Genomic DNA, 144,179 nt, shown 5'->3' on the forward strand with positions numbered 1-144,179 from the left:
GTGTTTGCTGTAGCCACCTTCTGCGCCACAAAGCTGTGTCTGTGGATAATTATTGAAATATCATAGCTTATCATTAAGAATCACAGAATCATTGAACAGTTTGGGTTGGAAGGGACCTCCAAAGCTCATCCAGTGCCACCCCTGCCATGAGCAGGGACATCTTCACCAGCTCAGGTTGCTCAGAGCCCCATCCAGCCTGGCCTGGGATGTCTCCAGGGATGGTTCATCCACCACCTCTCTGGGCAACCTGGGACAGTGTTTCACCACTTTCAGCATAAAAAATTTCTTCCTCATGTCCAGCTTGAATCTCCCCTCCTCTAGTTTAAAACCATCACCCCTTGTCCTGTCACAACAGGTCCTGCTAAAAAGTCTGTCCCCATCTTTCTTAGCCCCTTTTAAGCACTGAAAGTCCACAATAAGGTCTACCCAGAACTCCAGCTGAACACCCCAACTCTCTCAGCCTGTCCTCCCAGCAGAGCTGTTCCAGCCTCAGATCATCCCTGTGGCTCCTCTGGCCCCTCTCCAGCAGCTCCATGTGTGTCCTGTGCTGAGGAACCAGAGCTGGACCAGCACTGCAGGGGGGTCTCACCAGAGCGGAGCAGAGGGGCAGAATCACCTCCCTCCACCTGCTGCCCATGCTCCTTGTGATGCAGCCCAAGATACAACTGGCCTTTTGGGCTGCAAGCACACGTTGCCTGGTCGTGTCCAATCTTTCATCCACCAGTACCTGCAAGTCCTTCTCCTTAAAAACAGGTCTGTAAAGTGTGGCTGCAATATGCAGTCAACACCTTTAAAATCTGCCCTGATGCCACCATCTGTGGGTGACCTGAAGATAAACCATCTCCTCTCTGTCAAGCTGCTGGTGAATGGAACATCCCTCGGTGGAGGCACCACTGTCATCACCAGACTGCTCTGCCTTTGCGGGCCCCAGGGCCATGTCCAGCTGGGTTTTGAATACCTTCAAGGATGAAGACTACATGACCTCTCTGGACTGGCAACCATCCAAGTCCTTCCTACACATCAAACTTCTCTTGCCATTTCCTTAATTTCTCATATTAACCCACACAAACCAAAAACAGATATGGATCAGCTTCTCAGGTATCAGCTAAACCAGGTATCAGCATAGGTTTAAACCAACACAGTCACCACAGTCCACTGACCCCAAGGGACACCTAATGGGAAGAGCACCCAAAACACTGGTGGCATTAGCTACAGACCAGTGTACCATTAATCACAGATAGCTGCAAGTCAGGGTGCGGGCTGAACCTGCTCATTCAGCCTGGGTGTGCCCATATCTGAGAGCGACACTTCAGAGATCTTAGTTTCATGGTTGAAGATGCAAAACTGACTCTTAGCAAGCAATTTCTCTCTTGGTGTCACCAGGTTACAGCTCATAAAACCTGTGTAAGCCTTTGCCTTTCATTTTTCATTCTTTTCATTTCATTGTGCTGAGTGTCTTCCTCTGCTGCAGGGAACAGAGGAACCACATTTTGTGTCTTTCTCCAGTCCATGGAAGATGAGGACCTGCAGCAGGGTCTGCTGTTACCTTTGGTGTCAGCCCCAAGCCCAGCGGTGAGGGTCGCACAGCAGCAGCTGTGGTGGGAGGCATTAGAAGATGGGTTGAGGACACCTGGATATCTCAGAGGATGGGCACCGAACTCCATCATGCTCCGGTCCCCCTTTTGCCACATGGAGTCATTATCCCCAGCACCAAGGGCTCAATTAATAGCTGCTATGTGTCTGGTTCCTTTACAGTGCTGATATATACTGATATAAAACAACACGTTTCCATGGCTGCAGACACATGAATTTGAGCCTTGGGATGGAACGTGTCATTCCTATACCCACAGCTTTGGTAACACACTTCAGACTTGGGCACAGGAGGAGTTTGAGCTGCCTGTCGCCACACCTTTCCATTGCCACAGTGAAAAAGTAGCTTTTAAGAAGCCCATATCTATAGAAATACATGTACAGCAGTTTAGAACAGTCAGTGCCGGGGAAAAAGAAACTGTTTGTTATAAAACATGGGCTCATTTAGTGCTGAGCTGTAGGCACTTTTGCTTCCTGCTAATTCTGGTCATGCCATGGGGTTATAGAGCAGAAAACATTATTTCCAAGCAGTTTAACTCGGTAGTGGTGGAAAACAGAATAGCCTGACTTTCATAACTGCAACACGATCTGAGATGTTCCTGTTCCAGCTATTTTTCCCATGTGCACAACCTGCTGCACTTATATTCTGGTCCTAAGCCTTGACTCGGTATCCCCAGAGCTCAAAGACCTTGTGGTTTGTTTTTTTTTCATGCATACAGATGGTAGATGAGGCTGTTCTCAGTGTCCCCATGCAAGCCTAAGACACTGAAGACATTGTCATGGGTTGATGCTGGGGTAAATCAGAAGCTGCTGGGAGGGAGACCCTGCTGAAGTACAAAATCAAGACTTGGCAGTGTAATGGCCCACATCTGCCTCAGCCCGGGACATCCCACGTGCTTGTGGATAAGGTTGACATTGTGCACGGAGAAGCAGGCTCTGCCAAGGATGTATTTGCAAAATGACACGTTGCAAAGGTATTTCCACCCTGCTTTTGGGTATGGAGCTCTGGGAGGAAGAGGGAAGGGCCAAACCCTGCAGATGAGATAACACTGCAGGGGCCTCACGCTTTGGAGAAGCAAAGGGAAGGAGGCAAAAAAACCCCACAAGCTGAAGCAAAGGGAAGGAGGCAAAAAAACCCCACAAGCTGCTCAAGACATCAGTGCAAAGAACCATTACTACCTATGTGAGGTTTAATGTCCTGATTTGTAGCAGCCGAAGTATTGCATTGATTTCTGATAATGTTTCAGGAGAGCTTTTCTTGACCCGCAACCAAAGCGAGTGACACTTTACTATATATCCCTCACATAGCCTTGCTCAGGCCATTTTCTGCCCTACAAAAACATGATGATCTAATGAAAAATTGACATAATGCCTCTTATAAGTCTACCTACAGATCTAATGGAGAAGGATTGGGTTGTAATTTTCTGCTCCCTCATGTGCTGTGCTCCTGGGTATGGGGAAGAGGAGAAACCTATAGATATGCAAGTATATCGACTGTAAGACATGCAAGGACTTCACTTGTTGGGGCTCATAACCACAGAATCACAGAATAGATTTGGAAGGGACCTCCAAAGCTCATCCAGTGCCACCCCTGCCATGAGCAGGGACATCTTCACCAGCTCAGGTTGCTCAGAGCCCCATCCAGCCTGGCCTGGGATGTCTCCAGGGATGGTTCATCCACCACCTCTCTGGGAAACCTGGGACAGTGTTTCACCACCTCAATTGTAAAAAATTTCCTCCTCATATCCAGCCTGAATCTCCCCTCCTTTAGTTTAAAACCATCACTCCTTGTCCTATTGCAAAAGGCCCTGCTAAAAAGTCTGTCCCTATCTTTAAGTTGCTGAAGCAAAAGCCCCCTGAGAAGCACATCTCCACCAGCCACAGCATCTAACCCGGGAGCAAGGCAGGGGTGACCAGCAGCTGTGAGAGACTTGGAACCAGCCTCAGGATTTGGCCCAACGCCTGCAAGGGAGATTTGATGCAGGAAAGTGAATGCGGCTTTGCTCTTTGGCCTGATGGGCTCAGACCGGTGGAGGTCAGGGCTTCATGTTGGAAATGATTTGTAGGCTGCGAGCTCCAGCTGACCGGGCAGCACAGCCTCTGACAGGTAACAGTGTGCTGGTTAATGGTTAACACCAGCAAATGGAAATGTCTTGGAAGGTGCCCAGCTGTGCTGCACGGACGGATACACAACCACCTCGAGCTGTGGGGACTCGTTGCATCCTCCTCTGCTCAGGTCCTGTCAGTCGATGGCTCTCAGCATGCAAAGAAGTCTTGATCCTGCAAACGAGCCCTCCCAGCACAGCTCCGGGGCAATGCTGTGCACGGAGCCACGAGAACAGCGGATCCCATGGAGGAGGGAGCAGGACGCGCCAAATAATTTTCTCCCAATTCAGAAGAAAGGAGTGGCCTTGGCAAGCCAAGGACACAAGGGTAAATGCTAATTTCGGGCAGGAACAGCTTTGGCGAGAGCTCTAGAAATGCAGTTTGGCTTCCCGGAGCCAACAGCTTGCAGCAGGATAAGACAGGAGCAGTCTCTCTGGCACAGGGGCTGCAATGTTGAGAGAGAAGAAACCTGTAGCTGTTGCTCCAATTAATTGCTTGGCAACCTTAGTGCAAAACCCATTTTAAGCCAGATATGCTGGGCTGTGAATTGGGAATATGAGGCTCATGTTTTCTCAGGCTTATGGGAAAAAAGTATTCCCCCTGCAAAAGAGGGGAGGGGGCCAGAGATGCTATCTTGTAGCACCATGGCTTCTGATTAGTCTCAAATCCCTCATTTATGTCCTAAAATATCTATAAGGGAATATCTATGATATTCCCTGGAGAAAAGGAGACTGAGGGGAGACCTTATCACTCTCTACAACTGCCTGAAAGGAGGTTGGAGCATGGAGGGGGTTGGTCTCTTCTCCCAAGTAACAAGTGATAGAACAAGAGGAAATGGCCTCAAGTTGCCCCAGAGTAGGTTCAGATTGGATATTAGGAAAAAAACTATTCACAAAAAGGGCTGTCAGGCATTGGAACAGGCTGCCCAGGGCAGTGGTGGAGTCAGCATCCCTAGAGGGCTTTAAAAGGTGTTTAGACGAGGCTCTTAGGGACATGGTTTAGTGCTAGAGTTAGGTTAAGTTATGGTTGGACTCGATCCTGAGGGTCTCTTCCAACTGAAATGATTCTGTGATTCTATAACCCATCCTTGATGGCGTGAGGCACAACTTTAGGTCTCCGCTGGCAAGGAGAAATACCTCGGTGAATATAATTGCCCTGACTATAATGATGGGATATAACAACACTGATGGAAATGGCCATACCCTGCCAGACTCCCCTTGGTCTTTCTATTAACACAAGAGCTCTGGCTGCTACCGAAACCTTTGCAGAGTGAGATGCCGCAGCATGTTTTCTTTCCCAAAACTACTTTTGGGGGAATGCAGAGGAAAGTGTTTCTTCCAGCTGGTGAACAACTCCAGCCTTGGAGCAAAATTGCTACTGTCACGTTTTGGGAGGTTAATCTGCAACCTGGCCGGGTGCGGGGTGAGCCGGGGGGACGGCGATGTCCGGGGGGGCTGGCCGTGCCTGTGTGCACTGCGGGCGTGGGTTCCTCTGCACCTCTCTCTCTTGGCTCTCATGCCTCGCTGCCAAGAATTAGCAGGTGCACTGAGAAAACAGGATAGCCAAGGTGGGACCGTGACGTGGCACGGGCAAACAGCAGCCTTGGCCGCCTTCCAGACAGAGGAGGAATGTGGCAGAGGGGCCCCAGTTAAGATCCGGGTGTATTCAGACTGGTTTTTCTAATCTACGGAGACATCCAGAAGGAGCCAAGTCCCCCGGATCCATCACCCCAAGCTCACCATCAAATCCTACTTGTAAAGCTGATGCCAGAATTTGGGCACCTGATGTTCTTGGGGTTATTGGCTGGACTATCTGCTCAGGCGAATGAGGTTTGTGCTAGAAAAGCTTAAATTTGCTAGTACTTCAGAAAATTAGTGTGCTTTTCCAGAATACCAAAAAGCTTTAGGGAAGCACTTGGTGACGATGAAGACTCAGCAGGAGGTGGCCCTTTAGGCAAAGAGATGGAGGGTCTAATGGGGTGAGCTTCAAACCACCGTGGTGGACTTCACAGAGTCTAACCATGGGGTAACGATGTGCAGGAAAACAAAGCTCCAGTGTTCCTGTCCCTGACTGTTTTTCTCATTTTCACATAAGCCTCAAGCAGCTGAGCTGAGGATCCGGACTATCAGCTGCTGATTACTGTTATTAAATTGCAATTTTCTTCCAGAGACCTTAAATTCTGATTCAGGCATTTGCAAAGCAAATGCAGATGATTTACAAACTTAATCCCAGGATAAAGCACCGTGGGAGCCTTGCGCTGAGATGTTTACCTGTCTCATGTCTGTCTTAAGATGGTAGCGGGGATTATCGCTTGCTGTTGTAGGGATGATAGCACAGAGGGAGCACAGGGTATAGACGGATAAGGTTTCCCAACCAGTATCACTGCAGGAACAGGGTCATAAAGACAAGAAGAAACCCAGATCACCCAGGCACCAGCCTGGCAACTTGGTAACAAAGACCAACCTCCTCCTGAGCATCCTGTCACCATCATGTCCTCAGTCATCAGCCGTGGTACAGAGTCAATGTTTCCCCTAGGTAGAGCAGCTGTCTTGAAGAGGAAGACAATGAGGAAGACAAAAAAGCAAAGAAGATCACTGAAAACAGACATCCCTACAGACGAGACGTTTTTGCAAATTGCTGCACAGATAGTTTAGGAGTTTCATAAAACCTCAGGGGCTCTCTCACAGCCCTAATGAAAACCTTATGAAACCCAGCAAATTCCAGCACGCTTTGGTCAGGGTCATCAGGCAGAGCCTCTGTGATTTCCAGCGTCAGCTGAATCCACCAGAAAGGAGACATTTCGCAGTAAAGGCTGAACAGGCTCCGCCGCTCTGGTTAATGGCTGTGCAAGCCTGGCACAGGTTGTCCCATGGGGGACAAGTGAGGTTGTCCTCACTTGTATCACGGTGGGGACACCCCATGAGGTCCAGGCTTCTTGGAACTGTCCTTTCATGGGAATCACATTGCAAACAAAATGAGGGATTAATGATTAATGTCTTGTTCTCACTTGGGAGCTGAAGATAATAAAGGTTATTTATGCCTTTTGGACAAAATTACATAGGATGTCCATGCAAGAATCAGTAATTTGACTCAAATTCCCAGCAGCAGCTCCTCACCCTGCAGGAGGTGGCACTTGGCATGGCACTTAGTGCCATGATCTAGCAAATGGACTGAAGTTGGACCAAGGGTTGGACTTGATGATCTCTGAGGTCTTTTCCAACCCAGTTGATTCTGTGAGATGTGACCCAGGTTTCTCTCCTGTGGGGTAAAAGTTTGGTCCTTTAGCACCTGGTGAAGCCAACTGGTCCTAATGGTTTTAATATGAGGTGACACTGGATGATGAAAGGTGTAGTTGCAGGACACGCTGGCTTTAGTGGCAAAAGCTGCTGGAGCTCCCACCCTCAATATTTATTTATTTTCAGCATTCAGGTAGACAGCAGTCTTCACAATTGTGGGAAACCTGAGTGCTCACGTTAGTGACCATAGCTGAGTGCCCACGAAATCACTGCACCCTCCCTTACAAACTTAATTTTTAACCCGTCTTGTTTCAGTGACCCAGCTGCACGTGTGACTACACAAAGTGACTCTGCTAAGGGTGGGGGATGAAATCCCGAAGCTGTGCCCTTCTGCCAACACACACCACCCCCAAAATTAGTGTCACAGCAGCTGCCAGTCCGTGGTGCCCAGAAGTGGGGAGTGTGGGGGATGTCCGTGCACCACGTCAGATGGGAACTGTGTCCTGGGAGAGGACATGGATTTTTCTCACGGACTTTTGCATTTGTTCCCCAGGTCTTTCCCTGAAACACAGCAAAAAATTTCCCCAGGATGGGTAGTCTGGTTGCTGAGCTGAGTTTACAAACTATTGTCTGCATCTGCTAGACAGAGCTAATGGATTTCAAACCTTAAGAGGCCAAGGGGTGCAAAGACAAATCGTACAAGCTGCTGAGCCCAGGGACCTGCGGGCAGAGCCAAGGTGATGCCTGCAGGGGTGCAGCAGGTAGCCAGGGCTGGGGCTGGCCCAGCAGCCAACTATTGTTTGCAGGAATGCAGCCCAGCCTGTGCCAACCAGGAAGGAGCAAGAAAAATCAATCACCCTAAAGGCTGAGAAATTGTCACCCTTCTAAATGTTGCCCCTCCCTGTTCTTCAGGGTCCCCAAAGGGCACAGGGCACTGTCTATGCCTGACAGGGATGCTTGGCCCATTGCCCCTACACATCAGATGTTGTTCACATTACACTGTTAAAAGAAGCACGGGAAGGGCACCAATACTCACCACAGCCTCGGTTCAGCTGATGAATGAAGATCAGACACTTTTCTGGGTGCTGCACACACTTCTCCGCGTGGTCTATGGCCTTCTGCACATCATCTCCACCTACTTCTTGAAGACCATCCCAAGGATCACAAGTAGGAGACCACATGTTGGATGGGCTGGAATGGCCTGGATTAACTGGGAGGCACAGAACTTCTCAAAAATGGAAGATGAAGGGCTATTTGAGGGAAATTATTTGTATTATTACAGCTTTTCAATGTCTGAAGAATCCATGCAGCCACTTTTTGGGCAACTTCAGCCTAGAGAGTTAAGTTACCTTATCAGTAATGATCTTCAGAAAGTCAAAGTCAGCGATGAAAACCCTGTCTCTTGTAATCCCTGTACTGGGCCATAGGTCCTGTTTTGCATTTGGAACTAAAAACCTGGCTACAAGCTTGAATAACAACAAGCAATGATGTCCCCAAGTTGCCATCAGTCTCTGGATGAGAGGCCGGTGAGGAACAATGGTACTCCCTGAAATCCTCTCATTTTCAGGAAAATTCTTGCCCTGAGGCTGATTGGTTTCTTCTCCCATGTAACAAGTGATAGGACAAGAGGAAGTGGCCTCAAGTTGCACCAGGGGAGGTTTAGATTGGGTATTATGAAAAAAATTCTTCATGGAAAGGGTTGTCAGACATTGGAACAGGCTGCCCAGGGCAGTGGTGGAGTCACCATCCCTGGAGGGGTTTAAAACATGCGGAGATGAGGTTCTTAGGGACATTGGTTAATGCCAGTGTCAGGTTAGTGGTTGGACTTGGTGATCTTCATGGTCTCTTCCAACCAAAATAATTCTATGATTCTATAATACACCCAGTTCCTCCTGAGAGCCTTTTGGTGGTGAGTCCATGCAAACCCCAACACTGCTCACCGTTAATGGGTCGGAGCAACGGCACCAGCGAGGAGCTCATGTGAGCCATGAGCCTTTTCCTGGGCAGCTCTGGTTACTCTGTTTGAACACTAAACCTGTCTTGTTTGTGTGTGGGACAGAACTCTTTCTAACACAAGAGAGAGGTCGTGCTTGGGGCACCCTTGTGTCACTCCCCAACAAAATTTGGCCGGTTCAGTGTTTCTCCTTCCTATGTTTCCTGGCTTTTCTAAACAGCATCACTCACGTAAAGAGCTCATCCTGCAAAGGGCAGTCTTACCTTAGCAATTTTTGTCATGAAGGGAAAGCATCACAAGCCACATAACTGCCTCCCATATGCCCAGGGCTTGGCTTACTTGGATTAAACACATTACCCAACAGAGCGAAGGGACACCAGCTCTGTCCGTAGGCATCTGCACAACCCAACGAGCAATTCCACCTCTTACCACAACTTCTTGGAGAAAGACAATAACGAGATACCAGGGACATCGCCACGCACGTGTTGCGTCAACATGGGCTCACATGTGGCCTTTCTGGCTGTGTTTGCACAGGTTTTGCCTCTCCTGGAGTCAGAAGCATCGCTCCTCTTGCAAACAGGGAGGAGGAGGAGGGCGATACTGAGACTCGGCAGCCCTGAGAGGAGGAAGGGGCCAGTTCTGGTCCTCAGGGCAGATCTGCTGCACCCGCTTTCAGTTTCACAATATTTTCTGTCTTGGGCGAGGATCTGGGTGAGACCGGGACTCAACTCCTCTTTGCTCAAAGATTTACTGGGCAGAACTTTTTCAGACCACATTCATTCCACATAGAAATCCAGCTCCAGAAGAGCGTTTTGGGAAAGGACCACAACGATGCCTCCAGGCTTGCATTCCTGGGCTGGCGGATGAATCATTTTCCCATCCCACAAGGGAAAAGCCCATCTCTATCGCACTGAGGGCCAGGAACCAGTGGTGGGAGGGAATGCGAACAGGATGAACCAGTTTCCAAGTTTCAGGCGGTGTGAGGAAAGCCCAAGGGAGCAGTTAGCACCGAGCAACATGTGTTTGCACATCTTGATGTGCAAGGTCTTTGCTTCCTCAGCAAAGGACCTGCCATTTTAAAAGGACTGCACTTCGCATGTAGGAAGTACATGGTCCAGAGTTACTTTTTGTTTTGCATGAACTCCTGACATGCTAGAGATTTCACAGGAACATTTTCCACTTTACTCAGAAAGCGGTGATTATTCAATAAAAGCCCACACCCCAGCTTTCAGCCTTCTCAGCCAAACTCCAAAACACTTCACATCTCCGATGATGCAGGTTTGAAGCTATTTCCTTACATCACCTTTCTCCTCTCCTAAACCAGCCTTCCCAGATGGATTACGCTTCCCAAAGGTGCCTCTAATGCCGCTTCACAGGTTGCTTTGCACCTCACGCCTCCTGGAAGCAGAGCAGCAGCAGATTAGCGTCCTGCCTGGTCACTGGGAGCCTGGACAACATTGACTTTTGAGGATAAGTCCAGATGTATTCATGCCAGAAAATTCCAGCTATACCTATGGAAACGGACGGTGCCCTGTGGTCCCAGAGATGCTGGGGTGGTCAAGGGAAAGAAGCATCACCTTGTGATGGTGGGGATGGTGGCAGGGTACATGCCATGTTTGTCCAGAGGAGGGGTGTCCCAACCTACACCAGGGAAATATGAAGTGTGAATGATCCTGAAGAGGCTACACAGCTTGTGCCCAGCCACGTTTGGAGCCTGCAGACTCATAGAATCACAGAATAATTCAGGTTGGAAGGGACCTCCAAAGCTCACCCAGTGCCACCCCTGCCATGAGCAGGGACATCTTCACCAGGTCAGGTTGCTCAGAGCCCCGTCCAACCTGGCCTGGGATGTCTCCAGGGATGGTTCATCCACCACCTCTCTGGGCAACCTGTCCCATGCTGACAGAGTCTGGCAGCTGGATTTGTTGTTCAAAACCTCCACTAAGGGGAGTTCACAGCTCCTCCAGGTATCCTGCCTCAGATTTCAATAGAATAGAATAGAATCTTTCCATTGGAAGGGACCTACTACAATAATCTAGTCCAACTGCATCATACGCCCTTATAGTTAGGATGTAGCTGCATGGTAGTCTTAATATATTGCTGATTTTTTTTTTTCCATTGAATATTAATCTGTATTCTAGACATGACACAAATCTGACATCCTACTCAAACCCAGCCATTTATCCTGACAAGTGACCTTCTCTCCCAGCTTGAAGAATCTCACTATGTGTTGCTTCCTGGGGGTCCCTTCTATGGCTCTGCCAGCCCACTTCATCCGTAATTTTTGTCTTTCAGCGCACTGACACTGACCACAGCTATGATTGACGTCTCCCTGGCATCCAGTAGAGCAGTAGCAATTATTTCCCAGCTTTTACATAACTCTCCTTTTGTATATATTCCTCAAATTATACTTTTCCTTTTTTTTTTTCCCTTTTTCCTTGGCAACGGTTTGTTTTTTAAACTTGTGGCTGTTTTTCCTCCAGAAGGATGGCGTCAGTGAGCCAGATATATCATCATATATAAAACTGGATATATCATCATCATATATCTCTGCTCAAATCTCTAATTTTAATCACCACCAGGAAAACTCACCTCTGCTCTTGAAGGCTTTTGAATTGCAGATCACTCCTCCATGGCTTCAGAGACCCACGGCCGCTTCCCTGGTTTGGCTGGGAGACCATCAATCAGGTGTGGTTGTATCCAAAGTCCTACTGACAGCAACGTAATTTTGCATGGAGCTTCCTTAAAATAACAGTGCTTTTTAAAACAGTGTCTCTCTTTTATCTTCCTCTAGCACAATAATTTGATTTGGCCAAGGCAGTAACCAAAACCATGTGGGAAAGGGTTCTCCCTGGGGAAACCGCATTAATAAATGATCTTTGAAAAGCCCCACCAAGCCCACCGAGCTTAAGCAGACGACTTTGAGACAGGGGGGTTTAATTCTTTCCATGGGGCTTTAGGCATGACTAAAGCAATTTCTGCTCAAATTTCCTGTAAGCAATGAGCTTCGGATCAGGCTTGGGGAGCTGGACGATGAGAAAGCTGAGTTACGTACCTCTGGACATGCAACTGATGGAGACAAACATGGCCTGGAGCAGATAACAGTGGAGAAAACACCGACCTCAAGAGGACACAACTCTTGGCCGTTGCCACACAATGATTCAGGCTGACCTGTGATGAGGGAGACTTCTCCCACAACTATTTTTTCCCAGCAAAAAGCATCAGATGTTATTTTTCCTGCTCTGGCACGATCACTCAGTTCTGTCAAAGTGCTTTGAAGCTGCTGCCTCTGTTGTAGATCTGAAGGCAGCTCCGGTACCTGAGAGCTTCCACTTCCATCCTCCCACCTACCTCAGCCTGATCAGATCATTCCCTTCTCCCCTCCTGCCTTGCAACTCTGCATTTTTAAACAGAGCATCGGGATAAGCTCTGAACAGACGTTTAAGAAATTAGGACTGTGCCTTCCCACAATTTACAGACTTGGATTGGGACCACTTAGAAATCATTATCTCTTTCCACTTCTTTTCCTTGAATAGTGTTTTAGCCCAGCTGTAACTTAGAATTGAATGTTCGGAGGCCAAACAGGGTTCATTGGTACTGTAGCCGCCTTTGTTTTCCCATATCTGTGTTTCTTTCATTACAGTAGTGCAGCTTATTTATAGCAACCCTCAGACCAGCTCTCGAGGCTGTTAGCAGACAGAAGTAATTAATTAGGTTATAGTTGGTGCTCATTTAAGGAAAAAAAAAAAAGGAAATAATAATCACAGAGCTGTTTTGAACTTGGAAAATGCTATTAAAAAATTTGTCCTGTTTTCATTGCTCTGCAGCCAGCCATAAAACGGGAGAGGTGAGCAGAAAGTCCATAGGAATTGATAAGTTTGTGGTTTGTTTTGATAAAAGCGGCATTTAGAAAAGCAGCTTTCACTTGGCTCTAATTGCCGTCATTACAGAAGAACGAGCTTTCCAGAGCTCCGAGCACGGCGGTGGGAGGACATAGCGCAGAAAATCCCGCTCCGTGCCACTCCTGCCCTGGCAGGATTCCCCAGCTGTGCTATGGCAGGTGGGGTTTCTTCTCCTAAAGTGAAACATCTGGCGTCCCATGATGAAGTCAGAAGTCTCTGGGGTGAAACACTCACCCTCCAAAATCCACCAAAATCATAGAATCATTTTGGCTGGAAGACACCCTCAAGATCATCGAGTCCAACCGTAAATGAGTCTCCGGTGCTCACCACGCACTTCTTAATCCTTTTGCAGGAGAGATAGGGCAAGATTCACCTTAACTATTGTATAGCATCGAGATAACTTTAGAAGCTACAGCTGAGGCTCGTCCACACCCTGGGGTTTACTCCAGTTTTCCACCTTCTGCTGAAAATAATTCACGAAGAGCAAGCACCTACCACGAGGCAAGAGACGGGAGGTCCGTGAGGCCTGGTGGACGGGCCACCTCGAGGTGACGCGCTGTGTCTGGAGTCGATACCTGTGGGGAAGCAGAGACGGGAGATGGTTTGTGGTTTAAACCAGGAGGCAAAGAATTTATTTCAATCAGTGCACCCAAGTTGTTCTAGCGCCTGACTGTTATGTGAGCACAGCCTGGGTGGCTCGGATCCAAACCGAAGCTGATTCAATGGCGGGATATAGAGACACAAGCAAGATTAGGCTTTAAGAATCCTCTTCAGTCCTTCAGCTTTACCAAGGCACAGGTCACTGCCCTGGATGTGGTTTCTCGTAGCCAGTCTGGTCCCACACTACAGCAAATATCACAGGGGCTGGAGGGGTGATCTGGAGACCCAGGAGGGTGATGCTCTCCTATGGACATGGAGAAGCGTTGCATACAGTTGGGGGTGTCCTTCCTGCCCCAGCCAGGGCTAGGAGCTTTGGGCTGCCAGCCTGTATGGACCTGTAAATCAAATATAGAATAGTCCGGGTTGGAAGGGACCTTCAAAGTTCATCTAGTCCTGCCATGAGCAGGGACATCTTCACCAGCTCAGGTTGCTCAGAGCCCCGTCCAGCCTGGCCTGGGATGTCTCCAGGGATGGTTCATCCGCCACCTCTCTGGGCACTCCAGTGTGTGCCTCGGTCCAGAAGACTGACAATATTTAATTACCAACAGCCCATGCAGCTGTGAGTACCTGAGTGGTGAGCGTGTGGGCTCATAAGATGCTTGAGGAGACAACATCGTGGACCATGAAGTGAGACGCAGGGGACTCAGAGCCCATGTCCAAGCTCTGCCACAGGTCATCTACATGATCTGGGATGGTGTCTTCTCTTCCCTCCTACAGCTCCACTTCCCATCTGTATAATGGGTACGTTACCCATTGGTGGAGCTGAGGAACATGGAACAGTAACCACGTTCTGCTGCTCTGAAGGCAGAGACCCATAAACCACTTTGATTCCTCGTCCCACCGACCGTCTCGGCAGCAAACCTGTGTTTCACTTCCCTCTGGGTTACATTTCATCAGATCCTGAACCGCTTCATTTGCTGCTTCTGTGCATTTATCAAACCGCCTGTCTCGCCGGAGGATGAGCTGCCGTTCTCTTTAACTACGGCGCTTCGTAATGATCCCATTTGTGCTTCACTAATATCATGCAATGGTTCTTGGGGGGTATCTGCTCTAAAGCTGAAAAAGATCTTAGGGAAGGGAACTGGCTATTATGACTAATTAGTTGCTTTGCTTCAACACTTCTATCTCTAGGATGAAGTTGATACTGATTTTGGTGGTGAGATGCCTAAAACGGGGTGAGAGCACACAAAACCTGAGCCTGTCAGAAAGCACATCAAATTCATTATTTCAAAAAGCACAGTGAGAAAGATCTGACCACCCGTTTACAAAGAAGAAGTTAAAATAAGAACTTGATTTTCTGCGAAGGTGAAATGTATAAAATCTAAAGCAGCAGCAAACTGGTTCCTTTGCTGCCGGCAGCACCCACTGCAGGCAGAGGAAAAGCGTTTAACCCCAGCTCCCAGAGCCTGCATTTGCAGCAGAGCCAGGGTGATGGGAATCAAACCAGACCAGGCTGCAGCCTTTACAGAAGATACAAGAAAATATAGTATCTGTGGATTTTTTTCACCCCTCAGGTGATGGGAACTCAGATAATTTACTCAGAAGCGCCTGTGCCCCAACAGCATCTGAGAAGCTGAAATTATTAGAGGAGAAACAGGATCTTGGAAAGATCAGAGCCACATTTAACACGAGTCATTAACTGGAGCTTGACCTTTTCCCTGGCATACGGTGTTCACCGTAAAGCTTGGCAGATGCCTCTTAAGGGATTTTTCTCCTTTTAATTTAAATTCCTCATATTGGCTGGGTTATGTCAATGCAGTTGCACCTTCGCATTGCATCTCCCAGGGAATATGTATTAGCAGATAATGTGATTTTTGGAGCACAGAGAACACGTTTTGCTCATGGACAAGCAGGCATCCCCATGCCTCAGCACCCTGTGCTGCTGGAGGCTGGTGTGACGGGCAAAGCTGTCACCCCCAAAAGCCGGGAATGCGGCCCAGGCATGGATCCCAACCTGGGGTTTAAGTTTCTGAGAAAGCCTCCCCACTCAGATGAATCCTCATTGGCAACAGGAGCTGCAGAACTCTCCTCCTTCACCAGGAGGGGGAAGACGACGTGTAGGAAGCATTCCCAGGTTGGAAAGGACTTTAAAAGATCTTCTTTTCCAATCTTTGATGGGAAGAGTCGCCTGGATGAGGTTATCTAGCAGCCTGTCCAGCTGCACCTTGAAAACCTCCAGCGATGGAGGTTCCACCACCTTCCATAGGGGGCTGTTCCTGTGTTCCTCTCCTGGTGTAACTTGCACCCATTGCCCCTTGTCTTCTCCATGACTCCTTGTGAAGAAAGAGCCTCTGTCCTCTCGGTAGCCAACTTTTAAGTACTGGAATGCTGTGATGAGGTCCCCTCGGCACCTTCTCCAGGCAGAAGAGACAGAACTCCTTCAGTCTCTCCTCAGAGGGCAGTTTCTTCCAGGTGGGAAGGAGCAGTAACTGGAAACACAATGAGAGAGTTGGGGTGTTCAGCTGGAGGAGAGAAGCTCCAGGAGATCTTATTGTGGCCTTTCAGTGCTTAAAAGGGGCCTGTAAGAAAGATGGGGATGGACTTTTTAGCAGGGCCTGTTGTGATACGACAAGGGGTGAAACTAAATGAGAGGAGGTTCAGGGGAGATTCAGATTGGACATGAGAAGGAATTTTTGACACTGAGGGTGGTGAGAGCCTGTCCCAGTTTGCCCAGAGAGGTGGTGGATGAACCATCCCTGCAGACATCCCAGGCCAGGCTGGACGGGCTCTGAGCAACCTGAGCTGGTGAAGATGTCCCTGCTCATGGCAGGGGTGGCACTGGATGAGCCTTGAAGGTCCCTTCAACCCAAACTATTCTATGATTCTATGAACAGAAAGCCAGGGACATGGGCTGCAAGGGGGGTGGATTAGGGGTTGTAAACCCACTTTTTTTGCAGCAAACAAGAGCATGTTGGGCACGAGAAACCAGATGATGCACCAACCAACAGGAGGATGCAGCCTTGCAAACGTGGTCCATTCGCTAGCAGATGCTGCATTTCTGGCCTGGTCTCAACCTCCCCGGCCCAGCCGTGTCCCCATGTCCCCTGCACTGGCTCGGGGTGTCACCCACGCTCAGCACACCCGTGTCAGTGGGAAGCGGACGAGGCACAGGGAGTGATGCTGTGTTACACACTGGTTTCTTCTTCTTCTCCCCCTCCCTCCTGGACACTCAACACTTGTCCACGGTTCTCCTGATGTCCTTCAGCCAAATGCAAACTATTTAAAATGATGTTGTTTGAAAAAGAAAGAAATAGGTTAGCAGCAAAGCCTTTGGAGCAAAAAGGGTTTACCACACTAGGGACGGTGTAAGGACATCATTTTGAACTTAACTACTTGAGAAATACCGATTTCCCTCTTTAATTTTCATGTGTTGAACACGTTACAGCATTTTCATGGAAGGAAAATAATAACCAGTAACTAAAATGATCACGAATACTTACCTGCTCTGTATTCAGTTGTGGAGACACCTGCTTCTTTTGCAAAGGAAACTCAGCGTTCTGCAGGCAAATGAAGAAATTGCCTCTGAAATTCCAAGAGAGATTCAGATACTGAAGTTGGGGTGATGCTTTTGCCTGATCTAATGTCTCTTAAACTCCCTTTACGGTGCCTTTAAAAGCCAACGCTGCACAGCTGCACCATCTCGTGGTGGGACCAAGCCCTGCGTGGCCCAAACCTTCATTTTCATAAGATTTTGGTCACGGTTGTATAAAAGCCAAGTGCATCCACCACCAGCCCACGTCACAGCTCGGCCCATCGCAGTCCAGTGCCGCAAAATCACCCCAGAGCTCCCGTCCCTTCTGCCTCCTCATCCTCCTCTCCAAGTCCAACCATTTTCCAACCACAACCATCGACATCCCAAATATTTGTTCACAATTGTTATTTTAACATCTATTCAGCAGCTCAGAGATCAGGAGGGTGAACTATTACTCAGCTGAACCTGCCCTTAACTGAATTATTAAGACGTGCTAGAGAGGATTCAGATGAAATCAAAGCCCCGCTTGGTATTTAGAGAAAATACTAAACGGGAGATGAAGGGACCCAGTGCTCACACTTATAATGTGATTTTCCTAAGAAAAATACACATGAGAATGTCAAGACTTTTGTATTTCTGCGGGCTGATCTGCTACCTTGTTTCCCCAAAAATAAGACAGGGTCTTATATTAATTTTTGCTCCAAAAGGTGCTTCCTTTTTTTACATGTATAGCTGCCTGGACACTATTTAAATTGACTTTATGAACTGTAACTAGGGCTTATTTTTGGAGTAGGTCTTATATTCCGAGCACCCTCAAAAATCCTGAAAAATCATGGTATGGCTTATTTTCAGGGTAGGGCTTATTTTCAGGAAAACAGGGTAGCACGTGCTTGATTTCCACCATGCTTCTTCAGCGCGATATTTCCTTACACGCTGCTGTCTGCAGACCCAACTTGGGGATGTGCCCGATGAAAAGCAGCTTCACATATTCACCTTGAGCCAGTTTGAGTTCCCCAGTTCCTTCCAGTCTGCTCAGGGTATAAATGTGTGACCACAGACTGGTTGTCACTGGTGACCAGCATCAGGTCACCTGCTCAGAAGCACCACGGATGGATGCACTCACAAGAGGCATCTCCAAGTGCTGCGGATGCCTCTGTAGCCTGGAAGAACATGCAGTGACGTGCGCCCCCAACCCAAAAATCAGACCCCCCATATGTGTGCAAACCCAGGGCAGCGAGTGAGGGATCAACCTTCACAGGGTGCCCTGGAATGCGATATGAGGGATGCTGCACAGAAACCAAAACAGGGTTGGATGGGAAACCCCACCAGCCTGCATCGTGTTTTCTCCCAGCACCTCAATTCTGCCCCAAATCCAGGATCTTTCTCCTAGAATCACAACGTCCTGAGCTGGAAGGGACCCACAGGGATCACCGAGTGCAACTCCTGTCCCTGCACAGGACAACCCCAAAATTCACACCATCTCCTTTCTCATCTCCAGCTTTGCTACAGGTTTCAGTGGCTTTGGAAGCTGCACAATTGTTTAATTCACAGCTCAGCAGGTTCACAAAACAAGGATGGGAACTGTACCTCCCTGCCAAACATGCTGTAGGAAGAGCCCTTTATGCTGAGCAGCCAAGGCTTTAATCTTTATTAAAGCCCAGGAATGGAGCAAGCAGAACTTTCTGACCTGATGCTATAAAGACTTTGGGTGAAATACTGTGGGGAAAAGCAAAGAGAACAGCATGTGGAGGGAGAGGGGGATTTCTGGGCTGGACCTCAACTATATGCATTATCAGACATGGAGAGGATGAACAACAAAAAATAACACATCGTCCAACTGAATCGAAGCATGGAAGAAAATCAGTTATGCCATAAAGAAAATTGGTTTTCATCATAAAAGCTCATTAAAATCTGCCAAAGCAAACAACCCGTTGTTACTCCTCCAACAACCCGTTGTTACTCCTCCAACAACCCTTTGACTGCAATGTTTACCAAAAGCCTGGGAGCTCAAAGGGGGCGGATGTTGCATTTGGATGGACAAACCCACCAACCCTCATTCCCAGGGAGGAAGGTGGTTCTCCGAGGGGGTGACACGCTTCTGGTTTCAGTGGTGACTCCTCTGGTGGCCTTGAAGCGGCATCAGACTCGTCCCAGGTGACGGCTCAGGCTGGTGGGACCCGCTGTGTCCAGCGTTTTCCTGCCATCTCCATCCTGACCAAATGCGTCCACATCGCTGAATTCAAAGGGTCGCAGAATTAAACGATGCCGGTCGCACAGAGCGGTGGGAGGGACGGGGGTGGCACGGGGACGCGGCTGAACTGACGCATTCCTCACCGCCAAAATTCAGTTTGCTGCTGATTTAAGCGATGACAAACTCCAACCTTTTGAAATCGCTGTTTGGGAAGGTGCGTAACCGCAGATGCAGACCTACCGTAGCGAGGAAAATCAACCTCTAATAAGTCGGAGGTGTCAGCGTACGGCCTGTGCTTCAGAAACGCCGATTAACGAGGCACCGGGCAATTAACAGGACAAGCTGCTCCTCAGCACAGCTCAAGAAGCCTTGAAACAAAACACGCCTGGAAGCTGCTCAAGTTGGGAGTTTGCCAACCTGTCCCAAGCAATCTATTACCCCAAAGATCGCTTGTTTTCCAGCAGAACCAGCCAGGAGAGCTTTACTATGTCTCCTGTAGCACAGATGGATGGGGTGGACATCTGGATGGAGAAGGTCACTCACCAGAACTGCTGGAACAGCCCCGTCCCACCTCGCAGGGAATTCCAGAGCGGTTGCATTTCCTTCCGAGTCAGAACACAAGGAAAAAAGGGGGAAAAACAACTACTGGAAGGCGTAGAGGTGCATTTATAGACTGTGCGTTTGCAAACGCTTTCAAGCAGCTGAGGTGGAACAACAGGGTCTTTCTCAGCACTATAAATGAGCTGGTTTCTGAATTTCAAAACGCTTGTTTTACTGAACGGCGTCTTTATGCTCAGGAGCAGCTAAGGAGATTGGTACAATAATCATAATAATTTAAAAAAATTAAAAAACCCCAAGCTACCAGTATAATATGAAGGAGGCCTAGGCCATTCCAACAGATAACAGAAATAACTAACAACATTTTTCATTGCAACTAATGTGCCGTCTTGAGCCAGTTGCTTATTCTAGCAGGTTTTTTGCTCCTAATAATACGTACCTTTTGATAAAAAAGGAGGCTCTTCTTAAATCTTACTGAAAAAAGTCCCCAAAAATAGACTTTCCAAGCAAATAAAGTGTTTTATTCAGATATTCATTGGGATGCGGCAGTGAGGTTAAGAACGGCCATTTGAGCCGCCCTTCGCAAAGGAATCACACACAGCTTTGAGACTGGAGCAAACCATCGCATGATCTCATCGCAGGATCTAAAGAGCCGGAACATCTGCCCGAGTTGCCGCCGATTTACGGAGCCGAGTTCAGCAGCAGTTCATCTGCTCCGTTTGCAAAGCAGGTGGGCAATAAGAACCCTATAAATGACTTGGAAAAAGCAGACAGTCCAACAGAGATGGGTGGTTTTACTGCATAACATCAACAAGAATAAAACCCCCGTCAAATTGTGACTAAAAGTGGAGAAGTGCGGAAATGATTGGTTTTTTCCCAGAGAAGTATTACATGCACAAGTAACTATATTGTTAAAAGTTGGTTTTTATTTGTGACAGTAAAGAAACCATTCAATACCTGATTGACAACACTTCTCTCTCCTGAAAACACTCACATGGTATCGGCAGCGTTTCTCAAGTATCGCCGGATTGTTCATTGCATTAAAGTGTAAACAGCTCCATTAGAAAAAAGAAGAAGAAAAGAAACATTTCCACCTCTGTTAAGTTCCCAATAGAGCTTTAACAAGAAAGAAGAAGTCAGCTGGAGTTTTACAATATAATGTGAAACAGCAACCGGACAGCTGCTCTTGCATAGTTAGCCCAGAGATTCTCAAGCAATTGCTCCCCCTCAGGTCTCGCCTGCCCCCCGCACCCAAAATCATCACAGCACCTTGGAAATCAGAGGCACAAACTGGGTTCTGTTGTACAAATAGGGCTGTGCGGTACTGTGGTTTATTAGTTTAAAAAGAATCCGTCAAAACATAGGATTACGTGTTTGTCAATTAGAGAGCTACAGGTTATTATTTCTTCTCTTTTTTTCACACTGAAATGTCAAAAGCTGCAACATCAGCACACGCCAGTGTCATTTCCATACTTTTATTGTCCCCAACCAGTCTAATCAAAACCACGCTGTGATCAAGTGATTGCACACACCGATAACCAAACCTCCTCAGGTGTCGAGTCGCTTCCACGTATCACTTTGCTGTCTAAAAAGGATTAAAAGGGCAAACCAAAGAGACAAATTCTTCTTTGCAAAGCTTCCTAAATTAACACAGCAACTACATTTGCTCCCGTCCTCCGTCCGGCCCCTGCCGCGATTCCTGGGGGTGAACAAATATTCTGCGCACAGCCCTAGTTTACAAATGGCAATTTAATCGGTAACACTTCAGTTGGATTTCAAAGAATCGCAGGCATTCTGCCTTACAGTTTAATTTAAAAATACCTATACAGGCAAAAAACCTTTGTTAACCCGACATATAAAGGACAACGGAACTTCAGGCCAGGCAGTGTTTCTGTAGCTGAACCCAATGACCAACTGGAAAAGACTTGTGTAATATGCAGAAATAGGATGGAACCCAGGGTTTATAACAACCCCGGGACCCAGAGGCATGAGCTGCACTTCAAAAGATGCAAGAGATTTAGGATAGAAGTATATTTTGTTTCCTCTGTTTTAATTCTTAAAAATCTCGTACTTAAAATACAATCAAATACCCGTATTGCGAATTTTCCAAACGTTCCGCTCGTTATCTGACGCCACGGACAGAGCTCTATTGCTTTGTTAACATCTAGACACTCTATGTATACAGCGTACGTATATCCACGCAAATCTAACACCTGAAATTTCAAGTACGATGATAAGTATCAGAATAAACAACAGTTCGATCCCTTTGGCCAAATGTGAAGAGCCAGGGAAGGCCCAACCTGAAGAGCCAGGGAAGGCCCACCCTGCCTGGAGAGCATCCCAAGCTTGATATCAATGGGAATGAGTTAAAAAGAAAGCATCAAAAGTTATAAAAATACTCTTAAGACACCAGGAAAGATCAAAACTGTCAAGTTTCTCACCTTTGTATTGTCGCCAAGTGTCATTTTAATGCTGTACTAAGTTAAAATAAGGGTTTTGGTTTGAAATCTGTGGAGTTCAAGAGTCAAAATAAACGGCACAGGACAAGTTGTGCAGAACACCGTTCTTTCCAGAAGCTGGTGCAGAAGTTCAGTTGTCCATTCTATGTGGATTTTAGAACAATACAAGACACTTTAATAATCAACATTCATTCACAGACTTAAGGCAACTGGTTCATGAAATCGCTGCTTTCAGAAATGCAAACGAATGACACGGATCCTCTCACGTACAACGGGTCACAACCGGCAAATGACAACGTCTCGGCGGGGTTAATTATTGTCTAATTGGAAGATTGTTTGGTCTAACGCTAGCGAGAAAGTCTTTGAGTTTTCTTCAGCCATTCCCATCATACCTGCACATCTAACTACGACCTGAATTCTTCCCTGCAAACTGCGCTGGAGGCCTCGAAGCGACAAACGCAGTTGAAAATACTGCTCAGAGAACAACTTTTTGGCAGCGTACAGTTTCATTACTCTCCAAGTCAAATACAAAATTAAACCATCTTCAACCGAAAATAAACGTTAATGAACCAACCGGAGTTCATACATCCTTTTTTTTTTTTTTTTTCTTTTTTTTTCAATATTTTTTGTTTAAAGAACATAGGATTTTCTTCTTAATCTGACAGTTTTGTTGTGGCACAGAGTTATACAGTACTAAGGTTAATGCCAACCGGTAAGGAAACAGAGCGGCGATGCCACCACCCCTCGGCGCCACAGCTGGCGCACAGCTGGCCCGCGAGGGGACCAGTTTATACCGCACCCACTGCCTGCCCTTCTATGAATTGATTTGTGAAGCTGCTTCACCAAGGTTTTAGACCAGGTTGACGACCCAAGTCCATCGCAATGATTTTTAATTCTTATTTCCGAGTCGTCGAGACTTCTCGAGAAAAATAGAAAAGGCGAAGTGGATTTATTGGTTCGGAATTTGGCACCGGGGTAATTAGAAGCACCAACTACTCCATTTAGCCTTCTAATCGCATGGCTGTGATTTTTACGTTGGTAGATTTCTGGTGCGGGTAATAATTAAAAGGTGACACTGGAAAGGGAAGGAAAACAAAGTGTGCCTTGTGCTTCAAAGGCTTAAAAATTTAACAGTTATTATTTCACAAGGGTACCTGTGACACTACAGAAGATGCTAAGCAGGTTCTCAGATTGAGATGAGACTTATCTCCAAAGCCATAGGACTAATTTTAGGCCAGGCCCTTCTAGCAAGACTTGATTAAGCTCCTGATCTGTACCTCACACCTTGGGGAAGAAGAAATACAAATCAGAGAGGTGGGATTCTTGCATTGTTGTATAGCAAAGAAAGGACTAATTTTCCTAATTGAAAAACAAAATATTAACAAATCCTTTCCAGGTCACCTTTAACTGAGTTCTCTGCTATATCAGATTCCATGGGGTTAATACCCGGGGGGGGGTTATGAAGCCTGCGTTTTATTTATTGCCCAAGTTCGCAGCTTACAGAGAATGTTTCATAGCACAGGCACAGTGGCAAAAACAGTATAACAGCCGATGGTCAACTCCATTTGGTGAGGATACAGTAGCAGCAATTAAAAGAAAGAAGTACTCCAAACAGCTCCATACAGATCCAGCTTACCCAGATGGGGTTTCTTTTTTTTTTAAGAAAAGCATCTTAAACTAATAAATAGATCTCATTCTCCCAAGATAATGGTTTTCTGAAAACGAGAGGCATGGCAGTTGTGCGTAAGCAGAGACAATAGAACTCGATCTGTCTAGAAGAAAAGGTGCTTTAGATCTATTCGCCACCTGATTTTCCCAATTCCATCGTTCCCTAATACTCAACCAACTGCAGATATGTTCAAAACTGTGCCCAAAAAGAAAATCACGTCAGTGAAACAACCGCGTAATTAACCCAAATCACCCCTCCCACAAACGCTACAACCTTCTGAGCATGACAAAATGTAATTACGACTCAATGTCATTGTAGAGACAGGAACCCAGCATCTTTGTTTTAACTTTTTCCTTTGTTATATATTACAGTGCTCTATAAAATTTTTTCCTTTTTCCTTTTAAAGCATTTAGACAATACAAGACTAAAAGATGTCTGGAAATACGTCTTATACAAAAATGAATTTTTATCTTAAAATAACATTCAAAAAGGCACTTCATTCGGTAAGAAAAAATTCAGAGTCAGGTCAACTGCTCTAAGCAGGGGGTAGAATTGTCTGCATAGTGGGAGGGGAAGAAAGGGAGAGAAATTCAACTGCTGAAATACAAGCTTCTTTTTTTTTGGCATGTTTTACGAAAAGCTGATCCAGTAAAAGATGTCCATTTATGAAATTCATTAAAAGAGTTCTGTTTAAAATAGCTTTTTTTGTTGTTTTTTTGTTTTGTTTTCCTTTTAAAAAAGTAGTCTGAACACATGACCTTAGGAGTCAGGCTTCTGAAAGCTTAATAGCATCACTCGTGATTGTCCTTCGTGTCCAATGTAACGGGAAGATCAAGAGTAGCACTTCTGAGCGGGGTGACCTCCCCAAAGCTTAACGTTTGAAAGGGCTGAAAAGGATGGAGACGCCTCGAGGAACCGCGAGCTGGCAGCAGAAGTCAGTCCAAGTTCAGGGCTACCTGTTGCAGAGTTTATGGAGCATACTGTAAACTTCTTCCTCTTTGCTTAGTCCTTCAAAGAAAGGAATAAGATCTAGCAGCTCTGTGTCTGTCATGTCATCAAACCAGGACTGCACAGGCACCTGAAACAAAGCAGCCAAAGGGTATTGAGGTGACTTTAAGGCGGGAAGAACATGTGTTTTGCTCGTGTAGGTGGGCTGTAATTCTCACCACCATCACAGTGAGGGAAATTACCGGTAATTAGCAACAACTGCCTGAAAGGAGGTTAGAGCATGGATGGGGTTGGTCTCTTCTGAGCAACAAGCAATAGGACAAGAGGAAATGGCCTCAAGTTGCACCAGGGGAGGTTCAGATTGGATATTATGAAAAAATTACTCATGTAAAGGGTTGTCAGGCATTGGAACAGGCTGCCCAGGGCAGTGGTGGAGCCACCATCCCTGAAGGGCTTTAAAAGATGTGTAGACAAGGCTCTTAGGGCCATGGTTTAGTGCTAGAGTTAGGTTATGGTTGGACTCAATGATCTTGAGGCTCTCTTCCAACCAAAATGATTCTGTGGTTCATGTGGAGCAGCAGGTTCTAGTCCACATTTTCTAGTATGCAACCCCAACCCCAAATCCAACTGTAAAACAGCTGCTGTGACCTCTTCTACAAATCCACGTAACCTACATGCCCAACACTGGAGAGCTCAATTTGCTCTGCCTTGATATTCAGAACAGACTGGAAGGAAGATACAGGTTATAGAATCATAGAATAGTTTGGGCTGGAAGGGACCTACAAAGCTCATCCAGTGCCACCCCTGCCATGAGCAGGGACATCTTCACCAGCTCAGGTTGCTCAGAGTCCCATCCAGCCTGGCCTGGGATGTCTCCAGGGATGGTTCATCCACCACCTCTCTGGGCAACCTGGGGCAGGGTTTCACCACCCTCAGTATCAAAAATTTCTTCATGTCAAGCCTGAATCTCCCCTCCTTTAGTTCAAAACCATCACCCCTTGTCCTGTCACAACAGGCCCTGCTAAAAAGTCTGTCCCCATCTTTCCTACAGGCCCCTTTTAAGCACTGAAAGGCCACAACAAGGTCTCCCCAGAGCTTCTCTGAACACTAACACTTTATTTACAGGCAGGTCTTTTTTTCCCCGCTATTATCAGTGTGAGTCACTAAACACAGACATGCAGCAACAGCCCCTGCTGGCACGAGGCTGCGCAGGAAATATTTCAACAGTGAGTACAGCACAGTTCTCCGATTAGGGCGGGTTCGGAAAATAATGAATATATTAACGCTTCTTAAATACGTGGGCTGGATTTGGGGAAGGAGCTCATGTATCTTCACTATGGATGTATACTGAAGCCTTTTAAAGACCGTCTTGGATCTTGTTACAAGCTCTGGTTTCTGCAGAGACTCAAATATCAGTTCGCTAACAGTGCTTTTCTAGACATGATTAAACTGCTCTGACAAGGTTCCTAATTTAATCTCCCAAATTTCTACAGCTCATTATTTTCTTGGCACTGAATCCCAAGGTACCAAATGATGATCTGGATCAGGTTTTTAATTTGAACCGTGGCCATAAATGAGTGCTGCAGGTCCTGGTTAATACAAATAGCAACTTTAAACCATGTGTGGCACCAACCAGAAAAATGTTTTCACCCAATCACTGAAGGTATCACAGTATTAGGATCTGAATTTAAAAGCTGATTGATGCAACGTAAGTAGCTCATGTTAAAAAAAACAACGCTATTCCAGAGACAGAACCATGCAAACCAGTGTTTCTGATACAAATTTCCTATGTTAATGTGAACAGTTCACAAGAAAGGCAGCCTAAAAACATCAAAGAAAGGGTTGCACAGCCTGGCTGGTTAAAAGTCGGTAGATCTAAGGCGAGTTCCAGCTTGCTGTGCTGGCAGCTACAGAACAGATGTGAACATCTGTACCGATGGCAGCAATGGATGGAGCACAGGCCGGAGCATTCACAGCTCTGGAGCTGATACGAGACACAGTCAAAATGCTCATTGCTCCTAATTGTTGTCCCTTGAGGTATTGTTGCCTGCCTTTTATCCTTACTCTTAAAACATGATGAACTTATCGACTAACATTTCTGAATATGAAGTGAGTTATCACAAAAATACTTAAAAGCAGAAGCGTAACAACACAAGAGGATCTTGATTTTTTTTCTTCCCATTTGCCACAAATACAGAACTCAAATAGTAACCTGTACAGCATTAATTATCTTGTCTAATAAAGTATTTTCATTCAAAAAACAAAAAAAGATGGAGTACCAAAAAAAGCAGTTTGAGTGAACATCCGTTTTGTAATTACCACGCCAAAGAAAAACCCTGTTGGAGGGCAGCTTCACTTTTTAGAGATTGGTTAGTTATTGGGGTTCTACAGCACTTGGTATTTCTCAAAACTGATGGAGCAGCGTAGGGGAAAGGGACCTGGGGGTCCTGGGGACAGCAGGGTGACCATGAGCCAGCACTGGGCCCTTGTGGCCAGGAAGGCCAATGGTACCTGGGGTGGATTAGAAGGGGGGTGGTCAGTAGGTCAGAGAGGTTCTCCTGCCCCTCTACTCTGCCCTGTGAGACCACACCTGGAATATTGTGTCCAGTTGTGGCCCCTCAGTTCCAGAAGGACAGGGAACTGCTGGAGAGAGTCCAGGGCAGGGCAACAAAGATGCTGAAGGGAGTGGAGCATCTCCCGTGTGAGGAAAGGCTGAGGAAGCTGGGGCTCTGGAGCTTGGAGAAGAGGAGACTGAGGGGTGACCTCATTCATGTTTACAGATATATAAAGGGTGAGTGTCAGGAGGATGGAGCCAGGCTCTTCTCAGTGACAACCAATGCTAGGGCAAGGGGCAATGGGTTCAAACTGGAACACAGGAGGTTCCATTTAGATTTGAGAAGAAACAACTTCCCAGTGAGGGTGGCAGAGCCTGGCCCAGGCTGCCCAGGGAGGTTGTGGAGTCTCCTTCTCTGCAGACATTCAAACCCGCCTGGACACCTTCCTGTGGAACCTCAGCTGGGTGTTCCTGCTCCATGGGGGGATTGCACTGGATGAGCTTTCCCAGTCCCTTCCAACCCCTGACATTCTGGGATTCTGTGACTTCACACCAAACTCTAAAAGTAGATGAATAGTCATGCCTGTCAAGATCAGTTTGCCCTTGTCCTTCACCATTCCGCAGTGAATATTAGAACCTACCTGCAGTCTAAGAAAACACAATAACTAACACAGTCACCGCTCTGAAAAGCTATTTTCTGAATCAGAAAATCTGGGCAAGAACCAGAAAGATAAAGTTATGCTTGAGCACTAAGAATACTTACTGCATTTTCAGGATGGAAGATGTAAGATGCAGGAGAATTATCTACTATAATAACTTTACTCAGCTCACGTCCCAGTCGACTCAGATCCTTCACGTAATTTCCTCGGTGGAAAACACAGGATTCTCTAAAGAGTCTTGCCCTGAACACACCCCAGCGATCCAGCAAGTCGGCTACTGGGTCTGCATACTTAAAAACAGAAGTTAGGAACACGACGTTAGCAACGGGCAGATAAGGCGAACTCGCAGATCTATACAAAGAAGGGACACAAAATAATTTCAGATCAAAAAGCCCTTTCTTCATTTTCTTCCCTGCTCCTTGTTAATTAACTCACACGCCTGCAAACCCGAGGTGATTAACAGACAGGTAACTATGGAAGGTTAACTTGCACTCTAATGTTTTCTGTGATTTATCAATTAAGTTTTATGCTTAGGGCCAACTAATAATCACCCCAGGAGTTACCTAGAAGTTGATGGATCCAGAGATCCCACCTAACATTACCCTAAAACCAGCCAGCCTAACAGAAAATCCATATGAAGCCACTTCCACGGCTGATTCATCCCCATGTGCCTTTGAAGATAAACTGCACTGAGGGCACCTGCGGCTTTTTCAAACGATGCCCTTGGAGCGACTGGGTCAGGAGGAATCTTAAGGTTGCCAAATTGCATAATTGGGCCATAAAAGATCAAAGATGTGTGTTATTAGGAAAAATACCAATGTGCAATACTGGGAAATTCTCATCTTATATAAGAAGATGATACTTTCCGTGAGACACAGCTTAGAATCCAGCAATTGATATAAACTGTCCAAGGAGAAGTATCCAAATAAGCCATGAATCATCATGAAAATGGTAGTTATAACTTATTTTGGAAGGATATATTTATATATATATATTTTAAACTGAGAAACAAAACCGATGTTGAAATCAATCATCTTTTGACTATAAAACCACTAGACATCGAACTACAGTCTGAAATGGCTCCGTTATTTGGGGTTTTCACAATGTGACTGAACAGAATACGGCCAACAGTGCAGGGAAGAATCCTCTGAAGAGGCAGCCCTACGGATCTAAACACGGTCCTGTCCCCTTCCACTATCTCTATGCTAGGTTGGAGTAAAAGATGGCTATGCTAGAGCGTTATTTAGAAATAATCAATACAATCTGACAAACAAGACACCACAAATACAAAACACTGATAAAAAACCCCAAAGAACTGAAGATGTTGACTACTGCAACGTCTACCACAAAACTACCTATGAGGTACTAGTGCTACCGGAGGGCACAAAATATTCCTGTTGATGTTTCAAGCTTTAGGAAACGTCTGATTTTCTAACTCCAGATTGCACCTTGATAGAACAAAACCCACATGTTCCAAATTTTGAGATGCAGTAAATTTCCGATAGCGATCAACGCAGTGTTATTTTATTTCATGCCCAGCTTTAATACACGGCTTTACTCGCACGCTATTTGTTCTAATTTCTCACTATAACCATGGTAACTTGTCAGCCTTTCATATTGGCATTATGAGCAATGCATGGAGGCTACATTATGAGCCAAGCCCATATGTGATGGTGTTACCATGGAAACACTTACCCACACACTAGCAGACAAAAGTACACACTGCCAGACAAAGAAGCAGAAAAGAAGGGGAAAAAATTAAGATAGTACCAAGTGTGGAAATAATTATCCATAGAAAACCCAGTCAAAAGTCCAGTGAGGGGGTGAATGGAGGAACAAACCTTGGCTAGACTGGCTGTGAAGAGAACACATTCAAAGAGCTCTCCCATCCTTTGAAGAAACTCATCCACATGTGGTCGTTTCAACACATAAACCTGGAATGACAGTGACAATTTGGGTCAAAAGGTGTTTAAAGCAAAAGGAAAAACACATTAAAAAATAACTTAAAACACCTCCTGTAATGCTAACACCGGAAGAGACAAAAGTTAGCATGGAATGAGTTCAGATGAAATGCTAAAAGGCAAAAAAAATAGCATATACGAGATAAAAGTAGACATCCAGTAATGAGAAATATGAATGCACGGGCTGCCAAGCCCCGTGCTGATGATGCTACAGCATCATCTGAGTGACTCTGCTTGAAAAACCTCATTAAAGGAGAAGAGAGACAGTGGGGCTGCTCAAGAAGAGGACTCAGATGTCTCAACCCAAGCGGTTTTGGTGCTGGGATCCTCAGTCCCGCCGAGCTCTACCGGAGGAATAAATCAATCTGATGCAACCTCCATGCTGACAGCAATTGCACAATAGGGAACTGTTTTCTTCCTGGGGTTAATTCTTTCATTTTTCCAATTCCAGGTGCGAAGCATCGTAGCTCGTTATGGATAATTATTAATTGTGTGGCTCTGTAGAGAGCTTCCACCAAAAATCTTCACGGAATGTGCAGCAAAAGCTGCTTTGTAAACGCGGTGGCGAGGTCTCCAGTGTATTTTACTGTGACCTTACCGTGAAGACGGGCAATACCCGGGATTTCTCTGGAGCAGCTTTGCTTTCTGCAACGTTATCTTGCCTTTCTGCACCGCCAACACGCAGCTCCTGTCAACAACCTGATTAATAAACCTTCGAGCCTCCTCGCTTTGCTTTTCAGAGCGAGCAAGACAATTTGCATGTGCAAAAAAAACCCACCGAGATAAGAGAATTGCAGCTCGGGAAGCTGACAAGCAGCTCACAATACATTGAGAAGCCAAAGAGGGGAGTCTGCTTGAAAAGTATTTATCTGTTTTGTTTGCGCTCAGATTAAAAGTTGGAGAGAAAACACTGGTGGCGTTTTATCTTCGGCGCTTGGCAAATAATCCTTAACGCTGGAAATTTCAAGGCTGAATACAGGGAGGAATGATGCAATTGCAGGAATTTCTGTCTTTGATATGTTGAGCTAGATTAATTGTATGTGTTTTAGGAGACTCAGATTAATAAAGAGGTAAAAACCACGAGGCACCCAGAGAAAAAGCCTCAAGGAGAAATATATGGAAATAGCAGCTTGGACTGAAGTGTAACAAATAAAGCCTTTAGCAAAACAAGAACTAATAGGGACTTGAAATTGAAAACCTAAAGCTGAAAGCAAAGTTTATTAAAAACATGTATGATGGGGCTGTACCTTAATGACTAAAGCAGAAATGTTAATTACTTTTCCACTTTCTGCAGCGTAGAGCTCAGAGCATGAAGACCTGATCTGCTCTAAGCTATTTCTGTGAAGTTCAGCTAAACTATTTCTGGCTCCTCCAATTCAAGCAATACATTCAAACTTTGATACAGATACTAAATGATAACCCAGGTTTACCTTTTATTTGTTTAAACAGCTACAGCAGCACTTAACCAATCACATAAACGCGACGACTTCTGAATTAAAGACACTGCACAGATTTCCTTCAACACTCATCCTGTATTTCCCTAAGCACAAACCAAGTCATTGCTTCTCCTCCAATAATGCAATTAATTTTGCAGTTAAATTTTACTGCACCAAGTTGGTCTGTAGGGTTTCCTTTCCCAATTGTATCTTCATTTTTTTAAAGACACAAGTAGAAAGACACTTGCAGGGTACCCAAAAATGCATTATCCGACTTGCCAGTGATAAGAGGAAAGACTGCAAGATGAGTAACTCCTTAACTCTACAGCTCATTACGAAGTTCTTAATTATTTAGAATTTTATTATGTGTTGACATTTAATTATATATTTGGGATATTAATTATATTCCTACACTTACTCTTGAGGGACACCCCACAGTCTTGAAGTCATTCTTGGATAGTAAGTGCTGGAATTTAGTATTAACTTCCCTTTTAAACCTGAGTGTTTTCAGCCACAGCAAAACAAGCCTCCTCTTCGCTTTCCTCTTCTATCTCCTCCTCTGTCGGTGAAATATTTCCACGTGGAATGTAATTACAAACTCCAAGCCAAGGCATAACCCAGCTTCTCCATCAAGAGAGCGCCCAGTAGATCAACAGAGTAAATCTGGAGCAAAAGCTCCTCAACCACAGGCTTGCGGACAGGAGTGGGCTTATAAAAACAAGTATTTGTAATATGCACTTTTTCTAGCAATTTCTGGGTCTCCTAATACTGCAACTGTCAGCATTAGCTGTAAGCACACAGTATTTTTAAGTTATATTGTCTAATTTCTGCAGTTTAGAGCCCCTGATCCACCACAGCAGCCTCAACCTCCTCTACTTGAGTTTCTCCTTCTATTCAGCCTTAAATGTTTCCTGTTGGGCTCTGGCCAACACATTTGCTCCTCATACTAAATGCCTTATTAATAATGAATGTGGTCTCTGATGAAGTCTCCCCAAATTTTTCCCTTCATTCTCTCCCCTCTCTAAAAAGCCCCAAGTCCTTCAGTTCCCCCTTGGTTTTATTTTATTCCATTTTATTTTATTCCATTTTATTCCATTCCATTCCAACATTCCACTCCATTCCACTCCATCCTATCCCATTCCACTCCATCCTATCCCATTCCACTCCATCCCATTCCTATTCCATTTCTGTTCTACTCCACTCTATTCCATTCCATTCCACTCCATTCCATTCTTTTCAACAACCCTGGGTGTTTTGCAGCTCAACATACCTTAACACTCCACATGCTTATTCCCCCTTCAAGTTATTTTTTATTTCGAGAAGTCCTACTTAGATCCTGGAAGCGACCCCAAGCGCGCTGGTATCCTGGGCTACAAAATCTCTTTGGTTTCCTTCACATAAAAAGCTTTCTTCAGCTGACAGTGCAGCTCTTTTCTCCTATTCCTCCTCATTTGGAATTTCCCCCCCCACCTTTACTTTAGTAGCTGCTGGACTTGAATCTCAATGCCGCACGGTTATTTGTGGCTTGGATTTCTCCTCCCTCGCCTGATGTCTTCAGTTTTAGTCTCTAGACTAACCGGCTCCTGGCGTTTTTCTGAGATTTATATACTGTCTTCAGGGCATTAAAAAACAAGTTTTTCTGTACTGTATGCTCACCGATGTCTTCCTTATCACAGTAAGAATTTAGAGGAATACAGCCTTTCTTAAAATTATTATTTAAAATGAACCCTACTCTTCAAATGTTAAGGCACAAATGGAGCACTAGGCATGTTTTCACAGGACTCTCTACTTATAGCTGCTAATGGCAGAACACAAGTAATTATCTTTAATTGTTTCCAAGCATTTTGCATTTCCACATACATCTTCCGTACCTCAAAGCAGCCTTCACCTAAAGAGACTCTATTTGTAAACCAAAAGAGAAACTCAGCTCAATTTTAATCAATTAAATAAGACGCAAAGAATTGCCTTTCAAAAAGCAACCAAGTGTTCAAGTAACGACAAAGAAATCTGCCTGTGACAGCTCGAGCTCCTGTCATCTCCTGTTTTGTGGGCTGGATGCATCTTAACGTTGAGTAGAAAATAAAACACGTTCTTGAGCTGCATTTCTCTGGAATATGAAGTTGTGGTTGTCTCCTAGTGCAAGTAACCAAGAATAGGCCAGCTCGGATGGATACAGCCTATCCTGGATTACTTGAACCAGGCCACAGCCTTCTGGAAGAAAATCAATTAATTTCGTCCCTTCTAGAAAGAAAGTTTGTTATTTGAACAGCGTTTTCCCCCACCAAAAAAAACCCCACACCGTTTTGTACATTAGATTCAAAGTATACCTGACAAATGTTGCTTTAGTTTCTAACAACTAGCAATAAACAATTGTGAATCAAATACAAAAAAACACTTATAAACTAGTTTTACTCATTTAACAAACAAAGAATAAATTCCAAGTTATACCAAAGGGTAGGAACAACCCCAGGTTCCAGTATAAGTTGGGGAATGACCTATTAGAGAGCAGTGTAGGGGAAAGGGACCTGGGGGTCCTGGGGACAGCAGGGTGACCATGAACCAGCACTGGGCCCTTGTGGCCAGGAAGGCCAATGGTACCTGGGGTGGATTAGAAGGGGGGTGGTCAGTAGGTCAGAGAGGTTCTCCTGCCCCTCTACTCTGCCCTGGGGAGACCACACCTGGAATATTGTGCCCAGTTCTGGGCCCCTCAGTTCCAGAAGGACAGGGAATTGCTGGAGAGAGTCCAGGGCAGGGCAACAAAGATGCTGAAGGGAGTGGAGCATCTCCCGTGTGAGGAAAGGCTGAGGGAGCTGGGGCTCTGGAGCTTGGAGAAGAGGAGACTGAGGGGTGACCTCATTCATGGTGATCACTATGTAAAGGGTGAATGTCAGGAGGATGGAGCCAGGCTCCTCTTGGTGACAACCAGTGACAGGACAAGGGGTAATGGGTACAAACTGGAACACAAAAGGCTCCACTTAAATTTGAGAAGAAACTTCTTCATGGTGAGGGTGCCAGAGCCTGGCCCAGGTTGCCCAGGGAGGTTGTGGAGTCTCCTTCTCTGCAGACATTCAAACCCGCCTGGACACCTTCCTGTGGAACCTCAGCTGGGTGTTCCTGCTCTGGCAGGGGGACTGGACTGGATGAGCTTTCCAGGTCCCTTCCAATCCCAAACATTCTGTGATTTTGTGATATGTTTCAAGCGTTCAGCTCTGGTGAACATTACAGGTTTAATTACCCTGGATATTCAACTTTTCAACATAAAACAGGCACAGTATAGACACTGTCAAAGCAACTATCACTTTAAAGCACGTTTCAGTCCACTGGCTGATGTTTAGTAATTATTTTAAGAGTGAGAATGACACAGATGGTTTTTGTAACAGGAAATAAAACAAACTAGGAACTAACTTAATAAGCTATCAATTGTTCCAGAATAAAAACACAAAGATATTAGTCCAAGTAAAACCAATCCATACAAAAGACAACACTTCAGAATTTGAAGTATTTAAAATCTCCATCGAATCACATGCAGGGAACATCTGCAACTCAATAACTACATTATCTTTAACCTACAATAACCAACAGGAGACATTTCAAACAATTTGCAAGATTCATATACCAAAAAGGCTCAGCTCCACATGAACCAGTAAAACCCGTTCCCAGCAAGAACTTTAATGTCTGTCTGAAGAGGAAAATGTACTGTAATTTATTTCATTCAACATTTATAGAAATGACTACGGATTAAACACACCAAGCCAAGATACATGAAGGGGACTGGTTTTCAAATTACGCCTGTTTTGCATTTGCTGAAAATTATTTTACAGAGTCTTAAGTGAAGCTCTTAAGGAATAAGACATAAAAATTAGTCCCCTTGCAATATTGTGTGGACCTTTTAAAGATGCTCAAGTATATAAAACGTCCTATCAGAGGAACTTAAATTACTTACAGGAAGAAAAGGAGACAGAACTTAAACACAGATTGCCACAAGAACTGAATAAATGTCTGTTCTTTCTTAATACTTTTATAAACTTTTATCCCTATGAACTACCAACAGATTTTAAAGCCACTTTATGTCCTGATCGTCTGTAGAGAGAAATTACATATTCCAGTATTTTTTCTTCCAGGCCTGGTTTGAAAACCCATCCTTAGATCATTTCCAGTTTGAAAATGTTTTAAAATTGTTAAAGAGTCAAGTATTGAAGTCCTGAGATATCGTGAACAACTGGAAAAGCTAAAATCAAGACTTAGTAGTTAGAAACTACGTACCAGATCAAACAAGGATGATACATGGCTGGATGATACATGCCAGAGGACACAGATTTTGTATTTAGCAAAAGGACAAGTTATGGAGTTTAAAAAAAGAAAGGAAACGCTCCAGGACATCGTCCCAGGGCTCGGCCAACGGCGCTTACCTGATGTATGGTGCCATCGATTTCAACAGGAACGATGAAATCAGCGTTGCTAATTGGCTAGAAAGAACGACAAGGACATAAATCAACATTAAAGTATATTAAAGGGAAAATTTCACAGGCATAAAAGAGAAGAGCACACACTTCTCAATAAAAAGTTAATACATATTGCTGTGTATTAACTCTGTGTGAGTTGTGTTCACCAGACACTGCACCTCCCTCTTTCCTGTTTAAATAACCCCCACTACCACTGAGTGTGTTCACCAGCATAAATACCTATTTGCACAACCCCTTCATCAAGTCTGTGTGGATGATGGCAAAGAAACTCAGCTATGTGCTTTCCATATTCTACTCTGGGTCATCAATTAGTAATGAATTAAAGTAACACCTAAAGCTTATATTTGAATCAGTAGTTGCAACAAGGGAAGACTTCAGTCGTATGGTTAAATGATTCTTAAGATGTGATACCCAAGAACACGCTATACCAATCAAATTAAACATATAATCCCAACCATTTTAATGCAGAAGGGAAGAGCAGGCACACTCTGTCCAAGTCCTCAAATCCATTTTTCTAGCTTGTTGGATACGAGCTATTTCTTTAGACTTACTGCGAAAACCTGTTGGTCAAGGAAATTACTTTAGAAAGCTGAAAAATGTCCTTGTAGAGAGTTTAAGAGCCCCTGGTCTAATTTTGGTTGGGCAGCAGTGATGGTTGGAGGATGCACAGACAGCAACGTTTACTGGTTCCAATGGACATGGAATTGGGCAGGATCCTTTGGTGTGGCTCACACATTACGTCCACGATAAAAAAATCACGTAGACATGCCCGGCTGAAATTTGTAACTCACCCAACGATCTGCAGCTGGGAAATGGGTGAGATGCCAAGCGGCCAAATGCAGTTTGGATGATGAACAGACAATAAACTTCCCATCTAACGGCCTAAAATAAAGGTTGGGGGTTGTGTGGCTGGAAAACATCTTCACTTGGCTCTCTCAGACCTGCATGGACCTTCCCAGCTGGTTTTCTGGATCAGTCGATCTACTGATCTCAGGTACCAGCACAGTGGTGCCCCTGAAGAACGTGCAAGACTAAAAACAGTCGTAAAATCCATTTGGGGGGAGGTCAAAAGAGCAGAGAAGCAGCCAAGGAAGACAGACTGAGAAGGAGATCACAAACTGGTGAGCCTGAAGAGATGCTCTGTGAAAAATGGTAGGAAAGAAGAATCCTGCGTTGTCCACCTGACGGCATCAATTTGATCCCATTCCGTGGAAAAACGACCTTCTAATGATACAGTTCAACAACCTTCATGTGAGGAGAGCAAAATGACCGTAAGAATGTATATGGAGGGCAACACCCTCTCTCGGTAGCAAAGTACTATGGAAGATGCTTTGAACCCAGGTCAAGTGTTGCGTCATGAGAAGCTTTGCTGAATCTACTCATCCTGACCAGCCACTATTGGCAACCAAACCTCCGACGCTGGAAAACTCCATCCTGTTGATGACCGCTGTGCCAATAAGATCGAGAGAATTTTTGCTAACAAATAAAACTCACCCTTAGAGTTTGTCATGATAACCAAACTACTCGCAACTATGTATTTGCTTCCCCTGCTTGTACTTCAGATCAGGGGAGGGAAGGGAGGGGAAGGGAGGGGAAGGGAGGGGAAGGGAGGGGGAGGGAGGGAGGGAGAAGGGAGGGAGGGAGAAGGGAGGGAGGGAGAAGGGAGGGAGGGAGAAGGGAGGGAGGGAGAAGGGAGGGAGGGAGAAGGGAGGGAGGGAGAAGGGAGGGAGGGAGAAGGGAGGGAGGGAGAAGGGAGGGAGGGAGAAGGGAGGGAGGGAGAAGGGAGGGAGGGAGAAGGGAGGGAGGGAGAAGGGAGGGAGGGAGAAGGGAGGGAGGGAGAAGGGAGGGAGGGAGAAGGGAGGGAGGGAGAAGGGAGGGAGGGAGAAGGGAGGGAGGGAAGGAAGGAGGGAGAAGGGAGGGAGGGAAGGAAGGAGAAGGGAGGGAGGGAAGGAAGGAGAAGGGAGGGAGGGAAGGAAGGAGAAGGGAGGGAGGGAGGGAAGGAAGGAGAAGGGAGGGAGGGAAGGAAGGAGAAGGGAGGGAAGGAAGGAAGGAAGGAAGGAAGGAAGGAAGGAAGGAAGGAAGGAAGGAAGGAAGGAAGGAAGGAGAAGGGAGGGAAGGAAGGAAGGAAGGAAGGAAGGAGAAGGGAGGGAAGGAAGGAAGGAAGGAAGGAAGGAAGGAAGGAAGGAAGGAAGGAAGGAAGGAAGGAAGGAAGGAAGGAAGGAAGGAAGGAAGGAAGGAAGGAAGGAAGGAGAAGGGAAGGAAGGAAGGAAGGAAGGAAGGAAGGAAGGAAGGAAGGAAGGAAGGAAGGAGAAGGGAGGGAAGGAAGGAAGGAAGGAAGGAAGGAGAAGGGAGGGAAGGAAGGAAGGAAGGAAGGAGAAGGGAGGGAAGGAAGGAAGGAAGGAAGGAAGGAGAAGGGAGGGAAGGAAGGAAGGAAGGAAGGAGAAGGGAGGGAAGGAAGGAAGGAAGGAGAAGGGAGGGAGGGAAGGAAGGAAGGAGAAGGGAGGGAAGGAAGGAAGGAGAAGGGAGGGAGGGAAGGAAGGAGAAGGGAGGGAAGGAAGGAAGGAGAAGGGAGGGAAGGAAGGAAGGAGAAGGGAGGGAAGGAAGGATCTGCATGAGTTTGCCGGGTAAAGGCTTCAGGGGTTGCAGACGTGGAGCAGCAGATGCCCGAGTGGGACCCGCAGAGACAGTGTGAAAGAATACACTGTATTTCCATTGAAAATCTTCAGCTAGAACTGTTTCTATTTAATAATAATTTAAAAAAAAACTTCAGAGTTTTAAATGTTCTCAAAAAGTTTCACAGACAGTTTTGAATACGACTGCATTCCAGACTTGCATGTGGTTTAATTCATTTTATACAAAACCATGTTTACATCTCCTTGATTTAATAATTTATGATTTTTGCTTCTATTATTGTTTTATGATGGGAATGATAACTATAATGCCTATCTATTCCTTTTTTACTCTTGCCAAAGCACCCTAAACTTTATTCCTTTAATATGCACCTAACATGAAAGACTGGTACCTCCTTACAGCTTCACAAATACGCAGGGGCATAAAAAGGCAACAATTACCCTCCTTCAGATGTTGCTGCTTTCATAAAAGTGCACTTTAAATAATCCGCCTCTCTTGGTTGTGTTAAAAAAAAATCATCTTCATTTGAAATATGAAGCCTATTTCATAACAGAATTAGGAATTCTAAACCATCATGTGCTTTAAATAAAGCCTTTTGTACTAAAAATCACAAATTTATGTGGGTTTTTAGAGCTTTTAAGCAGGGACCTGCCTGGTAGGGCTGAACGTGGGGAAGAAAAAAGGTGACTAAAAGAAGTGGCAAAAGTAACTTGATTTTGCAGGCAGAATAGGTGTTAAAATCACTTTATGAAATAAAATCCAAATAGAAGCGCTGGGCAGTACCAGTCACCACACAACTAAGGCCATTTTCCTCCAACACTCAGTTTTCTCACATGCTACCATAGGGTTTCACATTAAAATCAAACCATCACAGCCCTAAGACTCCAATAGTGCAGAAATTCCAGCGTTTGCCTGACTCTATTTATTTCATGGAAAAAAAGGACCAGTTTTCTTTTCCTAACACAAAGCATTATTCAGCATTCAAGACTAAGTAGAATAACCTTTTGATTTTTCTGAAATATCTATTTAACATCATGTAAATGGCCTTTGAATAAATGGGATCATTAAAATGAGCCCACTAAGAAAGGACCCTGCAATAAAAGCAAAGCTCAGTCCTGCAAGAAAGGATCCAACCATTAAATGTGTAGTTCTTGAAAACTGGAACTGAGGGCCCAGAACTGGACACAATATTCCAGATGTGGTCTCCCCAGGCAGAGTAGAGGGGCAGGAGAACCTCTCTGACCTACTGACCACCCCCTTCTAATCCACCCCAGGTACCATTGGCCTTCCTGGCCACAAGGGCCCAGTGCTGGCTCATGGTCACCCTGCTGTCCCCAGGACCCTTTCCCCTACGCTGCTCTCTAATAGGTCATTCAGGTAACACTAAGCCTAATATTCCATTATTTGAATGTAAATTTAGATGTTTAAATTCAGCTATCCCTTACTATTTTTGAGTCTTTTTTAATTAGGAAAGCAGGACCTTCCCTCCCCAATCCAGCTGTGTTTCTAGTCCCATTAAAAAATCCTTCTGTACCAAGTCTGGGTATAGAAGACAATGACCTGGCATTGAGGTTTAGAGGTTCCTGTTCGCCACCACAAACTCTTATAGACCACGAGGAACAATAAAGACAGAGAATAATCTTAGTTTCAGTTTGAGGCACAGGAATATTTGTTCTAGTATCTCCTTATAAGGCCTTTTTTAAGTCAACAAAGACATCCTGTTGCCAGATTCTAACCACAAGATGAATTAGGGTTTGCATATTTAAACGCAGGATTCAAATGCTGAGCTGATGCGAGCAGTGAAAAATGTTGTGCCACCAAAACCAGAGGACTATAAAGTTGGCGGTAACTCTAGCTTGGAAATATACTCTTGATTCTTCAATATTCTCCAATATTGAAGTATAAAACTAACACTTTACCATTTATGATATTTGTTAGTTATAAACACTACCGGTACTCTGAGCCAGTTTATTTGTATTTCTGAAGTCTCCCCTTCTAACTTTAGCCCGACTTAAACAATAGAAAAATACCACGACTTCCACCACATGCTGAATTCCGAAGGGTTACAAAAATTGCTTCTACAAGATGAGCGACAACAGCTAAGTGTTATTTGCTTTCCTGTTGTGAATGCTAAATACTTAAATACACTCACTGCGATCAGGACAGCAGCCTGACATGGGAAGCAATCTCTGGCAGCAGCACAGAAATCCCTGGTTTAAGGTACATCTACCTAGTGTAAAGTTGTGTTGAGCTTCCGTTCTTCTAGACGAACTATGGCATCATTTAAACACCAAAAATAAAACTGTATCTCCAGAGCAACAGGTTTTGTACCTGTTAAAACCCAGGAATAGTCCCGGTTTAAAGCCACAAAGTCAATGACCACGCTGCAGTCGCTGTGACTTGCACAGAATCAAAAAACCAGCGGCGTCTGTGTTACTCTTACAGCTTAAATTAGGATGAATAATCAGAGGAGGAACGATGAGAACTACCAGGAGAGCCGGTGAGGCGAGTTAACGCGTTACGAGGCCGAGCGAGGCTCCCACCGCATCCACGGACACGTTCAAGTCGCCAAGAAACTGCTTTGGGTTTTTTTTACTTACCTTAAATGAACTGTGCACTAAAGTCTCATCTAAATCAATGACCACACACTTCTTCCCATAGTCTGATGCTGTCAGTTCTGGCAGGAGGTATTTAGCTGGTGGCTAAAAACAAAAAAGGAAAACAACAACAGAAAAGTAAAACCTCTATGGAAGGGGCACTCCCGCCAACATTACTATTCTAGTAGTTACTGGGAATTGAAATACACGACTCGAAGTTGCACGTTTTTCTGGCCTCATCTCAAGTACATGGATGGAAATTAATGGCTCATGCAATACCCTTACAGACTTCTACAGACTTGTTTAGAATGATCTCCAAAGCACTGGAAATGTAGATGGTAAAACCACCACTAGCTAAACAAACCGAAAAAAAGAGAAAAATAGCACATTCAATACAATATCTTTTCCAGTGGCCCTTTTCCTAATACCTTGGGTTTGGTTGCTGTTACCCTGCTCACGGTCAACACAATTTCCAGCCACACCACGCTGATGAACATTTAACATATTGTTATTTCCTATTGCTACGAACGTTTCTCAAGCGGAGAAACCAATCCTGAAGGAAGCCAGCAGTACTAATTTTATCTTCCAGAGTGCTGACCATGAGCATTCACATGGGTTATGTTCCCAATCAAGGTATTAAGAAGCAGTAACGAAAGCCCTCCCTCTTCTACAGTGTGCTGCCCTTACTAAAAAATGGCACAAATTACACAAATTGACATTTTTTTCTGAAAGCAAAGCAGTCAAATATTCTTCTGATCGCTTATTCCCCGCATTAACATCCCCATCTGCAACGTGGTTATGTTATTTTAGACTTTGGTGCTGTATGCTTTCTGAAATATCAGAAATGGGAGAGAACACTTCTGTTTGGAGCTGAAACACTTGCTGCCGCTTGCCTAAAGAGAGGGTTTTGATGGAGGACTGGCTTTATAGAAAAGTATCGATGGAGAGAAGCTCAAGACTGAGAAGAAGGTAAATTAAGAGTTGGATGCTTCATCCTTTGGCTAAACTTTTTGTCTGTTCAGACAATGTTAGAAACATAGAATCATTTCAGTGGGAAGAGACCCTCAGGATCATCGAGTCCAACTGTAACCTAATTCTAGCACTAAACCACGGACCTAAGAACCTCGTCTGAACGCCTTCTAAACCCCTCCAGGGATGGTGACTCCAGCACTGCCCTGGGCAGCCTGTTCCAATGCTCGACAACCCTTTCCATGAAGAATTTTTTCCTAATGTCCAATCTAAACCTTCCCTGGGATAACTTGAGGCCATTTTCTCTTGTCCTATCATTTGCTATGCTGCTCTGGTAAAGATGCATCTTGGTTTTTTGCTCTTTAATAGCCTTTTATAGAGTTTTTTGCAGAGATCTGAGGCCACCCCTTCGCAGACAGAGGAGCCAGAGACCCCAAACCCCCAGCAGCAAGAACAGACTCATTAACCATGGATGGAGTTCAGCCATCACCTTACATTAGTAAATACCAGCCAAAGAGGCCTAAGAAGTTCTTTAAATGAACTAACTAACAAATGAGACTCTGGACTTCAACAGAAGTGTCTTCAGCTAAAGTATAAATCAGTGGGGGATTTTTCAGAGTGGTCGCTAAACAGATTTAGTTCCTCACAGCTACTACCAACAAGTTTCTTCAATTAACACAACGGGAGCTGCCTTGCTTACAAGCCACTTGTCTTAATATATTTGTGCCTTGTCACAAACCTAACAGTGACCTTCAGGAGAAGAAAAAACCCACCACTGCTTAATGGCTGTAAATTATGTGTCCATCACCATCACCTACCCAAGCCTTTCTGGGTTACTGACCATCCCATGTACACGTTCCTCCCACACTGCTGGAGCTCTGCTTGTCTGCGACCAGGACCAGCCCTAAGGAATGCAGGGTTTCCCCTCCCATTTCCAAATCTAAAAGGTCCGCAGGCACCCCACTGCTATTTTTCATAGTAAGAAGGATCCGGACTTGCAACCTAAATAGACCAAGAAGCTTATCGACAGAAAAATCAAACCCATTTAAAGACACATTCACAACCCATCTCCTGATACTGACTTCTTGTCTTTAAAGAAGGTAAAAAGGTAAGAACGCCCCAAGAAACCTTACGCTTTCTTTTCTTTACAGAATAGTTCAGTTCATTTTTGTGTTCTTAAGACTCGTAGTATGTAGTTTGAATTTTTGACTAAGTTCATCTGCACATGCAGTTCAAATCCAGCAATTTCTTCTGCTGGGTGAATTTTTGTGAACTGAAAATACCTCTAGATATGGAAATAGATGTTCTTCTGTCATCAGGAGAAGGATGGACACACACCAAGGGCTATAAAATACCTTCGACTCTGAGAACCCAAATTCCTTGAGCACAGGAGGACAGAGACCCCGTCCTGTCCTCTCCCACCTGCAGCTTCGCCTTCCCCAAAGCGGCAGATTGGAGAAGAACAAGTTTATCTGCGGTATCTACACCAAGATGCTCGTTACCACTGGCATTTCTCTCCATTTTTAGTATTGCTTTGGGAGATAAGGTGTAATTATTGACCTGTCTTTATCTAACAAGACTGTACCTCCAGGTTTTTCTGGGGAAAGTCTCCCACTAGGATACACCAACCTTCCTACAAGCTTTGGCTTCAATCTGATCCTGTTTTCAGAGACACCTGCTCAACGCTTTGCACATCTGAAGAGCAGAAAAACTACATTCTCCATTGCAAAACCTGTACCTCCGCTACTCTCAACCTGGAAAACGCATTTGCTGCCTGATGATCTAACAGGGATGAGGAGCCATTTGGAAAGCAAAGCGCTATGAGTCGTGAGGCTCCGAAACAGCTGGTGTAGGACTTTGGAGCAAGGAGGACAATTCTGAGGCTTTTGGAACTTAAAGGATTTGCACACAGGGTATTGGTCCATTCGTTTTGCCGTTCAGGTTTTCTGATCTAACGCAATTTCCACGTGCTAAGAGCAGCAAAGCTTTGAGGCAGAAGCAATCATTCAATATTGTATTTTAACTTCCTCGCTAATGGAGACATATCCAAGAAGGATCCACATTACTAGACTTCTATCACAGTTGAGAGCAAATAGTTATGGATCTTTATTTCTTTTTATAAACACAGTAGATTTAAACATATCTAAGATGGTGAAGAGTTACTTAATCGTGGCTAGCAGCAAGTCATATTTACTACGCAACACTCTCCGAAAGACTGCAGACTTCCACAGAACTCAGCAGATAAATAACACGCCGTCCTAGTTCTGTCTTCGATTCCAACAAGACATAAACTGTATACAAGTTAAAGCTTTTAAAACTAGTCACTGTTTGGGATTTATGCATTCCAGCCAGGTCTCAGGGCTGATCAGCTTAACAGACCTTGTAGTGAACCGACTGCTGCACTGCTTCAGTCCCGTGGAAATAGTATATTCCCTAAGAAGAAAAGAAAAAACAAAAGGGGGGTGGCGGTGGCAAGAAAACAGGACTTTTGGTTGAAGCATAAACAGCCGGTCAACGCAAACCTTTCAGAAATTTACTGTATAAAGCAATCACAACTTTACTTCCCTGCAGGCCCTTGTTTCCCACAGGGACAAGTATGAGAATTAAGGAGCCCTTTCTCTGTATGCTGGAAATGTCGCCCAGCCCGAGTGCAGCGCATTGATTTGCTGTTCGCGTTCCCTTCCGTTCACACTTGGGGCTCACGGCTTCTCCCAGCGCAGAAATCCCCTAATAGAAGATAAATTATTCCCGCTTTGAAACACAGCTGCTAAATGATGCCAGCTCCGGGTTATGAAACGGGCATGTTCGCAGAATTTCTTCTAGAAAAAGTTGTAACAAGAAATTGGCTAAACGTAGGTAAGAATTAAATAATATCCCGGTGCTAAGACTGAATTTCTATAGGGATTCTGAGGGCTGGTTTTGGTACCTTCCCTTCATACTGGGATTTTTAATTGAACAAAAGAAATGGTCCCCCCAACTCATTGGAGGAGGTTTTGTATTTCCATCTATCTTTCCATTCAAAAGACTGAGAACAAGTGCCCAAGTTGCTATGAATCAACTTTGATTCCTCTACCATATTCCTTTCCAAACAAAGCTGAAAAACACCCAGGAAAGCGTGGGCGTTCTGAGCTACGCTTAATGCGTTTTTAAGCCAGGCCTATCCCAAAACTCCTCAGATGGGTCATCACCTCAACTATCAGCTGGTATCGTTTTTTCGAGTTTATTGTGTGTTTATATCAGAGACCATTTTGCAGAATTAGGGAAAATAAATTATTATATTGTTGTTTAATCTCGGCTGTATGTGGAAACAGCTGCAGAATATGAGAGACAAACAGGATAAACTCATCTTTCAAAAAGCAAAGTCGCGCTGCTGTTTTCTGAATAACCTAATTGAAGCTGAATGTTTCTCGCTTAGCTATTATCTCAATATTACCAATAACCAAGTGAAAATCCATATTAATTCACATTTTTTAATTAAATGCAATTAACATGCGAACATTCCGTTTGGGCAGAATCGCTTCACTGATATTACACATAAAGCAACAGAAGTTTTCAAACAGGTGAGGCTGCCAAATTTTAACTGTGACCAACCTCACTCTGTGCCCATTTGGATGGTTTTTCTCTTGGTATGGACAATACACACAAATTTTAACAGATTATTTCTCTTCCTGTGCAGTGAAGTATCAAGAATTTCTGTCTTAATGGGTCTTAATGACACTAAGTTGTCTCAGTGTGAACCGGAGGGAAGAGGGAGGGAAGAGGGAGGGAAGAGGGAGGGAAGAGGGAGGGAAGAGGGAGGGAAGAGGGAGGGAAGAGGGAGGGAAGAGGGAGGGAAGAGGGAGGGAAGAGGGAGGGAAGAGGGAGGGAAGAGGGAGGGAAGAGGGAGGGAAGAGGGAGGGAAGAGGGAGGGAAGAGGGAGGGAAGAGGGAGGGAAGAGGGAGGGAAGAGGGAGGGAAGAGGGAGGGAAGAGGGAGGGAAGAGGGAGGGAAGAGGGAGGGAAGAGGGAGGGAAGAGGGAGGGAAGAGGGAGGGAAGAGGGAGGGAAGAGGGAGGGAAGAGGGAGGGAAGAGGGAGGGAAGAGGGAGGGAAGAGGGAGGGAAGAGGGAGGGAAGAGGGAGGGAAGAGGGAGGGAAGAGGGAGGGAAGAGGGAGGGAAGAGGGAGGGAAGAGGGAGGGAAGAGGGAGGGAAGAGGGAGGGAAGAGGGAGGGAAGAGGGAGGGAAGAGGGAGGGAAGAGGGAGGGAAGAGGGAGGGAAGAGGGAGGGAAGAGGGAGGGAAGAGGGAGGGAAGAGAAAAAATAAAGGAAAAAAGAAAAAACGAAGCAAAAAGGAAAAAATAAATAAAGTAAAAAGTAAAAAATAAATAAAGCAAAAAGTGAAAAACAAAAAGCAAAAAGAAAAAAACAAAAAGAAAAAACAAAAAGAAAAAAGAAACAAAAAAATCAAGCAAAAAGAAAAAAACAAAAAACAAACAAAAAAAACCAACAAAAAGGGAAAAAACCAGGAAAAACACAGCAAAACAAGAAAATAACCAAGAAAATAGGAAAAAACAACAAAACTGAGAAAAAAAAAGCAACAAAACTGGGGAAAAAAGAAGCAACAAAACTGGAAAAACAACAAAACAAGAAGAGAGAAACCAACAATAAAAAGAAAAAAACTAAGTAAAGAGAAAATGAAGGAAAAAGAAAGGGAAGAGAAAAGAAAACAAAGAAAAAAAGACGCCTCTTCTTGAATCATCATTTTTCCTCCCTCTACCCGAATTCCTGGCTTTCCCACCAGGAAAACCGTGTCCTATGACAGGCAAAGCATCTCGTTTCATTTTTCTACCTGACAACGCTGGATTCGGTTGTTGTTTTAGAGCTGTGTTTGAATCCCTGTGTCACTGCCACCTCCACTCACTCTGGGGTGAAACGTCACTGCGGGTCACAGCGGCCTAGACCACGTCTGACATTGCAAGAACTCCTCACAGAGCCACTACACATGCCAAACTGAACCTGGCAGGTGTGTAAAGTCATTTAATAACCAGTATTTTCATATAGCCGAAGTCTTCTATTCCCAGACTCGCTTATATACAAGTTACACAAGAAGGAGGGAAAGAGATAACACAATAAAACGGTATTTTTGGGAATATTCAGGCCTTTAGGGCCTACCCAATACCTCAAGAGAGAGGCCATGTCAGTAACTCCACACACCAGCGCTGATATATCCTGGAAAACTCCACACTAATAAATCATTATAAACAGCAAGAGAGCTCAAAAATACTTAAAAAAAGCATTTCCAGTTAAAAAAAAAACACCCTAAGTCATCATCTACATAAAAACAAGTAGAAAAAGAGCAGTTTTTGACCAAAAAAGGTTAAACCTAATTAAATTCAAAGCTTCACTTTGAGGAATTTTTCCACCCCCCCTTCCTTTTATTTAGTTTTGAAAAATAGTTCAGATGCCAAACGGCATTCCAAGGTTAATCCAGGGAGGATAAGGAGGAGTATTAAGCCCATAAAACAGCAGCTGATAGTGACAACATCGTCCCAAAAGAGTAATGAAGCTATAGTCAGTGTATTCCTTATTTTCCTACAGTTTTAAACGTATTATGCGTATTTTAAACATATTATAAGTCGTCTTTTCAAACTGAAATATAGGGAAAAATAGAGAAATTTAACTATAGCCATGAGTCGCCTTTTGTCTCTATTAAAATAAGGAATTTCGGGCTATGATAAAAAAATTCAGGAATGAATTTAACGGAGATGTGAGATGAAAAGCACATGAAACCCAAACTCTTCTTTTAGTCCCTGTGCGACACGCGCGGTTCAATTCATCCGACATTGCAGATAGAACAGCAAATCCTTCCGTTAACATGCAACAACACAACAGGCCTGTTAGACAGCAACGTAAGGTGAACCAAAGCAAAAAGTTAGGAAAATTAGGAAAAGAAAAAGGGATAAAAATACATACACTTGGTATAGGCATGACCTGCATCTGGTCACCCTGGGGAAAAAGAAAAACAAAAAATCACTGTAAGGGTAATGGCTTTTTCAAGGGTAGAACAAAGGTTTGAAGCAGTAAATGTAGCACTCAAATATTTTAAACCAAAAAAATTCAAAGTATTTGAGAAACCAGGTTAAAAAAAAAAAATAAAATAAAATAAAACCAGGATTTTGCATTTTAGTCGCTGAAATGATCGGTTAGTATATTGGTATTTATGATTTTTAGGAGACCAGGACTGGTAAAACCCATGCCGTGATTAATAGGAGATGATAATAAGGAAAGTACCTGTATTTACTGTAACTTTTTCAGTTTTAATGTCTATAAATGGGTATATTCTGTTTTCGCTGCAGCAACAAGAGGCCGAGCCAGATGTGCCCACTCCTTGGAGTCAATGGCACTTGAGACATTTGCCTGAGAAAAACCAGCATCCCCACGTGGGTGACAGCAAAATGTCCAAGATGGACATTATGATGAGAAACCAACCCGAGGAACCTCACTTTCTTCACCCAGATAGAAGCAAGAGTATCGTGTTCCTTCCACAGGCTCACTCTTGTATTGCACTTGGGAGAAGACAAAGCTTCGGCCAACTTGACCCTTTCTCTTCTCATCCTGGGAACCAATGTACGGAGAACCAAGATATTTCCATTTACAGGCTTCTCAATGGAGACAGGCTGGTCAGTGGGGCTAACGACTCAATACGTTAAGATGTTTTGGGAAGAAGAAAGATTTTCTAATATTTCTAATGTGCCAAAAACAACTATTTGGAAAAATGGGTTGATTCCAATGGGATGAAGTTCAACAAGGCCAAGTGCTGGGTCCTGCACTTTGGCAACAACAACGCCCTGCAGCGCTCCAGGCTGGCACAGAGTGGCTGGAGAGCAGTCAGGCAGAAAGGGACCTGGGGGGACTCATGGACAGGAAGCTCAACATGAGCCAACAGTGTGCCCAGGTGGCCAAGAAGGCCAATGGTGTCCTGTCCTGTATCCAAAATAGCGTGGTCAGCAGGACAAGGGCAGTGATCCTTCCCCTGTACTCTGCGTTGGGGAGGCCACAGCTGGAGTATTGTGTTCAGTTCTGGGCCCCTCAGCTGAGGAAAGAGATTGAAGTGCTGGAGCGGGTCCAGAGAAGAGCAACAAGACTGGGGAAGGGACTTGAACACAAAGCCTATGGGGAGAGGCTGAGGGAGCTGAACTTGCTTAGTCTGGAGAAGAGGAGGCTTAGAGGTGAGCTCAGCACTCTCTAGAACGACCTGAAGGGCAGTTCTAGCCAGGGGGGGATTGGGCTCTTCTCCCAGGCAGTCAGCAATAGGACAAGGGGGCATGGGCTTCAACTCTGCCAGGGGAAATTGAGGCTGGAGATTAGAAAGGAATTCCTTCTAGAGAGAGTGGTCAGCATTGGAATGGCTGCCCAGGGAGGTGCTGGACTCACCGTCCCTGGAGGTTTTTAAACTGAGACTGGACATGGCACTTAGTGCCATGATCTGGTCAGTGGACTGGAGTTGGACCAAGGGTTGGACTTGGTGATCTCTGAGGTCTCTTCCAACCCAGTCGATTTTGTGTGATTTGTTTTCTGGTGGGCGCTGCATCTTAAACAAAATATATAAAAGGAAGGTGACTCTTTCAGTGCAGATGTTGCTTAAGTACCCTGTTTCCCCTAAAATATGACATGGTTGGTATTCAGTTTTGCTCCAAAACTTATTGCTTTTTTACATGTACGGGTGCTTGGACACTATTTAAATTGACTTTTGTTGTTAACTGCAACTAGGGCTTATTTTTGGAGCAGGGCTTATATTTTGAGCAGCCACAAACCATCGAAAACATCAAACTGGAGTTTATTTTTGGGGTAGGTCTTATTTTCGGGGAAACAGGGTAGATGATTGTATTCTTTAATTACTTGGGCAAAACAGGTGCTGAGTGTCAGCAGATTGCCCATCTACTGCAAGAGCTGTTTTCAACATCAGAATACCCTCTTCCAGCTGAAAAAGCTTTGTGCTCCCTTGTTTTGGAGTCTAACATAGTGTTGATACATCACCGACAAACAAGGAGTTCAATATTATTTTTCAAGTCCTCTTTTTTGTTGCTGCAACAGCAGAAATTTTCCCTAAAGTGGGAAGAAAATCCAGAGAAGCTGGTGAAGCAGCTTGAGAAAAGCAACCACCACAAACCATCAAGACGCTTGTTCAGTCAAAAGTTGTTGATTTCTACAAAAGTAAACGCACAGAAAAATGGTAAGAATGCAAAATTTCCTCGAAGGAACAGCTAAAAGGGAATTAAACATTACAATTCGGCACGTTAATGTGATAGCGGAAGATGATCTGAATTTTTGGGTCATTTCGGTCAAGAGCGCGTTAGAGTAGGTGCCAGTCGGATGAGCGGGTTGTTATCAAGGATACGGTTCCACAGGCAGAATGCGGATTGCAAACCCGTGTTTTGTTTCGTTCAAAAGGCGTTTTTTGCATCCCCTGGTAGAGAATAAAATACAACTGGAACTTCTGTCAACAGATGTATGAGAGGTAGAGGCACATCCACAGGTTTTCTTTATTGTGGATGCAAATGTCGCTGCATATCATAGAATCATTTTGGTTGGAAGAGACCATCAGTATCATTGAGTCCAACCATAACCTGACTCTGGAACTAAACCATGTCCCTAAGAACCTCATCTAAATGTCTTTTAAACCCCTCCAGGGATGGTGACTCCACCATACCCTGGGCAGCCTCTTCCAATGCCCAACAGCCCTTTTTGGGAAGAATTTTTTCCTAATATCCAATCTGAACCTTCCCTGGCGCAACTTGAGGCCACTTCCTGTTGTCCTATTACTTGCTACCTCATGAGGTTTTCCCACAGACTTCCAGAGGTTTTCACCACGGCCTAAATTCTTTATATTTTGGCAATTTCTTGAAGCAAGGCTGCACCATTACCATTAAGCCTGACTTCCATGGGAATGCCGCATCCAGGTTGCTACAGGACCTGCATTCCTGTTGGCTTTTTTTCATGGAATCTCTTAAGTCAAAAAACCAAGGAAAACAGGCGAATTTTCCGAAGAGGAACCCTAAAAGTACCTTATGCAAAAATCAAAATGATAACGATGACACCTGGAAAAACAGGCGGGAAGATAAACGCAAGAGTCTGTTGGTAAAGTGTAAGCATTCAAAATGCTTTTTAAAAACAAGTCTGCTATGGGAAACTTCTGAACAAGTGTCCTGCCTCATTTCCTGATGCCTTGGAACAGGAAGGGAAGTCGGCCACGGCGCTATCGCTTGAAAGAAATGACAGATGACGGCATTTGTTGAAGTCTTTCCACCAGCTCCTGCTGTCGTCAACGGGACAAAGCTGTTCCTAGAATGCCAAAATTCCCCCGCTGTATCACTCAGATAACCCAGGAACTGGTTTGTCCAGCCATTGAAATAAGGGCTTTTTTTTCATGGTACAATATATACAGATGAAACGATAAATCCGACCGTTTCCCTCAGCTACGTAATCTTAGTTGGAGAGACACAACATTTTCAGTGCCGCGTCCATTCGTTAATGCTGCCCCTCTGTAATCGCCTATGGGATCCATGAGCATCAAGTGAAGGACCACTCTATTTCGCATTATGGACTACTGAGCCTTGTATCTTCATATAGGCGACTTTTTGGGGAGGTGAGGAAGGTCAGAATGAGTGGGCAGAGACACAGGAATCAAACATAACTTTGCAGAGGGGTTTTTGATTTCTAACCAGATTCCCCATCCGTGTGCTGATGGTGACCAGAGAACCAAACACCAGGAATCTTCTTGCTCTGACCCAGCAAACGTGAAAAAGGAGAAAGGGCACTGATTTGTGTTAATTTCACTTGTTTTCCCCCACGCTGGGCAATGTAGTTGGTTTGGAAAGAGTGATGTTCATAGTCTCCCCATCAAATATATACAAAGGTCTCTTGCATGAAGGAGACACTCGAAAATGTGCTCCCTACAAGACATTTTTCTCCCTCTGGTGAACCATATTAACGTAGGATAAAGATCCTTTCCCCTGTGTTATCAAAAGAGATCCCTGCAGCAGACAAAAGTGTTGGAGACATGACAATAAGTCCCCAAAATGGTTTTCCAGCATCACTGCGGACATGACAGCACCGTGAAGCAAAACACATGGGGAGGAGGAGATGGAGCTCCTATGGTGGTTTGGATGGGTTGGAGCTACAAAGATGCTGAGGGGTCTGGAGCATCTTTCTTATGAGGAGAGACTGAGAGAGCTGGGGCTGTTCAGCCTGGAGAAGAGACACTGAGAGGGGATCTCATCTGTGTTTATAAATATCTCAGGGTGGGTGTCAAGAGGATGGACCAGACTCTGTTCAGTGGTGCCCAGCGACAGGATGAGGGGCAACGGGCACAGACTGAAACACAGGAGGTTCCATCTGAATATGAGGAGAAACTTCTTTCCTGTGAGGTGCCAGAGCCTGGCCCAGGCTGCCCAGAGAGGCTGTGGAGTCTCCTTCTCTGGAGACATTCAAACCCACCGGGACACCTTCCTGTGTGATCTGCTCTGGTGACCCTGCTTTAGCAGGTGGGTTGGACTGGATGATCTCCAGAGGTCCCTTCCTGCCCCAACCAGCCTGTGATTCTGTGGGTGAGGTGGAAATTCAAGGACTTGACCTTTCTGGTTCCATTCCCATTACAGGGAAAGCAGCTGCTGCCCCCAGAATAAACCTTCTTCTAATTCTGTCTCCTTCCCTGTTGAATGTGGACCAAGACCTTTTCCTCTAATCCAACAAGTATAAAACCCCTCTTTCCTCATTCACATTTCATCTTGTTGAACACGAGCCATCTGCCCGACCTGGATCGAACGGTGAAACCCAAGCAAAGAGGCTTTCAGTGGAGGTGGGTTGTAAATCAAATGGCAAAGCGCTGATGGGCTGGTCGGAGCTCCCTCATCCACCATGAATGAAGAGATCCAGTTTATATCCAGCTTTTCTCATATTTTCTCTATTTAGATCCCTCCTTGAAGCCTGCAGATGAAATCTGTATCCGCAAACACTTCAAAACTCAGGTAACAACCTTACCCAGACAATATAAAACTTACACCAAGAAGGAGAATATAGAAATTTAGTTGCTAATTGAAGGGTAGAAATTGAGATTTGAATTTGTACAGGAGAAAACAACACAAACACTTCCCTCTCCTGATATTCTGGCCCCTAAAAAAATTGGCTGGAAGGTCTTGGTGAGCTGCCTGATGCTGAGGAAGCAGGAAAATATTAGTCAGGGTTTCATGAGGCTGAACATTGTGTGCGCCTGGTGACACATCTGGCTCAGCATCCCAGCTGCAGACTGGCTGATATACCCACCGTATGTCTCAAAAATACATCTTTGCGTTGCGCTACAACGCTGTCACGTTTTAAGGAAAGCAAATATACAAGCGTTGCAGTAAATACAAGTTATCGTTGGAAAACGTCGCACTGAAACTTTAGAGACAGAACGGATCGTTCGTTACCAGTATTAGAGTCACACTTGGCCAAGCGGCTGCTCGGTGAGTAGAAGGTTTAAATGTGAACTCAATACTTGAAAGAAGTTTTTGGGTTTGTTTGGTTGGTTTTTCCCCCTAGTGGAGGAACAGACAGTGCTGAAAACCCTTGGTTATTCCAAATTATGCTCAGTTCGGTGTTTCCTCCAATGCTATGAAGAAGTTGACATGCCGAGCATCATCAAGTCACATCATTTGGTAAAATACTAAATGAAGCACTGATTGCATTTGAAGCACCAATTTCATTTGAAGCACTGATTTCATTTTTTCTAATACAGCAAAAATAATAATAATAGTAATGATAATAATAATATCGCACAACGCAACTGCTCTGAACAATATCTCAAAACTGTGTTTTCAATTACTTTATAAACCACTCTTCCGCACTTTCCCTCCTTTACAACAGGTTCGTCTTGAAAGAATTGAGACTCCTAATCAGGACTAAGTTAGTTTGTCACATCAACCTCAAGAATACACCAGAAGCACCATAGAAAACCCACTAAATTTCTGTGAAACCAGCAGAAGTTTTCTCCTTTCCTTTCCTTCCTCTGATGTTTTTGATCACCAGTTTTCACATAACAACTCAACCAAACAGCAAAGACAGAAGGCAAGTTCATCCAAGCCACTTTATACTAGTTTCTAATAATAACTATTGAACATTATTGTGCAATCTGCTTTTTCTGTTATGGAAGGAAAAGGGGCTCAACACATGAACTGACCAGGCCTGTGGTGTGATAAATAATTAATACAATAGAGTGACAGAAGGTATAAGGGACCATTCCAATAGAACCTCAAGAGAATTTTAACTATTCTTAACCTGGCAGGCAGATTAACGTGACAAAAACTAATTAAACAGGAGAGGAGTTTAAGCAGAATGTCTTCAGGTTTGCTATTCTTTCCTAAACCAGGTCATTTTGCCATTCCTGGGTATTTAATTTCACCAATTTAGCAACTGAGGCCACTGCTTTCCCCCAACTTCATCAGCACTTCTGAATCTACACAAGATGTTTGGTGGAAATTGGTCAAATCCAACCAGCTCTAAACCACAGCTCTCCTGGTAAAAACCCACTATCCTGACAGCAGAACAATATCCAAATACACCCAAAAGTCTGTCTTTCTTTAAAAGAATCTCCTATGTACACTAAGCAAATCAAGAACAGCATATAACAATACATATGAAGCTTCCTCGTCTTCAATATCGCGTTTAAAACAGAAAGGTCACAAAGACTTATTTGCACTCACTACAGAACTACCCAAAAGCTTGGCTGTCCATGATCTTTTTTCTACAAAGATCTGTATGCTTTTCATCCTGTTTGAAGAAAACGCCCTCTTGAATAATTCTTTTTATCATATTATTCGTATTTTTTTGCTCTCTTAGTCTCGTAATTCTATGAATTCTGTGATTTGCGTCCTGGGCTCACCAACAACTCCAAAACCGCTTTGCTAGGGCAGCGCAGAGTGAGGATGGGAACCTGTGTGAACACCCACGCTGCGGTTCGCTCAGGGGATAAGGTGTATTTAGATAGCAGTTGTTTTACAAAACGCTATCAAAAACTGAGTCCAGACCATCTGAGCTCACGTTTTCTATAGGGAAAAAACCCACATTCTTGTTCCTGTTTGTATTTCTAATGAACTCCCCTTTTCTCCCAGCTGTGATTTTGCCCGTAGCTTCACTTCTGCATCTTTTCCATCCCCTGGCACAGCGGGAAGGGAAATTTCTCCCCCTTCTTTTTGTTTCTCAGGTGAACGTGCGCACACGCTACAGCTTTTCCCTTAGCACATCCAGACCAAATCTCCCTCATTTCAGTCAAAACCTACATAGGCCAGCAAAAGATGGCTAAAAATACACATAAATTCCTCCTCCTGGCAGAGGAATTTTCAGTGTGTTTTACCTCTGTGTCTCAGTCACTTCATTTTCCTTTCCTTTCTCCATCAAATGGTTTCTCTGCTCTTTCAGAATTCAAACATAACCAGCGAAATTCCCAATAAAATGAACAGGACAATGTAGGTAAGAAATCAGCTGCGTGGCTTATGAAAAATTCGGGTGAAGAGCAGAAGGTTGAAAAGACAGAAATGGCTCAATTGCTGCTATTATTCCCCATCATGAATACACTTAGACTTGCAAAATTAAAAATATTAAGAGTATAGTGGTAGTGGAGTTATCAGAATGCTGAAAAACACCGTGGTGTGGAAAAGGTGGTATCCCTGTGTTTTCTATATTGAAGGGAAACTCTTCATTAACATAATGCAAATCCCTTCAGTGTTACCAGATTCAAAAAGAACATATAAAAGTGTATTGTGATTTTATGGATTTGCCAAAACTACGTAACTACTCAAATTCAACAAAAGTAACGTTCTGCTCTTCCATACAATGAAGTGCTAAGAGTTTGTAGCGATTAATTTGACTTATTAGGCAAACAAATAATATTAGCCAGGAAAAGTGGCCAAACGCTGGTACCTCTGGACTCAGTGTGTGCTAAATGGAGGTGAATTGATTAGGAAAAAAGGTCTAATTACAGTTCTGCCCCCTTTTGAACTGTTTTTATGTCACTGGAAACAAAGCAGTTCCACTGTGCTCCAGTGGACACGTTTTCACCTTCCTATAGCTGGGAAGAAGAACCAAAGCCAGAGACAACTTGGTATCTGGAATACTACAAGAAATCCACATTTTCCTCAGGTTTTAAATGTTGTTTGCTTATAGTGTCAATAATCTTCATGGCCAACTTAGCTTTAAATTGTAGCCAAACAGATACTTGCAGTTCACCATCAAAACAGTAACTACGTTTCCCATGAGGGAAACCTATTAAGGCAAACCTTAAGAAGCACAAAGTTAAACCTTGCTTGCAAAAGGCCTATAGGACAGTAAAATAAGATACAAGGCTGACCTTCTGAAGTCCTCCATTCTCCTCCACCAAAGGAGGAAGAGCACTGGTGCTGTTGGTAGATGGTGGCTCAACATTGTAGTCACGAAAGCAGCAGAATAAGGTGCTAAAGATACTTCGACTCCTCTGCTTCTTCAAGCTGATATTACATTGGGACACTAGGGAAAAAGAAAGAGAAGAAAAATCAATTAACGGAGCACAGAACTGGTTTTCCAGCCATGCAATGAGTCAATCGAAAATATAAGGTTATTAACTATGATAATATCACAGAAATTTTCCGCCTTATTGAGATGCGTTTCGACGCATTTTGCCCTTGTCAAACTCGCACGACAACATCAGCCCATCATTAACCAGCCTGGATTTCTGCACAATCAAAGCTCTTGCCATGCCAAGAGAGTTTTCCTAGAAGTATCCGAAGGAGATACTGTAAATTACGTTAAATAACTTGCTGCTAAAATGTGTAGCGAGCAAAAAGGACCCATCTAAAAAAGAAGAGATGCAATAAACGCCTATGGATGCCTGGGCGTATTTTCTACACCATCAAGTGTGAGACACTGAAACTCCTACAAGGGTCAAGATAATAATAATAATAATAATAATAATAATAATAATAATAATAATAATAATAATAATAATAATAATAATAATAATATCTAAGATGGTAGAATCACAGAATGTTTCTGAGTTGCTGGTGGACAAAGGACATAACACAAGCAGCACCGTGAGCTGCAGCACTGGCTGCAGGAACAAGGTTGAAGAGGGTGTTATTAACTGAAAAGAAAGGCGTTTAACTTGCTAAAAACATTCAAAAACCAAACCAAATTAAAACCAGAACAGCCTCTCCAACAAAAAAGAATAAAAAAACAGGTAAAAAATTACACGCAGCTCAGCAAAGGCAAGTGTAGCATCTAGGGAGAGTGGTGGGTTGATGGTTGGACTTGATCCTGAGGGTCTTTTCCAAGAAAACAATTCAAGGATTCCATGAATTTGAAAGATTTGGAGATTCTAAGACTTTTAAACCCCAGCTAAAAACAACGGTTTGCAGCATAGAAATGCACATAAGGTATCTACTCATTTCCCCAAGACTCAGCCGCCTGACAATTCCAGCTTGTTGGAAAAGGCTTTTAGAATATTACATAAGAACTGATTCGATCACGTTACATTTTGCTGATCTACTGTCAGCTACAAGTATTTGTTTCCTGCCTTTCTCACAGTCCTTTTTCCTCAATGTTTATCTACACCATTGGTACCGAACCCTATGGATACTCAACTTGTTAACATCACATTGTAACATGACGAGACGCAATCGCATCACGTTCACCCTCTAAGCAAAGGAATATCTTAAAGAGAGATTAACGCCTTTCTTTTCAGAGTCAGCTACTGATTTCATTGAAAATACACGCAAACAAGCCCCAACAAGTTATTTTTTAGTATTTTATTTTCCAGTTATGCATCTTAAAGTAACAAACTTTAAAAGGTGGATTATGCTGAGGAAAAAGGATGCTATGGGAAGATGTAGCAGGTTAATAGGGATATAGGATTTATTGACATTCTGCATTAGAAGGAACAAAACAGTTCCCGAAGCCCAAGTTGGAGTCCTTATAAAATCCCATTACACACATCAATATTATATATATATTTTTACATGCATAGCTGCCTGGACACTATTTAAATTGGTTTTTTTTAATGAACTGTAACTAGGGCTTATTTTTGGAGTAGGGCTTCTATCTCCAGCATCCTCAAAAAGTCATGCTAGGGCTTATTTTCGGGGTAGGTCTTATTTTGAGGAAAACGGTAGCAATGGATCCCCCAGGAGCGCTGTACCCATCACCCCTGAATGCTAAAAACAATTTTAAGTGATCTTTTCCCATCCTATTTCACACCTTCATCCCATCGCGTTCTGAACCTGTGACGACCTTTAGTGCCCAAAGTGTCCCGGGGTTGAGCCGTTTGTAACTCTGACCCACCTTGGTTCTTATCTTTGTACCTTCTCTAATTCGGATTTTTGAGCGGGGGGACATGGACTACATGTGTGTGTATATATATATATAAAAATATATAAATATATGGACCATATATATATATATACACACACATATATATATATATATATATATGGAATATAAATGCCCATCTCAGAACTGCCATGTACCTTCCCCCTGATACTACAAATACATCAAGTGCAATCAAGGCAACCGGTAACATAAATACAAATAATACAAAATACAAATAATACAATTACTAGCAGAAAAAGGACATTTCAGTGGGAGAACAGTTGTGTATGAAATAGAACAAATCTCTCATGGAAAGACTTGGATAAGAAAACCTCACGGTGCAGATTTGGAGTGAACATTCAAGTGCTTTCTCTGGAAGTAGAAACCAAAATATTCTGATTTAGAAGAGCTAAATGTCAATATTTCCTCCTCTCAAAGCACTTGCAAGGTGTCCAACAGTAATTTTCTGTCCTTCATATAATATGAATTCCCGTAGTTCCTATTTTTTCCACCTTTAGGGAGCGAGCAAAGCTCAGGTGCAGTTATTAATTGATAACAATAGGAAAGTGTATCGGTATCTAAATGGGTTTTATGAACTTTTAACATTTAAGAAGTGCTTCAATAACATAATAAAGTCAGAACGGTGCAGATCTGTGTGTTTACTTAAGTGTTTCGTTACTTTAAAGACACTTGTAAACTGAAAGCAACCCAATTGCTGCCATTCAGTGCTCCAGTTAAACAGAACACATACGGGAACTCTGCCCCTCGGTGATAGATGTTACGGTAAAAGGCTCTTTCTCAAAATGTCACTTTCCGTTTGCAACAGATCTGCAGGAACACGCCTGGAGAAATCCCCATGGGAAACCTGAGCAGCTGGGAAGGGCTTTTCCAAACACGAACAGCTTTGTTGCAACGCCATCCAGGCGAAGAAATCTCCTTAAATACCGAAAGACGCCGAAATTCGAACGGGAAGGACAACGCCGTGTGTTGTATTCTACGTGTAAAAATATAGTCCCAAAGTCAATGCTGCATCTTAGAATAAAGCCCAGTTTATATTCTAGGTTGAGACTGACGGAGGTCTGCAAGCGGGATGCATTCCTACCATTTTTCCCAAAATAAGACCTACCCCAAAAATAAGACCTAGCATGATTTTTCAGGATTTTTGAGGATGCTCGAGATATAAGCCCTACTCATCCAGGCAAAGAAATCTCCTTTCTCACCTTAAATACTGAAAGACGCCGAAATTCAAACGCGAACGACAATGCTGTGTGTTATATTTTATGCATAAAAATACAGTTGTCCCAAAGCCAATGCTACACCTTAAGATAAAACCCAGTTTATACTCTAGGTTGAGATTGAGGGAGGTCTGCAAGCAGGATCCATTGCTACCATTTTCCCCAAAATAAGACCTACCCCAAAAATAAGCTCTAGTTTGTTTTTTTGAGGATGCTCGAGATATAAGCCCTACTCAAAAAATAAGCCCTAGTTACAGTTCATTAAAAGTCAATTTAAATAGTGTCCAGGCAGCTACACATGTAAAAAAGGGCGCCTTTTGGTACAACAATTAATATAAGACCCTGTCTTAATTTTGGGGAAACAGGGTATAAAGTTAATGAAGAAGTAGAGAGTGTTAAAGCAAGAAAAACTAATTACCAAACGTTTGTGTAAGAAACGTTGCAGAGCACTTCTGAGCTTCATCTTTGGCTGCTTATTGAACACAAAGAGCACAGGCGGCAAAAATTCACCTAAACCGCATCATGTTCGTCCCCAAAGCTCGGAACGCTAAAGATCAGACCACGGCAGTCAATAAATGGTCTAAATAAACTCTAAATAAACTTCGACACAAGCTGCTGATGTTTCCAGATAATATGAGAATTGATCTAATTATCCATTTCAAATGGCTGCTCGCATTTGCTCAGTGAAATATTTGTTCTAGAACAAATATTCCTTCACGTTGTTTTTAATCTTGGCAGTTTTGCCATTCCCAATACAGTGGCGTTCCAAATAGGTCTTTCCTTTAATTTACATATTATTTTAAAGATTTTATTGTTAAATAATATATTATAGAGGCTCTACTGTGACTTAGATAATAATTTTGGGTGCAGTAATGAGCAGTTCTCAAGTGGTTTTACGTGGCTTTTATCACACACAGATAATACATAGAAAAGATTTGCACCAAATCACAATTGGAACAACTATGACAGTGTTGACAACAAAGTTTCTCCCTCCTTAGTTACACTGAGCCAAATGCAGTTGATGTGCCATTTGCTAAATATGCTATATTGGCTACACGTGAAGATGTAAAGAGGCATCAATATGGAAGAACTACCATAAATTTAGGTATTATGGACGCCGGTAAATTTTAAAGGGGAAAAAAAGCCCTGCAGAGGACAAAATCTGGCATTCCTTAAAAACCTATAGGCAGCAATGATCCTGGAGCGTTAAACTGGATTATCCAAACTCCACATGTGAGCAGCACCCAGCAGATGGAACTGAGAGGGCTTCCCTCACCACCCCCATCTCTTGGGTCTTATTTCTGGGCTGGTTTCCTACAGCATCGCCCGGAGCGCTGTACCCATCACCCCTGAATGCTGAAGACAATTTTTAGTGACCTTTTCCAATCCTATTTCACACCTTTATCTCATCACATTCTGAACCTGTGACAACTTTTAGTGCCTAAAGTGTCCTGGGGTTGAGCCATTTGTAACTCCGACCCTCCTTGGTTCTTATCTTTGTACCTTCTCTAATTCGGATGGGGAGATGGACTAGAACCACACACAATATCCAGGATAAAAGGAGAGAGCACCGTGTATTTATACACCCACACATCACTTCGTTCTCTTACTTTTCTAATAATTCCCAATGCTTGTTTGCATTTTCTGACACGTGAGCATTGGGCTAATGTGATTTTTTCGGATGATCTTATTATAACACAAAGATCTCTTCATTAGCAGCTATTTCGGCACCACTGCAAACACAAGAATTAACTCTTCCCATGCAGAAGTGTATCAACATTTAATTTCATCTGCTATTTTAGATTTGAAATCATTGCCTTCCTGCAACGCCACACAATTAATTTCTAAATCTATATACAGATGCACAGATACACCCACACATTCATATAGGTGCACAAACAAATACCCCTTCCCCTTGCAATTTTTGTGGCTTATTTCTTTATTCCCTTTCCCGATTTGAGAGTCCAAAGCCTGGTATAATTTCCATTCTCCCACCGACACAGTTCCAACAGCAGCACAAGTTGCACAGGAAAAAGCTTTTCCCCCATTTATTGTATCCTAAAAAGGTTCAGTTCAAGGCTTCTCCCCACCAAATTTTGCTGTAGCTGCACGAAAGGACAAAAACCATCGCATAAGAAACCTCTTATTGCTCCAAGAAGCCACCGCGGGATGAGCGGAAGGTCCTAATCCAGCCCAGCCCTCAGCTAATTACTGCTGCATTTTTCCTAATTAAATGAAGGCAATAGCCAGGCTGGAATAACATAAACTGGGTAATGAAGAGACTTTCTGTGCGCTCACAGACCAAGCCACTAAATGCAATAAAAGGAACATCTGTGTATGGTGAGCTCCCCGCTAACCAGTTTGTTTGTGATACAGAGTGGAAAGATGCAAGGTAGAATAAAGTGGTATTAAACAAAGCCTTTATCCAAAAGGAAGTCGTTTCGAAATCTATATATGATTAGAGACACGTGATTTTTCAATCTTCCCAAAAGGCTGGTTTTGATCTTATTAGAAAAATAATAATTTTTATCCTATATGACTTGAGCTATAAACAGTTAAGTAACAAAAACCCATCAACTTTCCTTTACACTTTTGTGATGTACTGACCAGGACAGGAATTACTTCACAAAACCCGATGCCAAATCTGCACGTGATGCCCGCATCGCTTTGGGTTTAAACTGCATTTTAATTTGTGACTGAAAGGTTGAATCTCCCACATGAGCTTTGCAGACAATGCGGCAATAACAGTACTGTCACATACCTGCAAAACCCACCCACGGCTGCTTTAACCTTCAAATATGTACAACCCAAGCAAAATGCTCTGGTTTTTTATGTTCAGCGCGATATACCCCAGTATTATCTTCATTCCAGCTGAAACCGGCATCCTCTTTTCTCTAAGAAATGTAATTAAATAAATGCAAAGGTTTGGGTTTTCCACTGGAATTGTTTCTTTGAAGGGAGGGATCCCAGACTAGTTTAATAGAAAGAAGAAAATCTTTCCAAAACATTGAATTATCCTCCTCCCAAACCTTTTCTGATATTACTTGTCTATTTGGGATGGATGGGGCAGATCACAAGGCCAGGGGCCAAGAAATAAAAGCTTAAGCATGTAAGACAGGTGGGAACACAGGGAAAAATAACCAAGTGACTTTGGAGATAGTCCTTCTCATTTTAATCCATTTAAAGCAGGTCATGGCGCTTGGATCTGAAAAAACATCAGTATGATTGACAAACGTTTGGGAATTTTAGGGAAAAAATTGCACATTAATCTTTAATTAATCCATTCCACAAGCTTTTGGAAAACAAGCTCGAAGTCGCACCTGTAGGCTCAGATCAAACGGTTCCGCAAGAACAGCTTATCTCATTCAAAGAGGAGTTATCTAGCGGATATAGGAACACTACGGTTTCCTTGCCATACCTGCCAAAGTCCTATAAATATACACAGTACCTAGGACAAAAGAAGAAAAATCATTGGGGTGAATGTCAATCCAAGTTGTACAAAGGAAAGAGATCTCTACCTAAGCAAACTAAGCTTTGGAAACGACTCTGTTGTGGCAGCTTAATGCAAAACCTTTTGCCTTACAAAGATTATTTATTACAGCCCTCGAATCTGGGTGGATTAAATACCCGCTCTTGTTGGACGCTCATTTTCCACGGATCAAACGGAGGGAAATTCTGAAGCCATTTATTTAACACAGGGCACTGCTGCCTCTGCTGTGATGCATCAGGAGACGCAGCTACTGAATCTTAAACCCAACAAGTGTGCACAGAAGCCTCTTGGCTGACAAGGAGCAACAAGAAATCACGAAAAGGCTTAAAAAGGCACAAAAAGCCAATGGATCCCAAGGCAAATTCCAAAAAAACATAAAGCAGTCGGTACGCTTCAGTCTGCACACTGGTCGGTTGGATATATGTATATATGATAATATAACACTCAGGTATGTGTCAGCTTCCCATATAAGCCATGATTTAAACACCCATCCCATCTTGTAGGATTCAAAAAATAAGGAGGGAAATTCTATGTTAAAGGACATTTAGCTGTTGAAACTCAACTCCTTACATTTAGATCCACCACTTCAGGGGCATCCGCGTTTACTAATGAAGCTGAAAAGTTAAAAGAGAGTTTTAACAATCTAATTAACCCACTGAACTCTGTTCTGAGCTAAATACCTTCACGTTCAAACGAACCAGTGCAGGTTTTGGCCAGGTCCTTCCCTGCTCCAGTGCTTGACAAGCTAAACAGGGCCACTCCAGATTCCCATTTGGAGGAGCAGCACGTGGAGATCGGTATCTCCAAAGGACTCAAAAGTTGGTCTCCTTGTGAATCAGGAAGGAACTAATTAACACTTGGCACTTATGCCTGTATTGGTCACCACTGGAACAGCCAGGGACAGAAGAGGGAGGAGAGTATGGAAGAGAAATTAGGAGATGTTTTCCTCCAGTAAGATGAGCCAGGGAGCTGCTGCAGCTTTGACAGCTGGATGGCGTTTAAACAGGAGCCGAACGTGCCCATCCAGCTTTCCCTGGGTTCTCCCCGCTTCTCAGGGGAGGTTTAGATTGGCTATTAAAAAAATTACTTCATGGAAATGGTTGTTGGGCATTGGAACAGGATTTGGTGGAGCCACCATCCTTGGAGGGGTATAAAAGATGCAGAGATGAGGTTCTTCGGGACATGGATTAGAGGTGGACTTAGTGGCAGGTTAACAGTTGGACTTCATGATCTTAAAGGTCTTTCCCAACCAAAATGATTCTATAATTCTATGAGAAGGATAGTCCTGCATGGACATCCCTCTATCTGGTCAACCCGCGGCTCCTGCCATTGAACACTGAGGACCAAGGGGTGTCCTGGTCTTCAACGCCAACCTGAGCACGTTGCTTCCTTTCTACATCAGACCACGGAGCTGCTGAACGCGCTAAAAAAGGTGCTACAAGGATCTACATTTTCAATGTGTATATACATATATGCATATCCACACAGTTCATGGTCAAACCTTTTCCTAGTATTTGCTTTTTTTCTTGAAAAAAAACACAGCACTTACGTGTTCCAGAGGAGCCTATGGATATAAATTCTCAAAACGTATACCCGCTTACAAGATAATTAGAAAATCAAATAATTAGCCAGTCACACCCCACAGTGACTGTTCCATTGTAGTTTGAACCGGTAGCAGAGCTGCCACATGTACAAAGGACCAGAATCACCTACAATAAAGTTAAAGTTAAAAGAAATACACAATATACAATATATAGAAGCCAGGCTGTAGCAGTTTAGTGTTTGTTAGCAGAAGCGATCAAACTCAAAAGCTGTTCTGACTTTTGCTAAAAGAAAATGTTTTACTTCCAAAGCAAAACTCATGCAAAGCAGAACAGTTCAAGGGAAAAATAAACTAGAACAAATAATGCAAAAGCAGCTCCGGTACCATTTTTATCTGGATGGAAAATGAAGCTGACTGAACTAAACAGGCAACATTATGGAGATGGATTAGGCTGCAAACTTTTTGTAGTGACATTATGGAGCCATCGCTCTGTACCTATAGAGCTTCAGTAAGTTTAATGTTTTCTCTCAGCCCCTGTAGCCTCTAAATAGCGTAGAAGCACCATCCATAGAATCCGATACATTCAAGCTGCAGCGTTTCTCGGTTGTCTGAGCAAGGCCTGAGCCGCTTGGGCTGGAGGTTTTCCCAGCGCCGAGGTTTGGAGGGGCAGTCGAACAGGAAATGCTGCGCGGTCTGTGCGTGCGTTACATTCCTGAACCGCCCCGAGCCAACAAACAGACCTTTCTTCTAGTAAAAGAGAGAAAAGAGAAGGCAGACTGCACAAAGTTCACCAGCAGATGCGGCCTACGAATCCAAACCGGCCTTCTCTGCTGATAAAAAGCAACATTGCAGCGTTCACGGCGCAGTTTTGTGGAGACCTGGACGTTTGTAAATGTTCCGAATCTGCGAGGGTGCTCTAGGAAAGCAGCGATCGCATGGATGTCACAGGATTTATTTTAAGAAGGTTTTGCCAAATATTATGACAATCAGGCCGCAGCAGTCGAGCAGAACTGAGAGAGTTTCGCCCGGCAAAAAAAGACCTATTCGCAATAACAGAGGGTTGTTGGATTTGTTTCCATTTCATTTCCATTTCTTCCACTGAAGAAAAAAGACCCGGCACTGAAGTTTCTCTTCAACCGTAAAGTAATAAACAGAATTAGGAACCAGAGCGTGCACTTGTGCGTCTCAACTCTTTCAAATTGCCCCCCAGGTTGGCCTCTTAAATCCTGGGAGGTATTTAATAATAATTTGTGGAATACTTGGGAGGGAAGGCAGAGGAGAAGCGAACAACTGGAAACATGAGAGCGCACGGGGTCAAAATGGGGGTTTGTTAGTCAGGGCTGATACCCTCCGGCATCGGGAGAGGAGCAGAGCGGGGCCGGCGAGGAAGCAAAATGTAAACAGGCCTGTGTTTATAGAGCAAAAATATGTTCGGTATCCGATCCGCTCCGCCTTGGGTTGTGCTAACACGGAATGCGGTGGGAAAGGCAGAAAAGAGCGACTCGCCCAGCGCCGAGGAGCTGAAACACCCAAAAAGATCCAGGCGAGCAGCACCCGGGCACCGAGACCAAAGCAGGCGATGGCTTTCCCCAAACATTAATTTAATTCCAAATAAAACTTAAAACACAAAACCCACTGCTGGTTAAACCAAAGAAAAGAGTGGAAAAACAAGCTAAAGAAAAGCACTTTGGCAGAATATTTTGTTATCACACACGGTACGAACCTACGGCCTCTCACAGGTGCCACAGACACACACACGGTCTCAGCAACATCTTCCGTAAGAACTTACACCACAAAATCACTACAAAGTTATGAACAGCTATAAAAGCCCCTTTTTTGTGCTCCACAGCCACCGTGCAGCATGTAAAACATCAATTTACCCACCTATTTCATCCAATCAATTCATTTTTCAGGCCAAAGCGCAATGCAAACCTCAGGATTCTTGCCTGTGATCGGCTCAGTTCCTTATCGAGTTAGGCCAGTCCAATAAGAAGCTGTTTGGGTTTTGATTTCTTTTCCTCTGCAATGACCAGATTCACAACCCAAGCTTTGGTTTGGCTCCAAAAATTAACCTGATTTTCCTCCTGCTGCCAACACATTGACCCAAACACAGGTGACAGGTTTGGATCTTTTTTGGTTGTTTTTTACTTGAAAAGCATGAGACAAGTGGCTGACCAATCCAAAATACAGAAGAATTTCCACTCTCCCCTAAAAAATACAACTATATCTCCAACCAAAGCCTTCCCAAAGCTTTGCTCAATCTGGGGAGAAACAGCTTAACTTGCTTTTCCTAAATATAGCCCTAAGATGTTCCCATAGAGACATTCCCAACTGCAGCAAATACTTCAGTAAGGCATCAAATCTAAAGAATTACGTCTATTTTTGCCAGCTTTCTCATCTCTTTCCTAGAAACAAGCTCTTCTCTAATGGATTCATCTTGCAAAAATGCTCTTAAAGGGTGTTTAGTTTCTCCATTTTACTTTATGAAGTTTTCGGCCACTCCATGGGGATATTTTGGGAATATCGCTCATGTAAAGTTTGTTCCCCAAAAACTGCATTATTAATAGTAAAATTCAAACTACGAGGCCTGTTTTTTTGTGGCTCCTCAGACACTTATTTCCAATTACTGCTTATTTCTCCCAATTTTTGTTATTTTGTGGCTGTTCAGCGCAGTCCGCATAAAACACCCATGCTGGTTCTGGTAAGGGGATTTATAGAACTAAAACCATTGAAATCACATAATCTCTGGAAGAGGCCTCGTCTTAATGGAGTAAGGAACATGTGTGACTATGGAAAGGTTTACCTTTCTTCTTTGGAATAGAAATATAAGTCCTGGGGACAGCAGGGTCACCATGAGCCAGCACTGGGCCCTTGTGGCCAGGAAGGCCAATGGTACCTGGGGTGGGTTAGAAGGGGGTGGTCAGTAGGTCAGAGAGGTTCTCCTGCCCCTCTGCTCTGCCCTGGGGAGACCACACCTGGAATATTGTGTCCAGTTGTGGCCCCTCAGTTCCAGAAGGACAGGGAACTGCTGGAGAGAGTCCAGCACAGGGCAACAAAGATGCTGAAGGGAGTGGAGCATCTCCCGTGTGAGGAAAGGCTGAGGGAGCTGGGGCTCTGGAGCTTGGAGAAGAGGAAACTGAGGGGTGACCTAATTAATGTTTACAGATATATAAAGGGTGAGTGTCAGGAGGATGGAGCCAGGCTCTTCTCGGTGACAATCAATGATAGGACAAGGGGTAATGGGTTCAAACTGGAACACAGGTGGTTCCACTTAAATTTGAGAAGAAACTTCTTCATGGTGAGGGTGCCAGAGCCTGGCCCAGGCTGCCCAGGGAGGTTGTGGAGTCTCCTTCTCTGCAGACATTCAAACCCGCCTGGACACCTTCCTGTGGAACCTCAGCTGGGTGTTCCTGCTCCGGCGGGGGGATTGCACTGGATGAGCTTTCCAGGGCCCTTCCAACCCCTGACATTCTGGGATTCTGTGAAGTTGTGTAACTTCAAAAACACATTAATAGAGATGTTGCTATTCAGATCAATTAATGTTTTTCCCCACTCACCCTCTCATCCTCCACAAATTTCTCTATATTATGAAACCCGGAGAGAACAGGAATCCCACTCATCTGGAACAAGGAATTTGCTCTAAATCACTGCATGATCTGTGCTTTGGTTATTAACACGATCCCAAAATTAAAACCACTCTCGAAATCAAGTTCCAGCCAGCATACATGTCGTATCACTTGGGCAGGCGATTTGAATCCAGCACTTCTGGAAGCAAAATTACAACATCCGATTTTTATTATAGGCTTAATTATGGCAAGTTAGCTGCGGTGATTTTGCAAGGAGCAGTCTGTAAGACACTTAAACGTATCAGCTTGGGCAGAATCTTATAGGAATTGTTGCCAAAATAATTTCAACTTTAGCTTCCAGAGCAGGTTTTACCCAACCTTAGGTTACCCTGCGCAATTTTTTCCCCCAAATACTTGCAATATTTATGAATTCAAGTGCATATTTGCTTTTTCCTCCAAGCTATTGCATACACCCTCACCAGTTGAGCTAGAAAGAATTGTGATGAATTTGAGTTTTTCAGTAAGATCTCCATATACGCAGTGACTGCATTAAATTGAAGGTAATGACAAGTGGTTTTCCAGTTCTGTGGAACAGCAGCACTGCCAGTATCTCTGATGATAACTTTAAGCTGTAGTTTGTCTCTCTGTAACAGAGCATCTATTATTATTCTCTTACGTAAAAGGGTAAGCGGGGGAAGAAAAACAAAAAGGAAAAAAAGCCAAAAAAACAAAGGAACAACAACAGCAAACCCCACAACAACCAAACAACATCAACCAACCAACCAACACCAAACTGTATCGCAAATTCTCATCAATAATTTGCAAAAATACCTCGTGTTGCTGATGAAACCCAAGCCCCTGTTCCTTGCCTTTCAAACTCCTCTTCCCTGGGGTGAATTGAGAAAGGCCACTATCACACAGAATCACACACAGAATCGACTGGGTTGGAAGAGACCTCAGAGACCACCAAGTCCAACCCTTGGTCCAACTCCAGTCCATTGACCAGATCATGGCACTAAGTGCCATCTCCAATCTCAGTTTAAAAACCTCCAGGGCCGGTGAGTCCAGCACCTCCCTGGGCAGCCATTCCAATGCTGACCACTCTCTCTATAAGGAATTGCTTTCTAATCTCCAGCCTCAATTTCCCCTGGCAGAGTTGAAGCCCATGCCCCCTTGTCCTGTTGCTGACTGCCTGGGAGAAGAGCCCAATCCCCACCTGGCTAGAACTGCCCTTCAGGTCGTTCTAGAGAGTGCTGAGCTCACCTCTAAGCCTCCTCTTCTCCAGACTAAGCAAGTTCAGCTCCCTCAGCCTCTCCCCATAGGTCTTGTGCTCAAGTCCCTTCCCCAGTCTTGTTGCTCTTCTCTGGACCCGCTCCAGCACTTCAATCTCTTTCCTGAGCTGAGGGGCCCAGAACTGAACACAATACTCCAGCTGTGGCCTCCTCAATACAGAGTACAGGGGAAGGATCACTGCCCTTGTCCTGCTGACCACACTATTTGTGATACAGGACAGGACACCATTGGCCTTCTTGGCCACCTGGGCACACTGTTGGCTCATGTTGAGCTTCCTGTCCATTAGTCCCCCAGGTCCCTTTCTGCCTGACTGCTCTCCAGCCACTCTGTGCCAGCCTGGAGCGCTGCAGGGGGTTGTTGTGGCCAAAGTGCAGGACCCGGCACTTGGCCTTGTTGAACTTCATCCCATTGGAATCAGCTCATTTTTCCAGTCTATCCAGATCCCCGTGCAGAGCCCTCCTGCCTTCCAGCAGGTCATACACACAGTATCACACACACTGCCATTTTTTAAAAGACAAGCGTGTTGTACTCACAGTAAGCTTAAAACATTTAAATGTCTGTCTGAATTCTGATCAACTCCCAATAAAACAACCTCCAGCTGACTGCAGAGGAAGGAACGGCCAAAACCAAGACACATCTGACATGATTTAAAAATGTTTAGGAGAGATTTTCTTATTTCCTTAGGAGTCCAAGACAGAGATTTTTATTTCCTTAGTGGCTGGGTGTGTATGTTGTACCAAAACACGAAGCTGAGCTACATACCAAACCACCTTTAAGAAAATGTTCAACTTGCCTCATTCAGCAAGTCTGTAATTTTTATATATATATAAAGATAAATGTAATATTTCACATTAATAATTAAGAAGCCTGAAATGATGACTATCAGCACTCTATAAGGTAATGCCAGCAACCATTGGAGCTGCTTAATATTAAGCGTATTTTCAACTACAATAAGTTTAAAAATATTAATTCACAGAATCCCAGAATGTCAGGGATTGGAAGGGACTGGGAAAGCTCATCCAGTGCAATCCCCCCATGGAGCAGGAACACCCAGCTGAGGTTCCACAGGAAGGTGTCCAGGCGGGTTTGAATGTCTGCAGAGAAGGAGACTCCACAACCTCCCTGGGCAGCCTGGGCCAGGCTCTGACACCCTCACTGGGAAGTTGTTTCTTCTCAAATTTAAGTGGAACCTCCTGTGTTCCAGTTTGAACCCACTGCCCTTTGTCCTACCATTGGTTGTCACTGAGAAGAGCCTGGCTCCATCCTCCTGACACTCACCCTTTATATATCTGTAACCATGAATGAGGTCACCCCTCAGTCTCCTCTTCTCCAGCTCCAGAGCCCCAGCTCCCTCAGCCTTTCCTCACACGGGAGATGCTCCACTCCCTTCAGCATCTTTGTTGCCCCGCGCTGGACTCTGACCATGTACTTTGGACTGAAGATTATTCCACCCATTCAGCATTCCCAGACCATTAGGAGCAGCACAATCCCACCTGGAAATATGACATTCAGAAAGCTAAAACTAGATTAAGACCAAAACAGGAAAAATACAGGAAACTACAAGATACGTATGATAAAGTTACTACAGTTTTGATCCAAAATACAATAAAGGCAGCAAAACTTGCCCAACTTCCAGCAATTCCCTGCTAGAACAAAGCCATATTTTATTGCCTGTTTAGAAAGTCAGCTAATAAAAGATAAAATATATTAATTTTACTTATTCCTTTAAGCTTAACAGGAGGGGATTTCTAAAAAGCCTTTCGGTGCCTTTACCAAGTGCTCAGCTGCCTCTGTGGAGCTGACAGTCCAGCTGCAGGTTGGAACAGCTGCAGACACGTTTAATTGGCTTTGGTTTGTCGTTTTTTTTCCAAATACCCGGAACATCAAGTACTTTTGACCTATTTGAAATCTCCTAAACTTTGTACTAAAAGGAATGCGCGCAAATTTAACAGCCGGGCTTTAGGTTGTAACGATCCCATAAGGCGGAAAGCTGCTCGTGTTCTATTTTACGTGTAAATCATGAGAAAGTACAAACTGACCGCTGTATAATAACTGAACACGTTGAATAACCAGCATCTCCTGTACTATGTGTTTGAAGAAGTTAAAAATAAACTCTTCCCTTAATTCTAGCAGGGAAACAAAATTCAAACCAGTAACTTTTTGTTGTTTACTGAAGTAAAAACAGCATCTGTAATTACATGGATACATTGTACAAACCCTATTCCTGTTATCCCCAAACAAAAGGCCATATATTGATCTTATCAAAGGCAGAATAAAAGAAGGTCCTGCGTCCATCAACAAAACTAAACGTCTCTGCTAGTTGTGCCTTTGTGCTAATTGGAAGAGATAACCAAGGCATGACACAACAGAAATCACTAATTGTACATCTTGCCCAGGTCCCAATTGTTCCCAACCCACATTCTTGCCCGAGCTCTTTACGCAGAGCAGCTCCAGATCGGCCGCTCTCTGCCCAATCTGGCAAAATAAAGCCATTTTCCTCCATCACGGATGCAGCAGCGAGGGCGAGCAGCTTATTTAGAACATAATGACGCAAGACTATCCCCACTGCTTTGCATCCTTTTCTTTCTTGGGATAATAGAGCCAAACTTTTACTGTCTACATTAAACACACCTTGCTGTCCTGTTGTTCTTGGCGCTAAAGAAAGCCAGGTCTTGCCGAGTACTTATTCTTCATCTTGCAGGGAGGTAAAATCCTTATATTATGAGCAGCAATCTAACAGCAGAGGTTCCAGCACGGCTTGGGGGGAGAGAAGCAGCTGATGATCATAGAATTATAGAACGGTTTGGGTTCGGAGGGAACTTCCGAGCTCATCCAGTGCCACCCCTGCCATGAGCAGGGACATCTTCACCAGCTCAGGGTGCTCAGAGCCCCGTCCAGCCTGGCCTGGGATGTCTCCAGGGATGGTTCATCCACCACTCCTCTGGGCAACCTGGGTCAGGCTCTCACCACCCTCAGTGTACAAAATTTCTTCTTCATGTCTAGCCTGAATCTCTCCTCTTTTAGTTTAAAACCATCACCTCTTGTCCTATCACAACAGCCTCTGCTAAAAAGTCTGTCCTCATCTTTCTTATCATCCCCTTTTAAGCACTGAAAGGCTGCACTAAGGTCTTCCCAGAGCATCTCTTCTCCAGCTGAACACCCCAACTCTCTCAGCCTGTCCTCCCAGCAGAGCTGTTCCAGCCTCGGATCATTTCTGTGGCTCCTCTGGCCCCTCTCCAGCAGCTCCATGTGTGTCCTGTGCTGAGGAACCAGAGCTGGCCGCAGTTCTTGAGTTGGGGTCTCACCAGATCTCACCCAGGAGCCCAAACCAGACGAGCGATCCAATACATTTACTTCACTTCGAGGGAAAACCCCAAGCATGCGGAACCATAAACACTAAATCATTAAGTCTATACCTTAAGCATATACCTCAAGCACTCAGAAGATTTGTTCCTTCTCCTCTCCCAAAACCAATAAGCTCCGGTCTCACAGAGGTCCAGTCAGGCCCGGTCAGCCCCACTCGGCATCACTCCCTCCAGTCCTTTCTCGCTCTGACCAACTCGGGCTTTGCCGGTTTGCGATTCAAACGCTCACACAGGCTCTGCAAGCAGGTGTTCACACAACAACCCCCCTGCCAGGTGGGTCGGAACTCCAAACGAGACAGAGGAGGAGCAAAGCAACAGCCATTTCTAACCAAAGAGCATACGGGTGCCTCTGGGACACCGGCTGCAGAACTTGCGTGGAGAAAAGCATCGCACCGGCCACAGCTGCTACTCTAATAGCTTTAAAACCCCCTTTTGGCCCAAATAATTCTGTCTTGTATTATAACATGACACAAGCGATTTTTAAAGCTTTCTTCCTGCTACTGATTGCGATCAGTTTGGGCAGAGCCTTTCCCTGCCCATTGAGCTCCCTCTGCATATTCAGTTTATTACTAAAATCTAAACAGACTCGTGCACTTGAATTAATCTCCCGAAGCTACACAGAGCTAAAGCAGAAAGGCACTGCATGCCTGCTGCAAAACAAGATAAATATCTGGCATCTCTCCCACTCCTACGTAACCAAAACGAGGAGGACAAACAGCTGCGTATCAGCTTCATTACTGCCCTTCTTACACGATCCTGTTTTTCTTGGGGACATAGGAAAACATTACAAGAGAAATGCATGACCAGAAAGGATTTTCCCAGAGCAGAACTGCACAAAGATCAACAGCACAAAGCTGGACATGAGTCTTGTAATACTACTTGTAATATTCTCCTCCAGTAACAACTGTGTCCGCGTCCCCTCCCACGGACCCAGCACAGGCCAGGAACTCCAGCCCTATAAAATAAACAAAGCAAGGTCCGGTGTGGCTTCAAATCTGCCAAAAATCTCCTGCCAAGACCCAGAAAACCAGCGGTGAGAAGCTGCTGGGCAGTAACAGTCTCCACATTGAACAATTATTATTAGTTTTTAAATCTATCTTATAGCTGCAGCTAAATTTCTATGGATATTCTCCTCGGCCTCCCGATTGCTCAGCCATCGGCCCAGCAGCTTTCACAAAGCCAAGCTGATAAGCACGTGTAAAACGTAATTAATATGATTTTTCTACGCTACGACCCACTCTAAAAATGACAATTTGTTGTTAATTCCCCCCGCTGAGAGCCCCCGGATGAATAGCTCAGCTGTTTATATCGCAAACATTTACAGTTAGGGGAAAGATCAGCACCATCCCCCACATGGCTGCTTTCAGTCTTTCCTGTAAGTCAGCGGAGTTGGCCAAGACCAGAAACAATCCATCAAGTTTGCTTATCCTGAAAATGCTGCAAAATAACCCCTTCAATGTAATCCTTCTGCTCCTCGTATCAGCGCAACTATTTCCTAACCACCCCGGGCTGTTCGGCTGCGTATTCAAAATACAAATGGGAAATGTTGTTCACAGGAGAAACAAAAGGCAGGACTAACGCTCAATGAGAGGTTCCAAAGGAAGGGTGGGCTGGACACCAACCTCCTGGGGCCACAATGGGATGCTGGGGGTACCCCAGGTTTGGGGATTCCAGCAAGAAAAATGCCACGGTGCAGAAAATCTGGTTGTAGAATCATTTAGTTGGAAGAGACCCTTAAGATTATTGAGTCCAACCATCATGTAAATCTAGCACTAAACCACGTTCCTAAGAGCTTCATCTTTGCAATACCCGCTGCCAGAACATTTAATAGAAGATGATTTGCCCTGTATCAGCTCAAAGCCCACAAGACAATTCACAGGGGAAAGGGTTCACACAAACAGGGTAAAACTTCTGGATGAGCTTTCTCGGCAGGTTTTTTCCTCCCTCCCTTCGCCAAGAGGTCAAAGTGGATATTTTTTTCATACAGATGATGCCTTGGGCACATTATCCACAAAACTCTATTGTTTTCCGTCATTTGAGAAAACTCGGCTGTTCAAAGACGATATTTAATCCGCCAGCGAACGTTTATCAAGCATTGAAGAGGCTGTTTCATCCCTTTCTTTAATGAAGGACGAGCACGATTTCCAAATACCTTTGACAAGCCACAGGTTCAAACACGTTTCACCACCGCCCGATAACAACGTGGGGTAATTATAACACTTGTGTAATGTTTGTGCCACAGGTTTAAAGTTTCCCACCGCTACCTCAAGGCTTCTGTTCAACCTCAAAGATACGGGTATAACAGTAAGAAAAAGGCAAGTTGTACGAATCTGTGACGTTCCTCCCGCTCTTCTGCTTATGGTACAAACATCTGTATCAGCTTGTGTTTTATGGCACTGGAAAAATCACAGCAAACGTTAAGGAATGTGGCTGGAAGTGAGTATGTACAAAATAAGGGCTACAAACACAGTTTCTCTTGCAACCGCAAGTTTTGGATCCTTCCATTAAAACAAAAGACAATACAAAAAGCCAAGTGATGCCAGAAGGTACCAACTGCTCCAAGTGACAACCGGGGACATGGAATTGAGGTTGCCTTAAAACTCCGGATCGAGTGACAAAAGACAATGCTGTATTGTCCTTCTAACCGGGATCTATGCTCTGCGAAGCAAAGAGAAAAAGCCAACGCCGCCAATTAACACAAGTCTAACGAGAACTGGATTCACTTCTCCAATCTAAATTTCCTTTTGCCTTTGGATTAATGGCTTTGTATGTTTTGTGCGAGGGTTCCTTGTCTATACAACAACTTTATAAACCCAGGGTAAAAAACACCTATGGAATATTTCCTGCTTCATTTTCATGTAGGTAAAGCACACACTGCCTGTCACCAGCAGCTTGGGGCTGAATATATATTAAAAATTGAGGAGTGCTTGTATAATTTAATAGGAAGGTCTAGAGGAATATTTAGCTTGTAATATCCTAACTTTATTCCCTTATCACAGGTAGCAAAAATTCCTGCAGTGGTACCATAGTATTTTCTATATAGAATATGTTGGATAAAACTATCTGCTAGACGAGGCCCTTAACTTTTAAGTAACAATTTAAGCTCAGCCTTCCACAAAATACAGTTGTGGCGTTTGGTGTTTGGTTCTGATTAATTACAGATATTTTTCCTATTAATGAACTAATTGTTGCATAAGTAAGGCAATGGAAAAACATCTTTGGAGGGCTCCTGTCTGAACACGCAACTCGGTAGTTTCTTTTTCCTTGAGTCACTTCAGGCAAGTAAACCAAACACGATCAAGGAATGTGAACACGCACTGAACGGTACAACTGAAAAATATCATTAAAGGTGATGTCATTTGGCTTGTCCTCCTTGGTTATAGCGATAGGAAGGTAAATATGACCACAAACGTAAGTTTACACCAGGTTTCAAATGTTCCATATTGAAAGAATTTATTGTATTACATAATGCTAAACAGCTTGAAATGTTTTCCAAAATTCCATTTACATGCCGCGGACAGAAAAGCTCTCACGGATTATGCTTGCCTTAATAAACCAAAGGAATATACACATATATGCATGAATACATGACGTGCATATGCACACAGCTGGAAAAGCCAGCTTGAAAGTGGTATAAGTAACAAAACCACGTAGCCCAGCCCTGTATTCAAACCAGATAATAATAACAATAATATGTCTTAGACACAGACTTTAAAGCAACTTCAAGAAGCAGTCGCTCTCACTCCAAAAAGCAAAGTCTAACTAGAATTACTCTGACTTTTCCCTGTTAGGAACTGCATTCCAGCAGCATTATAAGTATTATTCCATGATCCTATCAGCTTATTTTCAACACAATTCTGGTGCTTTTTCCCTGAGGAAATTCCAATAGTACTTGCATGTACCACTCCAGTATGCGCAAGAGGTAAAGTCCTTTATATATATATATTTTTCCTGTGCAGATAATGTATTCTTCAAGTTCATCTCCATCAAGGGGAGAAAAAAAGCTCTCAGCTTTGCTCTCCTCATGAATTATACATTAAGAATTTAATATTAGAGAAAAAACAACTTATTTTTAAGCCTCCATAAACACTATTACATTTGCCCTATTACTTTGAAAAGACGCATGTTCACATTTAAATCAGGGTAAACCATTAGCTCCTGTTTTCCATAATTAAGCTGTAACAACATATTTCACCATTGATCAGCCCAATTCTAAAACAATAGTGTATGGCTTTATAAAGATAATCACTTACCGTGCCCACAATAAGGAGTGTAACACATTTTGGTCCATAACTCAGGGTTATAATCCCAAGCGGAACAGATTTTCTCAGCCATTCATGCAAACTGATTTGTTTATGTGAAGGAGACAAGAGAATCCTGATTTCAAGTGGGTATCCAGTCCGCATCACTAATAGGCTCTGTAAATATAACCCAATCCCACAGGCAAAACCATTTACAGAAGCTAAAAAAAATTATGTAAGAAAGCAAAATAACCGCCCGTCAAAGGGATGAGAACTTCTAGGAAGAGAAGAGACCTTCTAAGAACAGCATCAATCTTGTGCTACTTGTCTTAAATCTTATTCTGCCGGCTCCCACTACAGCCTCGGGGCTTCTTAGTCCTCCTCAGGCTTCGATAAAAATAAACCGAGTGCGGAATACGAGCCCAGATGTTTCAGAAATCAGAAAGCAAGGAGTTCAATTATCCCGCTGCCATGGAAGTATTTGTGTTTGCGTCTGGCGCTATCGCCGAGCTCGCTTCCCTGGAGCCCTCAAGGGTCTTTTCCAGGAAGCCACCGGCGACTGAAGGACACTTAAGGAATTGGACAAGGTGTCCTCTGAGAAAGGAACACGAACCGCAGGATAAAGGACAAACGTAACAAACAAACCTTCTTGTCTTCATTTTCCACGCGTTGGAGGGATCGGTAGAAAGAGGGAGCGATATTAAGGGCAAAAGAGTCGTTTTTATTAAGGCGATGGGAAGAAATGTCACGGACAGGGGGACTGGAGTAGATGATCTTTTGAGGTCCCTTCCAATCCCTGACATGCTGTGATTTTCTGACTCAACTGCAACAACAGGTTTAATTCAACTTTCAGCCCTATTATCCTTTAATTATATCTTTTAATTTCTCTAAGGTATCACATTCCACACAAGTGAGGATACTTGGCTCGTCACCATAGAAAAGAGAGTAGGAAAAAGAGTTCTCTACCTAATTTACTACAAACCCCTTTAAGTTATTGGCATTCCAAGGTTTCACTCTGGGGTTGGATTTCCAGGCGGTTCTACACAAAAAGAGAAACCCAAGGTGCCCAGCACGGGAAACTGAGGCTCTCGAGTGCCTGGGTTGCAATGAGTGAGCTTGGAAACCCCTCCTGGCCATTCCCAGATCAGAGATTGTGGAGTGAGTTGTAAACTTTAAAGAAGAAAAAATAGTCACATTTCTAAGTGAGCTTTCCAAGGGCACCGATGTCCCCGCGAGGCTTTGGGAACAGCCCGCCCGTGTCACCGGGCTTCGGGGTGTTCAAACCTGCGGCTCTTCGACTGCAGCCCGGCCAATTCCTGCTGTTATTCTTTCTCCTATTTTCCTATTTCTCGACAATTACTTTCATCTCCAGTAACAAAATTCATCCGAGGAGCTCTTTTAACCTCAACCCTCCCAGAAAGAAAACCCTCTCCCGTTACTTTATGAACTGTTAAAAGTCACAAACCTTCCGCATTCGGCTCAGCGAAAGGGCAAATTTGACCTGACAGTGACTGTCCCCAATGTCCCTCGTGTTCCCCAGCAGCTGGCAGGCAGCAAACTGCAGTGTCTATGTTTGGCCATTACCCTTTTTTCCTTTTGGCCGGCATCTCGGGTTCCTGAGCTCCTCTCCCCTTATACAGGAAACTGGGGCCTCAAGCTTAATCCTGCACATTCAGTTCTCTTCTCTTCCAGCTACCGCTACAAACGTATTATCCCAGGGAAGAAAAAGCACTGGAAGCTCTCGCAATCAAATCTTCGCTAAATTTCTCCGCAGTGAGATTATTTCTCCCTATTTCTGGGAGAAAACTGAAGGAAAGAAAGATTAAGAAGATCCTGCAGCTGAACAAACACACTAAATGTTACTCGTGGAGACAGAGGGCAGATGATCCAAATGTGAAGTGACAAACCTTGCAAGGCCACTACAACCAAATAACTGCAAACATCCCAATATCTTTATTCATATGTTTTGGCATCAGGCTCCAGTCACCTCATGTGAGTTTTATGCAGTTATAGGTTCACTGGCTCTTGTGTGGGGTTGGGGAAGCAGCAACAACCGCAGATTTTTGGGAGATGAGTGGGAGGTTGTGGTTCCAAGCGGAGAAACTTGGTTACCTGTGAACCCACAGCAGCAGGTCAAGAGGCTTGAAGGGAGGAAGGAGAAGCCTACAACTCTAATTTATCCTCTTTTAGGCTGAAATAATGGGACTTTCCGTGTACGGAGGCACCCATCCCCACTCGTGCTCTCTGGACTCCACTATCACAGAATCGACTGGGTTGGAAAAGACCTCAGAGATCACCAAGTCCAACCCTTGGTCCAACTCCAGTCCATTGACCAGATCATGGCACTAAGTGCCATGTCCAATCTCAGTTTCAAAACCTCCAGGGCCGGTGAGTCCAGCACCTCCCTGGGCAGCCATTCCAATGCCTGACCACTCTATAAGGAATTTCTTTCTAATCTCCAGCCTAAATTTCCCCTGGCAGAGTTGAAGCCCATGCCCCCTTGTCCTGTTGCTGACTGCCTGGGAGAAGAGCCCAATCCCCCCCTGGCTAGAACTGCCCTTCAGGTCGTTCTAGAGAGTGCTGAGCTCACCTCTAAGCCTCCTCTTCTCCAGACTGAACAAGCCCAGCTCCCTTAGCCTCTCCCCATAGGTCTATCAGCCCCTTCCACACCCAAAACATCTTGTCTCCTTCCCAGCCTAAAAGAGTGAATCTCCTTTTCCTCTCTCTTGTCCATTACAACTCTACCGGGACCACCCCAGCGCATTCAAAGTGGAAGAAAAACAACCCCAACCAAACCCATCCAATTTCTCCACCTTGCAAAGCAGCGTTTTGTAACGTTATTTGTGTTATTTGCAACCTCCCAGCAGCTTCCTCAATTCCTTCTTCCTGAACCTCACGGCCTAAAATAGAGCAAAAAAACCCCTTCCTGCCATCTTTTCCAATTATTTTGGCACTTCCTCAATTACCAACTCTAGGTAAAACTACTATACTACACATCAAGACATCTGCAATTTGCTTAATTGTACACATGGCACTTCCGAAGGGTAAGATCGCCCAGCTCCCAGACTCATGGGCTGCTAAGATCAGCAGGCAATTCCACTACGGTTCTTACTGAATTTATTTTATATAACTTTATAGCATTGCAGACATAGCACAGCAGCAACTTACTGCTGACTTACACACTGTTGCATCAAGAGCCTCATCAAAAGGAGCTGATAGATCTTCTGATGCCTGTGGTCTGAATGAAGCCGATACTTCTAAACGCTCATCCCTTTATTTCACATTCAGAGATCCTGTAGCCATTTAGATGCAATGTTTAATAATGCAGTAGCAAGGAGAGGTGGGAAGAATGGAAAAGAAGTGACTATACACGGATTAACTACATGCAGAACGAACCACACCAACATATCTTTTCTATATTAAAGAAACGTATGCTGATAGCAGCACTACTGTGATTTATGCTGGCAAACTACCTGTTGAAATGCAGCCACAGAAACTACGGACAGATATAGAAATAAATCAAATCAGGATTCAGTCTTATAGTGCGGGCTGGGTTTTCTAGTCCGATCTCTTACCCCCTGCCCCTTGGAAAGTTCTCGAATCCAAACCCAGCACTCAAGGGCTTGACACAGCAGTTCAGCCCAGGTCTTTCCAAACCAGGGTACAGCAAGTCAGCTGTCACCTTGGAACACCTGAACAGGCACAGAGAGTCAAATCTGACTGCTACAAACATCTCAGGGTTTTCTACAGACCAGCGTCACAACGGGTTGTCCTTCCCTCTCCGTTTCTGCAGTCCGTTATTCCATAAACATTTGGAATAGTCTGAGCGAATAGCACGAAAATCACAGGATATACATTTAGCTCATCCACCCCCTTTCCATATTTAGTGGAAACACTTGGTATGTCTTTTATTTCAGTACCTGTGGGTTCAGTATATTCTCATTCAAGTCTGTCCTGCTGTGGCCCCTCCAAGGCCCTGAGTTATAGATACAAAAGCTTCTGTACCCATTTTATAGTTTACACACAGAGCACATTTTATTTTCTAGTTTAGAGCCTCAAAAGCTTCACTTCAGCTCATGGTAACCTATTAGTTTTCCCTCTCCTTGTTACCAAGTTACAGAAATAAGTTGAGTTTCTCGGACGTATTTCTTGAAAAAGAAAAATCTGCTGGATATGATCGGTTTCCTTGGTTTCTCGCAATATTTCTTACGCTTCCGTGTTCCTTTCTGGAAACTGAAATTAGACATTATGAATCAGGCAGCCTAAGTATTAAATCCATGTTTTAGAAGCTTATTTACTCATGTCAAAGGTAACGGCTCGGAGCTCTGAAGTTGTACAGTTTCACACCAGCCACTACGCAACCAGCGATTGAATTTGCCATCTGCTCTCAATTAAAGCCTCAGCCAAGGACTGATACAAGGTTCCCTTCCCCCAGTTTAACGCAACATTTGTGTGTCAGAAGTTGGTAACTTGCTTTTCCTGCAGAACAGCAAAGCAAATCCTTTGTCTTCCTTTCATTACTACAATACTCACCGATTCTTTGTGTTCCCCACAGCCACTGCTGGGTGCATGTTCTGGCAAGTCGCAGAACATAAAAAAACGCTAATTTTAAAAAATTAAAAGCAATAATAAAAATATCAAAGAAGCAAAAATGTTCTTTTAGACGTATCCCTGCTCAAATTATCTCTATAGGAAACTAGGTCAGATTTTCTGCAGGCTTCCTTCCTTCTTGTGCTGGAGAAACTTCTCAAGTGAGTGAGTTACTCTATTTTCCATCCTTCATTTGAACTGGGACAGCCTGTGCTTGTCTCCGTAATAAAAAATGCCCTTAAACTGCCACCTCATCTTAAGTCCTCTTTATCTGCATCTGTGACAACTCTGAGTCACGTCTCCCACTTCTCCGAGTTTCTTGAGCTTTGCCATCTTGTAGCTCACTGATTTTCAGGTTTTTGGGACTGAATTCCCTGATTAATGCCACCATCTCACCGTCACCCTTTCCAGCCCACCTTCCACTTCTGCGCTCTCCTGAGCAGGGTCACAGCTTTAAGGATTTCTCTCAGCTGCTCTTCCTACATCAAAGCCTGGTGGAACGCCAGGATGTTGTGGATGTGTCCTGCTCTACTCCTTCCCCAAGTGTCTACTAGCAAAAAAAACCCAACACTTCACCACCGTCATGTGTGGTTTGAATCACTCTGAGTCTTATACAAGGCATGTGCTAATTGCAAGATGTTATCAGGTACTGGAGTGAAAGCACAGTGAGGATACAGAGAGGTCCAAGAAAAACTACCTACCACGATGTGACTGTACTGACATCAACAGCAGCGCTTACACTGGCCCAGGTTGCCCAGAGAGGTGGTGGATGAACCATCCCTGGAGACATCCCAGGCCAGGTTGGACGGGGCTCTGAGCAACCTGAGCTGGTGGAGATGTCCCTGCTCATGGCAGGGGTGGCACTGGATGAGCTTTGGAGGTCCCTTCCAACCAAAAATATTCTATGATTTCTTGATAACACCATAAATGAAGCACAAACATTTAATTACTATGTCCTAAAGACCCACAGGAAGGCTGTTGGGTGCTTCACCACGTAACAGAGCTGACAATGTCCATCCACACAGCTACTGAGCGAGGGTATCACAGAAGGTATGGCCCTGTGATGTACCACACCACAGGGCAGCAGCCTCCAAACAGCAAATGCAAACATTATTTATGTGCTTTGTATCATCTTCACTGCTCCTGTTCATACAAAGTACATCTTAGTCCACCCTAGGGTACATGCATCTTCCAGCATCTCCAAAGCGGATGTTTGTCTTGAAGAAGTGTCATCATTACAGGTGAAGGACTCTGCCCACGCTGAAATTCCCTCCTCTCACAGTCCCTATATCTTCCTAGAGCTGGGGCTGTTCAGCCTGGAGAAGAGAAGCTGAGAGGGGTCTCATCAATGTTTATAAATATCTCTGGGTGGGTGTCAAGAGGATGGACCAGACTCTGTTCAGTGGTGCCCAACGACAGGATGAGGGGCAATGGGCAGAGACTGAAACACAGGAAGTTCCAGCTGAATATGAGGAGAAACTTCTTTCCTTTGAGGTGCCAGAGCCTGGCCCAGGCTGCCCAGAGAGGTTGTGGAGTCTCCTTCTCTGCAGACATTCAAACCCACCTGGACACCTTCCTGTGTGATCTGCTCTGGTGATCCTGCTTTAGCAGGTGGGTTGGACTGGGTGATCTCTAGAGGTCCCTTCCCACCCCAACCAGCCTATGGTTCTGTGCCTGTTCCTTGCCGATACTCTCACAACCACAGGTTTTATCACGTCTGCCACAACACATGCTTTGCACCAATGCCTTTTCACAAATGTACAACCCATCTCCGATCTTTCTAAACAAATAATCACCCTAACAAATCTTCACACCTACATGAAATACGAAAGGTATTGTGAGAGAAGCGCACGTTGGTCCTGAAGGGATGAATCTTACCTTCTTACCAAGACAATTTCAGGTTGTATTTTCAGAGTCTGAGACGAGCCAGAAAGGCAGTGACACACAAAAGCGATCTGTAATTCTGCTCAAATCCCCAGAAAAACACCTCTTACAGGACACTGCTCTCCTTTTGATCAAATGAATACCTGATTACAGCCTTTACTGCCTGTGTAGCAAAGCTGCCCTGTTCCCTTTAAGAAAGTTGTAACTGAGCCCAGTGTTTCCACTCCGTGACCAACCCCGCTGAAGTAAAAGTATTTTCGTTTGGTGGGTTGTTTCTAGTGCTTTTTTGTTTGTTTGTTTTAAGCCTTTTTCCTGAATTAATTTTGAACTCAAATTCCCGGGAGAGAGGATAAAAAAAAGCTCTGTGCAATTTCGCACTATTTCTTAATTCGGTTTTGCAGATAGTGTGGAGAATTGGTAAAAGAGGCCCACAGGCTCAACAGCCAGTGAAACAACTCTGTGTTTCCTTTAGGTTCTTATAGAATATAAACTGACCACCAACATTTGGATCAGTATCAAGCATCCTTATGAGAACAGATTAAAATTATATTGTGGTTGTCGCAAGTTGATTTAAAAACAAAATGAACAACCAAACAACAGCAAAACATACTGATCAGCATTATCATGGAGTCACAGAATGGTTTGGGTTGCAAGGGACCTTTAAGGGTCATCCAGTGCCACCCCTGCCATGAGCAGGGACATCTTCACCAGCTCAGGTTGCTCAGAGCCCCGTCCAGCCTGGCCTGGGATGTCTCCAGGGATGGTTCATCCACCACCTCTCTGGGCAACCTGGGCCAGGCTCTCACCACCCTCAGTGTCAAAAATATCTACATCCAAATACGCAGTTTAATAGGAAGCTTATACATGAATAAATATGAAGAACTGCAGAATTCAAGGAGTCCGAATAAAGGAAACAGAATGGATGTTCAAGACCGATGATGCTCACAGCTCAGATGGACACCAAAAGGTTCCCATCACGTTTCAAGCATCCGCACACAGAGGAGATTCCCCAAACTCACAACAATCTCTCACAACCACCAACATTTCCATCACCATGCTGAATCTATAACAATCATTTGACACCCAGGCATGCTTAAATCTGTTTGGCTTTCTGCATATATGTATACGTCAAGCAGATGAAGAGAATCGCCTTTGTAGCGATGAATGAAGCTACTACAGGCACATCTGTGATGTCCCATGTCAACCTATCAGCTTTTCAACATGCGCAACCACCTTCCCATGGTGGCTCGCTAGAGACACCAGTAAAAGCCACCGCAACAATTCACGGTGTGTTTGGCACATTCATCTCTACGGGTAACTCAAGAAGTCAAAAAAAGTGAGAAAGGACAAAATATAAGAAAAACCAGTGTCATTTTTGAAGATGACGGTGAAAGGTCAGACTCAACATATCTCCACCAAGTGCCCTGACGATCCCTTTTTTTAAGAAATAATGCTGTGACCGTGTTTTATAAAAAGCAGATGAACATTAAGAACACAGTTCTTTAAGGACAGCAACATAAGGAATAAATATTAACCACACTCCAAACATAACTGTTGGTTTTAGGAAACAAGAAGCCCATCAAACATCAGATGAACAAGTACCAGAATCGAACTCCACGTCTCTGTGCCAAGGGGATCCCATTTATTTCAAGAACTTTGGAAGCAACTTTCCTGAAATATTTCAGAGTCCAGGATTTTCAAACACTTTACGTTAAACGTTACATGGAACACGGCTGGTAGATGGCCTGGAGTTCTATATGTTTTGGGGTACGAGTCAAGATAATAATTGTAAAGAATACGCTATTGACAAAAGGCCAAAAGAGAAACAACCGTAATCTGTTTCACGTTAAATCGGATTTTAAAGGGAAAAGCCTATGAAAAAAACAAACAAAAAAACCAAAACCAACCAACCAAGCAAGACAAACCCAAACCACACATTGTTCTGCCACGTAACACAACCCTTATTTAAACTTATGTCCGGAATTGAGGCCAAACACACACAAAGAAACACAGATGAGGCTGCAGCAACTTGTCAGATCACGTTGGAAAGACCCTTAATTTTTCTAAATCAATTTATTTAAGTGCTTAACTTAACCTCTGAGTGCCTCAGGGGTCAGTACTGGGGCCTATACTATTCAAAATATTCATTGACGATTTGGATGAGGGAATAGAGTGCACTATCAGCAGGTTTGCTGATGACACCAAGCTGGGAGGAGTGGCTGACACTGGAAGCTGTGCTGCCATCCAGAGACCTGGACAGGCTGGAGAGCTGGGAAGGGAAAAATTTAACGAAATTTAACACAGGAAAGTGTAGAGTCTTGAACTGGGCAGGAACAACCCCAGGTTCCAGTATAAGTTGGGGAAGGATCCATTAGAGAGCTGTGTAGGGGAAAGGGACCTGGGGATCCTGGGGACAGCAGGGTGACCATGAGCCAGCACTGGGCCCTTGTGGCCAGGAAGGCCAATGGTACCTGGGGTGGGTTAGAAGGGGGTGGTCAGTAGGTCAGAGAGGTTCTCCTGCCCCTCTACTCTGCCCTGGGGAGACCACATCTGGAATATTGTGTCCAGTTGTGGCCCCTCAGTTCCAGAAGGACAGGGAACTGCTGGAGAGAGTCCAGCGCAGGGCAACAAAGATGTTGAAGGGAGTGGAGCATCTCCCGTGTGAGGAAAGGCTGAGGGAGCTGGGGCTCTGGAGCTGGAGGAGACTGAGGGGTGACCTCCTTGATGTTTACAGATATATAAAGGGTGAGTGTCAGGAGGATGGAGCCAGGCTCTTCTCGGTGACAACCAATGGTAGGACAAGGGGTAATGGGTTCAAACTGGAACCCAAGAGGTTCCACTTAAATTTGAGAAGAAACTTCTTCTCAGTAAGGGTAACAGAACACTGGCCCAGGCTGCCCAGGGAGGTTGTGGAGTCTCCTTCTCTGCAGACATTCAAACCCGCCTGGACACCTTCCTGTGGAACCTCAGCTGGGTGTTCCTGCTCCATGGGGGGATTGCACTGGATGAGCTTTCCAGGGCCCTTCCAACCCCTGACATTCTGGAATTCTGTGATCCTGTTAACTCCATGGATATAACACCCATTGATTAGCTGCTATTTTTTCTGAAAAGAGCCCCACAGCAAACCCTGAAAATAGCAGCAGGGCCAGGATTCCAAATGATTTTCAGTAACACGCCAGAAATATGCGGTTAAAGATTAACTTCTTGCCTCCAAAAGCAAAGACACTGTTTTAACTCTTAATCTACCAAACTGCGGTTGCTAAAGAGATCTCTAGTTATCCAGAGACATATAGCACAATATGTGACAAAGATACACCAGATTATGCAGCAACTAGCAACGTAGATTATTTTGTTACTAACACTGTTTTGCAACATTTGGCAAAGATGGAAAAATAATCCCCCTTTGTCAACATGAGTTTTACTGTAAATGCTTCAGTTTTGGCCTTGCCATCCCATAGCAAAGAGCACCAAGGGATTGGCTAATCCACTTTCAGATAGATTTATTTCTATTTGTTTACCTCTCTTGAATTAATTGCAAAACTGCGCCCTGCCCTCCCCTGCCATTTCACTGCAGGAGAATAAAGGCTGTATCTCATTACACGGCTTAATGATAATCTTAATAATACTGTCACCAAAACTAAATAAAAACCAGGCAGAAAATGTGCTATTGAGTGTGACAGTGTGCCCAAATAACGTGAGCAAGCACAGCAGTAATTAACACCAATTGGTTTATCTGACAGAATAAACAGAATATAAGCAACTTGCTATCATGATACAGTTTAAAGGAGGGGATGAGTTGGCTTCTCAGGGACTATTTGGTGTTAGAGCAATAAAACAAAGGACACGATGAGAGGTAAAGTTGAAGCTAAAGAAACAACAGGTCAGAATTTAATCAGCAGATAACAAGAGGATTTTTTTAAGATACGATTCAGAGAGATTTTTCAAATGATGTAGAGATTTTTCTAAAGGAATATCGACCTAAAATACAAATAAAAATACAAAGCACTAATACCACACAAAAATAATTCCTTCTTAGGCTCAGGAGTTGTTTTCTGCAGCCTCAGAAGCGCCTCTTGCAAGGGGTAAATTCCCTTTTTACAGGTGAGAAAGTCAGGGAAGCAAAGTATGAAAAGAGAAGACTTGTGTCAGCACAAATACTGATTTATGGCAATAAATCCATATATTTTGAAGGATACAAACTCCAAACGTTCATTGTCTTTAGTGACCTACAGAAGGGCTGAAATAGCACCTCAAACCACCCAAGTCTTCTATTACACGTTGCTGTTCTCTCAAACCCCAACCTCCTTCCTCTCTACATGAAGCCCACACACGTATCACTTTAATCCCAAATTCTATTTTAAGTCATTATGCATTTGGGAAAAAAATAAATAACATGGAAAATAAATGTAAAAAGTTGTCAGATGACAGTTTATTTTTAAAAGTCAATTTTAAAAGTAACCCATTATTTAAGCTTCTTGTTCGGGAACGCTGCTTATGGAACATCATGTAATTTCTGGATAGGAACCATAACTACCCAGGTACCACTAAAGTCCTCAGATTAATATTTGATAAAGCAGTGACACTAGTGCCCAAAATTTCTTCATATTCATAATCTACTATATCAGAAATATCACACTAACTACTACTGAGATTATATAGGCTCAGATTCTGTGTGTTATACAGAAAAAGCATCAAACTGCTGCGCAAAATTGTTGCAGGATTATTATGAAGTGCCAAGTCGGATGGTGAAGGCAAAGGATCGCATCTAAATTCTAAATCCAGACAAATTTAAGTCGATTGCAAGGCTGAGTGTGAATATACACCGAGTAACAACAGCAAACTACTCAGGAGAGAAACCACTGCGTAGTTAGGACCATATTTGTCAAGCAGTGAAAAATACATATAAAATAATGATAATGATAATAATAATATCTCATTATTTCCTTTTCCACCTTTGAAAAGGTGACAGCACTATAATCTTCATATATACACACACCCAGAAAACACAGTTTGTCTCCAATCATAGCTGAGCATCTCCAGGTATCCTGTAGGATGCTCTCAAAAAGAGTGGATAAAAATACCAACGAAACGGATTCTTTTTGGTTGGTTGTTTTACTTGTTGTTTGTTTCGTGGGCTTTTTTTTTGTGTATGTGTTTAGGGTTATGTTTTGTTTTTTCTTCATTTTTGGGGTTTTCTCCCCTTTTCTTTCCTTCATTTTGGCAAGTTCGGCTTGTTTTAGTAGAAAGCACATCTTGTTGCACTATTTGAAACAGGAACCAATGCAGCATCTTTATTAACAGCACCTCCTGACCTTACCCATTTCTAGTTTTCCAAACAGACTCTGTTTTCTACCTACTTTGGCTTTTCCTGTAATGAACAGATACAATCACTAACACCGTAAAATCACGCTTCCCAGTTCCTTACTTTTACATCGCAGCTATTACTCTCACACACAACACAGTAAAGATGTAAAACCACAATTACACAATCCGCTAAAACTGGGAGAACTCTTTACCACTGAGCACAGGTTTCCATCTTCCCCCTGTTGATAAAATTAACCCCCCAAAAAGGCGGGAATGAAAAGTTCATGGATGAATAGAACGTGTTCACTGAAACACATGAATCTGGTGCCTCAAGAAACACTACGTCAAAACCTTAACAGAAGGAGTGCTGGAAAAGAGGAATACCTCTTCCAAATGTACTCAGCTTTTACACTGATTTAATGTTCTTTTGACACATAGTGTTTGTTGAAAGTAGGATTTCATTGATTTCAAAAGCTGCGCATACACAAGAGGAAAAGGACCTTCAACAGAATCACAGGATCGCAGAATGTCAGGGGTTGGAAGAGACCTGGAAAGCTCATCCAGTGCAATCCTCCCATGGAGCAGGAACACCCAGCTGAGGTTCCACAGGAAGGTGTCCAGGTGGGTTTGAATGTCTGCAGAGAAGGAGACTCCACAACCTCCCTGGGTAGCCTGGGCCAGGCTCTGCCACCCTCACTGAGAAGTTTCTTCTCATATTTAAGTGGAACCTCTTGGGTTCCAGTTTGAACACACTGCCCCTTGTCCTATTGTTGGCTGTCACTGAGAAGAACCTGGCTCCATCCTCCTGACACTCACCCTTTATATATCTGTAAACATCAAGGAGGTCACCCCTCAGTCTCCTCCAAGCTCCAGAGCCCCAGCTCCCTCAGCCTTTCCTCACACGGGAGATGCTCCACTCCCTTCAACATCTTTGTTGCCCTGCGCTGGACTCTCTCCAGCAGTTCCATGTCCTTCTGGAACTGAGGGGCCACAACTGGACACAATATTCCAGGTGCGGTCTCACCAGGGCAGAGTAGAGGGGCAGGAGAACCTCTCTGATCTACTGACCACCCCCTTCTAATCCACCCCAGGTACCATTGGCCTTCCTGGCCACAAGGGCCCAGTGCTGGCTCATGGTCACCCTGCTGTCCCCAGGACCCCCAGGTCCCTTTCCCCTACACTGCTCTCTAATAGGTCATTCCCCAACTTATACTGGAACCTGGGGTTGTTCCTGCCCAGATTCAAGACTCTACACTTGCCCTTGTTATATTTCATTAAATTTTTCCCTTCCCAACTCCCCAGCCTGTCCAGGTCTCTGGATGGCAGCACAGCTTCCAGTGTCAGCCACTCCTCCCAGCTTGGTGTCATCCGTAAACTTGCTGATAGTGCACTCTATTCCCTCATCCAAATCGTCAATGAATATTTTGAATAATATAGGCCCCAGTCCTGACCCTTGAAGCACTCCACTAGATACAGGCCTCCAATAGTACAAGAGGCAACAGATCCAAGTTGCAATGGGATAATTCCTCCTAAATCTTCATAATTGCAGTGATAGAGTGAAATCTCCATCCTTGAAGATCCTCCAGACTTGACCAGACGATGCTCAGATGTCCCTTCCCACCCAAATCACTGCACAGTGACACCAACAGCCACCATAACACACCCCAAGGGTGAACAACAGCGATCTATTTGTGTCCTGTGTACAGATGTCACAACTCCCAGTTATTTAAAGAATTACACACAAGTATTTACAACGGCTGAAATGCCACTAAGGGGTTAAAAAAATACTACCTTGAAAAAGAATCATTTTCTATCACTAGCCTGTCAGCCTCGTATGAACAATAAGCCTTTTCTTCTAAATTCTTTTATGTAGCAGAAAATTAAAGCTGAGTATTTTTACTTTGAAAAACGATATTGCCAAATAAGAGAAGCTAGAAAGGGTTCCTGTGACATCTGAAAGGCGGTTTTATTTTTTTAAACTGACATTTCCATCACACTGAATTCTTTAAAAGCTTTCCTGCATCTTTCTTCCAGTTCTCTGTTAGTTACCTCATTCTCGTTTTCCTCAGTTTTCCATGTACCCCAGAAATATCAGCTTATCTTCTTTTTCCAGATTCTTACTGAAGAGCCATCCTCATTCCCTTTAATCTCTTCCTGGGACATTAACAGTAGAGGTAGAACCAGCAATACCGTAGCCTGGCAGTAGAAATGAATCAAAATAAAACACCACCTTGCTAATCACTGATCACAGAAAAAGGGTGAGAAGCATTAGCATCTCACTAATTGATAAATGCCTCGTAAATATTTACTAAATTGCAAACTTTCACCATGAATCTTGCTGTGCCGAGATCCAGCATTGAGCTGAATTTTATCCTTAGTATCACAGATCACCACCATTAAAGTCACACTGAGCATACGGAATTATTTAATCCGAACCTAAAGGAGAATTTCAGAACAGAAGTTTAAATTTGGCCGTAAATTCAAGCCCCACAACCCAAAACACACAGCAAGTATCACAGAATGTCAGGGGTTGGAAGGGACCTGGAAAGCTCATCCAGTGCAATCCCCCATGGAGCAGGAACACCCAGCTGAGGTTCCACAGGAAGGTGTCCAGGCGGGTTTGAATGTCTGCAGAGAAGGAGACTCCACAACCTCCCTGGGCAGCCTGGGCCAGGCTCTGACACTCTCACCATGAACAAGTTTCTTCTCAAATTTAAGTGGAACCTCTTGTGTTCCAGTTTGAACCCATTACCCTTTGTCCTATCATTGGTTGTCACTGAGAAGAGCCTGGCTCCATCCTCCTGACACTCAGCCTTTATATATCTGTAAACATTAATGAGGTCACCCCTCAGTCTCCTCTTCCCCAAGCTCCAGAGCCCCAGCTCCCTCAGCCTTTCCTCACACGGGAGATGCTCCACTCCCTTCATCATCTTTGTGGCTCTGCTCTGGACTCTCTCCAGCAGTTCCATGTCCTTCTGGAACTGAGGGGCCACAACTGGACACAATATTCCAGGTGTGGTCTCACAGGGCAGAGTAGAGGGGCAGGAGAACCTCTCTGACCTACTGACCACCCCCCTTCTAATCCACCCCAGGTACCGTTGGCCTTCCTGGCCACAAGCGCACAGTGCTGGCTCATGGTCATCCTGATGTCCACCAGGACCCCAGGTCCCTTTCCCCTACACTGCTCTCCAACAGGCTGTTCCTCAACCCTCTGAGCAGCAGTAGGTACCTGTGTAAAGATTACTCCCCTCAAGCTAGAGCTTAGGCTCACACTAAGTCCTGCCCAGGTAACAAGTACCTGTGGGATGAGACAAGACTCCAAAATACAACAGTTCTAAGTTCCCAAAAGGAGGAGGATGGGTGTGAAGAGGAGGGAAGCCCTATAAGCAGAGCTGGTCAGAACCCCCAACCCAGACACAGCCATGCAGGTCTGAAAAGGGTTCTCATAAAACCACAGACTGGTTGGGGTGGGTTTGAATGTCTCCAGAGAAGGAGACTCCACAGCCTCTCTGGGCAGCCTGGTCCAGGCTCTGGCACCTCAAAGCAAAGAAGTTTCTTCTCATGTTCAGATGGAACCTCCTGTGTCTCAGTCTGTGCCCATTGCCCCTCATCCTGTCATTGGGCACCACTGAACAGAGTCTGGTCCGTCCTCTTGACACCCACCCTGAGATATTTATAAACATTGATGAGATCCCCTCTCAGCTTCTCTTCTCCAGGCTGAACAGACCCAGCTCTCTCAGTCTCTCCTCATCAGAAAGATGCTTCAGACCCCTCAGCATCTTTGTAGCCCAAAGTGTCTCCATCACCACCATTCTCCCCTCCACTGCTGGGAGCAGCTGAAGCCAAGACCCAAGTCACTGAAAGTCTAAGTCAAATGAAATGTATAGGAAAATAAAATATAAACAGTCTTATTTCTAAAGAGCTATAAACATTTCATTTTGCTGTGAGTGCAGTAAATTTACACTTCTCCAGAATATACATGTTAAAAGTATACCAATTCTTTTAATGGGATGCCAACTTTGGACTTCAGGATGCAAATTTTAGAACTCTTTTTTTTCCTTAGCCATACCCTGGACTATCAACAAGGTGAATCCAGTCAGAATCCCACTTAAAACACTCACATATGTGCGATCGCTCCCTTTCCTTTCACAACAGGGCCCTGTTTCTTTCCACAGAGGCCATAGCAACCACCCAGATGAATCTTCTTCCCTTTCCATATTGATTTCCCTTTGTTGCTGCCATCTTCAGTGAAATAAAAGTTTCTAACAAAGTCTTTTCATGAATAACTACGCAAAGGACCATGATCTTGCAAGTATACTTCTTTAATTAGATCGGATTTTGTGGAAATGTTGAAGGGTAAGCTTATAAAAGTGTTGGTGGTACTCACTCGGGAAGCCAGCTGGCAAAAATCCAGAGAAGGAATTACAAAAGGCGATATTTTATCAAATTCAGTCACAGTGTTTTCCAATGGGACATTTGTTAACATCCTATAGAAACTGCGAAAACCATCAGAGAGGCCCCGGGAATAATGCGGCCTTTCCATAACCCTCTATATTGTTCTCCCCGCTGCGTAACAAACACAAGAAGTTTCTCTACAGAGGCAAAACAACGAGGTCCTGCTGATGCTGAGATCGGGTTTGCCGCTGTGGAATAGAGCGATATAACTTCAGCGTGACACAAATCGCAATTTAAATACACGGCCTGGAGTTTATCGGTGAGTGAACTACGCAAGTCTGGCCTAAATGACCGATAAAACTCAGCCAGGTGTTTTGGTTTTGGAAGCTGCAGCACGGATGGACTTGCCTGGCTGAAGCACCACGTTACCTAACGCTGCTCAGAGGCTTTCAAGATCCAAAAGCCTGTTTTAACAACCACCCCCAACGTTGCTAAACTTAGAGAAGCAGAGCACCACCAACAACTGCTGAGTTTTTCTTTTTGCCAAGTTTTCCCTGTTCTTCTCCTCCTCTGGAGAAGAAAAGCTACTGCTAAACAGGGGGTTCTGCAAGGCCGTATCCCTGGTTACATCTCAGGGCAGCCAAATGCCAGAGCTGTGTGACAAGATTGTCAGCTTTGGATTTTGAACTCAACTCCACCTGTCAGAGGTTGGAACACCTCTGCTATGGGGACAGGCTGGGCTTGTTCAGCCTGGAGAAGGCTCCAGCGAGATCTTATTGTGGCTTTTCAGTGCTTAAAAGGGGCCTGTAAGAAAGATGAGGACAGACTTTTTAGCAGGGTCTGTTGACAGGACAAGAGGTGATGGTTTTAAACTAAAGGAGGGGAGATTCAGGCTGGACAGGAGGAAGAAATGTATTACAATGAGGGTGGTGAGAGCCTGGCCCAGGTTGGCCAGAGAGGTGTTGGATGCCCCATCCCTGGAGACATCCCAGGCCAGGCTGGACGGGGCTCCGAGCAACCTGAGCTGGTGAAGATGTCCCTGCTCATGGCAGGGGTGGCACTGGATGACCCTTAAAGGTCCCTTCCAACCCAAAATATTCTATGATCTTTGCACACAGAGAAACACAGAGGTCAGAAAATAACTCTGCATGCTTCATCTGCTGTTTACTGGAGTCAACAGGACACAATTCATGTCACCCTAAAGCAACAGTGCAGTCAACTGCATCCTACAAGAACCTGCGCTTCCTCCACCACTTATTAAAACAAACCCACCTTATTTACATGCACAAATGACAAAACCACGTTAATTTTTATTGAATATCAGAGATTTTTTTTTTTTTTAATAAAGGAAAAATATTCAAACACACCAAACAAAATGGAAGGAAAATTCTCCCATTCCTGACCACCTGGCAACAAACAGCAACATTTCCATTTTTCAGATATGAAAACACTTCCAGCATTGCTTGCAACAGCTCAAGTGTTAGACTGAAGAAGTTATACCAGATAGTTAAGATCAGCATTATTTAGGACTCCTCCACGCAAGGCAAATGACTGTACTTAAAAGCCCAGTGAAGGCAGAATGCCTTGTTTCTAAGAGAAACAGCATGAAAGACGAGCAGCGTCTCGAACAACACGAACAACAGCACATCTGGCTCAGCTTCTCCTCCAAAAGGACCGAAATGCTGACAGCAATACGCAGGTGGCGTTTGTGAATTAACACAGAAAACAAATCAGTCAGCAATGTTCGCAATGGGCAGCGAGCGCGGGCGCAACTCCTGGCTCTACAAAATAATGATACGTGGCCCTCCCGGTGATCAAAAGTGGTATATTCAGCCACTTGGACCAAAAGGTGGGTGATGGTTTAGAAGCACATCGGTGTGGTTTCCTGTGACTGTTCCAAGGGCTGGATTCAACCTTTGGGAAGTGATATGGCATTCAAGACCTGCCTGGACACCTTCCTGTGGAACCTCAGCTGGGTGTTCCTGCTCTGGGGCAGGGGATTGCACTGGATGAGCTTTCCAGGTCCCTTCCAACCCCTGACATTCTGGGATTCTGTGATACAAATAGACGTGATGCTCTTCCAAGGGAAGGGTGCTGGTGCTCAGTTCTACCTACAAATTGCCAAAGTATCTTCAGCTTAAGCATCCAAGTCCTCCATAATTTTTCCTCGAAGAACTAAAACGTGACTTCTCTAATAAATACTTGATGCTTCCTTTCACTAGAACACAAATCAAGAATTCAATGTGTTCACATTCAACTTTTTTGCTCATTTTTATGATTATTTCACAGGCGAGACAACTGTTTACAGAGATGTTAACCCACATAGACTTCACAAAGAAAACACTAGAATTTATAGGTGTTTTACAACTTAGTAAGCTTGGTATTTACTAATAACAAGTGTTTCTGAATACTGGGTCCAAACAGTAACTTATCATGCTAGGGAGATATTCAGTGTTTATTTCATTCCAGCACAAAATAAATGTTCGGGTGCTTTCTACAGCAAAATAGAAAGCAAAACCAAAAGTGCTTTCAAAGACTTACTTACTGGACTTGGTGGTTATTTCCACAATTGCAACATTTTATCAGCTCTGTAACTGAACATATAGGATACAAATTCACATATGGTCTTAATTAAAGCAAGAAATCCTCTTTACTCCTCAAAACACTTGGTAACAGCCAGACTAGACCTCAGCAGCCATTCAAAAGGTGAACACTGTGAACCTGTTTTCCAGTCCAAATGATTATCCATTCATAACCACGGCATTATTACCCAAAATTTAAATCTTTAGTGATCCTAGTAGTGGAAAATGAAAACATTTGTTACTTGAAGGCCGTGATACAAACACCACTTACAGCGGGACTCAAGAAATCATACAAAACACTTGCAAAGGTTTAGTTAAAGAGCACCACACATTGGGCTGACAGTCACTTAAAAATAGTTTAAGAACAAAGCCATACATTTTTGGTTTTGTTTTCCCACCTTGACTCCAACTGGTAATTTAAAGTGGTTATTGCAAACATTTTACTTCAATCTTGCACCATTAGTAAAGGAAGAATAAAACAAACAAGCACTCTGGTAAGCAGAAGGTGCATTACGGTTTGCTGAAAAAATAATGATCTTTTTAACCTCCAGACTTATCAAATTATGCAAAGTGAATTCCAACCCCCTCCTATCCACAACATTAAGAATAAACAAAGCCTAAACGAAACAGATATTAACCCCTCCATGTTGAATTCAGGACTATCTCAGCATATCCTGCAATGAGTCAGCCCAGCCGTATTTTACTCCTATCTTCCTTCTGTACCCATTTCCAAAACAAAACCAGTGCTACTTGTGTTTTAGTCCAAACACTACTCAAATAAATGCGTCTCCTTAAAGGCTAAAGTCCCATTTCTCAAGGGCTGGAGTGTGTTTTGTACAGACCGAGTGCCAGGTTATCTTGCTAGAAACCCTCCTGCCACCATCGCACGGTTGTCTCTGGAGACTTTCATCACTAGTTTTCTTTTCACAGCTTATATCCCTGCTAATATTCCTACCTTGGTTGGAGAAGACCCTCAAGGTTATCGGGTCCAACCATTAACCCAACTAAACCGTGTCCCTAAGAACCTGATCTCTGCATCTTTTAAAATGCTCCAGGGATGGCGACTCCAGCAGTGCCCTGGGCAGCCTGTTCCAGTACCTGGTAACCCTTTCTGAGAAGAAATCTCTCCTAATATACAATTCTTTCTATTTAGGACATTGCTGAAAGGACACCTTGAACAGAAATTATGAAGTGAAACCTCCTCCTGATCTCATCTTTTCTGTAGTCACCAAGTGTCACTCTGCATCCCACAGAAACGGTCCCTCAGTGACAGATCCAGGGGCACCTGGTCCTTTGGAATCTACTGAAGTCGCCTCTTGTATTTGCAGGTTTTGTCTGAAAGCTCATTTTTCTCCTTTTAATAATGTTACAGTTCCATAACATGAGACAGTAACAGCATTTAGTTATGTTTAAGATAAACAACTGCTTGATTTAAAGGTATTGAAAAGAATCCATCACTGGTGAAACAAGTGATGTAGTGACATTTTTAAAACCGCTCTGCTCTCGGAGCTCACTCGCCTGCCAGAATGATGCTAAACACCTAATTTATAACAAAACGCAGCAGTAACAGTACAAGTAAATACAAGAATGAGACCTGGACACGTTCCTGTTTCAAAACTGCCAAATTTGATTCCTCCTTTTTATTCTCCCCCCCATTTTTATCCTTGTTCTGTCATGAGATGGTTACAAAAGTGGTGGCAACTGTTGGGCACCAACAAATCGGAAATCCTTATAGAAAGGAAAACCCACAACTATCATAATACTAACAGTGAATGTTCTTTGTATAATAGTAATATTAGTTAGAGTGGTGTGTCTGAGTTGTTAGCATCCTTTTAATATGGACAGCAAGAATCAACTGAAGCGTTTCAGATTCCTTATGGAGCAGGAAAAACACGCGTTTGTATTTCAGGGCACAGTTTGCATTAAACTGTCAGTTTTATCATGATAATCTAAAGCCAGAAACAGTCGATTATTCAATCCACTCTGACATTAAGAAGGACATTTCTTGGGTTCTTTTAGGTTCCACTTGCCTTCTCCATTACACTCCAGCACTGCCTTGACATCTTTAATCCCAACACAAGGCGGAATCTTCCAGAAACACAGGGGATTATGAAAGGTGAGGAAAAAGGAGTCCCACAACTACGTCCTCATGATAAACCTGATTAAACAAATCCACTTAGAATCTCATCCCATTGTGGGTACGCACGGACTTCAGCACAGATGCAAATTGTTTTACAGTTCCGTTGTAAACCACCCCCTTCTGGGACTGTTCCATTCATGTCAATGTGTAATTAGCAAATGAATTGTACTGTAGATTGCATTCAGCGTTTTTTTCTTTAATTCGCCAACTAACATAACGTATTCTCACCCCCAATTCCAAAACTCTCAAGTCATTTTCAACTTACTGATTCTCAACAAAATCAGCTTCATATCATCTAAAAATCACAAGAATGTAAAGATATTTTCCCCTTCCTTCCCCTGCTGACACACAATTCACACGCTGACATACCATCAGTGCTTTTATATTATGTTTCAGTACCTTCATAAGGTCACTTTTATTATAACAATTGCAAATTGCTGTCAGTTAACTCCTATAAGAATTCTCAGATTAACTATTTTGGCAACTGTATCTTCCCAAGGATTGCACCAGGTCACCTGTAGGATAAATAAGTAAATTCCTCCTTCTACCCCAATGGGATGTTCTGCCTTTAATTCCAAAGCTGTGGAAAATAGCCCTGGCGTACTCACGCTATTTTATTTGTTATTTTTCATGCAGCTCCTCCCTTAAAATACAGCACAACATTCACTCAAAGGTTTCTAAGCATCTGTTATGCATAAGAAATTAACATGCTGGGTTTATGAAGCAAAGCTGCTGTAGGGCAGCAGTGACCCTGTATCAGACACAAGATCAAGACCTTTATCTTCCTCAATTTTAACAGGGACTTAAACGTTTAGAATGTCTCTCCTGATCTTATGCTATTTTAGCCACTTGGGCAGGACTTAGTAAATTTTAGCTTTAGTTTACAAGAAGTCCCATAAGCCTTTTTTAATTTGCAACGTTTTTGGGAAGGTTTATTGATGCTGAGATCCCTTATAACCATAAGAGTTCCTTTCTCTCCAGGTGGTAAATATTGGATCTTCCAATGTGCTTGGCTGAAGTGAATATAAATGATTAAACATCTTCTAGGAACGTGTCAAATATTGACCGCTCTTTTCAGAACAGAATACTCCTATCTCCACCATTGCTAGGAAATATCGCCAATCCACAGCTCAAGCAAACCTTAGACTGCAAAACACCTTCAAACCTCCGCTCATTATTCTGAACTTCACCAAACCTTCCTGATAATTAGATCTCCAGTAATCAAATGTACGTATCTAATGATGGTATGTAAATATTCAGACATGTATATACCTCTTTGGGACAAAAGCATGCAAATTGATAAATGCACGGTTGGAACAACTACGTATAAAATTAACACCTTCATAAATATTCTTTTAATAGTACTTCAGAAAATATGTGTTTATTCGTCTACATGTCCACTGTAATATTGTTCATTGTGGCAGAATTTCTTTCTGACCAGCGTGAAGATGGAAAACTGGTCCGTCTACCCCAAAAAGAGCTGGAGATACATCTCTGACTCCCAAAGGCCGGGAAAGGACCAGGCTTTGCAAATCATCAAATAAACAGGAAAGTTTACAATTCCACTGCTGGTTACAGCGGCCAAGGAAACAGCGAGATGAGTTTTACTGCGAATTCTGCTGGGAATCCTGGAGGATGATTCGGGAAGCAAAAGTTGGGGGAGAGCATGGAGGGGAATAAAAACCAATAGATCACCTTCTACCAAGAAAATCCGGAGGTTCTGCAGCAATAGCAGAAAACAACAGGCAGACCTGAGCTGTTATAAGAGATGACTTGACTTGAAACAAACCCATCAATACACAAACCGTAACCTCAGCTTGACACTCATGAAATATTTGGTTCCTACAAAACCGCCCTGAATTTTTATAAACATTTTTAAAAGTTGCGTACACAGTAGCTTTTGACAGATCAGACACCTTTCATTTGGGGTTGTTCTTCTACACAAAATAAAGCCTGCAGGATCTTATTTGCCCATCTGTCAGGCTTTAAATATACTACTAAAGGTTCAGAAGAGAGTAATAGTTCTTCCTTGCAAAAAGAAATCAGGAAAATAAACCTCATTTAAAAAACCACTGCATCCTTAGAATCAAAGTCTACCATATATTTACTCAGATTTAACTCCCAATAAATTTTCTAGATAACAGAGTTCTAGTTTCTAGTACAGCCAATCACTTTTAATAATGGGGTTTTCTTGTTTTATAAATCACGCTTTATTATCTCGTACAAAGCAAAATAAGCTGCGGCACTTCCATGCAAGCGATCATTTTGATAACACACTGAATAAATCCTACAAATTTGGCCCAACACCATGCACCAAACTTTCTCTGCTCATTGGACTAAAGCTGTATTTTCACCGTTACTCTCTATGTTACAGAGTAGCAGCTGGTACTGAGAGCACTGGACTATATAGGACTCACTTTGGTGTTTCTGTCTTATACCAAACATTCTAGAAACACAAAAAAGGCCAAAATTATACCACAGTAGACTACATGAAGCATATTTTCACTTGGATCTATTTAGATGCTACTTACACCATCTGTATTTGTCACATCTACATCCATTTTACACCTTAACCTATCCAAGCAAAAATAAAGCCAGGTCCCGCCAAACTCTGGCAAAAGTAGAATTTACAGAAGAGTAATACTCAGTCTTTAAACATCTAACTAGGTTTGCTCATTAGCTCTATCTTCCCTTCTCTTATTTCATTCCTGCTCCTTTCTGGATATACTTATGAACTGGAATATAGGAACACATACAACCACCCAACTGGGTGGATACAGACCCATCAACTTCCTCATGAGAGCAAGAACCACCCAGGAGGAGGATGGATGAGGTCAAAGCAGGTTGGGAGTCCATAGCAGACCCTAAATCTATTCCCTCTCCCACTGTCAGTCCCCATATGGGCTCAGCAGCTCTCAAGTCAGGAGCTGGTACCCTCTGCTGTCCCTCAAACAGGCTGGAGCACTTGGGCACCAAAATGATCCAAGGGAGGACATGAGGACAGGCCGAGAGAGTTGGGGTGTTCAGTTGGAGAAGAGAAGCTCTGGGGAGACCCTACTGCAGTCTTTCAGTACTTAAAAGGGACCTGTAAGAAAGATGGGGACAGACTTTTTAGCAGAGCCTGTTGAGATAGGACAAGGGGTGATGGTTTTAAACTGAAATAGGGGAGATTCAGGCTGGACATGAAGAAGAAATTTTGTACAATGAGGGTGGTGAAACACTGCGCCAGGTTGGCCAGAGAGGTGATGGATGAACCATCCCTGGAGACATCCCAGGCCAGGCTGGACGGGGCTCTGAGCAACCTGAGCTGGTGAAGATGTCCCTGCTCATGGCAGGGGTGGCACTGGATTACCCTTACAGGTCCCTTCCAACCCAAACCATTTCATGATTCTAGGATTCTTCTCCTTCCCAGTCCTATGTTCATCCACAAGACACATCCCCTGGGCAGGGAGGAGGAGGAAGGATGAACCACATCTTCCCATCCTGATCTACACAGTGGGTAAAAACCTAAGGAAGAATGTAGAGAGTCAGGCCTATCTTTGCTTTTCCTATTATTTTGTTTTTTAAAAGGAAAATGTTACATCTTGTGGACAGAAACACTTCACTAATTATTCAAAGTAATCCATCCAAAATTCTCCATTGGGTAGGGTTGAGGAACGGACAAATTCCCTCCCCAGGTTAACATTTCCAAATCCAGGATTGCCTGAAACTGGATTCTTACTGGAAAAATGTAATACTAAGCAACGACCATGGCGGTCACTGCCAATAGCTCATCCAACTCTAAATTTAGAGGAAAACAGAGGTGTACATGCTGACACATCAAATATTTAAGATGCAACACACATACAAATTGCAGGCTAGAACTAATTCTCAATCGTTTTCACATTCAAATGGCGACTTTTACAAGATAGTAAAACTCATATATTAAGCGTTCCGTGATGGAAAAACAAGCTTCACACAGCTCAGCCCATCTACCAGGCAAACGGGAACGACTTCACCCACCACCGCTGACCCAAGGAGGGAGTTTCATCCTTCTCAGCTTTCGCTTCCTCAGCATTTTAGCTCCATATCACTTTAAGGAAACAAAACACGGACCCGTTATCTGGAGCCTTATTTGCACCGTTCCGATTCAATTCTGAAAGACGACGTGTGGCGTCGATCACACGGCGTTTTCCCGATTATCTCAGAAAGTACTATTTGCATTTCTGAATACGGAATTGACAAAATGTAGGTCGACTTCGGGGTTCTTTTTAAAGGCATTTTAAACTTCTGAGCACTTCAGTTAAATCGCTGCATTAAAGCAAATGTGAATTTGAGATGACACGCGCTATGAAGAAATGATAATGCTGCAGCTTATAGACATGGACTGAATATTGGATATTCATGAAAATTATCATTCATGTTACTGTCAGCCCCGTTCGGTTTAACTGCTCCCCTAAATCAAACCTTGGGTTACTATAGGTTACTACAGCCTCCCTGGAACATAAAACCTACTGTATGGTTCCTCTGGTTTCATGTAACAACTATGTCATTAGTTAATGATTTAAAATTTTACCCTCTGTGAGCAATTCACATTCCAATGCAGTGCTGAAGTGGTTTCCACATCCTTTTTTTCTTAATGCTGCTTGGAAGTTAAAATTCTCAAGTTAATATTTTAAAAATGCGTTGAGATAATGTCTCAGGAACATTAAAATATCGCCCAGTGCTCTGAATCGTGATGATCTACTGGCAAATAATATTCTCAATATTTTCAAAATGCTTCTTATTGAAGACACACTTAAACACATTTCTTTTGGCTTTTAACTTGAGATCTTAAGAACTTGTTAATTTAAACAATAATGAATACGGGTCTCATTGCTGCTTGTTTCTGATATTATTTGAAAGAAAGCAAGGCAAAAAAGTTTGCAAAAACATCCTCGTTAAAGAAATAGAATGGTTTAGGTTCCACTGTGAACTTTCTCCGAACAATCTATTGTGGAAGAAAATACACTTCTGTAAGGGCACCAAAACGTTCGGTTACTCTAAACAGCTGAAAATCAACACTCAAGCTGACAGACGGATTTTACAGAAGTCAAGAAAGATGCATCTGAAGAGATAAAAACCAGCACCGCAACCTGAAGGACCCGGTACCTGGAGAAGGACTCGACTATTTTTACGCTACTGCTCAACCTGGCACATGGAAACACCCAAGAATTTGCATCGGTTACAGGGATCGAATTAAAACACGTAGGTTAAAAATGGACATTCGCTTGTTTGGAAGTTACCCATCCACGATCACACCCTCCGCGTTCCGCTCCCTGCAGAGACCTGTCAGCACCGCACTGTTTCCTGTAGATTTAACTGTATAGATTTCACATTAGAGGTCACTGTTCTACTAATTAATAAGAATAAATGCCTTCGTTATAAAATAAACGGTTGATTTTATCTGCAGAACTGATAATACCGAGACTCAGATTTTCAGCTGGATAGTTTTTCTTTACGTGTTCTTCTCAGTTGCTCACATGTATCGCTGATACAAACCCCTTTCAACTTGAAATTAAAATGGTGACTTAAAGCCTTGTTAATGCTTCCAATTTCCAGAAGCACCAAATGACCACAATACAAAGTATTTCTGTGAAGAAGTACTATTTGCATGACTTTAAAAACTAACAGGATATTAAATTCTCCACTAATTTTAATCACTTACATATCACTTCGCATAGGGAGAATGCAAGTTTCTATTTCCCAGAACTAATTTACCACCACAGGTAGGGACCAAAATCCTCCAGGGGCACGAACACCGCGGGCATTTGGGAACAAACATTATAATACAAATAAAATATGAAACTAGCAACTTTCCATGCTCAGCTTTCCTTCTGACAGACAAATACAGTGCACCACCGTGTGGTAACACATTAGGGAATGGTTCTTGTACCAAGATCTGTTTTTTTCCACCTTCTGGATTTTTTACTGTTAAAACTAAATGTTAACAACTCCGTCTTAGTGTTAATAAGTTTCTCTTTAACAAGTTGTGACAGCTTCCCTTATGCAAAAAGCTAATTTTTCATACATCTGGATTAGCAAGAAACTATTTGTGTGGGTTTATTTGTAAAACGCAGTTATTTAGCTAAAACCAGCACTGCCCCGTGAGCAGAGAACAGCGCTGTTCCTGCCAAATGCGCTCCCTTGCACAAGAGAAACTGAGCATAAGCATATACTGTAAGTCAAGTTCCTTTTAAAACATATATACACTTTAAAAAAAAGCCCAAAACAAGCGAAATGCTCCACTCACAGATGATTAAAAGCTTAAAAAAATCTTAGAAAAAAAATAAATCAAACACTTCAAGGTATATATATGAATTATTCAGCAGTTGCTCAGCTACTGTAAAACCGCTTCTCTCGAGCTAAACAAAAAGGAAAATACCCATTTTTTTCCAGGAGAAACACTACCAGAACGTCCCAAAAACCCAAAGAAAACTCCGACTCCGGAAGCCACTTAGTTCCCTGGAACATATTTCTGCAGCCAAACACTAAACTCAGAGAAAAAAAGGCAGTTTTCATTGCACTGAGCAGCCTTTGCTCACACAGTTCAGTGCTGTTGCAATTCCCTGTATTACAAAATTCCAGCAGACGGGCTCAGGTGATTTCTGCGTTTGTTTAATAAAGAGTTAATTCATCAGGCCTTAATATATTTGTTAGCCATTTTGTACCAACTCAAATTTGCGGCAAAGACTCACTTTAAACATCAGTCTCGCAGCAAGAAGCCGATTGTATTCCCCAGCTCGGCTTCGGGCTCTCTCGTAGCTCACCGGACCTAAAGCCTTTGCTAAAACTGTTAGGAAATCTAACAGAAAACGGGGAGACGTGATACGTGGCCACAAAGGAAGGCAAGGAGCACGAGGGGTTTTCAGAAGCTCCGCACCTGGAGCTGTGGGAAAACCTGTAGCAGAGGAGCAAAGAGCGAGGAGCCCGCGACCGAAAAACCTGCAATTCCTTTTCTGCAAAAGTTGCGATTCGAGTCTCGCCGCAGAGCACATCGTCGATCCAAAGCATGCACTTCAACCACATTAAATACATTAATCCAGCTCCTATATTAAGGCCACACTGAAGTTTCCTCCCATCTCCAACCCCAACCACCCTCCCTCCCCTCTCCCCCAGCCCACCCTTGCGAACACGCAGCCCAAAAAGCCCCCGCTGTGCAATTAAGACCCTCGTGATTTTCTGCCCAAGACAAACCAATGGCAAGAACACAATGCATATTATGCAAGTTACTGCATAGTTATGCAAGTTAAATGCACGGGTTTTTTTGCTACGCGGCGTCGCTCGCTGGACTCCGAAGACACTTGTTTGATGTGGATGCTCGCTCGCATTTTGAGCTGTCAAATTTCCCTCTACTTGTCTCAACCGTTTGTTATTTATTTTTTAACACTAAAATTACAACCACCTGCTAACAACATTAACAAAGTCCTTACCGAACATCCAACAATACAGGCTGCTAAGACCACAACAACATCTGACCACAGTATCACGTACGTCCACTCCAAACCAGGAGGCATCGCAGGCAAAGCACCAGCACCTTGTTTATCGCCGATACCCCACGCTCGGCATTGCCAGAACGGAGTGAAGCATCAGAAATCTCTTGAGATAAACAAGGCCTCACGGTGGAAGCATCACTTCACCAGTTATATGAATTAAAGAGGGCTACGTGAGCACTTCTGTACTGAGGAAAAAACCCACAATTTTTCCTTCAAACACCCCCAACCTGATGGTTGTTTTTCCTTTTAATCTACCTCCTTCTGCAACCAGCATTGGTGAGATGAGGAGACAGAGGTTTCACTCACAGCCCTTCAGTCCAAAGTAACAGGGAGCAACTTCTCCAACGATACAGGACCCCTCGCTATTTACAGGCCAAGCCACACAAACATCGAAGCTTTCTGTGTACTAAAAACACTGATTTTAGGGGGAGATACACCAATCTATCCTTTTTAGAAGGCCATTCGAGGTCTATTATCAAGCAACATCACCACACACTCTACTTCTAACTCCCGTCCTTTCTCCCCTTTTTACCAGCACTGCCTGTACCAAAGCACGAACCCAACACCCAAATAACTTCCAAAATTCACACGCAGCTCCCCAGAACTGGAACCCCACCACTCACCCCCCATTTCCACTTACAGCCCAAAACTCCCCCGAGCTTCCAAAAGGAAACAAGGTTAAGGGCAACCGTCAACCTCTGGACTTCGGAGGAGAAAGCAGCTCCTTTGGCCAGGCCGGATTCATCTTATTTTAGAGGAAAACGCAACCCAAGTGTGACGCCTTGCGCAACCAACAACTATTTATCTACCAAGTAAATAGAGTCAGCTTTTCAAAGTAGCCCATGTTTCTTTCCCAGGCGCACAAGTGTCCTCCAACAAACCTGAGAGCTCCCCAGATTCTTAAATGCGAAGGGAAATAGAGGAAAACAAGGAGAAATCATAATTATTATTGTTTTTTTTTTTTTAAATCTTTAAAGCTAAGGCTTCAAAACCTTCCGACACAGACAGAACGGGTATCAAAGTGACAACCTCACAAAGTCCTCAAGAGACAGGAGTATTTTAATTTAAATAACTGATTAAACCCCATATTTAAACACCGTAACAAGTTCCCAGCTGCACCCCAGCAAAGCAGCTCCAGAGACCTTCATGCAAATATCTTCACCCCACAAAAGAAACAACCAAAAAACCACCAACCCCAACAAGCCCTCCTCTGTTCCCAGATTATAAAGAACACAAGTTGTTACTACGTGCATTTTGAAGAAGCGATTTGCAGAAATTTAAAAGCAATACAAATAAAAAAGGAGAAAGAGAGAAGGTAGCTCACCTTTATCCTGAGTGCAGGACAGGATCTCCTCCTCTTTGGGGTTAGTCACCTGGGTGATAATGGACGGGTTGTCCATGGAAACAGAGTGAGATTTCACCTGGCTATTTCCCTCCCGGAGGCAGGCTTGTGTGCGGGGGGGTGGGCAGGGGGGTTGTTTGTTTGTTTAAAAATCAATATGCAGATTTGTAGTTAAAAAAAATAATAATAAAAAACTCCTCCAGGAGCGAAGCCAAGCTGGGGGGAGGGGGGGGGCACCGCGCACAGGGGCCCCTCCGCTACCGCTGCCACCGCCGCCTCCAGGCGCCAAGTCTCCACGGGCAGGGGGGGGAGGCGAATCAACCCCCCCCCTTAACAAAAAATAATAAATAAAGACTCCAATTCACCCTTCCGGGAAGCCCTGGCAGCGCTCCCCCCGAGACCCCGCCGGAGCCGCCGCCTCCCGAGGCGGGGGAAGTGCCCCCGGCCCCTCCGCGCCGCCTCCCCCCCGCCTCACACCGCCCCCCGCATCCACCTGAGCCGCCCCGCGGGGCCTCCCCCGAGCGCGTCCCCCGGCACAGCCCCGCGCTCCCTACATACCCCCCCCCCCCGCCACCGCCCTCCTCCTCCTCCGCGCTTATCTCATCCCCGCGCCCCCTCACACCTCCCTCCCTCCCTCCCCCCCACCCCCCTTCCCGCGGGCAGCGCTGCGGGCTCGGCGGAGCGACGCCCGGGCCGCCCCCCCCTCCTCCTCTTCCTCCCCCCTTTCCCGGGTCGCCGCTGCCGCCGTGCGCGGAGGGAAGCGCGGTGCGGAGGGGAGGAAGGGAGGGGAAAGGGGCCGAGCCGCCGCTGCGCGCCCCGGCCGCGCTCCCCGCGCTGCGCCACAGCCCCGTCGCCGCCGCCGCCGCGCTCGCAGCCTGTCAGCCCGCCCGGCGCGGCCCGCGCCCCGCCCCGCTCCGCCCCCGCGCCGCGGGACGCTCCAACATGGAGGCGGGGAGCGGGTAGCGCCCGGGGCCGCTGCGCGGTAAACAACGGGGCGGGGCCACGGCGGGGGCGGGGCCACGGCGGGGGCGGAGCCACAGGGAGGCGGGGCCGCAGGGAGGCGGGGCCGCAGAGGGCGGGGCCAGGCGGCTATTGTCGTTGCGTACAAAAGGCTTTTCACTCCGCCGCGGGGAGGGGGCGGAGCCGGGGGCAGGGGGAGGGGGCGTGGCCAGCGCTCCATGGCGGGGGAGCTGCCTGCGGGAGGCGGGAAAAGGCGTTAGCGCGTCACGTCAATGTTCGGCTCTGTCCCGCGTCAGCGCTGGGCTGGTTTCCTTCAGAAACGGATATAAACTGCCTGAGAAAGAGCTGCGGTTAATGAGCAGTGAAATATTTTCACAGGTGGCCATGAAGTTTGTTTTTTTTTGTTTTTTTTTCGTTTTTCAGAGACGAGTGTGTCACTAGGAGGTACTGAGGGCAGCATAGCCAGCTTCTCTCAGAGAAAATATGCTTTTAATTTTTTTTTAATTATTTTTTTTTTCCTAGAGTATCTGTGGAGGCTTCCCAGCAATTCCCAGTGCTGCTGTTCGGTGGCCACATCAGGAGATGGATCCAGCTCCTCCTGCCCTTGCCTGGGGTCTGGGGTGCGATGGTGGGGAAGGAAAACCAGCTCCTACATGGGGCTGTCAGAGTGTCAAATTAAAAGGGTGAACCTTTAAGTAAGCATGTTGGTGTTTTTCATGTAAATGAGGAATTGCAACCCCCTCTCTCTCCTAAAAAAACATATATTTCTAATGTATATACAAACCTATATTGCAACCTTGCTACAGAAAGGACAGATGTAATTTTAAATTCCATTAACCGAATTGAGGAAAATCCTTCTGCAACTGGCATGGACCCAGGCAGTGTGAATTGTAGTAATATTGGTTTCAACTCTCTTATTTTCCCTGAAAGAGAAAGCCACTGCCTGTCTGCATTTTTAAAACATATATATAAATATGTATGTGGCTCTGAGCGGTTTTACCTAACGTTAGCAAAAATCCAGCATTTCGACCGCCAAGCTAGCTTGCAGAAATTAGCATTTTGTTTAATTCCGGCAGCAGCTGTTCTTATTGCGGTGCTTTCCCTTAAAGGGAGCTCAGCATTGAGGAGTTTAGTCTGCGGTGGTGCCACATCTACTTTCCGGGGAAAATTACTTGATTCTGGGGCTTTATTTCCCTCTGGGTAAGTGTATTCCAATGGTCAACACATTGAAATGAGTCTTGAAATCGCTGCATTTGTTTGACGTGGAAAAAGTCTTTCAAAACCTGGCTGTGTCTTCTCTCACAAAACTAACACTCCCTAAGCAGCCGTACATGTAGAGATACCTGTATTACAAGTTTCTGGGACTTGATTTTTAGGTTTGCCCGTCCTGCTCTTATGACAAACGCTTTGCACAGGGAATGAGCGCGATGCCACTGCTTGCATCGCATCCAGTTGTGCAAGTCCCGACCTGCTGTTCAGCTTTGGCATCTCAAGACGAGAGTCTCGCAGCTGCAAACAGTCCCTCGCAGGTTAGATCGGGCACAGATGAACAGGAGTTTGTACATGTCGGCTGATGGAATCCATCCTGCTCCCCGTGCAGGTTGAGAGCTCCTGCTCCTAAGATGTTATAAAGCTTTATCAGAGCTCTGGCTGTGTTGTAATCCAGCAAGTGCTTGATCTTCTACCCGCCCAGACACTGGAGGCATTTTTAATTATCTGTGGGTTAATTTGCATAGAAGCTTCTGCTGAAACAATAAATTCATACCTGTGTTATTATTGGGTATGAGTTTCTGTATCAACATTTGTATTTGGATAAACCGAAGGAGCTTCCTACTAGCGTTAAGACAAAGGGTTTGCTTCAGAGCAACTTAGAGAATCGTCCAGCTCCAAATACATCTTCGTATCTGTGCAAGGAAATGGCAATTATAACATGTGGTAGGAGAATCATAGAATCATTTTGGTTGGAATAGACACTCAAGATCATCAATTCCAACCATAACCTAAATTTAGCACTAAACCATGTCCCTGAGAACCTCATCTATACGTCTTTTAAACACCTTCAGAGAGAACACGTGTCCTAATGCCTCTTTTCTATGCAGGGATGAGGAGATACAAACATCTTGTTTGATGAAAAGCTCAACAAATACGATACTCACCTTGAGCCAATGTGTTATGCCTGTTTTAAATGTTGGTAAGATTGTTTTTGCAATTTACGACGTAAAACCGCGGTCGAACGCCTCCCTGTTTATTCACCTTATGAAAGAATTTCGTGCTTTAGTTTAGAGGGGGAGCTGCTATTTATGGTGATACATAAAGTGGAAGCGGGGTGAAAAAACATGCCGGGGGGACATCTCTCCCTGGGCTTGTCCCTTTGCTGCTGTGACGCCGCCTCCCTCACCCCGCCAGTCAAAGGTGAGGAGCAGCAAAGCCAAATATCGACAGCACCCTGGGAGCTGGAGAAAGTCCATGGGTAGAGCAACGGGGAGCAGATTGTAAGTTTAGGAAGTTCAGCTGAACTTGTACTCCCGTTCCTGTACCAACTACAAGACAGAATCGAGCAATCCATACTATTTCCTCTCTGCTTTTACCTCAAACACTCTGAATTTTGCACACTGTCTTCTATCTATGTTTCTTTACATGCTACGTGAACTAAATCCTAAATAATCCCCTAGAACAAGTGAATGGTTTCATCTCCGTGTTATGGAGAGGAGGTGGAGGTGCTGACAAAACAATACTTTGCAGGAAATTGCAGCACGATCTAGCAGGAGATCCAGGTTTTCATCATGACTCCTGACATCTCTCGTTGCCATTAAAACGTGTTCCCTTTTCAATGCCATAGGATGTTTTATAATAGAGGGGAAAAACTGGTTCTTAGCAGAACTGTTCTACATTAAAAGGAAGCATTTATTTTCATTGATATCAGTGCAGTGAAGGCTTGACCCTGGGCCCACAATTGGAGTTTTATCCTTGACTTTAATGGAAGAACAATCAAGGTCTCATGATATTACATCCTAAAGAAAAGAAAATACTGCAGTTTGTATCAATAAGATAAATGTCTCGTAGCGTAAGCCGCTATATTCTTACAATAAGCGGTTGATTAGATTGATTAGATGTCTTCACTTCAGCTATCAATCAGTTTTGGCAGCAGTTTATTGCTTTGTATACTTCAACATAATGGAGATTATTCCTTAATTATCTCATTGCAGTTCATTCATTGTTTCCTAAATAGTGCCATTGCAATGGTAAATTGCCACAGTAAAAGTGTCAATGCAAAGTTATGGAGTTCCCGTTTTGTGATGCATTCATAAAGTTAAAGCAATCTACTTTAAAAAAGTGAGCACAATCTACTTAAAATGTAGCTGTGATTTCAGCGCAGTGACCTGTTTGATGTGGCATAAGAGATTTTCGATGAGAAAACAACAGCGTGTTAAGTGTGCTGGGACTCCGCTTTTGCCAAAGTAAAACACAGCGTATTCCATTGGGATATATATGCATAGCAGTATTTATTAAACTAGTACTTCTCTGATCACTTTCATTTTCACCAAATGCTGTGAATTCCAAAGATTTTGTGCCTTTGAGTAAGATGTGTTTATTTCTTTTTGCATGTGCAGAAAGAAATGGGAAAAGTCCAAGCAATACTGTCATTTAGAGGTTACTGCTGTCATTGCACAGAAGGATAGAAGAGTACCGAATCAACCAGAGGATGATGGCTGCTTTTAGGATCATCTTCAGCACTGGCAGCAATGCAAAAATTAGCAGTTGCATAATAATTTCCACTCTAACTCCCTTTTTCAGTCAACTGTAACTGTACCTAAGTTTAACATTATGAGTCGCCTGTTTCAGGCTGAGTCGTTTGGGAGGAATCGGTATTACTGGCAAGTCGAGAAAGATTAATGAAACCCGCTTTCAAAAACTGTAACATCAATTGTCTCCCTTCTTACTCTCCAATAAATGTTTTGTGGGGTAAAAATCAATGTTGGGTTCTTGTTTTTTTGTTGTTTGTTTTTTTAATCTCTTTGACTTTTCACTATGCATATGATAGTAGAAAATGTGGGTCCTTAGCCTGGGTTAAATTAGTGCCGAAGGTGAATGGGATTTTCATTAACAGGGACAATTTATGTTCAGCTCCAAATTCCTACAGCCTCCTAATCCAGAAACGTTCATTAAGGAACCCCACTAAGATGAAGCCTGATTGTGCCAGATGCCAGACACCCACATGAGAAACGATGCCTGAAAAGCACTCAACCCAACGTGACACGAACATATAATTAAGATGCCTGGCTCTGATTTTGGTACCATGTTGAATTCAACTGATGACCAAGAGGTGGAAGGCTCCGTAGAGCTCATCACCTGGTGACCTACAAGTGACTTATCTGGTCCTCTCTAATTACAAATGATGCACCTTTGCAAGATAGCCTGCTCTTTTATATTTTAACGAGCAACCAAATCATATTGCAGCCTTTTCAAAGATGAGTGAAGTCTACCTTTCACTGGGTGTATTAGTTGCATCTTCTGCTACGTATGGTCAAGTTTAAGCAGTCTCCTACAGCTCCAAGGTGCTCAGCAATGTCTTGGAGCTGGAGGTGAGCTGCCACCAGAAGAGACATGGGCAAGAAAGTTCCCACTTAGTCAAAACCCGCTGACTCAAGGCAACTATTTCAATTCTTTAGCCTAAATAATTTGGCCTAAACCACGTAGGGCTTACTCTGAATTTTTCAGACTGCAGAAGCAATAGCACGGGGCCAGAAACAAACATTTAGGAAGGACCAGCAACTTCAAGTAGCATAATTGTTCGTCCATTTGCAGCCTTAGACCGTATCCACGCGATAACTTTTTACTGTTGGTCAGAGGTGAGAGGTGGGAATCCTGTGTCATCAAAGAACTGCAGCAGAGACACGACAGCAGTAGCAGGACTTTTCTGTTTCACCTGAGCACAGCGGTGGAATAGGATAAAACTTGTGTGTTTATCTCATACCCATTGGAGCGCTCTCTTCCCCAGGATCCCGCCGTAGCATTCCGACTGATGCAGTTGCAGACGCTTGGTTTCCATTTCAGTTTTACTGGTTGTCAGATAGTTTATCTGTGAAACAGATATAATAACAGCTAATCTCATGTTATGGTTCCGTGGCTGTTTATAACTCCTATTAATAGCAACTGTGGAAAGCCCGGGAGCAGGTTTTATAGGGCACTGGGGTAACCAGTTACTGCACATTCCCCCGAGGCTACGTAGCATCAAGTGTAGCAGCTTGTCCTTTCCAGACTAGGTCATGATCACCTTAGCTCTGGCATTCTGTGTTTTGGGGACTTGACTTTGCACCCTTGATGTTCTTCCTGAGATATGATTGGTAAGCAATTGGTTTTGGTTGGGGATTTGTACTGAGAAACGTCCCAACTGATTTCCGAGAAGAGGCTCCATAACTAAGCTCCACCTTGTGCACCGGCTCAGGTGAGTGTCAGCACATAAAAGTGATCCAAGTTGGCTGGACTTTCACTGGAGAAAAACGGGATAGGTACACAATGTTTCGATAAGTCTTAGAGATTCATACTTTTAAATGCTTCTAAATGTTCCAAATGATCGTTTCAATTGGTGGTACCCGCTATTAAAAGTGTGTATTTTATCCTCCAAATATGGGAAATATTAATGTGATGCCTGGTTCAGTGAGGCATTGACCAACACAACCTTTCTTAATGATAGATACATGGTTGGTTCACTAAATTAATGAGAACGACGGCAGATGCATGCGGCGTTAGTGATGCGGTTGTGCTTTCCCATGAAGCACAGTAAACATGGGAAGGTATTTGTCTACGAATTCTAGGGGAACCAGCTGATGAGCCGTGAGAAAGTCCTGGCCTTGTGGATGATGAAACGGGATAAGAAAAGCCTGACAAAGGCTTGAAACAGCCCTCAGCAAGGACTTTGGGTCATCTTGGTACGCTGGAGTGGTAATTTATTCTAGGAGTCGATTCTGCAATCAACAGTGTGAGCTGTGAAATAAAGCTATAGTATGAATAAAGGCAATAGAATTTGGCCTAGTTGAGAAACAGAAGAGGAGGAGTGAGGAACCTGAAAGGTCTTTAAGTGCAATATCCTGGCATCTCAGTAAACTGATAGTCATGGTAAGGAGCCATCTAATTTTTTTTAAAGGACTTCTCAGAAGAAAAACCTGCTGACTGTCGGAAAAATAAAGTCGAAACGATTAAGAATTGCAATGAGAAATTCCAGTCAGTGCCTAATTTTATGCCATTCATTTCAAATTGCATAAACGGTAACTTAGCTTTTGGCCTCGTGCCTAGAAGAGCACCTGAGAACACATCCTTGCATCATCATTGAGAGTCCATTGGCCTTCTTTTTTAATTATGGGCTGGCTTTTGAAAGTGAAGTGGCTTGATTGGTTAAGGCTGATACTAGACCTAACTAGCAGCGGATGACTACCACAAAAATGCTAGCACGAAAACCACAAATTCCCTTTGAAGTCTTTGAAGCTTTGCTTGCTTGCCACTCGGACCATTTGCTTGGTTGAAATTTTGTTCACACGGCTGCCGGTGGAACCTGAGAACGTCAAGAATGTGCAAGAGCTTCTCTCATCTGGCGGGGTGGTCCGTGTGGTTGGAAGTAGAGGAATCAGAGTCCAAGTGGGTAGGTTTGAGTGAGAAAAAGAGGAGAGAGTATCTGCAGATGTAACGAAAAGGAGCCTTAGGCATGTGTGAGTTCTGTATGTGAGCCATGAGGGGGAAGGGTGGATGGAGGAGGTGGCAAGGCAGCAGGAAGGAAAATGAACCACAGAAAGGGTAGGAAATAGGAAGTCCTTGAAGAAATGCTCCTAATAACTCTCAGTATTTCAATCCTGGTGGCTTTGCCCTGGAGAATTGCCTAGCAGGGTATTTAAAATGTGAGGTGACCATCAGCAGCTGCTTGCTGCAGAGCTGCGAAGGATCCCGGTGGCACTTTTTGGGGAAACGTGCTTTAGATATTGGAAAAGCAGAACTTATATGTGCTTGGGAATACTACTGTTCTCTTCTCCAGTTGTTCCTTCTGCTGTACACATAATGAAAATGCTCAGGCATTGGAATGGTTGCCCAGGGAGGTGCTGGACTCACCGACCCTGGAGGTTTTTGAACTGAGACTGGACATGGCACTTAGTGCCATGATCTGGTCAATGGACTGGAGTTGGACCAAGCGCTGGACTTGATGATCTCTGAGGTCTTTTCCAACCCAGTTGATTCTGTGATTCCGTGATTCTGTGAAAAGGAATCCAGTGGACACCAGGAACTCCACATTGCTTTCCTGCATATGCAAAGCTATGGAGGTGCTGCTCGATTGATTCCCAGTGATTCCCAAAGCAGGAGACACTGGCCATCCCCAAATAGTTTGGAATAATATCCTACACTTTTCTCTGTAGAAGTTGTATCCCAGTAGAAGGGCCATGAAACAAGTTCCCTGCTAAATATCTACAGATAACAGAAGGGTCTAAGCATCAAGAAAGATGCACTTACATAGGACAACTAGGATGAAAATGAGATTAATAAAAATATTTGATGGTGAGATCAAGATAACTAAATGATATTGTTGAAATTAGTCTCATTGTGCTAGATTCTGTACAAAAAGTGGTAGGAAGTGACCTGTGGCCTAAAGATTTGCAGTTTGAGTGTAAAAGAAGACATAATTTCATGTGGAAAACTGAAGCATAGAAAGAGTAAACTGAAATTACATATGCAATTTCTGGCAGGGTTGGGACTACCCAATCTACCTCTCCAATCTTAAATTGAAGCTATCCTTTAAATTCTTGAAAATCAATCCGTTAAAGATGCAGGAAGGAATATTAGTGTGATAAGTCGTGTACCAGCCCTGGAAGATCAAAGTCCATAATTCCTGGTCCTGTCACCCACCCATCAGAAACAGAAACACTGAGTGAAAGTGTAACTGAGGCTGTGGGTCAGCAGAAAGTCTTCTGCTTATTTTTGGAGTCACCATCCCAGCAGGATACCGCCGAACTAAGATTCTCACATAAGCCATTCCCAACTTGAAGCCTGTCCCAAGCCACCAACTGACTGAGTGCCATTGCTGTCATTTCCAGCAAGTAAAGACGTGGCTGTAAGTGGAAGCGAATAGACTGTAGCACTATTAGCTGAAGATGTGTAGGCAGATCTGCCACAGAAACAGACTTCACAAAGTTGCAAAGTGTTGAGTGCTCCGGAGACTGATATGCCGTGTTAATTCAATTAATTGGTTCTTCAGCTTGGTTGAAAGATCAACCCATGAAATACAAATCATTTATTTTTTGTCTGCTGTGGGTAAAGTGTTCTGCACATGATTGTCTATGAAATAAATGTTCAGCTGTGCCATGTGCATCTTGATAGAATCATAGACTGGTTTGGGTTGGAAGGGACTTTCAAAGCTCCCCCAGTGCCACCCCTGCCATGAGCAGGGACATCTTCACCAGCTCAGGTTGCTCAGAGCCCCATCCAGCCTGGCCTGGGATGTCTCCAGGGATGGTTCATCCACCACCTCTCTGGCCAACCTGGGACAGTGTTTCATCACCCTCGTAAAAAATTTCTTCCTCATGTCTGGCCTGAATCTCCCTCCTTTAGTTTAAAACCATCACCCCCTGTCCTATTGCAACAGGCCCTGATAAAACGTCTGTCCCCATCTTTTTTATCTGCCCCTTTTAAACACTGAAAGGCCAGAATAGGGTCTCCTTTAATGTTCTTGGGTGATTTCATCCAAGCTTCACTTGACAGCTATTCTACATTTCACTCTCCTTTGGGTCAGTAAGTGAAACATTTTCCTTGCATGCTTGCATTATGTTCAGTTGGGGAGATACATATGACTGGGCACAAGCCAAATCGGTGTTTAGAGACTGTGATAAAGCTGGAAAACGGCGTCGCAGTGTGGTGGTCCAAGCATCATTTGCAATGCTTTGCCCTTGGCAACTCATCCTGCAGCTCGGGGCAGCAGCAGCGGACTCTGCTCCATTTGCATGCAGGGAAGACTTTGAACTGCCTGGGGTTTTGTGTGAAATTTCCCTTTGGCTGAAAGCCCTGCGCAACTTCCATGCACCATTTAAGTTCTTTATGCATTAGCTTTTACCAGAATAGTTGAATAATTAAGGCAGTCTGTTGGCTGGTATATTGATGAATGGATTACTTGGCTTCCATTGGTTGCTATTTATGTGATCGTGTAGGTTATTTTTTGCTTCAACTACAAGTAGAAGTGCCCAGATCATGGAGTGACAGTGCTTTTTGGAAAAATTGGGATGTGACCTCGCAGGGAACGCCCCACCTCCCTCCCTAAGCCGGAATTTGTGGCTGAGGGTTTGGGTTGTATTTGCAGAGACAAAACCAACAAACAGCTCTCGGACACCTGCTCTGACCTGTATTGCTTTGATTTAGGGAAATTAAACTCTACCCCCTAGAGAAAGAGCTGAAATCCTGCTGCTTTGGGGAATGGGATTTCAATGTGCTTGTTCAGTGAGTTGGCCTGGTAGTTTACAATTCCAAAACCCCAGAGCACTTGTGAATTGTGAGGGAAGTACACTATTCATTATCGGCTGTCAGGCACTCATCATCCCCGTGTAAGCTTCAATCCGCTCATCAGGATGCAGAGCATTACTTATGACCAGTCACAGGCCGTGAATAATGGCTTAACGAAATGAACAGTTCTCCAACAATTCAGATTCAGGTTTGTTAATCAAAACTATTCAGAGCCAGATTCTGGCATGCCCTCACACACACTGAATAACACCTATCCCCAGTGCGATCTCTTTGGTTTTAATTGCATTTGTGGTTTAACAAACTCTTTTTATTTAAAACTAGCTGACCTCACCTAACTAGCTCGGGTAAATCTGGAGTTTTCCTCCATCAAAATAAGTAGTTCTTGTCTTATTCTGCATTAATACTTGCTGTGCAAAACCACTTTGGCAGCGATGACAAATCTGCATGTCTTTTCAGATGGAATATCCACACTGGTCAGCAGCTGAGCGCTGCCTAAAGCTAAGCAGTGATTTAAACATATATTTCATCCTTTATGTGGAAAAAAGTAAGTCAAGCGACACATTCTTTATGGGACCTTATGCACAGCAATAAAATGGCATGACCATATTTGTCCATGTGTAGGATTATGTACCATTCTAGTCAACCTCCCAACTGAGGTTTCACACCACCAGCAGTTCTCTCCTGTATATTGCCAAACACACCTCAGGCTCCTGGAAAGTGGAATATATTGAGGTATTTATGACCTAGTCCCCAAGTATTCCTCTACAAACATTCAAAGCAGCTGGTAGTTCTAGCTCTCTTCCCCAGTCGTAGGAGGCTTCATTATTCTGAACTATGCCAAGGAAGCTGGTTCTGCATTTCCAGAAGCATGGATTGATTCAGTTGGAACATTCCATTTACAGAGAGCTTTCTGGGTAGCGTTGGTAAAGTAAAGCCCTGGAAATGCTCAACTGAGTCTTACATCTTCAATACTATCTTTGCATTATAAAGCACAGCTTTGGCTGTCGTTGCACATATTGGGCACGACCTCCAGCAGTGGTTCCCCAGCAATATTTTGGGGCACAGGACTCCTGACAGATATGGGGTGGCAGGATATATCCAGGATCCTGGGTGTATTCCTACTCCCTCTAGTATTCTTGAGCTGAGATTCCCCATGGAGACTCTCAGCAATGTAGTTACCACCTTCCATTGTGGTCAGACTCTTCTATGTGTTTGAACACAACTCTGCGTTTTATTTTACATATTCATTTGTAAAATCATTTTCAGTGCATGATCTCCCACAACCAGTTCTTCTTCCTTGGGATCGTATTTTGCGAAACAGTCACAGCAGTTTCACCCCTGGAATATATTTCCCCATATAATTGAATGTCGGTCCATCTGTAGGGGTGAATGAATGCTCAAAATGAGGAGGAAAAAACCCTTTAGATTGGTGTCAGAGGATCTCTCTATCAGCAACGGCTGGTGCAGGGGAGGCACAGCTTGCTCTGGTTGTTTTTTTCCAGCAGATTATGGTCTGAGGCAGTAGCTGCGATGAGTGGGAAGGGAGGAGCAGGGAAAAGAGGGAGAAAAAAGTCCTTCTAGAGAGAAGCCAGGAGTGCTCATTTCTTCCTCCTCTGCCTTACATTCAATGCCACCAGCTCTTCATCATTTTCTGCCTTCAGGGCTATAAATGTTGGCATCTGGTGGGGAATAACCTGCTATATGGTTTTGTCTCCTCGAGGAAGTTTTCAGCAAATTTTCATTTTGGTCACTTCTTTTCTTCAGGCTTTGTGTGTTCTTTATTAGAGACAAGAGGGGAAAAATGCAACCCAAACAACAATTCAGCTTCTCCAGCAAAGTTTCTATTTTAATGCATTGAAAACTTGTCCAAGCAGTTATTTATATTTTATCCGTAGAAGACTCAAAAAATTTCATCTGAAACAGATATTTCCATGGAAACGTCCGTCTTTGATGAGATGTCGTTCCTCAGATGCTTCAGCTGAAGAATTTTGTCAGTTCTGGCAAAAAGAGTGGGGGGCAGAACAAACAAAAGCCCAGACTCACAGGAAAACATGCAATGCTTCAAGTTAATGGGCTGAAATGTCAGCTGGTGAACTGCCATAAAGCCGGAGAAGTCGACCAGTCAAGCCGAGTCAATGGAGCTGTGCTGATTTACAAAGAGGATCTGGCCTTAGGTTTTAATAGAACCAGCCTAGCAAGCTGTTTCTCCGCTTACCCATCCTCCTACCTTTTTAATAAGCTCTCAGTCATACTTGGCCTATCCTTTAATAATTCAGCCTTCTCTCTTCACCATCCTTCTTCCTCCTCTGGAGATAATGGGATGGGATTTTCTGCTTACAACCCTCACAGAAATATCATAGACAGGTTAAACTCTGCACAGCTGGCTACTGGCTTCTAACATATCCCTTGTGCCTCTTTCTGGACTCAAATATCCATTTTTTGTTTGGTCTTTACTTAGCCGGTGCCAACAGACTCCAATACTATTTACTATATATTACGATATAGCGTGTTGTGTTGTAATCTATAGATCCTGGGGTATTGAAGAATTAAGCTCACAGAGCAATCTTTAATGGGAGTTGTGTGTGTCTGGCTGCAATTCTGGAAAGCAGATCTATGAGATAGCTCTAGGACACAATCCAACTTCTGGACCAAGAGGCTGCTCTGCCGCAGAAGTCACTGTTTCTTTCTTGCTCAGGGTCAAATAGATATTTAAAACACAACTGGCAAGATGCACTTTATTGTGCACTTTTTGTTGTTGTTGTGTGTAACTGCAATATGAATGACCGTGTGTTAACTGCTCAGTCCTTGCAGTTTCCAGTCTGATTGCCCAAGGGAAAACAGGACTGGGATGGGAGAGAGGGATTCAGAGCAAGCAAAGAACACATGGGGTGGCTGAATGGCAAAGAAGAGACCCAAATCTCACAAGACTTATGATGAATCCATATTAGAGCATGCCAGATTTTCTGTCTTGGTGGCATCCACCGCTCTGTTGTATTTTCCACAATGAAACTCCAAACCATCGAGAATTTGGGAGCGTGCACAAATTTACTCAGATGAAGTACACTGGGAAACTGCTGTGGAAGAGCAGAATATTAGCTTCTCCTCTTCTGTCTTTCTATAATAATATGCACCCCTTTTCCATGTCTGAAACTGTTGCATCTTAATTCAAGAAAATTGAAGGTTTATTGAATCCCAACCAAATGCTATCTATGCCTGTTTTGGATAGTCTGCATTGCCCTGATCATCTGATCCCCCCCCTTTTTTTTTTTAATGTGGGAAGAGTGAATAGGATCAAAATATTCAACATCTGTTGCAGAAACTGTACATACTGGACAGTAGTAAATAACATCTTGTGGTTTGTGTGATAATTTAAATAGATATATTTTTTCTCAGGATTGAGTTGCATTATTTCAATTCCCCAGACATGAAACATATAGCTGTATGAAACAAATATTTGAGGATACACAGTTCCAGAGCTGCAAGTTTCTTACCCCATTTCCTTGAAACCAAGACCCAAAGTACTGACTTTGGTAAGACCCGCCCGGCTACTTTTCTTAATCTAGTTCTAGTTGCTTGGTGACCAAGTCCGTCCCTCTCAGATACTTTGACTAAATGGAATAGGGAATTGTTGAAACTCCCTTTCAGACCTTAAAAAACTTGTGCTTTTCTTTTTTTTGAAGATCCTCATTGAAAAAGGAAAACACACCTGGTTGTCTCTTGTAGAAGTAAATAGTTTTGAGTCTCCAAGGAATGTGAGCCCTTATTTTCAGTAGTGTATTTCAAATGGTTTGGTTCATTGTGCCTGATCTTGTTGATGTGGAAGAGCAAAGACACCATACAAAATCTGAGATGTCTTCTCTGGTGATATCTCTGAAGCACAATGTGTGGAGCCCAGCTTTTGGACACCTTTTTCTAGAGTAGCTGAGACACTACTTGTTTGCCCCAGATTTAGAGCTGGTAACTGCGTCTTCCAGAAAAATAACAAGTAACATGTATGGATGGTTCCCTTACTGAAACCCTGTGGAATTTGTATTGATTAAATCAACCTTTTGGAACAAGTATGATTGATGTCATTTGAATTTCAGCTCAGCATCTCGACTGGTGTTCTTATTTAATGACTTTTCCTTATTTGTTAAATTTAATTGATGGTTGTTGCATTTATTTCTAAAGAACATTGCTTTAATTAAAAAAAAGTCTCAGCTCTATGGAAATTATTATTCACCATCCATATAGCACAAAAGGCTATGTGGCGAACATAGAGAATAATTAGTAGCTGTAGGAGGAGAACTCATGAGAAGATGATTATGAATATGTAATAGAGGAAATAGACTACAAGGAAATCAAACTAAGGAATTTATGAGTGAATAATTGACCTCAGAGTAAATACGAGCATTCTCTCAACAGCCACTCGACGTGTTGTTAACCACTCAGTATTTGAGAACATTAACCACACTCTTAACTAACTAGTTCTTTGCTATTGGCAATGACTCGCTCCCTGGAGTTGCCTTCCTATTTTACAGGGTGATTGCTTACTGTGTGCATAATGCTACAAATACACATGGTGCCAAAGCTTCCGAGTAGGTGGGAGAAAGGTCGTAATCTGTTACATGTGTGTAAATCTACTCTTAGCCAAAGGAAATAGTTTTAGGGACTAAATAAATATACCTCCAGAATTACACTGTTATAAATTAAGAGCAAAATTTTATCACTACTACCAAAGGAATGTAGATCCATTTCTACCATGAGGGAATCAACCCAAAGTTGAGATTTTCAGAATCAATGGTGAAGTTTCTAAAGTTGATTTTCAAAGTTTTCAAAGTTTCCATTTTCCCTTAGATTTGATGATAATTAATAACGGTGACATTAAAGACTGCAGGGTAGAGGTGCCAGCCTGTACCCAAGAAATCCCGATATCTTACAAATGAGGGGCCTGAAATATATGAGCAGACATGTTCGCCAGAAAAGCAAAGCTGATAGTGGTTGTATCTGAGAGGTACTTCCCAAGAAATGTAGAACATCTATGAGTAAGAGCCAGGCCTTTAACCTGAATTGTATAATTAAGTGAGGTCACATCTCCCTGAAGGAAAACTAGGCTTATATTTTGAGGATTCAAAAATCATAATGATAAAAAATAAGATGGTGAAATTTGTTCATTGGGAAACTTGTATATTATGATGGTCCATGGAGAATGAGGCACAATGGTTGTATATTGAGGATAAATAATATGTTTTTGTTCTAGAGAGAACAGTTATTCCTACTGATTATGGACCAATCACATTGCTAAACTGCCAGTTTACACCCAGGAACCTGATAAGAAAGGTATGATATCAGTGGAGCTTTGTGTTGTTCTACTCCTTCCCTTTAAATGCTGGTTAGTGCACCAAACATTTTTTATATCATAGAAGAGAGGGCAAGTGGTTATCTAGAAAATGTAATGATCAACTACAATATGTGACTGATTGAATCAGGTGAGTTGTGTGAAAGATGAGGTTCACTTGCTGGCCTTGGTATCTTTGTTTGGCAAAGAGAGATAAGAAGACAAAGCTCAGTTTTATAAGAAGTTAACGAATTACTAAGTAGATGAGAATCTCAGACCAGCTCTTTATTTCATTGTGATCCAAGTAATTAATGAAGTATGCTTAGAGCTGGTGAAGGCCAAACATAATACCTTAGCTATCCCCAACTTCATCTCTGCTGGAACATAGAATGATGCTGTTGGGAGGTCCTTTTGTATGAGTGAAGACCAAGTAGAGCCTTTGGGTTTGAAGTGAGCTGGACACCTCATTCTTTAACCTCCTTGGAAAGTCCTAATCTACATAGCCATAGCCTACACGAGTCCATACTTGCAGTCCCAAGTCCCACCTTTGGCTATCTTGCTGAAAGTCAACAAGTTTGGGGAGCTAAGGTTATGAGTCACAGGAATTAAACCATAAGCTTTTCCCAAAGGAAAGATGTGGATGTGCTCCACTTCAGCACAGCTTTTATCAGCAATTAACATTTTTCTTTCTTTCTGGGAAAAGGAGAACAACCCATAAGCTAAAAGTAAGTAGTCCAGAAAAAAATGATCCAGTCGTCTTTTTTTTTTTGTGATGATGAGAAGGTTTTAAAGGCTACATCTACAGTAGTGAAACGGATGATACTGGCCCCCTGGAATTTACCTTCGATTGTTTTTCCAGTTATTAAAAAGGTCTGTGAATTTTTGGCCCAGGCCACCTACCTCTGTCCCCAACAGTTTCCAGTAACTGTTTGGAAGTTCACATGGACAAGGGACCTTTCCCTGTAGGCAGTTTTGGATGGGGTCGTCGTTTTGTGGAGGCTACAGGACTTTGATAGTATGGACAGTCGCTGTCTGCATGGATAGTCATTGTCTACAACTACTTGAAAGGAGCTTGGAGCATGGAGGGGGTTGGTCTCTTCTCCCAAGTAACAAGTGATAGGATGAAAGGAAATGGCCTCAAGTTGTACCAGGGGAGGTTTAGATTGGATATTAGGAAAAAATTCTTCCTGGAAAGTATTGTCGGGCATTGGAACAGGCTGCCCAGGGCAGTGGTGGAGTCACCATCTCTGGAGGGGTTTAAAAGGCATTTAGACGAGGTTCTTAGGGACATGATTTAGTGCCAGAGTTAGGCTATGGTTGGATTCAATGATCTTGAGGGTCTCTTCCAGCTGGAATGATTCTATGATTCTATGACACAGCCAGACTGTGGTTGTTGGCCTCTCAACTATAAAATGCTCCCTGGCACAATATAGTCCACTAGAAACTTGTAAGACTGTATTAGACATTCAGGGGAGATCCTTCCTCAGTTACCCCTTTAGGTAAGAAAAGCTGGGATAAGCTTTAAAAGGAAGAGAGAATGTATGAGATCTTTTACACTAATCATCACGTGAAAACTGACAAGACTGTTTGGAAGATCTGACGCCACTTGAATTGCAGCTTGGTACTTTCTGGAGCATTCTGCTTTCTTTTTGGGGTTTTCAGTGTTTGTGGAAAATAGAGAGCATGATAGAGAATTTGAATGCAAAAACTGAAGGTATATTTTAGCCCCTATGGCTGTGCCCCATTTCAAAAGCAACAGCAGCAAAGACATGAAGGCCAAGTTCAAACTGGGGTCTAAAACTTAGAGGCAAAAGGAGGAAGCAACAGTGCAGACTCCAAGAATGCATCCTTACATACGTCTTCTTATAGGTAAACAGTTACATATTGGTCTGAATAGGTGAACGTGGGCTTATGTGCTTTCCAGAGATGAGGACAGGATTGTGCAGAACTAGAAATCTGATGCTGCATGAGTTTGATTCTGAAGTTCCTGAGAAGGGGCTTCTGGGGAGGTGGAATTAGTTGTACAGGCAGAGAAGTTAGAAACTAGGTGGCTACAGAAATCAAAAGGTGCAAAATCAGGGTGAACATTTTCTGAGTGTTTAGATACTGTCTTAGATGTTCTGCCTTCTAAAGCAGTGTTAAACATAGTGGGCCCATTTCATTTTTACTGGCACAAATGAGAAACAAACCTCTCCACCACTTGAGATTCTATTGCATGCGAGATCAAACTCAGAGCCAGAGGCATTTGGAGTTTGAAAGAAATGGTTTTGGTTTTGATGTCTATTTTTGCTGCCTCTATTTAGAGCAAACATAGCCAGGGCTGGAAGTGAATACAGTGTCTCTGAAGAGGTGAATTATTCCCAACCAATCTGTAGCGGCAGAAGTGTGGTACCTTATGGGCTTGAAATACACCATCCTCATTAACAACATGTTGGGCCAAACTCCATTAATTTCTACAGCCCCTCAGGGCTGAATTTAGCCCATTATAACAAAGTGATAATATCGTTGGAAGCTATTTTTGTGCCCTGTGCTGGAAGTTGGATACTACGATACAGCATGAACTAGGTGAAGATATTTTAGGCTTTTTGGCATTAAGTAGTTTCTCAGTATTTGTCCATGCTCTCCTCAAGAGTTCCCAACAGGACTAATTAGTCCCTAGCATGGCCTGCCTAGGGCTGTTGAGTTGCATGTTGACTCATGTAGATATCCTCTTCTGGTTTAGGTTATGTGGAGACCTCTCAGGCTTTACTGGTGTTGAGACAGCTGTGTGATGGGATCAGACTCTTCGCAGTGGTGCCCAACAACAGGATGAGGGGCGACGGCCACAGACTGAGGCACAGGAGGTTCCATCTAAACATGGCGAGAAACTTCTTTCCTTTGAGGTGCCAGAGCCCTGGCCCAGGCTGCCCAGAGAGGTTGTGGAGTCTCCTTCTCTGCAGACATTCAAACCCACCTGGACACCTTCCTGTGTGATCTGCTCTGGTGACCCTGCTTTAGCAGGTGGGTTGGACTGGGTGATCTCCAGAGGTTCCTTCCAGCCCAAACCAGTCTGTGATTTAGACTTCAGTTGAGGAAAGAGTGGAGGTGGCAAAGTTGCTCAGGCAAACCTCGTGACTCTATCCTGACACTAAAACAGGTGTCCCTTCCAACAGGGGATTGTGGGAAGCGAAGAAGCAGTTGACATACCTGGTCTATGTGCTACTTCTTAAGCCCTCCCCTCAATTTGTCTTTCCATTGGTCACTTGTCTTGTGGCTTTTGGCCATCTTAAGATTCTGGTATGTCTCATGAGCTCAGGAGTATCAGTCACTGCTGGGGTTTAGCAGCACAAATAGGACTCATTGAGTTCATATGAAAGCTTTTCCCAAATGTACAGAGTTTCCTCAAATCACAGTCCCCTTCTCCAGCTGAGGCGAAGCGGGTGAAGGTGGGCGCCCCGCTGACACGTGACAGTTTGCTGTGACATTATGTGGTGCTCTTCTCCTCCGTTGTTATCCCCATGGCAATGACAACAATCATTTGACACATCACCCCGCCTGACGCATGCCTGAGCTGCGCCGTACTGGCATTAGCCGGCTTTACACCTGCTGAATAATTGCGCTCTCGCGAGCTTCAAGATCAGGCATGTGAGCTTCAGCCATTTCGAGAACAGCTTCACTGGAGCAAAAATATCTAGCTAAAGAGAGAAACACAGCAGGCAGCGAGCTGTTGGGTCATGACACAGCCCTCCTCAGATAGCCTTACACCAAGGCAGAGGAGCAAAGGTGAGGTGACCTTGTTCATGGGAGGTAAGGCAAAGTCCTCTGCACGGGCTGGAATGTGCGTTAGCTCTGGAATGCAGACAGGCAAACATTGCCTCTATTAGCAGCCGTAGGCACGGGTCTAAGATCATCTGCGTCTAAGGGGAAAAAGCTCCGCATATGTCCAAAACCCAGAGAAGTCAGTGGAAAGACTCCCATCAGCTGTGAATCAGGTGCTTGGAGGGTGTATTCTTAGATCTATTCTTCTGACAAGGATTGCAATTAGTCTGGGTATTAGTTTTGGTCCGCTCCGTTTTGAAGCTGGCTGAAGCTTCTGGAAAGCCTAGAAACCTCTCTTTAATTTGCTAAATAGGAAACTTGCATTCATCCTGTAATTTCACAATTCTCATTATAATCTCCAAAGAAAGATTAAAATGGGTCGTGTTTTAAAGATTACTATTTCTCATCCCATCTCCCACCCACTCTTTATTTCAGTGGTCTAAATACCAAGATTGTTATTTCTGGGTATGTGTGAATCAGTGCTTCTGTACTCACTGATTTCTATACCACCTTCTGGCCTGGCTAATTAAACTAAACCACCTTTTGATTACTTTTAGAGGGACTGTCTGGCCAGGCCTGTTTCACTGGCTTGTCATACGGATCCAAAGCAACAAAGAGGCCGATGGTGGTTACCAGATCTCCTCTGTTGCTTTGAAAGGTGTAGGGCAGAGAACACAAAGGTGTTGGTCAAGATGAAAGCATGACTCTTGCTTTCTCTTTAGATCCCTTGCCCTCTTTTGGGCTCACAGGCGCTGCTACAAGGTACAGTCATATAGGATTCATCTCTCCTAACTTGAGACGTCTGCAATGTCGACATTTACTTTTGAGTACTCATCCTGGATCCACTTTACAGTCCAACAATTTTCCTCATCCTGAAGTAGACATTGGCAAGACTTGCCCCATTGGGTTATGCCCTGAAGGACTGTGGTTGTCTTCATGGACCCTAATGAGGTCCAGCAAAGAAGATCAAAGATAGACATCTACAGCTGAGTTGTCCAGATCTGGTTAGAGAGCCTCAAGTTTACAGTCTAGTTTTCCTTGGATCTCAAGATATTAAAATCAAACCTCTGTTCAGTCTGTTTTCACTTCCATCAGTCATCTCTGGAGACAGATTTGCCCTCTTTCCAAAATATGGTGTGAATTTGGTCCCTAAATCATCTGCACCTTTGCACAAATCATGCTTTCATGAGTTTCTTGCCCTGGGCCATACCTCTCTTTCAAACCACCCTCTAGGAAGTGTTTTGTAACGGGGAATCTGAATGGGATTGTTGTGCTTTTTTCCATTACTACTTGGGAAACCATCACCGACCAGAACACCCAGGAGCAAAAAAGCCACCAAGGCAGAAATCCCACGTGTGCTCCCCATGGACAAAGCCCATCATGATGTCCTCATTGAGCCATCCTACTTGCAGAACAGGAGAGGTGCATCTGCATCCTGCCTTATAACACGCTGTGGGATCCTTAGGAGGAAAAAAGCTATATAAACATAAAAAAATCTCTGTAGATTAAAAATGACAGCAAAAGGGAAATACACGATTTAAAGCAGTGCCAGCTCTGGTCTAATACCAGATAAAGAGCACTGAAGTTGTTGGTCAGATAGTGCCATCCACTCTACACCACTCATGTTCCAGCGAACTGCGGGGGAAGGATATTTTCTTCTATCGACACCACGAGGATCTGCGTGTTCCTGTATGTTTTTCCTACAGAGATAAAGACATGGACACTGCTGACATGTTATATTCCCCTTATCTGGAGTGCTTGTGTAATGCCACTGGTGTAAATCTCCTGTTTCCTAGTGTGATGCAAGCAAACTCTGCCACTGTAAAGAGGGAGGTTTGGCACAGTGCTGCCCCCGCAAAGCAAGAGGTGTGACTTGTCAGCACGAAAATCATGGATGTGATTATACAGAAGGTGACAAAAGGTTGGAAATCAGTGCAGGAACCTTCCAAGAAAGCACCATGCAGTCTCCACCGCAATTCCTCCTCTCGCCATGTGTCTTATGTAAGGTAACAAGAGACTGACTTGGCTGGGTAACCTCCCAAAAATCTGAGCAGGACTGTCACGCTGCAGGCTGCCGTTACGTGATCCGTCTTGGGAAATACAGCCCCATCAGGAGCGTTTCCAAAGTGTGCGTTTCCAAGTCCTGCCGTCCTGAGGACTCTGGGAATGTTTTTCATCTCGCACGACTTCAGGGGAATGAATCAGGCATCAAGTGCCACTTTAGATGCCCTGTGTTATCAGAGACACCTGCACGAGGCTGGGAGATAGGAGGTAGGACCTGTGTGAGACCCGTGTCCTTGAGGGGCAATGAGAAGCCAAGTGAGGAACACCAGGACATCTCAAAGGGCATGAGACGCCTGTACTTAGGCACCTGTGTTCCTACACCCTCAGTGTCTCCATCAGAGCTGCTCACTCTGAGCTGTTTTTTGCAGTCAGTGTAGGGACATCTGTATTTTCAAGGTGTGTTTTAGTTAGACTGTTTTAGACACCTATTTCAGGTGGAGGTGAGTTGTTCCCCAGACACCACTGACTGTCATAACTAGATTTCTGTGACCGCAAAAGGAACTCGAATATAGACATTTGCATCCAATCAGATGAACCTCATCCCAGATCTGGTCTGTCTCAGGTTGACATCAGCTTCATACCAAGAAAACAGCAATCCACCGACCTGATTTTGCTTGTAATTACAGCACTGTTGATGAGATTAGATTCAGAACCACCATTTGGCAGTTTTGTCCCCCAAAGTAAGCACTGATAGATACTCATTACGGTAGTGTTTTCATGGCTCCTTTTGTAAAAAAACAAGCATTTCAGTTAAGAGTTATTTGTTTGGATTCAAGCCAATTGCAAACGGCTTCAATTTTAACGGGGTGTCCCACGACGCTTTCAATTACAATGAGGTGAGTAAGAGATGTTTTGGTTTGCTGGTAATGCTGAAAGATAATTACACACATCTATATTGTTCCTGATCTAATAAAGAAGTTTCACTCAATCTCAGAGAAAACATTTCAGTTCACTTTCAAGCATTTTTCACGTTAAGAGGAAAAACAGAGTGAAAGGAAATCTCTGAACAAAGAGGCATTTCAGAGTGAAATCCATCTCAAGCAACTTATGTTTTTTAATTCTAAATGAATTCATTTGGCAAAAAGGACAGAAATTCACAGTGTTGCTGGTTTTTTTTCACCAGAAAGAGCATTTAACCCCCCAAAAAATCCCCATGCTGTTGCAGCTCCAGCATTCAGAAAGTCACAGGGCTTTAGACCTTTGCTGGCAGGGATGGGGGGACCTGAGATGGTCCCTACAGGTTGGTGACAGCACATTAACAAAGGGCCCTTGGACAACTTCCCTCCACGATATTTCCACAAGGTAAATGTTCCTGGTATTATTTACAGCGCGGTCGTATGTCACAGCAAATGCCAGGTACAATAAGACCCAGACAGCAAAACTGAGTATAAATAGATGAGGGAATTCCTGGCATTAGTTCTGGAGCAGTTTGGGACTGGAACAAGTGAAAAATATGATTTCTCTAAAAGGGAAGTTTTCTGTAAGTAAAAGAAAATTTCCACCATTTCTCTCCCGTTTCTTTCCCCGGTTTCCAGTTTTTCGGTAAGGACAATCCAACTGTTCCAAGTCAGTTGAACCAGGATTTCATTTTACTGAACCGGCCTGATTTAGGATGCCGGCTGACCTCTGAAATGCTGACATTTCCCATGGGAGCTGAAATTTACTGAATTTTGCTTATCTCTAGTTACTCCTTGCACAGAAATAGCCCAAAGCGAGCAAACAGCCACTTTTGTAATGTGGATTCGGAGAGCCACCTGGTAAATAGGTCAATTTGGATGGCGTTCCCTGGTGGCAGCTCCTCTTCCTCTCTTCTGCCCGGGGAAACCTGTGCAGCAATCAGCTCTGCACACAGGGCAGTGACAACCTTCCCTTTGAGGGGAAAACAGACTTATGCATATATAAATTCAGACATCTTTTCCTACAGGAGTCATTTACACCCGAGGGCAGGCTGGTGTGGCCTGCCGCAGCTTCATTGACCTCAACAGAGCACCTCAGCAAGAGGATCACCTCTTTCTCTATGTGAGAATATTCAATTTCCCAGCAAACCTGAAGCCCTAAAGGATTTTTTGGTAGGCTCCACAAAGCAGCTGATTGCCCAAGTGGGGCTTCATAGCTGTGGCTGGATGCTGAGAGGCTCCCAGCTGGTGTGCATCCCCGTTGGTGAGATGTCAGCACGTTAGTGGTGAGGATGGGCAAACGTGCCAAAGCTGGGTGTCTGAAGGGATGAGAGATGATTGCATGTGAGTGGCACTGGATGGAGGCAGCTGGTTCCTTTTCATTGCCTCTGTCTCCATGACACAACTGCAAGGAGACACCAGCTTTTGGAGCTGGTGAAAGCCTGGGGCAGGGCAGCCATGGGGCAGCTCCTGGGGGGAGCTGGGGCCCTGGCTGCAGAGCACTGTGGGTTTTCTTTGTTGGAAAGTTGCTCTCCGTATCCCTCACTACAAGACAGACATTGAGGTGCTGGAGCAAGTTCAGAGAGAGACAACAAAGCTCGTGAAGGGTCTGGAGCACAAGTGTGATGGGAGCGGCTGAGGGGCCTGGGGGGTTCAGCTGGAGAACAGGAGCTGAGGGGAGACCTTCTGATCTCTGAACTGCCTGAAAGGAGCTTGGAGCATGGAGGGGGTTGGTCTCTTCTCCCAAGTAACAAGTGACAGGATGAGAGGAAACAACCTCAAGTTGCACCAGGGGAGGTTTAGATTGGACGTGAGGAAGAATTTCTTCCCCAGAAAGGGTTGTCAGGCATTGGAACAAGCTACCCGGGGCAGTGGTGGAGTCACCATCCCTGGAGGGGTTTAAAAGACATGTAGAGGAGGTTCTTGGGGATATGGTTTAGTGCTGGTGTTGTTAGCAGTTGGACTCAATGATCTTGAGGGTCTCTTCCAACCAAAATGATTCTATGATTCTATGGAATGTAGGGTCGAGCAGTTTTGCCTGCTTGCAGCAAGGACAGATGTGAGCACTGCAGTCTCGGTCCTGAAGTATTCATAGCTTTCCATGCTGAGCTTCAGCTCTGCTATAGTAACAGGCTTTTACTTCTCATACGAGAACGGCAAAGTACCCTGCAAACAATTAAGTCTCGCAATCCCCCAGCGAGCTGGGAGAGAATTATCTCCTCATTTTTAACTGTCTCAAAAATGACATAGAAATTAATTGACTTCTTCAAGGTCACTGAAAGAGGCAGTGGGAGATTTAAAAACGGGACCCAGGAGTCCTGACTGCTGGTCCTTTCTAATCACCAGATACCTAACATCAATTGCTAGAGAACCGGCTCTTAGGCTTTCCAATTTTGATTAAAGATTCAAAAATATTCGAGCTTTAAAGGAAAAAAAAAGGAATCCACTACAAGTTTTTAAGCAGTGCGTGACTGGGCACAGCCCCTCTGGGAGTACAAGCGCTATTTAAGAAGAGCTGAGCTGCTCTACACTCTGTATACGCATGAGGTCTTTGGCTTGATGCCAACTGAGATGGGCAGCAGGTCTGTTCCTGCCATCAGGGACAGCTCAGGTAGCTGGCAGGGATTTGCATGTCCATGTCCAGAAGATGAGGTCCTGAACTAAAGAAGCAGCAAGCTGTGCGTTTACACCTTACACTGGACTTCTGTTGCATTATGTGTTCAAAAGCAGCTGCTAAATACCAGCAGCCTGGGCTTTGAGAATAACACGTGGAGTTTAGTGGATGCATCTCCTGCTCTGTGTGCAGAAGCAGAGCGCTAAGTTGGCTCCTTGCCTGAAATCATCCTGTGGCTGCCAGGAAACACCTTCCACCGGGTTCCTCACGAAGCTCAGCGACCTGTTTCTGTTGCCACCTCATTTCTTCTCCCACCAGTGCACAAGGACACTTGTGGGGAGGATCTGGAGCATCTCATATAGCAAAAGGTGCCAATGCTTAGAAAACTGAGTCTTCTGACCAAATGAATCACTCTCCAGGGACAGACTTTTTAGCAGGGCCTGTTGCGATAGGACAAGGGGTGATGGTTTTAAACTAAAGGAGGGAGATTCAGGCTGGACATGAGGAAGAAATTTTTTACAATGAGAGTGGTAAAACACTGTCCCATTTTGCCCAGAGAGGTGGTGGATGCCCCATCCCTGGAGACATCCCAGGCCAGGCTGTATGGGGCTCTGAGCAACCTGAGCTGGTGAAGATGTCCCCCGCGGCCCCAGCACAGGGACTCTTGTCCCAGCACACTGGCTGCTCTCTTCTTGATGCAGCACAATCCCACAAGTGCCCCATAGCAAGGGCAGTGATGGCAGCACAACCTGCCCCTTCATTTGCTCTTCCCTGCTCTTACCCTCAGGGATCACCACTCCCAGCCCCTCCATCTCCATCAGCAAGACCTGTCCCAACCATGTGGCTCCAGCATCCTGACTCACTGTTACCCTCTAGTGCTGGACCAGGTGCTGCAGGCAGCACTGGGTTGTCCTCTCCACTCACATTCACCCCAAATTCAAGTCCTGGCCCCAGCAACTCACTGAAGGGTGCTGAATTTCAGCCCCTGGGTGGTTTGCTGAGCCACTTGCTCTGTCATCTGGCTGTTGGTAGCGTAGACAAGCATTTTGGTTCACTCGATTATGCTCCTGCTGCATTTTATTTTTTTCTTTCTTCCTTCCCTTTTATTTTAGGCTCTCCCTGTCATCTTGAGTTTTGTTCTCCAAACCTTGTTTGCCGTGGTTTTAGTGGAGGGACCGGTAGCTGGTTTGCCCATGGGGAGGCTGACGGTGAAATGCCTGCCAGGAACAATTAGGGAAAACTCGTTCTGTTGGAAACTCCTATTTTTATAGGGAAAGCACTTCTGAAAAGTGGGGCCAGAGTTTGCTCCCAGTCTGCACCAGTAAGGGCTTGGACACAGGAAGATGGAGAAAATGCTGAAGCCCTCTTCTGCTTTCTCCCAGTCTCTGAGAATATCACCATTGGTTTCCAAACAGGATTTTCCCTCTCTGCTGGGAAAGGAAGGGTTGAGCATTGTAAGAGCAGCCTTTATGAATGAGGTTGAAGACTTTCAGTGCTGGGATCTGGCTGGGGTGGAGCAGGAAGCTTGAAGGGGGGGTGGCTTTCCTGGGGAGGGTGAAGAAAGGGCAGCAGCTGAGCTCTGACCCTCCTTCCCACCCTCCTTCCAGGGGAAGAGGTTTGGCATTTGTCCCTAGTAGGATTCAGCATGTTGGGCACCCAAATTAGATGCCTTCTCACCCCATCCTGGCCACAGCCCTGAATGCCAATGATTCAACACTGGAAACACTAGTAAAGCTACTTTCTTTTTAATAGTTTTCTTTTATTTCTTAATAATTTCTGCCAATTCCTTATTTCCTTATAACTTGTTCATCTGAGAGGACTCTCATAGTCACATTAGCTATGGACTCAAAGCTGTGTAATCAAGAGCTTGCTGTGGCCCCCATTTGGACCTGTTTTTCTGATCAGCTTAGCTTGTTTATAGACATGTGTGAAATGCAGCTTGTGGTTTTCTGTCCTAGTGCATCTTGTTTGACTCTATTTTAACTTCACCGAGTGTACCCATTGATAAAATAAACATCAGTATTCATATAAATCATTTACACTCTGAGATCCTGTGATAAAGCACGGTAAAAGTGTCTTGCCTACACTGCTGACCTGAGCAAAGCAAACATCCTGTGAGATAGGTAAGGAGCGCTTAGAAACTTTATGGCCAGAAACACCATTTGATCTTTGAGTATGAGCATTGTATACACAGGCCGTAAAAATTCATCCACATATTTCTGCATTGTTTCCAGCAACGTATTTTTTGAGTGATGTGCCTGGAAAACATACAGGGCATTTTTAAGTTGCCTAAATTGCGGTGTATGGGGTTTTTTTGAGATGCTGTGGGCATGTGATGCACCCACACAGGTCTGGTAGGACATGATGATGTTCCCACCCTTTTGGAGCAGCTGCTGGAAGTAGGGCGAGACACCTCCAAAACCCTCAAGAGGTGTGAGATATCTGTGTGTTGTCAACACAGCTGAGCTCTGTGCATCGTATGAAGGGTAGGGTTGAGCTCACAAACCAAGACAGCTACATTCGAATGCCTGCAGAATGGTGTCCACATGAGCTTGGAGTGTCTCAGTTACTGTCAGTGGAGGTTTTGTCCATCCAGTCACAGAATCATAGACTTATAGAATCATAGAATAGTTTGGGTTGAAGGGACCTGCAAAGCTCATCCAGTGCCACCCCTGCCATGAGCAGGGACATCTTCACCAGCTCAGGTTGCTCAGAGCCCCATCCAGCCTGGCCTGGGATGTCTCCAGGGATGGTTCATCCACCACCTCTCTGGGCAAAATGGGCCAGGGTTTCACCACCCTCAGTGTCAAAAATTTCTTTCTCATGTCCAGCCAGAATCTCCCTCCTTTAGTTTAAAACCATCACCCCTTGTCCTATCACAACAGGCCCTGCTAAAAAGTCTGTCCCTGGAGAGTGATTCATTTGATCAGGGGACCCAGTTTTCTAAGCATTGGCACCTTTTGCTATGTGAGTTGCTCCAGATGGTCCCACACAGCTGATGCTGGGGATACCTATGGAATCTGCAGTGTCAGACTTGACAAAGGACTTAAAGAAGACCCAGATCTGGATGACACCAAATGTCAGAGAGGTGTGGGCCTCCACAGAGCTTTTATCATATCTGCCAGCAGATATGTGTGCAGATACCTGACATATCCCAAAGAGCATTTGACACCTCTGGAAACTGAGCTGAGGACCAGAAGTGGAGTTCTTTCCTAACTAGATGTTCATAACGTAGATAGTTGTATGTAATGTGGCCACTCGTGCCTCCCTTTACCATAGGTGGTAGGAAGTGTGCAATCCCAGGGCATGATTCATCTGCCTGGCTTTCAATGTCTTTTTTTTAGGAAGACAAGAAAAACTGTTTCTCCTGACAACACAGGAGGTCTCACCAGGGTTGAAAAGGTGTATAGCAAGATGTTGGCTTTTCACTGTAGATACAGTCATTTAATCAGAAGAGTTGCATCTTCAGGAGGTAGAAAGTTCACCAATTGCTTTGTTAGATTTTGTCTGTGACTTGCAGTTGTCTCATCTGAAGTTGTCTGTTTTGGACTTCTGGCTTCAGTTTTATGTCCTGCTTCTCTTCATTAGGTTGAAGGACCCTTTAGCACTGCAGTGAGTCATATATCCTGATAATCCCATTGATAAAATACACAACTGGAGCCACTCAAGGCCTTGTGAGCTTGCTTAAAATTCTTAGGAACTGAGATAACACGTGGTTGAATACATTGTTTCCATCAATGAGGCCAAACAGAACAAATTATTAAGTAATTCTGTGTTACAAGATAACTGACTTAATAACATCATTGCAAAGCAAAGATATGTGCAAGCTACATATGGATGGGAGAGTTTAACTGTATATCAAAGTGTGTCTGTCCATGAAAGAGACTCAGAAAGACCAGAGAACTGGAGAGAGAATATCCAGGGAACATAGTCAGAGGAACACTGTCAGCATTTGCTGAGAAAATGGAGAGAAGGAAACTAATAATACATTTTACTGTCACCTCTTGAGTTATCTGGAAAATGGATGGGAGCTGTGACCTCAAGAAGCAGTTTTCAGTTCTTTTCCACTATTTCTAGGGGACAAAAAAGGGCTTTATTGATGAATGAGATTGCACTGCAGAGATCTTGATCCTACAATAATTTCTTTTGGTGGAAGCAGCTCTGAATTTTGACAAGTGCTTAAGCGTAACCCAGAACAGATGCCTTTCTTGAACCGTTCTGTTTTCTTCAGAATACCCTCTTTCATCCCAGATTTTGGAACAGCATGTTGGGTCTTCTTTGTCTCCCTGTTTGAAACAGCACAACAACTTAGAAGAGGGAGGTTCAGAGGACAGAAGGCTGAATGTCATTGCATGGCTAGCAGGTGGGCTCACCTCCTTCAGAATGCATCTCAACACCATGACAAACTTCACAGAATCACAGAATGTCAGGGATTGGAAGGGACCTGGAAAGCTCATCCAGTGCAATCCCCCCATGGAGCAGGAACACCCAGCTGAGGTTCCACAGGAAGGTGTCCAGGCGGGTTTGAATGTCTGCAGAGAAGGAGACTCCACAACCTCCCTGGGCAGCCTGGGCCAGGCTCTGGCACCCTCACTGAGAAGTTTCTCCTCATATTTAAATGGAACCTCCTGTGTTCCTGTTTGAACCCATTACCCCTTGTCCTACCATTGATTGTCACCGAGAAGAGCCTGGCTCCATCCTCCTGACACTCACCCTTTACATATTTATAAACATTACTGAGGTCACCACTCAGTCTCCTCCAAGCTCGAGACCCAGCTCCCTCAGCCTTTCCTCACACGGGAGATGCTCCACTCCCTTCAGCATCTTTGTTGCCCTGCACTGGACTCTCTCCAGCAGTTCCCTGTCCTTCTGGAACTGAGGGGAAACTTCACTGGTCAAGATCTTGGCCTCGTATCCCATATGCGAGAGATGCTAAGAAGATAGGCACATAGGATACCTGAAGTCAGTAGGATTCGAGGCTGAGTGAGAGAAGAAGTCCCTTGATACTGGGTATTGACCATCAAGCAAGGCAACAGGTTGAAGGACAACCCAGAACATAGTGCTAAGTGCATTAACTCTAGCTTGTCTAACTCAGTTAGCTGGTATAAATCAGTTCCCGTGGTGCTTACTGACAGGGAGCCTGGCCTGGAGCTTGTGAAGCAGCCAGAAATTCAGATGCAATTTGCAACTCCCATCCCTGGGGCAAACCCCACTGCCAAATCTGGGAGCCGAGAGGGATTTCCTTGTGAGAAACATCACATTGTTACACTGGGGAGTGAAAAAGGAAAAAAGACCCCATGCTGTCCTCTTTCCAAGCAGAGTGTAGTTCAATTTTCAACAGCCTCACACAAACCTCCCCTCCATGATAGCAGATATCACTTGTAATGTGTGTAATTTGTGCGTGCGGGCTTGTGTCACCCAGGTCACATGCAGGCATGTACTCCCTGCTGTTTCCTCCTCTGCTTTGGAAGGACTCGCTTTTGGCATTGCCTGGCATCCTGATGAGGTGCCTGCAGAGCTGGGGTCTCACCGTAGCATGCATGGGCTGGTGGGTCTTGGGGAGGCACGAATGTCCCCCTTGCTGTGGTGGCCACCTCTGTGCATGGCTCCGGCTCAGGGCACTGCTGGGACCGGGCGTCTGCATCATCCCCATTGCCAGAGAGACCGTGAGTCTGCAGGGTCTGCCGAGGGAGAGATTTCCTGCTTCTTTTTGGGCAGATATCCTTGATTTTGGCCTTGACTTCACATTCTTCCTGGCTGACAGACCACTTCTTGCTCCTTTGGCAACACTGCGTTCACAACACAGATGGTGCTCACTGCACCCTGCTTTTTCAGCCTGACCTTATAGAATCACAGAATAGTTGGGTTTGGAAGGGACCTTCAAAGCTCATCTAGTCCAACCCCCCTGCAAAGAGCAGGGACATCTCCAACTAGACCAGGTTGCTCGGAGCCCCATCCACTATGTCAATCTCTTTAATTCTAAAGCTGACACTGCTGGTTGTTCTGTGTCCCACAAAGCCAGCCCATGCTGGAAGAGAGCTGCGAGACCCTTCAGAAGCCCTTGCCACATCTGTGTTGTGGCCTATTACAGGAGATCCTTTGCAGGTCTTCAAGGCTGTGTTGGCCACATGATGATGGGCTCAGGGTGGGTGACTGCGATGCTCACTGTGCTGTGCAGACCTGTGCATGCCCTGATTCACCTCAACATTAGGCAAGTGCTGCTTCTATTGGACTTATTTATGCTTAAATACCAAAACCAATCCCTGATAATACTAGACCTCAACTATTTAGTCTTTTCTCATAGTGAGACCTTGGCAGGATTAAGTAACTTCATAGCATCATCCAGCAAAATGAGTGCTAAATAAGTGCTTCATCGTTTTGGGAAGTGAAACTTGAGCCTCACCAGCATGCCAGCCCAGTAGATGCCTTCTAAAGCTTGTTTGTCAGCTACATGGGCACATGGCTCTCCTGGATGTCAGGGAGATATATCTGTGAAAGTGCTCTGATGAATGAGAGTCATGAACCACCAGTAGCCCTCAGCCCTGGATGATTCCACGAGGCAATTCAGTTACTTACTGTATTTCAAAGACAACAGGGGATGAAAGGCACTGTGCTTATCTCCAGACACTCCTGCCATGGTTAAGGCACCATTTGACAATCAAGAATAATGAAATTTTACACCTTTTAGAAAGCACTTCAAGATCTGCTTGTGATAAGTGCCTTAGAGAAGCCAAATATTGCTATTATTATTTATTCCAATGTCATAAATGTGTCCAGGCCTAGTAACAGATGGATGCCACCATAGAAACTTTAAAACCCCATCAGAGAAATGATGGCAGAAAGGGCATATCCGTGTCTCCCTAGCTGTACAATGTGCATGTGAGGGAGGTTTAGTGACTCACTCAAGGCTACACAGCAATATGTGGTGGAGGTGGGACAGATTTTGGTGACACGTTGCTTGGGGCTGCACCTTCAGTAACTATCAGGTTTGGGGAGCAAAGCAGTCCTTACAGAGAAGGGTCCTGGTCCCTCCTGGTCTCCATGGGCAATGAGCCTGTGGTGAGTGAGCTTCCTTCTGTCTTACTCATAGGAATATTTTGTTGCTTCTTCAACCCACTCATAAACACAGTTATTGAATCCCTGCTGAGACTCAGCACATCAATGTAAATACATGGGTCATGAAGTTTCCCCTATAGTGTTTTTTGGGTCTGAAAACTAGGTTCTTCTATACCTTCATCTTTTAGGTGAAATGTGTGCTTTGAAATTCTGTTGGAAAAGAGAGAAAACACTTCAGTCTGAAACCTGAAACTGGGTGGGGGACATCAGACTTACCCAGCCAGTGTGTGAACAGAACAAGAACTGAGTCTCCATCAGATCTAACACCTGTTCTTAATTAGGCACGCTTTAATCTGTGGTGATTAAGTAAATTAGAGTTCAGTGGGAATAGAGGTGCTCAGCGCCTTGGTGAGTCACCTCCTTGGTGGCTTCACTGTCAGTCCCAGCCCAAGGATGGAAAGAGCAGATGCTCCTGTGTTCAGTCCTCAGAGGCAGGACTGAGCTGAGCTGATGGAGCAGTCTGGAAAAGCTTGTCTTGTTAAGGGTTTGGTCAGAGATCAAGAGAAGACCTCAGTTTTCAGACACATCAACCTCGTGCTTTCTATGAAGGACAAGGAGAAGAAGTTTCATGTCCCAGGACTGTGCTCTGTGATCCCATCACTGACCTCAGGGTTACCAAACCTTGCAAATTCCCTAATGGTTCTGCTCCCACTGAAGACCTTTGACATCAGGTTGACCGAGAACACACCTAGATTTGTAAAGACAAGCCAAGCTGAGGTTTTTTGTTTGTTTGTTGTTGTTGGTTGGGTTTTTTGTTTTTGTTTCGGTTTTGTTTTGTTGTTTATTTTTTGTTTGTTTAGTTGGTTGTTTTTTTATGGGAGGTAGTATTTTTTCTAGATACTTTTGTCCCAGGTAATTTGCATTTTCTTATTGCATTGCTGAGGCCCTTCTTTAAGAACAGACCCATGAGCTAAACAGGATCCGCTTTGCAATGCTTTTTTCTATTCCTCTTTTACCCCACTTGGTGCCACAGAACTGCTCCTCGACGGGTGCCATTAATAGATAAATGCTTCCTTTGTCTCCTCCTCCTTCGAACCAACCCAAGAGAATGAGATAACACTTTCACAAGTCATTTTTAAAGTAATGGTAAATATAAACCCTTGATGGAGAGCTGTGGTGTAGGAACAGATTGCCCAATTTTCTTAGAGTGATGGAGATGTGTGTGTCATTAATAAAACATCTTGTTATATGGTTTTTAATTATTTTTCTCATCTCGGTTGTTACCTCTGCTTACATGAGACAGCAGATAACTTGATGAAGGTTCATGTAATAAGCATTGTTGGAGCCATCACCTGCCAGAGTATCTTGGTAATTAATGGTTTGTTTAAATTCCAGTGCATCATTTTCTTCGCACTCTTGACTGACTGTTGCTTAGATTCTAGTGGGGCATTTGCAGAGAAAACAGGAGGGCAGCAGGACTTTAATTCATCACAAATGCTCATCAGCCAGGTGTCCTTCGGTGGTGTCACGTCCTGGTGGTGCCACTCTGGGAATGGCTGTCACCATACGAGAAAACAACATCTCTTTGCTGGGCATCTGGGCTGGTATTTTCGAGCAACTGACAGTTCCTAACGCTGACACATGGAATTATGAATGGGACTAAACACCTTACGAGCGAAGTTCGGTGGATTTTTTTTTTTTCTCTTGGTTCCTGTGAGCTCTGAGCACCATTTATTGTGGTGGCACAAGGCGTCTGTACAGGAACGACCAGGAGATCTGATACTACTAAACCTTTTCTGGACTAACTGAGCGGTGTAGGGGAAAGGGACCTGGGGGTCCTGGGGACAGCAGGATGACCATGAGCCAGCACTGGGCCCTTGTGGCCAGGAAGGCCAATGGTACCTGGGGTAGATTAGAAGGGGGTGGTCAGTATACCAGAGAGGTTCTCCTGCCCCTCTACTCTGCCCTGGTGAGACCACATCTGGAATATTGTGTCCAGTTCTGGTCCCCTCAGTTCCAGAAGGACAGGGAACTGCTGGAGAGAGTCCAGTGCAGGGCAACCAAGATGCTGAAGGGAGTGGAGCATCTCCCGTGCGAGGAAAGGCTGAGGGAGCTGGGTCTCGAGCTTAGAGGAGACTGAGTGGTGACCTCAGTAATGTTTATAAATATGTAAAGGGTGAGTGTCAGGAGGATGGAGCCAGGCTCTTCTCGGTGACAATCAATGGTAGGACAAGGGGTAATGGGTTCAAACAGGAACACAGGAGGTTCCATTTAAATATGAGGAGAAACTTCTCAGTGAGGGTGCCAGAGCCTGGCCCAGGCTGCCCAGGGAGGTTGTGGAGTCTCCTTCTCTGCAGACATTCAAACCCGCCTGGACACCTTCCTGTGGAACCTCAGCTGGGTGTTCCTGCTCCATGGGGGGATTGCACTGGATGAGCTTTCCAGGTCCCTTCCAATCCCTGACATTCTGGGATTCTGTACCTGGCATCTTACCCTTCCATCTCTCATTCCAGCTAGGTCTGCACCACAAACCAGTGCACTCAATGGGATTTTTTTTTCCCCTCTACAGAGTGTCATGAGAAGTCCTTTCTCCCTGTCCTTGCTGCAGCCCTGCAGCTTTTTTGTGCTGCTGTTTTACCCGATTTTATTGTGAGATCTGAGACACCTGGTCCTTGTGCTTTCCACTCCAGTATCACTACTGCCTCTGAGATTCAGTGAAATAAACAAATACAGACAGAAAAAAGGGTTTCCAAGCCTTATAAACATGGAAGAAATCTTGAAAACATGATCTGGATGCAGCTCTGAAATTCTCAGAAAACAGAAAATATGAAAAATAAGTATCCTGCCAAAAAACAAAACAGAAAATTATTGTGACATGTACCTCAGTAGATGCAATCCTGAAGAGATGAAGGGACCAAGGGGTCTGCTCACAGTGCTTCAAAGCTGATGGGTCACGGCAATAGTTTCATTGGGGCTGTCACTTCATAAACAGCAAAGCATTTAGTTAAATTGCAGTTTGACAAATCCTGAAGTGCACAGCTAATTTCGGTCAATGACATCCCTCTAAGATTGGTAGATGGGTGCATATCCTCACTGAAGAGGTTAACATGTCAGAGCCCATCAGTGGAACGAGGAATGAAAACATCTCTGGAAACATCAACCCCTCCGTGCCTTGAGAATAAACAGTGAGAAATTCCCTTTTGAAGGGTGTCTGTCTGTGCCATGGGAGGCAATGACTAAAGCCAAGGTCTCAAACAGTCAACAAAGGTTTTTATACCTCAATGACTTTATGACCCTTAATATCATTCATGGTTTTCTGCTCTAATCAGATCAGATGTTTTGGGACAGAAAGCATCCTGCCATCGGGAAGGCGTCTGTCCTCCACGCAGCACAGATGCCCACAGGTGACAAGGTGCATCCTATAAACCTGTACATCTGAAACATCCACTATCAATGCCTGCTGGTACCATTTTTCAGCCAACGTGTCGAGTAGACGCTAATTACAAGATGACAAGTGAGCAAGTCATAATCGTGTTGTTGATTACTTTTGGGAGGCCCCCTGTTACTGTGGTGACAGCCTAAAAGGAGAGAGTGTGCAATTTTGTGCCTTTGGGTACTCTGATTTTTGGAAAGGTGGTGTGCTTCCCCTGGCATCCGCTGGAAGAGCTGCTGCCTTCCAGATGCAGCACTGGCCAAGTGGAGCAGCACGAAATGGTTACAAGTGGTGACAGGGACAAGGGAGAGCAGTCCCCTGGGCCTGGCTGACTGATGGTGACCATGGGTGAACATCTTACCTGTCAGGGTGGAGATTTGCAAAATATCCAACTCATCTGAGTTGCGTTAACCAGCTTGTGGGTATTCCCAGGGAAACTGGAGTTTCAGACATGTTGGGAAGGTGGGAACCCAGAGTGTAGGAGATCCACTCTTCCCAAGGTCTTGCCCTTTGATGGGTCATCAAGCAAGAATCCTTTTGCAAGTTACTATGGGTGGGAGTCAGCTTGCAGAGTAAGGCCTAAATTTAACTGCTTTAGTGGAGATGTCTTCATTTGAGCCAGGTGCCCAGACCTCCATCTACAGGAGGAACTAAATTACCTGGACTCAGCTACCTCCTGGTGCCTATAATTTCTTCATAGAAAGGGTTGGGCATTGGGACAGGCTGTCCAGGGCAGTGGCGGAGTCACCATCCCTGGAGGGGTTTAAAAGACGCAGAGATTAGGTTCTTAGGGACATGATTTAGTGCCACATTTAGGTTATGGTTGGACTTGATGATCTTGAGGGTCTTTTCCAACGAAAATGATTCTATGATTCTATGATGGATCTTGAACCTTTAGCTTAGACTAGAAGGTCTGAAGAGCAGTGAAGGACACTTAGTGCAAGGCAAACCATGCTCATTTCGGCTAAAGTGGTGAGGAACAGCAGCATCTCTCCCTCCCTCTCCCTTTCAAGCACCCACGGCTTTTCTCTTGTGTCAACTGTCATCCTCCTCCTGTTTCTGCAAATGCTGTAATTCAAAAATAGAAAAAGCAGAAGAATGAAACAAAACAACTGCTTTAAATCCCTGTAAAAAAAAGGGGAACCTAAGATATAATTATGCCTCTCGGACGATATTTTCCCCTGATAATACTGGAAAAATACTAAACAAGTTCATGTGATGTTCTAGTGTGCAAGTATCTGTAGCACGTCTTCCTCCTGCTCGCTGCCTCCCTCCCTCTCTCTCTTGCTCTCTGTTTCAGGAACTGCCAGCATTTAAATGTAGATATTCCTAGAGACAGCTCAGATGTGAACCTGCAGCACTGCTGTGCTCTGATTTAAGGATCAGTCCGTAAAACCTGCAGAACACACAACCACAGCATTTGGCCTCAGAACAAAGCTGCATTTTGAAGCCTCTTTCCACTGTTATTTGTGTCCCAGGCTCATTTTTGGGTACCTTAGAAGGAACACAAGAATTAAAGGGAAAAGTGGTGTTGGACCCCCATGCTCGCATCACAGCCCTGTTTCCCCATGAGAGCAGGGGAGGGCCAGGAGCAAGGTGGGAGCAGTGGATGATGCAAGCGGTAGCAGCGATATGTCAAACAGGACTTTAATTTGGGGGACAGGGCGATGAGGATGGTAAAACCCTGGCCCAGGTTGTCCAG

The 144,179-nt window shown here is 44.2% G+C and overlaps 1 protein-coding gene and 1 long non-coding RNA gene across 10 annotated transcripts; one reads left to right on the forward strand and one right to left on the reverse strand.

Annotated features, from left to right (window-relative positions):
• Positions 1 to 20,573: 20,573 nt before the first annotated feature.
• Positions 20,574 to 107,302, reverse strand: CTDSPL (CTD small phosphatase like). 7 transcript variants are annotated; one of them, XM_065829797.2, is made up of 9 exons: positions 106,830 to 107,302; positions 56,373 to 56,527; positions 47,963 to 47,995; positions 44,395 to 44,448; positions 41,050 to 41,151; positions 35,765 to 35,821; positions 29,800 to 29,892; positions 28,063 to 28,248; positions 20,574 to 24,875 (listed from the first exon to the last, which is right to left on the reverse strand). In XM_065829797.2, exons 1-9 carry the CDS (start codon positions 106,903 to 106,905, stop codon positions 24,750 to 24,752), a joined length of 882 nt encoding a protein of 293 aa, XP_065685869.1. In that variant the 5' UTR covers positions 106,906 to 107,302; the 3' UTR covers positions 20,574 to 24,749. The 7 variants fall into 7 exon arrangements, with proteins under 7 accessions (XP_065685869.1, XP_065685872.1, XP_065685868.1 ...); XM_065829800.2 differs by lacking the exon at positions 106,830 to 107,302 and adding an exon at positions 104,708 to 105,004; XM_065829796.2 differs by lacking the exon at positions 106,830 to 107,302 and adding an exon at positions 77,109 to 77,219.
• Positions 107,303 to 107,500: 198 nt separating this feature from the next.
• LOC136097485 (uncharacterized) lies at positions 107,501 to 111,761 on the forward strand. 3 transcript variants are annotated; one of them, XR_011737997.1, is made up of 4 exons: positions 107,501 to 107,829; positions 108,330 to 108,502; positions 109,907 to 109,998; positions 111,419 to 111,761. It is a non-coding gene; the product is annotated as an uncharacterized lncRNA (long non-coding RNA). The 3 variants fall into 3 exon arrangements; XR_011737998.1 differs by lacking the exon at positions 107,501 to 107,829 and adding an exon at positions 108,035 to 108,185; XR_011737999.1 differs by lacking the exon at positions 107,501 to 107,829 and adding an exon at positions 108,176 to 108,251.
• The last annotated feature ends 32,418 nt before the right edge of the window (positions 111,762 to 144,179 follow it).

The sequence above is a fragment of the Patagioenas fasciata genome, chromosome 2 (assembly GCF_037038585.1).
Source record: "Patagioenas fasciata isolate bPatFas1 chromosome 2, bPatFas1.hap1, whole genome shotgun sequence".
Taxonomy (NCBI): domain Eukaryota; kingdom Metazoa; phylum Chordata; class Aves; order Columbiformes; family Columbidae; genus Patagioenas; species Patagioenas fasciata.

Bases quoted from the DNA above. Each gene is read 5' to 3' on its own strand.
- CTDSPL (XM_065829796.2), bottom strand. From the start codon at position 77,190: ATGGCTGAGAAAATCTGTTCCGCTTGGGATTATAACCCTGAGTTATGG. The intron at 44,449-47,962 runs GTATGTATTTTT...TTTTCTTCTTAG, and splicing joins AGGTCATGCCTATACCAAGT to GGAATATACTATTTCCACGG. The intron at 24,876-28,062 runs GTAAGTATTCTT...GCTTTGTTTCAG, and splicing joins TCTTCCATCCTGAAAATGCA to GTGCCTGTGCAGTCCTGGTT.